Below are 127,641 nucleotides of genomic sequence, written 5' to 3' on the forward strand. Positions count from 1 at the left end.
TATTAGCTGTCAGCTATCGACGACAGAATACTGAAGACTGAAGCCCCCCAATCCCCTCCCTGATTTCTTTCTGATTCGATGAAGACCCACAAAGTTTGGAATCCAAATAAGACCTCTAAAACAAGGTAATAAGCATTTTACTCTCACATTTGGTTTAGGGTTGGTTTAGGGACTCCGAGACTGCAATGCACGCTTGATTATTCATAGATTGCATATCTTCATTATTTATTATTAATTTCTGTGCCATATTTTGTTTTAATCTCTTTGCCATGCACACACCATAATTCTTTTCCGACATCGGTGAAAGCAACTGGATTGCCTGCCATTCTTTTCGTAATTAGCACTTCAATGGTATTCCAGTGTTTAAATATTTACAAAATTGTCAATATTTTCGGAAAATATTTGAAAAATCAAGTATCGATATAGAAAGGGGTGTAATTCAAACTTCACCCTACATTAATTTTGATATAGGAAAATCAATGAATATCGACAATATTCACCTATTCTCAAGAGAAATTTTGTCATAACTCATTGCATATTTTGAACTTTTAAAATTCTTTTAAGCAATTTTCTCTAATTTAACTCATTGCATATTTTGTCATACTCACCTCATTGCAAATTTCCATAATTTCCATCGTAGACAACTGATATCGATATTTCTATAAATTTGCATATCGATATTTCCAAACTATATAAATATTTTGAACACTATATTCCAGGATCGAAAAGAGAGAAATGAAGAGAAAAGCCTTAGAGCGATGCTCAAAGCGTCATTCGAGGGACATCTTGGAAGTGAAGGGAGTTGAACAGAATATTAATGAAGATTCTATGCGCCAAGTTTCTGGGATTCCTCTAGCTCCTTCGAACCAGAATATGAACCCTGGCGTTACTTTTGTTCTCGAAAAGGCTTCCTTGGTGCCTGCTTATGTCGGGAAGGTAACCATTTTTATTGTAATACCTGCCTCCTTAATTTTTCTGCTTCTTTTGCTACTTGTTCGTTACTTTTCATTTACCTTAAATATATTTCCTTGTGTCAGAAGTACCAAATTTTAAATCCAGAAATACACGCGGACTTCTTACGGAAAAAGAATATGGATCCTTATAGATACAGACCTGACATTGTTCACGAGGTGAGGTGCCTAGTGACTTTTTAAAGATTGAGAATGATAGATTGAACTCATTACATTCCCCTCAAACATATATGACAACTTGCATCAGAAATTGCATATCATCGTTCTGCAATTGCAAAAATCACTTTTGCTTTTGTCTCAGCAATTGTTTTTATTTTGCAAATCCGTTTGTATGTTCAGGCCCTCCTTCAAATTATGGATTCCCGACCTTGTATGGCCGGCAGACTACAGCCGGTATATGTTAAAACTGACGAAGGGGTTCTCATCAAAGTCGAACCACATTAATATATTCCTAGCCATTTTCCTCCATGGTGTTTTCTTTTCAAACTTCATCTTTTAATTTCCCAAAGCCTGTTTTAATCTATTGTTGCAGCACAACTATTGCAAAAGCTCCGCATTAAGGCCAAGGGTCGACGTGAGACACTCTTGCGTGTGGTTCAGAATGTTGGAATTTTTGGATCGTCGGACCCGCCCCACTCTAACGATACTGATATCGTCTCCAACTTTCCCATCTGCCCAATCCGTCAGGTGTGAGGTTTTACCACAAAAAGCCTCGATATTAGTTAGAGTGGGGTAATACTATTTAAACCTCTTTGGTTTTCTTCACCCCACCGATGTGGAACACTTTTAACACTCCCCTCACGTGTAACCTCATTTAGTGGTTCACACGTGGAGATCCACATCGGTAATTGAAACTCAGAGGTCAGCTCACGTTGGGCCCACTTGTTTTCAATGGAACTCAGCGGTCGTCTCTATATTAAGAGTTCATACTTGTTTCCTTATGGGTGACAAGCTCGTTGGCTTGCACGGGCTCGCAACCGTGGGCTCTGATACCATGTTGGAATTTTTGGATCGTTAGACCCGCCCCACTCTAGCGACACCGATATTGTCCCCAACTTTCCCACCTGCCCAATCCGTCAGGTGTGAGGTTTTACCACAAAAGGTCTCGGTATTAGTTAGAGTGGGGTAATACTATTTAAACCTCTTTGGTTTTCTTCACCCTACCGATGTAGGACACTTTTAAAGCTCTGGAAAATATTCCAATGTATCAATCACTACTGATATAGCAGAATCTGAACCAACTCAAGGGTCAAAAGTTCAAGATGAAATTGTACTCCCTGAGGTCATTTTTGATATTTCACAGGAATGTTTGAGTTCTAATGTTGATGGTTCAAGCTCACAGATTGATCTATCATAGAGCTATGATTTTACTCCAAAGAAATGGAGACCCTTGAATGAAGTCATTACACAGTGTAATGTTTGCATTATGGAACCTAAGAATTATGAAGAGGCTGCTCTAGATTTGTCTTGGATGAAAGCTATGCAACCTGAGCTAGACATGATTGAAAAGAATAATACATGGATGCCGGTAGACAAACCATCTAGCAAACCTGTGATAGGTGTGAATTGGGTATACAAAACAAAACTGAATCTTGATGGAAGCATTCAAAGCTAGACTGGTTGCAAAAGGTTATTCACAGAAGCCAGGAATTGACTTCAATGAGACCTTTGCACCAGTTGCTAGGCTTGACACCATAAAGACTTTGATAGCTCTTGCAGCTCAGAAAGAATGGCAGTTATTTCAGTTGGACGTAAAGTCTGCATTCCTCAATGGTGTACTCAAGGAGGAAGTCTATGTTGATCAACCTCAAGGATTTGTCATACAAGGCAAGGAGGATAAAATGTACAAGTTAAATAAGGCATTATATGGCCTTAAGCAAGCTCCAAGAGCTTGGTATGATGAAATTGATTCTTACTTCACCAAGGCTAGTTTTAAAAGAAGTCCTAGTGAAGCCACTTTATACACTAAGGTTGAAAACTCAGGGATTCTTATAGTTTCTGCGTATGTTGATGATATTGTGTACACTGGAAGTAGTGACACAATGCTTGACAAATTTAAAAATGACATGATGCAGCACTATGAGATGACTGATTTGGGATTGCTACACCATTTTCTTGGTATGGGAGTTGTACAAACCAAGAAGAGCATTTTCATACATCAGAAGAAATATGCAATAAAGTTCTAGAGAAATTTAGACTAAAGGGTTGTAAATCTGTGGGAACACCACTTGTAACAAATGAAAGGCTGTGCAAAAATGATGGAAGTGAAGTTATAGATGACTTTGAGTATAGGAAATTGGTGGGAAGCCTTATGTACCTTACTGCCACTAAACCAGACATAATGTTTGGTGCTAATCTCTTAGCAAGATTCATGCATGGTCCAACTAAGAAACATATGGGAACAACAAAGAGTACTGAGATACATTCAAGGTACTATGGACTTTGGCATTGAATATGTAAAAGGAAAGTCAGCACTTCTTATTGGATATTGCGACAGTGACTGGGCTGGGAGTATTGATGACATGAAAAGCACATCAGGGTATGCTTTCAATCTTAGCTCGGGTGTGTTCTCTTGGGCATCAATTAAACAAAACATAGTGGCATTGTCTACTGCAGAAGCTGAATATGTAAGTGCTGCTGAAGCAACATCTCAGGCCAAGTGGTTGAGATTTGTTTTGGAAGATTTCGGGGAAAAACAGTTTGAACCTACTATGCTAATATGTGATAACACTTCAGCAATAACTATTGCCAAGAATCATGTGTTTCATCAGAAATCAAGACACATCAGCAGAAAATTTCACTTCATCAGGGATGCAATACAAGAGAATGAGATTGAGCTTATTTACTGCGAATCTGAAGAACAAATGGCAAATATCCTAACTAAGGCCTTACCAAAGGAGAAGTTCAACGATTTCAGAGAGATGCTAGGAGTCAAATCAACTGCCAGCTTAGAGGAAAATGTTGATGTTTAAGCTTTGCAGCTGCCTTCTGATTCAAGTTTCTTGTTTTCCTTTGTAATTCAAAGTAGTTGTTCTTAGTTTGTAATGTAGGGCTCATATTAAATCAAAGCTAATAGGCTAGATGTGTGCCACATGGTATAACAACTCACTTATAGGTAAGCATGTGTTGTGCACATGAGTGTGTGAGGTGGATGAGTGAGTGTGCCTTCAAACGGCTATATCTCACCCCCCCCCCCCACTCTATGCTTCTAGATGTATCAATTCAGTCATAGCTGAATAGAATCAAAAGGAGAAATCTCTCCGTCTTCTTCGCACCTTAATTTCTTCATGCTTTCTTATTGGTTTATTTTGATATGTGCTCTGATACTTCATAAAAACCACATACCCATATAAAAACACAAACTCTATCATGGTATCAAAGCTTTCATTTCAATCCCATTTGGCACTCTCATCAAATACTACATCCCTAGACAATATAATTTTATTAGTGATAGAATCCAATAACCTGTATCCTCTCACTGGTTCCATACCCCACAAAAACACATTTGTGACTGTTGCACTCAAGTTTGTGTCTTAGATTCATGGGAACATGAACATAGCATGCTGACCCAAAGATCTTCAAGTGTGCAATTCTAGGTTTTCTTCCACTATAGGATTCAAAATGAGTCATCTTATCCAAAGCCCTAGTGGGACACCTGTTGAGGAGATATACTGCAGTGTGCACAGCTTCTGCCCAAAACTGGTATGGCATGCCTTTTTCATGTAGCATAGTTTTTGCCATTTCCACCACAGTTATATTCTTTCTTTCTGACACACCATTCTGCTGTGGTGTGTATGACATGGTTAGTTGCCTTTGAATACCAGAGACATTGCAATAGTCACTGAATTCAGAAGACATGAACTCACCACCTCTATCCCTTTGTTCTTCCAACTTTTCCCTGACTTTTGAGTACTAGAGAACCCACTGGGTTTTTGAAACTTAGACCCAACATTTAGACTAGCAAATGCCTTTTCAGTAAAGTGTTCAACATGCATATTAAGCATTTGTTCATAACCCTTCAGAGAGGCAACCATTTCTTGGATTTCAAGCGTTTCGATATCCTTTGAATGTTCAATCACAGCACAGATAGAGTCATAACTTCTAGGCAAGCTTATAAGTAATTTTTGAACAACCCTTTCCCTAGATAGTTCTTCACCATAACCCCTCATTTGATTCATGATGTCAAACAGTTTAGTAAGGTATGCAGATAAGGATTCATCATCTCTCATCCTAGTATACTCAAATTCTCTGCGTAAACCTTGCAATTTCACATTTCTAACCTGTTTGTCACCACTGAATTCTTGTTGTAGGATATCCCAAGCTCTTTTGGAGGTTTCTTCGTTAGAAATCCTGGGAAAAATCTGATCAGTCACAGCTCATTGGATTAACCCAAGAGCCTTAGCATCCTTCATTATGATCTCCGCAACGTTTGTTGGAGTTTCAATAGCTGCATCATTCTCTTTCGTTTCATCAGATACCACAACCACAGTAGATGATTCTGGGATAGTGAACCCAGTCTCTACGAGCTCCCACAGTCCATGAGACTTGAGAATGGTTCGCATTCTGATATTCCAGAATTCATAGTTCTCACCATTGAAAATGGGAGTGCAGAGCTCAGAACTCATTGATCTAGCCATATTAGACTCAGATATTCTATTTTTTTAAGAAACGCGATTCTTCAGCGATGAAGCTCAAGAAAAGCGATTCACTGAAGAACACAGAAATCACATATTCACGCCCAGATTAAAGCGATGAACCTGGCTCTGCGATGTGGGACACTTGTAACAGATACCGAGGCCTTTTGTGTTAAAACCTCACACCTAACGGATTGGGCAGGTGGGAAAGTTGGGGACAATATCGGTGTCGTTAGAGTGGGACGGGTCCGACGATCCAAAAATTCCAACATAGTATTAGAGCCCACGGTTGTGGGCCCGTGCAAGCCAACGAGCTTGTCACCCATAAGGAAACAAGTCTAAACTCTTAATATAGAGACGACCACTGAGTTCCATTGAAAACAAGTGGGCCCAACGTGAGCCGATCTCTGAATTTCAATTACCGATGTGGATCTCCACGTGTGAACCACTAAATGAAGTTACACGTGAGGGGGAGTGTTAAAAGTGTCCCACGTCGGTGAGGTGAAGAAAACCAAAAAGGTTTAAATAGTATTACCCCACTCTAACTAATACCGAGGCCTTTTGTGGTAAAACCTCACACCTGACGGATTGGGCAGGTGGGAAAGTTGAGGACAGTATCGGTGTCGTTGGAATGGGACGGGTCCAACGATCCAAAAATTCCAACACAGAACCTTGTAGCTCAGCATCTGCCTGCCAACTCCGTCAAAATAGGTAAGCCTCCAATAATGCATGGTTTTGTTTTCATTTAAAAGCTTCCTTATATAGAAAACACGCCATCACTTCAGGATTTTCCGTCAGTTCGCAAAAGTCAGCTCAGCTATGAGAGTATGTAAATGCTATCAGCGATAAGGCCAACCTTTTTTTTGTGGTATGAGCATTATACTTTCCCCTCATATGTTCGCATCATACATTTACTATCTGGTGGTTTGCTCATTTGTTCATTAACTAACCTAATGTTCAGGTTGGTGCCATGGCTCATAGGAAAATTGATAGCGAATATGTGGATGATTTCATATCAGGTTGATCTCTTATAAGTTATAACTTTCATTGTTTAGAATGTATTTGCTTCTACGGCGATTTAGCCCTATTTTACCATCTGGACAGCAGCTTATCACTACTGCCCATCATATTTCCAAGCAACCAAACTAATCAATAAGCCTGAAAAATGAAATCACGTTTAGTAGGTACCAACCTAAACAACCTAGGCTTAATACATGTCCATGACATTTGCAACCAAGGAATATTCACCACATACAGAAGTGATGCTTATGTTGGAATTTGAGTGTCAGTCACGCTGCCATGCAACATTACTAATTCACGTGTCATAATATAAGTAGGCTATATAGATGTTCCATTAGCAAATAGATTCCTCATGTTATAACTTAAATGGATTGGTGGCCACATGGTGATGTGATAGTCACACTGAAAAGTATATCGACCCTATGACTCTCCCTTGGTAATATTCTTTGCTTTGAGTGAGAAGTTGTGGTACCAGATTCCATCCCTTAAAGTTTTTTAATTGTTTTACAAGACTAAATAGTTTTATTTGAGTCTGATGTTTCCTTTCATTGCTATCCTTATATTGTCTTTCTGATTTTATTTGTTGATAACAAGTATGTATGTGTACTTGCAGTTTCTAGATATCCACTGAGCGCTGGGGTTTGCCTGAGAAGTATATGTATAGCATTGGAGAGAAAGTGGAATATTTTGTGAAGAAAATGTTAGGAAGATGTTTTTAGACTAAATTTTATAGACCACGATGAATTTAACCATCAGCTACCATATCATGTGGTCTGAGATATGATTCAAGTAGATGGGGTATCATCAGTATATTTAGTTGGTCCATTTAACTATTGGAAAGGACATATCAAGTTCTAGTTGAAACCTTCATTCATTTTTTAAGCATTTAAAGTTGCATTGTATCGTATGTGCCTTAATTGGCGTACTCGGGCTACATCGTCAATTATTCCAAGTACCTATTTAAGTTTGACCAAAAAAACCAAACAAGAAACCTTTTGATGAAACATACCCAACTGGGCACAAACACAAACGAATAATTCCTGCAAGTCTCATTTCTGTCCAACATTATTTTTACAAGTTATCATGTTGCGATACACTCGACCTTTCGAGCTTGTGAGCAAAAAAAAATTCTTACGGTCAAATTTGATGTAGGAGCACCAAGGAAGTAAACCAATATCTACCCCCATAGGAGAGGTTTTTGGGTAGGGAAATCAACTTAAGGGATTGTGAGAGGGTATGTGATCAAAAAGTGGGTCAGTGTTAACCTGACAAATTAGGGTTAACTAGCCAAATTAGGGGGTAGAGTAGCGTTTTTTTTTTTGTCTGAATCCACACGGATACATGGTTCAATTGCTGATGCTAAATCGTTACAAGTAGGGTTGAGCAATGAGCATTACATGGGTTGGTCAGGTTAGACTTCAACCTTTGGCTAACCCAATAGGCCCAAATTGGCATTATTGAAAACCTTTTTCCACCCAAGAAAATTGACAAATCAACTCATCTAAACTATTCTAAAGCGAGTTAGGTTAGACATGTTCTAAAAGTTTGGATTATTTAGTTTCTTTCTTATTCCTAAGTGATTGTTGGAGAGGAAAATTTCGGATACTCCAATTATCTACCAACAAGTAATCTTGAACACGTTGAGAAGCCTTAGACACCATCTTCACTTGTCAACAATGAGAGCGGGGGGACCTGCAAGAAAACACTCCGACGCTCAAGTCAATCATTGTTCAAAATAATTGCAAGGCATTGTAAAGCTATCAGATACTTCCCTTTTTTTCTCCCCTAGGCTGGTGGGATTCTTGGCCTTTTATAGGCATTCAAGTCTTGGGCTCCAAGTCCCACTTTCCTTCTATTTCTTCATGTTCCATGGAGTGGGTATTATGTTACTTGATGTAGCTCCACTCCTCATGTTTCGTGTGCTAGTGGCTTATTTAATGAAGGAGTCATTTTTGGCTCCCACATTGCCCCCCTTTTTTCTCTACAAACACATATTATTTAGAGTTTGTAGAGGAAAAATGTTTCTTTGCAAAAATTCATTCAACTTGAGATTTCATCATTAGTGGCTACGATCATATGGTCTTTGACCATGAGTTTGGCCTTCGGCCACGGTCATATTGGTCTTCGACCATTAATTTTGGGTCTTCGACCTTCGGCTCTTATTCGGTCTAGGTCTTCAACCCACAATCTCATGATCTTCGATCATCAATTTATATAGTAATAGTATGCCCCCAAAGTAATTAAAATTTTAATAACATCAACAGTACTAATGAGCATCTGTAAGATAGAAACTCTTATCTGTTGGGCAACTTTGTTGTTGTCGAATTAAATGGATTTCCTTTGCTAACAACCCTTGGGTGCTTGCCGAATAACTGTTAGGCAATTTCATTACATCCGTTGCAGCCATAGTGAACTTTGATTGTGTTTTGTTGCTTTGAAACCTTGAACACATGTTTTGCTTGATGACTTGGTAGGAACTTATTGTCTCTTTGTGCAATTGTTTTCCCAAGCTAGAATTGAATGTTTCAGTTCTCGTCCTTCTCATCTTTTGAGTACTTGTTGCCCCAATGGAATGGTTTCTTCATGCAATTCCTCAAATGGTTTCTTCGTGCAATTCCTCAAGGACAAGTTACTTATCAGGCATCATCCTTGACTGTCTAATATTTTGGGCTTCTTTTTTCTCTTCATGCCTGTGTTTTCCACAGATTCATTGACTACAATCCTCATGTTTACGTTCGTTGAATCCCTCACTAGAGGCATCCCCAAACAATCTTCCTTCGTAGCTTGTGAGAGCAGGGGGACAGGTGCTCAACTAGCTTTCTTCGCCCTGTCATATCTTCGTATAATTTACGAGTGAAGGCTGACATCTTATGATACAAATAAGGATTTACAAACGAGGACTGACATATAATTTACGAACGAGGACTGACATATGATTTACGAACAAGGATTTACGAACCCGTGATTTACGAACAAGGACTGACATATGATTTACGAACAAGGATTTACGAACCTAACGAGGACTGACATATGATTTACGAACAAGGATTTACGAACCCATGATTTAGGAATGAGGATTTACAAACGAGGACTAACATATGATTTACGAACAAGGATTTACAAACCCGTGATTTACGAACGAATTTACATATGATTTACGAACAAGGATTTATGAACAAGGATTTACGAACGATGACTGACATATGATTTACGAACAAGGATTTTGATTTACGGACGAGGATTTACGAACGAGGACTGACATATGATTTGCGAACAAGGATTTACAAACCTGTGATTTACGAACGAGGACTGACGAAATTTGACTGAGAAGGTTGTCTGACAGGCTATACATATATGTATTTATTATATAAACTTCTATCCCATCTTGTCGAACTGACGAAAGCAGCAGCTGCAGCACAGAAGTCTAAAAGCGTGTCTCCCTTGCGGAACACACCTAGTCTGCACACCCATTATTTAAGGTTTTGGCCCATGCCCCCATTGTGGCTTAGGTGGAAACCATAACTTCTTGATACGGCTTTTGTACGAATTCCCACAGACGGCGCCAATTGTTGGAGAGGAAAATTTCGGATACTCCAATTATCCACCAACAAGTAATCTTGAACATGTTGAGAAGCCTTAGACACCATCTTCGCTTGTCATCAATGAGAGCGGGGGGGACCTACAAGAAAACACTCCGACGCTCAAGTCAGTAGTTGTTCAAAATAATTGCAAGACATTATAAAGCTATCAGATACTTCCCTTTTTTTCTCCCCTAGGCTGGTGGGATTCTTGGCCTTTTATAGGCTTTCAAGTCTTGGGCTCCAAGTCCCACTTTCCTTCTATTTCTTCATGTTCCATGGAGTGGGTATTATGTTACTTGATTGTAGCTCCACTCCTCATGTTTCGTGTGCTAGTGGCTTATTTAGTGGAGGAGTCATTTTTGGCTCCCACAGTGATTATGAGTGATAAATAAACCAAAATACATGTTAGGTTAGACTTAAATCATGTAATTTGAGTGTTGTAGGATCACTAGTTGTTACTTAATATTTAAATTTCATTATTTACCAAAGAACAAGTAAGTGTGTTTAATAACTACTAAATTTGTTATTTAATATTTCGGTCTAGTAATATACCTTTTTTACTTGTAAGTGAGAAGTCTTACGTTCGATTCTCGCCAAAGGCGTATATAAACCACATTATTGCTAGTTTATTGTGAGACTAAGCTCATCCTCTTCCCTTTAGTGTAGATAATATTGTTTGTCAATAAAAAACATAACTACTAAATTTTAAGTATATGTCTACAGAATATACATGTATGTTTAAAAATGGTTAACATTCAGATTAGTTAATTTTAATTGGGTTAATAATACTTCTACTCAACACAAATCACCTATTAAACGATGATCAAATTTTTACAATTTACAGCCCAGCCCAACCCAACCCAGTTGGACTGGTCCGGTTGGTACGAGAATACCGAATGTTATGAGATTCTCCACCCTCCCCGCCTCCTCCCCTCCCTCTCTTTCTGACTTCCTAACCTAATAGCTTCCGTTGCGTTTGGTTTATATAGACACCAAAGAACCTAGCTTTGGTGTGAATTTATGGCATATGACATCATAAGCTGAGATTTCAAGAACTTTACATTTTCCCTTCAAATTTCTCCTCATTGGAGCAAAGAAATCAGAAAAAGTATATTAATTTCTCTGTCCTGGAAATGGTCGGCTCACTGCTACGAGCAAGAAATTCCATCACCAAAATCCCCAAAGTCTTCCCCCCAAATCCACAAATTCTCACTCCAAACTCAACCCCAATCCAATCCCACCAAAACCCATGTCCCCAACTCCCTCATCCCCAAAACCCTTCAAGGGTTTTGCAGAATTCTTCCTTTTCAACCCAGTCCTCCAAATTTCCGGAATACGAAATGCCCTCAGTCACTTGGGGCGTCGTCCAAGGCCGGAAAGAGAAGCTCGTCTCCAGGGTCATAATCTGTGACTATTTGAAGAGCTTAGGCATAATTCCTGATGAATTGGAGAAGTTGGAGCTGCCCTCTGCTGTTGATGTCATGAGGGAGAGAGTTGAGTTCCTTCAGAAGCTCGGATTGTCGATCGACGACATTAACGAGTACCCGTTGATGCTCGGATGCAGTGTGAGGAAAAATATGATACCTGTGTTGGCTTACTTGGAGAAAATTGGGATTCCCAGGCCGAAACTTGGTGAGTTTGTTAAGAATTACCCGCAAGTATTGCATGCTAGTGTGGTTGTTGAGCTTGTGCCGGTTGTCAAGTTCCTTCGTGGGCTTGATGTCGAAAAGCAGGATATTGGTTATGTGTTGCAGAAGTATCCTGAACTTCTTGGATACAAGCTTGAGGGGACAATGAGTACTGCGGTTGCATATCTTGTTAGTATTGGTGTTAGTCCTAGGGATATAGGACCGATGGTTACACAGTATCCTTACTTCTTGGGAATGAGAGTTGGGACTGTCATTAAGCCGTTTGTTGATTATTTGGTTTCATTAGGTTTGCCGAAAAAGATACTGGCTAGGATGCTGGAGAAGCGGACGTACTTACTTGGTTATGATCTTGAGGAGACTGTTAAACCAAATGTGGATTGTTTAATTAGTTTCGGGATCAGGAGGGAATCGCTTGCTTCGGTTGTTGCTCAGTACCCCCAAATTCTTGGGCTGCCCTTGAAAGCTAAAATGTCTTCGCAGCAGTATTTCTTTAGTTTGAAGCTTAAGATTGATCCTGAAGGGTTTGCACGGGTGGTTGAGAAGATGCCACAGATAGTCAGCCTTCATCAACATTTGATAATGAAGCCAGTCGAATTCCTTCTTGGACGGGGAATAGCTTCTGAGGACGTAGCTAAGATGGTTGTAAAGTGTCCCCAGTTAATTGCGCTGCGTGTTGAGCTCATGAAGAATAGTTTCTACTTCTTTAAGAGTGAAATGGGGAGGCCACTGAAAGAGCTTGTCGACTTTCCGGAATACTTTACTTACAGCTTGGAGTCGAGGATTAAACCTAGGTACCAGAGGTTGCAAAGCAAGGGCATCAGGTGTTCGTTGAAATGGTTCCTCAACTGTAGTGATCAGAGATTTGAGGAGAGGTTGCAAGGGGAGTATATTGAAACAGAGACACCGGGTCCATCATTTTATATGGGTGGGAAGTTAGAGCTCCCGGGAAGTGAGATGGTGTCAGATGAGGATGATGAGAGTGATGATGAAGTACTTTACAGACGCACTGTTTCCTTGTAGTAATTTTTGTTGACTTCAGAAAATCAAATTTATCTTAAAATGTTATTCATATTCATCGGATTTGGTTTTTCTTATGCCTGTTCATATTTGGTCATTGTTCTATTTTAGTTTGACTTTTTCTTTCTTAATCATGTGTATGCATCTTATGTAGGTCTTAAGATTGTTAAAGACAATGAAAGTAAAATCATTTTGCCTACTTTAGTTAGTATATTCTTTCAACTAGTTCAGTTACCTGAAATCATTAGCTTTGCCCTTTGATGGATCAGATTCTGATAGACAATATCAACCGTCATCCAACCTACGGGCACTGTTTGCTATTATGAATTATGAATTCTGGTGTCGAAAAGGATGTTTGCATGAATGTCTAAAGTGGCCTAACTTTGTGTCCCATTTAGTTTCTTTATTGGGAAACTAAATGTTTTTCTTGTGATGGAAAATGCGTTGCTCTTTGTTCTGTCGCAGAAAGATACACTATCATTACATAGAAGCATGAACAGGTAGAGTTCTTGTATTGATCATTAACTTATAGTATACGTGCTTCTTAGTATTTGGAAATAGTTTCTCTGGTTTTTTTTTATGAATACCTTGAACTCTGCTACTTCTCTTGTGTGTTTCCCCAATTGTCACAAAACATCCCAGGCTAGTAGACAACTATGATGATGGTTGACACCAAGTCTGTCTAGCCTTATTTGAAATTTACTCGTATATCATGTTAATTTATTGCTTTAAAGTCAATGAATGCATTCATGTAATGTTGATGATGGGAAATCGATATTTAAATCATCTGATAATGTGAAGTTGCTTCTTTTCATACCTAGTGCAATTTTGCTATAGCTGTTTGTACTGATGCAGTCAGATATGGGTCAAGACTTTGTCTTTATGATGACCTTGCTTGCATGAGCAAGGCTCAAGTCTCCAGTATTTATAAAGGAAATATTTGTCTCCCAAGAAGTATATGTACGTAAATAAAGGCCTAGGAGATTGTATTTCTGGTTTCTTAGCTAGTATTTTCCTTCCAACTGAATTAGTGACTCTGCACCTGACTACTCCGAAGATGCAGATCTTGTACATATGTTCAGTCACCACAGACCCTGTACAAACTGCTTTATTCCCAACATCGTAACCAAAGAGTTTATATAGACATGGTTCCTCAAGGGTTTTTAGGCACGTCGCAATCATGAACACTATGGCTCATTAATGTCCAGACAAATTCGCAGGGTTGTGTCTTCACTCTGCTGTCAAGTGTTGATGTCATTTTTGTTTGTGGATATTGGCAAAATTTATGAATTTTTTGATAGGTTGCACATGTAGGAGCTGGATCTGTAATTTACAAGGGTAATCAATCTTGAAATTCATCTTGTTGCTGGTTGTGTTTGGGGCCTGGCGCATAACATTTTTTTAGCTTTGCTGACTGTTCCATGGTTGAGAATGATTCTTTTGAAGGTCAAAAGAAGATGAAAACAAAAGATACAAGCTTTTCTTCTCTGGAATTCGGGAGATTTTTACCCACAGTACTTTGGAATGGATACATCTACTGTCTCGAGTCTGTAATCTGGATTTCACTGATATTAGGGCGAACAATGCCATTGTGGATTTCGATTGAAGGAGCTACTCAACAGATGTGGAGAAACTGGCTAGAAAGGTTAGATTTTGTTCTTTGTCATATTAGCTTGTGATACTTTTCTGACCCTGGTTCGTTGTCGTTATAGTAGAAGCCTATTCTGTATTCTGGGGGAAGGTTTTATTTGAGCTGCCACTAGAAAGAAGGGTTATCGGCTTCTTATTGTGGTGTTATGATCATTCTCTTCCTCTCGGGGAAAACTACGTGTTGAGATATACACAGTACCTGAATCTTTGTCATTTGATTTACTTTGATATCCTATTTTCCAATTCTTAGCAATGTAATATGGAATTTGATATCCATCTTGAAGCTGTTGGTGAAGAATGGTATGAGCTACTGATGTTTATTGTTGTCCGTAGGTTGCGAAATATGTGCAGTGACTGAAGAGACGCTGCAAAAGGAACAAGGAGGAAGAGACGCTGTCAGCAAACCCTCATGTTTCTTACCAAATGGCATGGCATTGAACAACCAGAACAATGACCAGATTGTGAAACCAACTAGCTTTTGGTACGTTGATACTTTTTTCTGATGTTGGATTGTCCATCAAGTTCAAATAGGTCGTCGTTTACATCCCCACTTTTGGTAGCCCCGCAAATTAAAGTCATTGGGTTCTTAATGGGCACCTAATGAACTTCATGTGACGGTTAGTATTCATAGTTATGGTGATGAGATTGGTCTTGGTGATGATGATGTAATACGCTTTATTATGATTTTCCTACCATGGTGATGATATTGGTCTTGGAGATGACAACCATGTTTTTTTTATTTTTTTGCTTTTTTAACTAACGATATTATGTACATTAATGAAATGGGAGAGTGGACTAAGCCTCATATTGGATTAGCTATAATAATGTTGTTCAAATTCGCTTTTGGCAAGAATCGAACTTAAAACTTCTCACTTACAAGTAGAACCATGTATTATTTAGATTCCCACCGAATACATGAGACACAGGCAAAGAATCGGTTATGAACGCTCTCGGACTCTCCTTAAAGCCCATCCAGAGAGAGATGACAACCTATTTCTAAATTTTTATATACGAATTTTTCAATTTAATTCACATGACCCAATTTGATTAGTTTTGTTGTCCCCTCACATGTTCCACATAAACACACTAATGAAATTTTAACGGAACTTAACAGCAGGGACAACATTGATGTGCAAGAGAGCATAACATAAATGACCAAAAGTATGTATTTGCAATAAATAAATGACCATTTTTGATAAAATAAAATTAAAAAAAAACTTTTAAATAAATATATCACATTCTTCACATCTGACTATTAGGTAAGAATTGTATTAAATATCTAAGTACTCCAACGTTTAATGTCTTTTAAAAATCCCTTCAATCTAAATTTGACTACGCACTCCAATTGGACTATGTTAAGGAGATCAAAATTTTTAAAACAAATTGCAAATTAAATGATGTGTCACCGATAAGAAACAAGCACGTTAATCGATACTTAATTAATAATCTAATCATCTACAACCACATTATTTGGTTTGCATATTTAATTTTAAAAATTTGGTATCCTTGCATTAATTTAGGTGAATTATTAGGGTTTTGGTCTCCTAATTGGTACCATCACAAGAGTGAGAAACATTACGACGACGCCGTTTTGTCCCTTGATTCAAAATAGTGTTCTGACGAGTTCTAGTAAAGCAAACAGAGTTTAAAACCTTCACAAGCTCTGCTCGTTCTCTTCCTCTACCGCCAGCCTCTCTGATTCTCCAGGTGAGCTTCCTCCTTCTCTTCTCTTTTCTTCTTTCCCTTTTTCTGTTGGAATTTTCTGTTTGCTGTCCCTGATTTCATTTGGGGTATTTTGGATTTTAACTGCGATGGATGATGTAAAAGCAAAAATGCTAAATTTTGAGCGCTCAATCTCATTCATTTATTAGTAGAAAACCAGCATTAATTCAAATTACGTAATCAATTTATCAACTTGCTGCTTCTCATTTTTCTGTGAATTGGGTAATGCTCGTGGCAGTCCATTTTTTCGGTTATGGCTGCTGTTGCTGCAGATTTTTCGTTTGGTTTTGGAGGTTTGATTGTTCTCGTTTCTTTCTAGACCCTTGATTTTTTTTATTAGTCACAGTTGATTCTTGCTTTGGCACGTTTTCAACATTGAAGCACAATCAGCTTGTGTATTTCGTTGATCGGATAATTCGAGTTGGCATGTTGTGTGTTTCTTCCTTTAGCACATTTTTCATGAGATAATTACAGATGACATTAGTAAATTTCTTGTTTCCGCGTTATAGGAGGCGAGTTGATGTATTTTCGAGCCAATGCTGCTTTGTTGTAGCTAAGACAATGGAATGGGAACTAGACATGGATTGTTCAAACAATTTGTGGGTGACCTCTCTTTCCTCGACTCCACACCCTTTGGGAAGCTATTGGACTCATGCATCCGAACCAAGTCGGCACGTGATGCACGTCGCATCCATGCCCGTATCATCAAGACCCAATTTTCCTCGGAGATTTTTATCCAGAATAGGCTCATTGATGCTTATGGAAAATGTGGTTGCTTGGATGATGCACGCAAACTGTTTGATAAAATGCCTGAAAGGAACACTTTCACTTGGAACTCCATTTTAAGCACATTAATGAAGTGGGGTTTAATTGATGAGGCTGTGAAGATTTTTAGGTTAATGCCTGAGCCTGACCAGTGCTCATGGAATTCGATGGTATCAGGGTTTGCCCAGCATGACCACTTTGAAGAATCTTTGGAATATTTTGTTAGATTGCATGGGGAGAATTTTGTGCCAAATGAATACTCATTTGGTAGTGCTCTTAGTGCTTGTGCAGGTTTAAGAGAGTTGAAAATGGGTGTTCAAATTCATGCTGTAATTGCAAAATCCTCGTACTCATCAGATGTTTATATGGGGTCTGCACTTATTGATATGTACTCTAAATGTGGGAGTGTTTCTTGTGCACAAAGAGTTTTTGATGGGATGAATGACCGGAATACTGTTTCTTGGAACAGTTTGATTACTTGTTATGAGCAGAATGGCCCAGCAAGCGAAGCCTTGGAAGTTTTTGTGAAGATGATGGAGTGTGGGTTCAAACTGGATGAACTAACTTTAGCCAGTGTGGTAAGTGCATGCGCAAGCTTGTCCGCAATAATGGAAGGTCAGCAAATACACGCTTGTGTTGTAAAATGTGATAAATACAGGGATGATCTTGTTCTGTGCAATGCATTAGTTGATATGTATGCAAAATGCAAAAGAGTAAAAGAAGCCAGGTGGATTTTTGATGGGATGCCTGTTAGAAATGTTGTTTCAGAAACTTCCATGGTAAGTGGATATGCAAAATCGGCAAGCGTAAAAGCAGCAAGATTGATGTTTACAAGGATGATGGAAAGAAATATAGTCTCTTGGAACGCACTTATTGCAGGGTACACGCAGAATGGGGAAAATGAAGAGGCCCTTGGACTCTTTCTCCTCCTGAAGAGGGAGTCTGTTCTGCCAACCCACTATACATTTGGGAATCTACTCAATGCTTGTGCAAGTCTTGTTGATCTGCAGCTTGGCAGGCAGGCTCATGTACATGTATTGAAGCACGGATTTCAATTCCAGGTCGGGGAAGAGCCTGATATTTTTGTCGGGAATTCTCTAATAGATATGTATATGAAATGTGGATCTATTGAAGATGGCCGTCGTGTTTTTAAAAATATGTTGCAAAGGGATTATGTATCCTGGAATGCCATGATTGTGGGGTATGCACAAAATGGTTACGGGATTGAAGCTCTTGAATTATTTAGAAAAATGTTGGCATCAGGGGAGCAACCAGACCATGTCACTATGATTGGTGTGCTATGCGCTTGTAGCCACGCAGGATTGGTTGATGAAGGGAAAAAGTACTTTTACTCAATGAGTGAGGAACATGGTTTGGTACCATTGAAGGACCATTATACATGTATGGTTGATCTGCTTGGTCGAGCTGGCTGCCTTATTGATGCCAAAAATTTGATAGAGGTCATGCCAATGCAACCTGATGCTGTTATATGGGGGTCTTTGCTTGCTGCTTGTAAAGGTCATCGTAACATTACCTTAGGGGAGTATGTGGCCGAGAAGCTCTTAGATATTGAACCTAAGAACTCTGGACCATATGTTCTTCTCTCAAACATGTATGCCGAGCTCGGGAGATGGGCTGATGTTATACGAGTAAGGAAGCTGATGAGGCAACGTGGAGTTGTCAAGCAGCCAGGTTGCAGTTGGATTGAAATACAGGGTCATGTGCATGTTTTCCTGGTGAAAGATAAAAGGCATCCTCAAAGGAAAGAAATACATGATGTTTTGAAGTTGCTTCTTGAACAGATGAGGCGATCTGGATATGTCGAAGATGCTTGTGATCTCGAGTCCGATGAAGAACATGGTGAATCCCAACTAACCTCATTGTACCACATCGATATGTTGGAAGATGCAGCAGTCGGGTGATTTTCCTTGATAAAATTTGGTAAATACTCATCTTCATTCTTGGAAACGAAAAAGAAAAGAAAGCTCACAGAGTAATGTCATACTTTATTGTTATCATGCCTATGTTTCTTCATTTCAATTTATGGTGGATGATTATGCATTGGGTGGAAAAGAGAGAATCTCTATGTATTGGGGCAGATTATAGTGAGCTTCTTTAGTAATGGATCCATTCAAAGATGATTCAGATTCCTCTTGGATGTAAGTAGTGATTTTGATTCACCTGAAAAGCCGTTGTTCATATCACGGTTTATATGCAGAGGGCAAGATGCAACCGAGGTAAAGTCTATATCACCTACACAGGCATACAGCCTTCCCTAGTTTTGCATCTTCAGATTTCAGAAGGCATACAAGTTATCTGCCGCCCGACTTATGGGATAAATTGCCATTCTAAGTTTCATACCGACCGAAGGCTGTCCATAAGAATGGAAGGCGATCCCCATCCCTTTACCGAACTAAGAAACATGGCTTCCGTGTCAGTATCGACCCATGGAGACTGATAAAGTTGAGCAAAGAGAAAGCATTGATAGCAGCAGAGAAAGGATTTGAACCACTACCGTTAGAGACCAAATGTGGACGACCGATGATGAGCACACATAATAAAAGCGCGGCCATTGCAGGATCAGGCTTTACACCTCTGATATCCAAAGGGTGGATGCCAGGGGTCACCCGGCGGAAAGTTTTGAAGCCCAAGAAGGCGGTTTTCTGGCTCACCAACCATGTGTCTCTGGCATTGTGCCCTCACCAAAGAACAAGTAGAAAAAAAGAAGGAAAAAAAAGTACTATTAGAGAAAAAATTTTGACTTGAAACTGACAGTGGTGTAATTTTACATTCATGGAAATGCATGTTAATGGTATTCATGTTGTTCTACATCAAACTAATATTGCCTAATTGATGTGGGTGAGGCCAATCGACCAGGGGCCGTTCCATAGAGTAGCATAAAATATCGCTTTGTCAAAATCATAATTACCGAGATTGCCTAACATTTTGCATAATCGCGGAGCTCCTTTGGATGAACAGTTACATTTGGCTTCAATGGAATAAATAGAAAACTAACTCTAAACAAGAATGTTCTTTCATAATTAATTGTCATAACGCAACGTGAATATTAAGAACAAAAGTAACATCTTCATACCAAATTTTGTGAGAGATTTTTCAATGTGCCAGAAACACGGCTTGATACACAAAGTGTCATATTACAAGTGGTTCGATACTTGAAAAAAAAAATCTAATTAATTGTATTATGACATTTAATGTATTAAACCATGTTTCATATTACAAGTGGTAAAATCTAATCAATTATATTATGACGTATCAGATCGTGTTTTCGGCACATTGAAACAATTCTCTTTACTTTGGAAGCAAACTGGAATGCACAGATAACAGCCGGCAGCCTGGCACCAACAAATAGCCCAACATAAGCCCATAAAAGGCCCAATTAGACCATTACAGAAATGAGAAATCTTCTCCAACTCGTCAGGGTCGGAACTCAGAAACTCAGGAGGGAGTGAGCGAAAGAGGAAGAGGAAAGATAACAAAGAGAGTTGAACGGTGCCGTTTCGCAAGCCATCTTCTTCCACGAGCCGAAAAAGTTTCGTCCCAAAACCTGCAACTTTCTCCGGGTCAGTTTCATCCTCCTTTTCCCATCTCCTTGGTTTTTTTCGTTTGGATTTTTCTGTTGCATTTGCATATTCTAATTTTTGGGGGTTTTCGGAACGTAGTAATTCAATTTTCATGTGATGCAAATGATCGTTTGAACCCTTTGAGTTGTTTTAAGATTAATCTTAATTTTGATGATTAATCAAAAGTATAGAATTGAAGTTGTCATTGAGTTGTTATTTTAGTGCTTGGATTAGGAAATATTTCTACAAGACTTTGGAAAATTAAAGTTTTATCTCAATGGAATTTTGAATGGAATGTTGAATTTCAGTTACTTTTTGTGCTTGCTTGGTATGTGGATTGATCATATGAATTTTGATCAAGTTGTATAGGAGTATGGCAATGAGAGTGCACCGTGTTTCACTCCAACAGAGTGGCATTTGTTCCTTTGTGGTTGAGCATACGGAATTCATCCCTTCGGAATGATGGATTTAAGTATCTGTGACGAGGGATGCATTTCGAGGGAAAGGAGGGTCCGATTGTATTGTGGTTGAGGATATGAAAATGGATATTTGAAGTGTTTTACCAAGTTTTGTAAATTTAGGAATCAAAGGAAAAACTAAAATGACAGGACACTGAAAGTATTAATAGAGGCCATATTCCCAAGGATTGAAGAAATCTGGGAGACTGAGAATTCGTAAGGATTGAAGAAATCAGAAGCAAAGGTAACGTGGTTCTCAGTCCAGTTTTTTCATTTTTATATGTTTACAGTTTAACGGTCATTAATGGCATAGATATTGGTTTTGAAGAGGAATTTGAGAGGTTTAAATATAATTAAAACCAATCTTAATGGCTTAATCCTGTTTTAAAAAGGGGCAATGTTCGGACAGAAGATTAGCAGTTGGGCCTGTTTCTAAGGCCCAACCTTATTTATTTCCCATCTAGCCCATTATTTGATAGATTTAATAAGCAAAGCCCATCAGCCCAATCACAAGGCTAGTCATTCACACATTCATACTTGAGGAACATCAAAAGGTTGTGCAAGCTTGTAGCTAGAGTAGTAAATATCTTGTTCAAACATTCATACTTAATATTTGGTTGCGTAGGTAGAGTTTTAATCAGTGAGTCAACTCTACAACTTGTATAACAGTCATATCAAACTCTTGTGGATGTGATAATAACTTGAGATAGTGCATTCCATGATTCTCGCTAACTTGTTTTGTTTGTTTCAAAGACTTTCTAACACATATCTTTTGTACTTTCCTATTCATGATCCCTTAGTTTAGAAAAATTCTTCTACGCAGTTGTTCGTATGTAGAAACTATCACATCAATGGGATCACAAGGTACCTTGGATGCTAAGAAAATATAACGACTATTTTGTGAGTGGCCGCACATACTTATGACCCTTTAGTCGCACACTAAAATTTCTCCTTAGACCAAGATGCATCTCAACTTTACACCTACACTAAAAACACATCATATTGTTAAGGAAATGCATGGTAACTTATCATCTAACACCCACTTTCATATCTAAATCACTCCAAAAAGATTTGTTGTGAGAAATAGGGTTTGGTTCACAAATTTTCTTTAGTGCATATCAAAAGAAAGTTCAGTTCCGAACAAGAGTGCACCAGAGATAACCTTTGGGTTCTACCATCCAAGTCAATAAAAAGCCCAGTTACTAGCTTAATACAAAACATTATTAGAAATGTTCTAAGCCCAATAATCAGCCCAAAAACCGATGCACGGCCCGCAGTTGACAAAAACCCTAGCTGTGAGAGAGAATTCGAGAGAACAAGAATGGTGTTTGGATCAGGAATCCACGCGAAGCAGGTGGTGGTGGTGGTGGATAGGCACCACCACATGCTTGATCATCTAGTGCGGTCGTGACCAAGGACCTTCTCAACGGCCAGCCGGCCGCTTTCATGCGCGCCGAGCAAACCGCCATATCGAGAGGTTTGGTGACTGGCCTTGTGAATGGGCTGATGGGTTTTGATTATTAAATTTGTCAAATAATGCACTAAATGGGAAATAAATAAGGTTGGGCCTTAGAAACAAACCCAACTGCTTATCTTCTGTCCGAACATTGCACTTTTTTTAAACATGATTAAGCCATTAAGATTGGCTTTAATTATATTTAAACCTCCTAAATTCCTCGTCAGAACCAATATCTTCGCCACTAATGACTGTTAAACTGTCAAAATGAAAAAACTGGACTGAGAACCACATTACATTTTCTTCCGATTTCTTCAATCCTTACGAATTCTCAGTCTCCCATTTTCTTAATTCTTTCAAAGTTTCTTCAATGGCGGCTTCAAACCGTCCCCGATACGAAACCGGTGACGGCATAACCAAACTCAGACATCAGATTGGATTGCTCTACCCAGATTAGCCTGATCTTCATCTTGATGCGTTCTTCAAACACAGGGATGCATTGTCTCTGGGTCCTGCATGGACTCGCCCAGTTGCAATGCAGTGGAGTGTGACTCGCTGGTAGCAACATGGATCACTCCCAACAATCCATATAGGACCAGAACTGGTTTTTGTCCACAAGGTTGGAGTCACGCTACCCAGGGTTTCCCTACTCCCTCCAGTGAAGAGTGGGCACAATGGATTGATGACTTGAAGCCCATTCACGAAGCTAAATGGCGATCCAACGGCATCTACGACCTGATTATGCTGTCCAAGCAAGGCATCACTTTGAATCCCAAGCTTCTCAGTGCAGCAATGGTGTTTTGGGACAACACCACCAACACCATCAATCTCAGAATAGGCCCGATGACACCCACGATCCTAGATATGACTTAGTTGTTCGGGCTTCGGCCGTCGGGCAAATGTGTTGACATCACCAAGGATTGGGCAGCTCCTTGGGAAACCAATAAAAAGAAGAAAGGAAATGTCGGAGCTATCCTTCGTCTTGTGAAAATGAATAGTGATCCAGCCGAGCTCAAGGCCTCGGGCACCTCCTTCTCAGGATTCCCGCATTATTTCAAGGGATGTTCCAGCTCCAATCCCCTTCAGGCAAATCCCGATCAGGAGCACATACATTTCCTGTTGTATTGGCTCAACAAGTTCTTGCTTCCAAATGCATCAAATTGGAGGGGATTCCTCTGGCCAAGGCATTGAATGCCTATGACGACGTTGCCATAGGGTCATTCGTGTTGTCTCATCTGTACTTGATGCTGGACAAGATGACCAGAGATAGGCCATTCCAGACCAACCAGTAAGGGCCACTTTGGCTGGTACAAATTTGGCTCCAGCGGTACTTCCCTGAGCTTAGGAGTCCAAAGATCGTTTTTTAATATTGAACAGTTCCAGCCATTCAACTGGCTTTGGCACCTTTGACACACCGCACTACTCTGGAGTGTTTGTGCTTGTTTAGAGAATGTCGGACAAGGACAGCGGAACAATGGGGTGCTTCCTTCTTCAGAGCCTATCCTTGGTTTGAAAAAGGAAATTTTTTGGAGGAGCTCGATGGACCATACAACAAATGGGGAACGAATCGATTCTTCAGCTGCGTCCAAATTTGAGACATCGCTTGGTCATCCTCACTAGTTTGTCTACTCTTCTTAATCTTAGTTCCAATAAACCTAATTGATTGGTCATCCTCTTAGACTTATCTAATTATCTAAAAACAAGTTCACAATGATGGTCAGTCACAATAAGATTCGAGACTAGAATAGATTAAGCACAAAGATTAAGAATTAAACATGGCATGTAATCGAATAATAATCAACAAGATACTTCGGAAATAATCATGTCATGGCTTCATCATAAACCTTAGAAAAGTTGTTTAAGTACACAGTCATAATAAAAATCACAAAAGAAGTCATGGAAGAAGATAAAACCCGGAAAAGAATGGTAAAACACACTAGCCTGTCCTCCTTCCCTTTGGACAAATTTTATCTGTATTCCCTTCTTTCTAAACCCCCCTTAAGATAGCCCAGGGTCCTCTATTTATTCTAATAAAATCCTAAAAAGTTTGATAAAAATAAAAAAATAAAAAAAAATAAAAAAACTCCTAAAAGAGAACAAATTCCTAACTAATCAATGAGAGAAACTAGGAAAGAATCATTCTTGACTTAGGAAACATGGCATTAGACTTGCACACTGCAAGTTTTCAAAGAGAAACCGTATCCACCCAATTCCATCTGTCACAAGAAATAAAACACTTTTACTTTTTTATTTTTTTCAACAAACATCATTATGAATTATGATGTTTCATCACAAAACAAGGAATATTAATTTGCTGTCTCCCCCTTTTTTCTTTTTGACTAACCAAAAGTGTCTTTTGGCCACTGGGCCACATACTCCAACACTGCTAACACCACATATCGTATACGTCCACACTCCACTGTACAATGTTATGTGTATTATCCCTACAATCATCTGGTTAAGATTATTATGCTAAGAGTGCTTCCCAAATCCAGAACTCGGATTTCACTAATCCTAGTCGCATCGCACATGTTTAAATAGGCATTTATTTGTACAATCTTAACATGCTGCCTGGTATCATGTGATTGTCTTTAACTATGTCACTTATGCAACATGTGATTTACCACGCAACTTAGTAAATTATTTACTTGTAGTAGGCACATAGTACAATATTTTGCCTTGCCAAACTCTGTCAATTTGATTTATTCATTATGCATTCATACTTATATTGCCATTTATTGTCAGGAATTATTGAGCAACTAGCTCTATTACTAATTAAAGAAGCCTACCAACTTATAGATTGATGAGCCACATGCTTATGGTGACCACATTCTTATGGTGACAAGGATTTAGTCTAAACGGTAACCTCTTGTCTAACTGGACACCCAATTGGTCATTTGGACACTCGCGAGCTTGGACACCGATTCATTCAGGCACTTAGGCCATCTCCAATCGATGGCTGGCCAAAGGGCTCGTTTTAGCCCTCTGGCCCTCCAAGATTCTCCAAGATATTAATATTTTAATGAACAGTATAGGGTCATATTTGCTTCCGTCTCCAACCGATGGCCAAAGGGCCATAAGGCTCGTTTTAGCCCTGTCATGAAAAACTATCTCCAACCGAGGGTCAAAGGACCATAGGGCTGAACATAATTTTTTATTTAAATAAAAATTACAACTTCTTAAATTCAAATCCAACAACTTAAATTTAAAAACTAAAACGATAACTGACCCAAAAAACAAAAAAAATTAGAACTTAAATTTAATGAATGGTTTTGGTATTTATAGGGGGAAAAAAGAATTTTTAAGAATTAAAAAAAAAAAAAAAAAAATTGGCCCAAAAAAAAAAATTAATAAATTTGAATACAACGGCTAGCTGACTCCACAGCCCTATGGCCTAGTCCTCGATTGGAGATGGTTTTCGGACTATTTTCGGCCTTTGGCCCTCTGGCCCTTTCGGTTGGAGATGGCCTTACGAGATTGGACACCGTCAAACTTGGACACCTTAGAGCTCAAACCCCGACTCACGGACCCAACTCAAAGACCCTACATATGACCCGGACTCAAAGACCCGACTTGTGGACTCGATCCGTGGACCCAACATATAGATCCAATATGCAAACTCGACAAACGGACCCGAGTCATGTTGAGACTTAACTCATAATGAGCGCACACAAATTCTGGCTTTCCCCTCAAAACATAGTGTGTCATTTCCTCTCTTTTTGTGTTCAGCTTACATACCATACCTTACGTATATATTTGAGACTACAACGATAAAAGATGTTAGTTGAATGTATATTTGGAACCACACAACTTCTGTTGCCCTTCAGGCACGCCTCCTATGCTCTTGCGGCATGCCCTCTTCGGGCAATAAGGCTTTCGTGAGTAATACGTGAAGCAGCTGAGCAATGAGATAAGATAGTATGGTAGAAAGATTCAGATATTTCTTTCTACCATACTATTTAGTATTGTAAATTATGGAACTATATCAAAATTACACACAATTTCCGAAATTGAACAAAAATAGCTGCTCTATTTTTTAAACTAAACCAAAATAATCTACACTATTTCGGGAAGTGAACCAAATAAACATTATTTCTGAAGTTACAACAAAATAACTCACGCTATTTCTGAAACTGAACCAAAATAACCACACTATTTTTGGAACTGGAGCAAAATAACTCATATTATTTATAAAACTAAACAAATGTAATTCACACTATTTCTAGAACTACTGTAAAATAACCCATACTAATTTTGAAACTAAGTCAAAATAACAACACTATTTCAAAAACTGAACCAAAATAATCCACACTATTTCTTAAAGTGAACAAAATAAACATTATTTCTAAAAATACAACAAAATAAGAATGAGGTTGAACTACAAACACCCAAAACAGATCCAAACAAAAATCAATTTTCTTTCCCAAAACTAAAAACAAAAAGAAAATTAATTACCAAATAACTGTTACTGTGCCGAATGTATAGAGAAACAGAGATTAATCGGGGGAAATTCTATTTCTAGAAAATTGTTGGAAAAATATATATAATTTGAGAATTAAATTAATTAAAAAAGTTGGGTGGAGTTGGAGAGAATTAGAAGCTTCCACTTGTTGTCACATAAAAGAAAAGGAAAACTAACGAAAAGTCTTTAAAAACTTTAGGTTTTAACGAAAAGAACAAAATAAAGATGTAAGTGAATTGTATCAAAAGTGAATTTTTAAGGTAAAAATGTCATTTTCGTTAAAAGTGAACAGTACAAAAAGTGTTTCTAAAAAGAAAAGGGAAGCTTGTACAATAAAAACTATGAGGGGACACATGAGTGAATGAGGTCAACAAAATAAGCAGCTTAGCTTTTATATACATTCAACTAACATCTTTTATCGTCGTAGTCTCAAATATATACGTAAGGTATGGTATGTAAGCTGAACACAAAAAGAGAGGAAATGACACAAACGATGTTTTGAGGGGAATGCCAGAATTGAACCATGAGGGGAAACTTACACAGAAAATGATGAGATTTGCTGCAATAGAAATTAAATTAATTTATGGTAAAGTCCAAGTCGTTCATTACACAAAACCCTAAAAAATTATAATACGCAAACAGAAAAATCTAAACGAAAAAACCAAGGAGATGGAAAAAGGAGGATGAATCATTATTTAAGAAGAATACAATTCATAGAACAATAATTAGTACATAAAACGAAAGCAGCAATGTAAAAGTCATGGGGCTAATTGAATTCTGAGGGCTGAGGGCTAAGAACGATAGCTTAATAGCACCAAGTACCATTATCAGTCAGAGTTTGGAAACTGAATTCAAGACTCTTCTGGGTTCCTATTAACAAACATAACATGGCGGACCAAATTAAAAACAGCTTTAAACCGAAAATTAAAATCTGAGTTGTTCTAGTTCTTTTTGTAAGAATTCTCATAACCCTGAACAGAAAGAAAAGTTTCCCGCAAGCTTGGAGCTAATCGGGGTCACATTCTCGTTGCTCTGCATTCACACATCACAAAATTCGAAGTTGAAAACTTTTTAAAAATACATATAGCAACTTGTCCTACCAACCTGACTTTAAAATACAACTTCACTAAAACTTTTAGATGGTTGTGGTTTCTTACATCACAAAAATGATATATAATGTAAACTAATGAACTTGATTCTCCGTGGAAGAGTATGTGTGTCTTTTAGAACATCTATAGCTGACAAAATGGAAAGGTACAAAGCCATTAAACAAGTATGTACTCCTAAACAATGGTCTAAAATAAGCTAGCTTATATAGATGTTACTAGAATCTCAAAACGACCGATGCCCCGGAAATAGCCATGCCCTATTGCGCCTCCTCGTTCCCAGTTTGTTCTGAAATGGGGGTTTGACTCAGAGTTTGCTTTGCAATGGGAGTTTGACTTAGGGTTTAGGGGTTTAACTCATAGTTTGTTCTGACTTAGGGGTTTGACTCGTTCCCAGCCTGATAGACATATTCGAACATTTAATAATCTACAGAAATTAACTGAACTCAGCCACATTGAATATCAAACACACCTACTTACCATCTTGTCCAACTCTTATTTCGTAAATTTTTTCTGGTAAAGAAGCATAGTTTATCCTGAGCTCTACAATAAAATAATTCAATTCGTCTTCCTTGCTTTTCAATAAGATCCCTACAATCAAACAAATATAATTACTCTAGTAAGCAACTTCAATTTAAAATGCAACGATATAACATAAAGGAAAGTGAGTAATTCAAAAATCAAACTGTGCAAGCGCTCTCTCTCTCTGTATCCTTCCCTCTGTGCAAGCCCATACTCACCCACATTGTGTATCAAAGAAAATCTCAGCTTCTTGCTGCAAGGGTTTGCTCGAAAACGAAGCAATAAGATAGGTTCAGAGCTAGCACTAACTAAAATATATTACTCATATTCGCAATAGGTTTGCATTATACGTGTTTTTGCATCCATGGCATGATGTTCTTGGATTTATATGAATGCAATGTTACATTTGTTGGTAAAGTTATATGCCAAGTACTGAACATCTTTTTATTTCGTGTTCACAGAAGCTTGGTTGAAGACTGAAAAATCTGCAGAGGAGAAGCTTGGTTCCCAGCTTCAACTCCTTTATTCGGTGACATATTAAAAGTTTAGGGCCATGAAGTGGTGTCGTCGTCTTTTTTACCCTGCCAGTCATTCATTCTTTTGTTGAGGATTACATCTCGGTGAGTTTCTTTTGGCTTTTATTCGGGATTACATCTTAGTGAACTTCTTGTCGAGCATCTCGTTTTGAGGAATCAGATCTTTTATTCTGATAAGTTTAAATGAGGAACTTGTTTACCTGTGTTGAATGACTTGAATCGTATGGTTCTAATTTGTTTTATGATATTGTCTTTTTCCATAAAAATTTATGGGTCTCAGTCTTGGTTTCTTTGTTGGCGCCACTTACTGCCACCAAAAGCCATGGCGGCTTCCGTTGTGTGCATATTGTGTTAACATGACTAGAGTATTGGGTGTTTTCTAGCCTATCGGAGAACTATAAACCTATTTTTGAACCGAATTTAAATTCGGGTATGATTTTTGGGTACATCATCGGACTGTTGAAGATGGTCTTAGTAGAGCTAATAGAGACTCGTGCGGTGTTTGCACACGTGACAAACTCTGAAAAATGGGATTACACTCTCTAATCTCACGAAATATTTGGAGGATAACTTGACTCTAGAACGTACATTCTTGGATGAACTTTCCATATTACAAATAGAGGAATGAACATCATACAGTAAACCGCAGGATAACAAATATCAATGTAGGGACGTGTCATTTACACGAGGGAATTCGAACAATGCCCTCCCTTCCGACTCAGCGCTGAAAAATGCAGACCTCCTCATGTTCCGAAGTGTTGGAAGTGAGAAGTTGGATTGGTCTTGAATCTGGACGCTGGCTGATCAAATGTAACACAAAGAAGTTGGCAAGAAATGTAGAAAACAACCTGCGACTTGTTGAAATGATGGTAAAAGGTTTGGAACTAAATATTAAAGTCAATATTTAGTTCTAACACAACTGAAGAATACGCAGTTGTGACTTTCTAACACATATCTTTTGAATAAAGGTTGGTTTGAGAAGAAATTACCTACTGACGTTTAGAATGTGAGGAATCTCAGGCCAATATTGAATCTTCATCCTCATCTTAATCAAATAACTGACAAAAAAAGAGGTTTGGTCAATACGCAATACTGAATAAGAAACGTGAGAGAAGGAGAATTGAACGAATGAATTATTTGTTTTGAGAGAGAAGGAATTACTTGTGATATTTGGAATATGAGAAATCTTGGGCCACTCTCTGCCGGTACCCCTGGCGCATGCTTTCTTCAGAAAGGGACACATAGCAATCCGTAGATATTCTAGTTTGGTGAGGCGTTGCATAGCTTGGGCGGAAGGCAGAGACTTGAGATTCTTGCAATTGTAAATATATAGTCGGTCGAGAGATGTAATGTCACCCAACCACTCTGGAAGAGTCTCCAGCCCATCGCAATCATCTATTCCTAACTCTGTTACTGGACTGGTGGAGTGATTAATTACTTGAGGCAGAGACTTGAGCTTAGGCCACCCGCAAAATTCTAATTTGTGTGATGATGGAATTTGCGAAACTGGGAAAGAATCGAGCTCCTTCCAGAATCCACCAATATACAAGCCATTCAAACTAGTCAGAGTACGTAGACCCGTCGGCAAGTATTGTAATTTCGCACAATGCCATATTGCTAAACGGGAAAGAGATTGCAAGCTAGTTACGTCGACATCTGCCAGAGATACAAAATTTTTGCACCTTCGAATTTCCAAGTGGACAAGAGATGTGCAGGATGAGAGCCCACTCGGCAGACCTGTCAATCCATCACATCCCATAACACCCAAATAACCGAGGGATGTGAGGTTGTCTAAACTGGGAAGAGCCTTTAAATTCTGACAATCCTGTATTCTCAGTTTGCCAAGGGATGTGCAATCGTGTAAAGAAATCTCCTCAAGAGTGCTGATAGAGTCAATGTTCAATTCTGGTCCGCTGCAACTTGCAATAACCAATCTCCGGAGGGCGGTCAGACTCCTCCCCTCATCGGCAACGGAACTCCATCTTAGCATCGGGCAATTCACTATACTCAACTCCTCAAGAGATTCATGACGGCCTGGCAGGCTTGATAGTTGAGCACAATCTTCAATTACAAATTGCCCAAGGGATGGCGGGAATACATCTGAAATTGGAATGGATACCAAGTTTCGGCTACCACTTATTTTCAATCTCTCTAGTGCGTTGCAATGTTTCAACCCACTCGGCAAGCTTGAAAGCTTCTCACAACCCTCAATCACCAATCTCCGGAGGGCGGTCAGACTCCTCCCCTCATCGGCAACTGAACTCCATCTTAGCATAGGGCAATTCACTATATTCAACTCCTCAAGAGACTCGTGATGGCCTGGCAGGCTTGATAGTTGAGCACAATCTTCAATTACAAATTGCCCAAGGGATGGCGGGAATACATCTGAAATTGGAATGGATACCAAGTTTCGGCTACCACTTATTTTCAATCTCTCAAGTGCGTTGCAATGTTTCAACCCGCTCGGCAAGCTCGAAAGCTTCTCACAACCCTCAATCACCAATTCCCTGAGACATGCTGCGATTGAAATGGATGTTAGACTAGGACAATTCCTTATAGTCAACTCCTCAAGAATAATGAGTGTTTCTAGCCCGTCAACCGAAACATGCCTCAGCCTTTCACAATTGTCGATACACAGTGAACCAAGGGATGTACAACCCTGTATATACAACTCCTCCACTGTAGTACTACTGACGATAGACAATTCCAGTACATAACTTGCAATAAGTACCAGTTTCCGAAGGGTCGTCAGACCGTGATTTGAAATGCTTATTTGCTTAGGGCAGTTATAAATGGTCAGCTCCTCAATAAGAGACATGTCTACCCCATAACTTGAATACTGCCCCAATTGTTGATAATCGTGGACACGCAGCGCACGGATAGAAGTACAAGATTCAAGCCCACTCGATACACAAGTTTTTAGTCCATCACAATCTTCAATGATCAATTCACGAAAGGATGTGCATTCGTGTAAGCCTGAAATTGACTCCAGACTTTTGCACGACCTTAAAGACAACACCTGTAGAGGGGTATAGCATTCTGGTAGACTTTGCAGGTCCATTAATCTTAATCCACCACATGAACTAATCGTCAATCCTCGAAGGGACGTTGCACCGTGAATTGAAATGGACATCAGACTACTGCAGCAACTTATTTCCAAATTTTCAAGATGTGGACATTTTATGGACAACTCCTTAAGAGAAACTCGGCCGTACAATTCTGGTCCACTATGCAGGCTCGTTGATGTTAATTTACCACCACGTGAGCTAAATAACAATTTCTGGATGGATGTCAATCCAAATAATGAAAGGGATCTAAGTTTGTCGCAGTTGCTTATTTCCAGATTCTTAAGAGAGGTACACTTTTCTACCAGACTTGTTAGGTTTGACAGCTCGTGACAAATGCTCATATCCAACTTACGAAGGCATGCAAAATGATCAGGAAAATTTCTCATTTGTGGACACTCCACGAGATCCAACTCCTCAAGGCGAGGAAACACCGATATTTGATTTTCTTTCACCACCGGTGGTTCAATCCATTCGATCAAATTTGGGGCCGCACTAATTCTGAACGTCTTCAATGCAGGATACAAAGCCTTGGTCTTCATTGCATCATCAACGTCATCATAGCCATAAAACTCATCTCCCAAACGTTTTAGATTACACATTGTATTAAACTCAAGATGCATAAGACTAGGTAGATGGCCAAGCATGGGGGCTTCTTCACATATGTCGCACTGAATTAATTGAATTTTTTTCAAGTTGTTGTGTGGCTTCCAATATGGAAATTTAGCACCCATGAAATTGTAAATCTCTAAAATTTCCAAATTTGGGTGTGGCTGGAGGCCTTGGAGGACACCTTCTTCACTGCTGTTGCGTGGCCTCATTTCCTCACCCCATACAAGTGATAACTTTCGTATGTTTCTCTTTTCAACTAAATTTGATTTCTTCGCTTCTTCTCCATCCCTCACATGTTCCAAATCATAAATAGCCAGTTCATCTTTCAAGTGGTTTAAGCCAGCCAATTCCTCAATTCCACAACCGATTCCATTAGGACTCACAATAAAATAAGGCATCTTTCGAAGATTAGTCAATTGCCCGACCCCAACATGAGTTTCCCTGTACCAACCAAAATTAGCACGTTTCTTTTTTTGGACAGGACCAAAATAGATGTGTCTCAAGTTGATCAAATCTCCGATTTCCTTAGGAAACATCTTCAGCAGTCTACAATACTCCATTCTTAATGTCTGTAAGTTATGGAGCTTGCCGACAGATTTGGGGATTGCTTTGATCTCTGTTCTAGAAACGTTTAAATACCTCAATTGCTTCAGCTTCTCAATTGATTTCGGCAGCTCCTTAATATCAGCATTGTAAAGATTCAATACATGTAAACCCCTAAACCTTGGCAACATGTTACCACGAACTTCACTATTAGAAAACAATGAACGCAATCCCATTAAACGTTTTTTTGGAATCAATTCCAAATCCGAAGTAGGAATGTGTGAAGCATGTCGAATCTTCAGTGTACCGACCATCTCATTAGAATTTGAAGTCGCGCTCTCAGATTTTGATACAAGTTCTGCAAAATCATGCACAAGAACGTGCATCTTGCATTTGGCAACAACACCAAAGTCATCCTTCGTAAGATCTTGAAGTAAGGAGTTTTGCAACAAAATATGAAAATACTCCATGCCTATATCCTCCATCTCTAGATCACTATTCTCGGAAGAAGAGTGAAGCAATCCTTGAGCCATCCATAGTTGGATTAGGTCATCCCTTTCAATTTCAAGGCCTTTCTTGAACATTGAGCAATAAGTGAAGCATTGTTTCAAAATTGGGAATTTCAAATTATCCAGACTCAACTTCAATCCTGAGATGATCATCTCTTCTGCTTCTGGAGAGTCCCATATTTTACTGTCTAGAATTGCTGACCATTCATTTGCCCCATTCTTAGAAGACAACATTCCTCCGAAAACCTATTGATTCATATATAGTTAGATTTGTTGTTAAATAATTCATAGTTTGCATAACCGATTATAACAATAAAAACATCAATTTGTAGTTTGACAGAAGCTGACTAATATGTGCACATTGTGTTGTAGTGATGCAGACTATAACTTGGCGTGTCCATACAAATGTTTCATTTAAACTTTTTTATACTTATCAATGTTATCATGGTGTTGTTAACATTTCAGTTGACTTCCTATATAGTTTAGATTTCACCTGTGTGGCTGAGATGAGAGAATAGTAAATCCAACACAAACATTTTAATTGACGTGAAAAATATATTTTATTTAAATTGGTTCACAATGATCAAGTTTTGGTGGCTATAATGAATTTGTGACTATCAACCTAGAAGATCTATAATGCAACAGTAGAAGTACATGGATGAGGAGAAAGAGCAGTGGCCTTTTTTAATGACCTTTATGCACTTCTACATTCCTTTTATTTTTACTAGCCATTTTAGTTGATAAAGAGAATGTTAGGACGTTGATAAAGTTAATGGATTAACATATGTAAGAAGGTTTATGGGTCACTTAAGTCCACTAAGGAGAATACTATGTATCAAGATGAATGGGTGTCCAGTGGTCAACAATCATTACTGTCTAAGGGAGTGTATCTAGAAAAGTGGTCAAGTCTAGTCGGACTGTCACGAGTGTTTAGGAAAGACAATTTGTCATTGTAACACATTTATTGTACCTCATTAGCTGGCCAACGTCCAAGTTAAAGACGAGAACATGAGTATATGGAATGCTTGCGGCACAAAGACATTGCTTTCATGAGAGTTTCAATGTCTCGTCGGTATTTTGGGAAGTCTACATTGCTATTGGAAAAACAATGAAGGCGTATCTCTCATGTAAGATAGTCATATCTTGTTTAACACCCGTGGTCCGGATATGAGCTAGCCAACATTATATGTAACATATCCAGCCAACATTATATGAAACAAAGTCCTCTATGCACTGTGGGAGACCGAAAGACTTGAACAAACCTTTACAGTGTTAGATGAGATAAAAATTTGTGGAAGCGTTCATGATATCAAGATGGGCCATTTTATTTGAAGATAATTGTTTCATGGTCAAGGAACTGTTGCGTTTGACAGTTGATACAGGATTGTGATGATAATGCCAATTCGTCTGATGCCTCGCTAATCCGAGGAAGCAAGATTATTATTGGATCAAGACAAAATTGTTCAGTAGATGAATTGAACAACTTTTTTGAGAATTTGGAAAATTTTCATTTTCACCAAGGTTATATTTGGGGAAATATTCAGCAATTGATGACAAGTTTGCACTTGTTTTGGTTGTAGCTACCACGCTAATACTTGGACAAAGGCAGAGCTTATTGGGTCTAATTTAGCATAAACTACAATTACGGCATGAAGACATGCCTTTATTTTGGGGGTAGGATTGTTAGGATGCTAGGATTTACGGTTTAAAATTAGGATGATGCAAAAATTAGGTTTGTGTTGCCTATTTCATTTTGGTGTCTTTTTTGAGTTTGGATTTGATTTCTTGGTTGGATTCCTTGCTTGATGGAGAGATTTTGTTAATTAACATTTGATTAGGATTTGGATTTACTTCCAATTAGGATTAGAATTCTCATTGTAACCTAAGTCCTATGCACTATAAATACACTATAAATAGAACCTTAGGTTTTGGTTTATTTTGTGTGCCAACACCATTATTTTATAGAGTTTTCTCTCATTGGGTTTTGGGTGGAGGTCACAGTTTGGAGTCACAATTGTGTGTCAAATTCATGGCTTATTCTTTGGCAATTTGGTGAGAATCAGTTTGTGAGTTAGAAAACAATTTGGGAAAATCTTCTCTGTATGTTTGGGTTCTTTACTCGTGTGGTTTAGGGTTTGCAATTTGTGGGATTTGGGTTATGACAATTAAACACTCTTTTGTAATCTCCGTTTATTTAGTGAAATTCCTCGCCGTGCTTCGCCTGTGGACGTAAGCTTTGCACCTAACCACATTAAATCGCTTGTGTTCTTATTTTGAGATTGTTTATTTAGTTTTCGCCTATGATGTTGATATTTGGTATTTTGTTAGGATCTGATTCTGTTTGCGCATGAAAGTACAACAAGTGGTATCAGAGCCCAGGTTTCGACTTTGGTTTTGCTAACCAGTCACTTTGAAGCCTTCTGTATTGTCGGTGAAAGTTGATATCGAAAAGTTAGACGACAATGACTTTGGTATTTGGCAATTGAAGATGCGTGTTTTGTTAGTTCAACAAAGGGTTTTGAAAACACTAAAGGTTGTGAAGGCTTTGCCGTATTTGTGGACTGAAGAGGAAAAGGATGATATGGAGCGGGCACTTGGAGCAATCCTACTGACTTTATCTAATGAAGTCTTGCGTGAAGTTGGTAACGCCAAATCTGTATCGGAGTTATGGCTCAAATTAGAGAGTTTTGTATATGACCAAACCCCTTGCTAAACGGTTGTATTTTAAGAAAAGTTTGCATACTCTTCAAATGGATGAAAGTACATCAATTCATAAGCATGTTGATGATTTCAATAAACTTATGATGGATTTGAAAAGTGTGGACGACCAAATTAGTGATGATGACTATACGATAACTTTGTTATGTTCTTTATCTCCTTCGTATGAACACTTTGTCGATACCATGCTATTTGGTAGAGAAAGTCTTAGTTTGGAAGATGTTAAAGCCTCTTTGAATTCTAAAGAGCTAAAGAATAAAGTGTATGACATGCAAGGTTGAGCTTTGGTAGTTCAAGTAAAGAATAAGAAAAGGGGCAAATTTGGAAAGAACACTCGTAGCTATTGTTATAAGGTGGGTCATTAGAAAGTAGATTGCCCTAAACTCAAGGGCAAAAAGAAGCTATTTGATAAGTCTTTTGCTAGTGTTGAGGCAAACATTGCAAAAGATTGTTGTTCTGAATTCCTCTAAAGGTTATGAGATGAGGAGGTGGAGCTTGGTACTCAAGCTCTTTTGGTGGACTGCAATTCGCACTTTTGGTTCATATGTTCAAGCTTTTTTTTTATTTTGTTTCATATTTGTTAGTTTCCGTAATGAAATTTGTTGGAGAAGGCATTGGAGGAAATTTTAAGTTTGAAGCGTTTTGGATTTTTTGAGTCTAGGTGGAGATTGTTGGGATTTATGACTCAAAATTAGGATGATGCAAAAAATAGGTTTGTGTTACCCATTTCGTTTTGGTTTCCTATTTGAGTTTGGAGTTGATTTCTTGGTTAGATTCCTTGCTTGGTGGAGAGATTTTATTGATTACCTATTTGATTAGGATTTGGATTTACTTCCAATTTGGATTAGAATTCTCATTGTAATATAAATCCTATGCACTATAAATAGGACCTTAGGGTTGGTTTATTTTGTGTGCTAACACCATTAGTTTAGAGAGTTTTCTCTCACTAGAATTTGGGTGGAGGTCACATTTGGAGTCATGAGTGTGTGGCAAATTCATGGCTCATTGGTTTGGCAATTTGGTGATAATCAATTTGTGAGTTAGAGAACAATTTGGGAGAATCTTCTCCGTCGTTTTTGGGTTCTCTACTCGTTTACTTTAGGGTTTGTAATTTCTGGGATTTGGGTTGTGAGAGTTAAACACTCTTTTGTAATCTCCGTTTGTTTAGTGAAATTCCTCGCCGTGCTTTGACTATGGACGTAGGCTTTGCGCCGAATCATGTTAAATCTCTTGTGTTCTTATTTTTGAGATTGTTTATTTTAGTTTTAGGCTATGATGTTGATGTTTGATATTTAGTATTTTGATGACAAGTTTGCACTTGTTTTGGTTGTAGCTACCACGCTAATACTTGGACAAAGGCAGAGCTTATTGGGTCTAACTTAGCATAAACTATTTTGCCACTTAGTACTACAATCTAGTGGTATTTATCTTCACTTGTAAGTGAGAGGTTTTAGGTTCGATTCTCGCCAAAAACGAGTTTAAACCACATTATTGCTAGATCATTGTAAGGTTAGGCCCACCTACTCCCTTTAATGTTGATAATATTGTTTGTTCCAAAAAAAGAAGAAAAAAAAAACAACTTAGCATAAACTACAATTACATCATGAGGACATGCCTTTATTTAGGGGGTAGGATTGTTAGGACCCTATAACAATATTTAGTGGCCAATATATGTAACAGGGTTAATAGGTCACTTAGGCCCACTAAGGAGAGTACTATATATTTTTGAATTGCCTTATTTGTAAGGCATGAATGAAGAATATTGTTATTTAATTTCTTTTTTTTTTTTTTTTTTTTTTGTACTTTTCCTCTTTTTCTGGTTCCGTTAGAGAATCAAATGACAGAATAAAGTAGAGGAGTACATAAGATCAAAGGGAAGTGCGGAAATGACTTTGTTTAGTTTGTGGGTTGAAGTTAAAATGATAACAGATAAGATTTCAAACAAAATAGAGTAAACTTTAAATAAAAATAATAAAAAATAAATACTACTTACCTTTGCCACAGATGGTAAACCTGCACATTTTTTGGCAATCTCTCTTCCAACTTTTTCTAGATCAGGATCTGTAGGAGCAGTATTATCTACAAATGCTCTTCCCTTCAATATGGACCAGCATTCGTCTTCCGATAGAAATCTCAAATCATAGCGAGGAAGTGTTCCTGTAATTGTTGCAACTTTGGAACTACATGTGGTGACAAGTATGGTGCTCCCCCGTGCAAAATGGAGTTTTGACAAACAACTCATCAATTTGCTCCATTTTACAGAGTCTTCATTCCAAACGTCATCGAGTACAAGAAGACATCTTTTCTCTGTCAACCGTTCTCGGAGGCTTTTAAGCACTGCCTCCTGACTTTGTGTTTCAACCGTTCCACATTTAACATATTCCAAGATTCGATTCAGAATTGAATCAACGTCAAATGTATAGGATACATATATCCATATTTTCTCTTCAAAGTGTGTACTTTTCTCATCTGTATTAAAAACTGACTTGGCCAAAGTAGTTTTTCCCAAACCGGGCATTCCCACAATGGCCATAACCGAAAGATTTTCTTGACTGACTTCGGAACCGGTCAAGGTTGCAAGTATATTTGACACGGCCTCATCCCTGCCAACGATGATTTCATCCCCAATTGATGAATTGGTTTCTCTGATCGATCTCATTGCTTGAGAAGTTGCAGAAACTAGTTCCATAATAGGCGCACGATTCTTGAGATCCACCAAGGATGCGTTGATTTTCTTGATTTGATGTGCTATTTTAAGACGAAATGCAACGGGATTAGAGAGTGAAATGAAGTTGAGTACCTTTCTCTTCAAAAGGTTTTTTATTTGTAGCTTATGGCGGAGAACTTCGTAGTTGATGTCCTCCAAGACATCATCAGCATCATTAGCCACGTCTTTAAGTTTCTCCACCCACACCGCATCAGCATCATCAGCAGCATCACGTGTGATATCTTGAATCAGGGATAATGTTTCATGCAGCCCTGTCAGTTTTTCTTCAAGTCCCCAAGAACGGACGAGCGGTTCAGCAGCAAGTGAAGCTGCCTTTGCAAGCATTCCCTCAGCAGTAAAACTAAATATCTTTGCCATATCCTTCCTTTAGTACACTAAAGACAAAGCAGATTAATACTCAGCTAGTTAAGGAAAGTAGATGAAAAAATCGAGACTAAGAATCTAAGAGCCATCAACAACAATTTGTGATTTGGAACTAACCTGGGTTTATGATCTGAATTAGTACACTTAAAAAATGAGGAAGGACGGGGAGAGGCCTAGTCGAGAGGCCTTGGACTCGTGGTTGTGGAGAAATAGATTGAGTTCTTGGCGCGAGAGAGAGAGAGAGAGAGAGTTTAAGTGTGGGAGTAGCAGAGAGGACAAGGAAGATAATGAAAATGTTGGGAAAATTCGTTTCCCTTCCAACCCCTTTGTAATTTTATAAATTGGAAACTTCATTCTAATTCTTGGCAAAGATGACTTTTATACTAAAATAATGAGTAAGATCAAAATCTAATTTTAGTCCCTTGATACATTAATCACCTCATTTATTAATATTTTTTTTATGTTTTAATTATTTCTCTTTTTTCTTCCTAATTTTAATGTATTAATTAGATTTCATTATAATTTTTATTTTCATTTCATTCATTGTAATATATTTTGTTGTAAACATTTAGATAAATTAATTTTTGTTATACAATATATTTCAATATACTTTGTCTTCTTCATTAAGGTACATTAAATTCATTATAATATATATCGGTGCATACATTTAGGTACACACATTTCGGTACATACATTTCAATACAAACATGTAGGTACATTACATTTTGATATATACATTTTTGGTACTAACATTTTAGTGCATACATTTCGGTATACATATTTAAGTACATTATTTTAATATTATACATTTTGATACTAACATTTAGGTACATTAATTTAATATATTATATTTCGATACTAACATTTAATACATTAATTGAGTCTTTCAAGTTTGAAAAACGCTAAATAAAATTAATAAATTAAAAAACTTTTTTTTGGTCAAAAAAACAAATTAAAATATGTACATTAATAAATTTTAATATTTAATGAGAGATATTAAATAAAATACACATTAATTAAATTGAATTAACGACATATCAAGCGACTATAATCAATATGTAATCTAACATAAGGTTTTTATTATATTTCAATATTCTTCAAGAATTAAAGTTAAAAAATCCCTTTATAAATCCAACCAAGATGGAGGTCAAAAAGACTTAAATGACCTTGACACTTATTGCACATAGATAATTTCTGCAATGCCAAATAGCCAATGTCCATTTTGTGATGCATTGCTATTTTTTCGAAGGGATAATGTTAGAGAGACTAAATTTATAGATTAAATTTTGTAAACTAAATGATATGGAAGTTGGTGATTTGATTATTACTTGAGTGTTGATCAACGTGTTTATTTTTTATTGGTGACACATCATTTTATTTGCTAATTCAGTCTACAAATTTAATCTCTTTAGCATTACTCCGTAACAAAAGGATAATGTTAGGGAGACTAAATTAAATTTGTGGACTAAGGTTTGTAAACTAAATGGTGATTGGATTTCTCTCAAAAAAATTGATGAATAGATTATTATTTAAGTGTTGATTAATGTGCTTATTTCTTATTGGTGACACATTATTTAGTTTACCAATCTAGTTTACCTAGCATTACCCTTTCCAAAAACTCCTCCCCACATCAACAACATTTTATATTTCTATTTTCTATACGAACTCTCCTTCCCATTTCAACATTCTTCAACTTTCTGCAAATTTGTCCTTCAAACTTCAAGTTTAACGCTATCAAAGTAATGATTTTAATGTCAACTAATATAGGTTTTTTTTTTAGCTAAAATGGTCTTTGAGATTACATAATTCCTCACTTTGATCCTTGAGATTTGAAATCAATAGAAATTGTCCCTAAGTTTGTCCACTATCAATCATTCTGGTCTTTTCGTGCACAATCTCTATTAAATAAAGAGGAAAATGACAATAAACCATGGGACATAATGATTTGACAAATATTGAGAGCATTTTAATCATTTTATCCTTATTTAACGGAGATTTTTCACATAATTACAAAAATGATTGACGATAGACAAACTCAGGAACCACTTCTATCGATTTTAAATCTCAGTGACCATTTTGAATAAAAATTAATTTATGATTGCTTTAAATGTTCTGGGTCTTGCTTTGGTTCAGAAGAAGAGAACTGGTGCTACGCTCGGAAAAGTTGGTCAAAACTTCACTATGGAGCCTTGAAATTGGCTATACCTATATTCCAAAGGTAGAAAGAGAGTGACAGAAACAGAGGAAAGGAAATAAAGAGAAAGAGATGAGCGGGAGGAAAGGAATATAGAGATGAAATGTAAGAAGAGTGGAAGGAAAGAAAGCGATTAAGAAGAGAAGAAAAGAAAGAATGGAGAAGAGTGGGAGGAAAGAAAGAGGTAAAGAAGAAAGAAGAAATTCAACAAGAATAAAGAGTAGTGGGAGGAAAGAAATAGATAAAGAAGAAAGAAGAAATTCACAAAGAGATTAAGAAGAGAAGAAAAGAAAGAATAGAGAAGAGTGGGAGGAAAGAAAGAGGTAAAAAAGAAAGAAGAAAGAAGAAAGATGAAAGACTAGAGAAGGGTGGGAGGAAAGAAAAGGATAATAGAAATTCGCTCGAGTTTGGATGACGGGCTTTTAAACGTTTAAAGGAATTCTAGATTCAGTTGTTAAACAATACTTTACAAAGATATTAATAATGGACTACTTAATGATGACAAATTCATAACTCAAATGTATTATAAAGACACTAGGCAATGATTAGATGGAGTGACTTTAAAAAGGTCTAGATGCTATACGTTTCCAAGATCTTTCGAATAACACCATGAAGTCTTTTCAAGTAACTTTGTAGTGTTCTACTTCTATTAGTTCATTGGCAGTCTTATTGTAATTTCTTTTAGGTTTAATCTCAGTTTACTACCCTGAAGTTTTTTTATTTTCAACATTTCATATATCAAGTTTTTTTTCGTCCCAATCTGGTACCTAAAGTCATAATTCTGGGATACTTTCATACATCCGTCAAATTGAAAAATCTTTATTAACTACTAATGTGGCATCCATGTGGACAATAATTGGATGACATATGTCAATATGGGTCCACGCAAATATTAAAAAATTAAAAAATTTAAAAAAAGTTAAAAATTATAAAATTAAAAACCTAAAAGCTACCACTTTGGATTTGGAAGCAACCAGGGTTTTTTCCTTGATTGGTCGATTGGATTCCCCCAACTCAAATATACTACTCCTTCCACTCTTTTTGTTGTTCTTCCTTGAGGACAACCTGAGCCCCACTACTACTCGTCCCATTCCCAATCAGCGGCTTCCCCCAGCCCAATGTTGGCCAGCGCCCAGGGCCGGTCTTGAGATTTTTTAGGCCAAGGTGAGCCAGAAAATGTGTCATAACTTCATATACAAAAATTATCTGTTTTCACACGAAAGACTTCAATAAAATTAAACTTAGAAAAGCATTTCAAACTTAATATTTTAGAAACACGAAAAAACAAAATTTTTTAGTATCGAGAGAAAGGAACCAAAAAATCCCAGACTTTTTTGTTTTCCTTCTATCTGAACTTTTAAAGTATTTTATATAAATTGTGTTGTGCTTTTTCTTATTTACTAACCTTGTCAATATGAGACTAAAAATTAATGATGTTTTCAAATCTTTAATTGATATGTATAAGCAATTGATGAGCCCTAAATTAAACCTATTGGTGACATGTGATATAATGCAAATTTGGTCTACGCATTATTCTTCGTTGAAGGCTAGGTTTAATTGGAACAAATGTTTAAAAACTACAACCCACATAGCTACTAACTAGTAATTAAAAAGAAATTAGCCAAATAGAAATTCATAAAAATTGAAAAGAATAAACATGCACATATCATTTCGAAAGTCAAAAAAAAAATAAATAAATAAATAAACACACACACACATAGTGTTTCAAACCCAAGACCTCCTTATTAATTTTAAATAATATAAACCACCACTTATGGCCTAATTATTATTATTTTTTTATCATTTTGCCAAACTTTATAAAAATTTATACTCCAGTGAAAATAAATTTGTAAAAATTGGAAAGTAATAAACACACATAATGTTTTGAACCCAAGACCTCCTCATTTATTTCAAACAACAAAAACCACTAATTCTAGTTAAATTTCTTATATATGCATATACTACTCTAATAATTTTGGTGCCCCCATTTTTTTTGGGCTCCGAAGGGTCTCCTAGCCCCTATTAAACCTGTGCCAACCATGCCAACGTTGCTCTCTCCTTCCTAACCATTTCCTCGCTCACCAAACCCTTGAAGTATAGCTTGAATACGCTCTCGACACTCTTTGCCGCCATCCCTGACGACGAGGATGATCCTTCGCTGAAAGGCTTGGAAAAGAAGTCGCAGGACTTCTTCTTCTCCTCCTCCGAAATCCTTATGATGTCCCTCGCGACCTGATTGTCGCGAATCCGACGGTCGAGATCTTCTCTAGTTTTCTACATTTCGATCTCACTCTGCTCACGATCTTTCAATTCCAGCTCTAGCCTCGTGACTGAAACAGCTAGGTCGGGTTAGAGTGTTAAGGATGACTGAAACAGCGTCACTTTCGAGATTGAGAGAAGAGGGAGGGTTGGAAGGCAAAGGAGGCGGTGGTTTGCGGTGGTGCTACCACCGCTGTCCTCCGGGCAGAAACAAACCCATCCCCAAGACTGCTAGGTCGGGGAAAAACCCCAAGTTGCTTCCAAATTGAAAGGCATAGCTTTTAGGATTTTAATTTTTTTAATTTTCATTGTTTTTTAATTTTTAAAAATTTTAAAATATTTTAATATCCGCGTGGGCCTATATTGACATGTGGCACCTGAAGGAAATATCTGTGAAAACATGTTCATTTCAAGCCCTTTGTGTTTTTCAAGTTGTCATACAACTTGAGTTATTGGACTTGACATTCAATCTCATTGGGCCTTAAGGCCCAAAACTAACCGAGGTCAAATATGAACTTATTCGTTTGATTAATTAACATATTAATTAATCCTAGCCATAAATAATTAAACCATTTAATTATCCTTACTTATCTCCGTTGTTTCTTCAATCTCTACCTTACATGGGGTACGATCCATTAGGTTCCTTTTAGCGAGGTAGTAGGCGATTAGAACTCTCCAAATCGATTGTGAATTGAAACATATTTTCAATTCTCCCTTTAGTGATTATACACCTTTAGGGCTTCCACAAATCAGGAGTGACACCTAGTAGTATATCATGACTACCCAAGCTAATCAAAAGAGGTGGAGAACCTATTCAATTTAGGATTACAATGCAATACGGTATTTCTCTAATACAATACTCTTGACCACGTTGTTTGGTTTGATAGTTTATTCATGTCTACTATCAAATGTGATTCTTTTACTTATATGATTACCTTGAATGTGATTTGGAACGACTTCCTAAATCTCATTCATACTCTGGCCAGAGATTCTTAATCATATCATAAAGTATTCTCCCTCAAACGGTTTGAAGGTTAAAGATCCCTTGTTGTGCATTCACTTGCCTCCATGGTTTAACCCCAACTATCTCGTGGACACCCTTTGACAGAGTGACTTTGACATAGTCAAAGATCAAGGACTTAACCACAAGACAACTATGATGCCTCAGGTCAAATGACTACTTTGCATTATCTCAACCATGAGTATGAGAACTCCTTGTTGATCGCGTTCAGTGGACTCATTATCTATTAAGCACCTACATGCTTGTCTTGGTGTCAGTCACACCAATGATTCGAGACCAGTCACTCTCCCTAAGAAAAGATATAGCACGTACTGATCTTAACGGACTATCAATGTCCAATTGGCAATCATATGATCATGAATGTTTAGGATATGTACACAAGCGAGAGTGGTCTCATGAATCTAACTTCTTTATATCACATTCTCCCAATTATATATTCCTTGGATTTTTCGTTTAAGCATATAACATTTATATGAGACGGCTTTAAACAATAATCTTTGCCCTTTATATTAAACTAGATTAGTTTAACATGTGAACTGTCTGTAAAGTATCATCATATGATTGATTGGCTTTAGGGCACATTTCCAATAGCGCCCAGTCATGATCCACGTGGGCGCCATGTCATCAGTTAATAGAGATTCTGATGGAAAACTTAACGGACATATGAAAGTATCCTAAAATTATGACTTTAGATACCATACTGGACTAATAAAACTTGACGTATGAAATGTTGAAAATCAAGAAACTTTAGGATAGTAAATTGAGTTTAACCCCTTTTTTTTTTAACAATTAAATCTAAAATATCATGGAACCCCCTTAGTATTAGGGTTTATTGATATTTTTCTTCGATGCCAATTTATTCCGTCGTCCATTTATTATATGTATATCGTTGAATTAAAAAAAAATTCTAAATTATCTTGAGAGTTTTGAAGGTTCCTTGTACAACATATCACCTCCATTACTTTCATTTGTGATGGACATGAGTGTAGTGGAATGGTCACTATATATGATTACACTCGGTGCATTTTATTTGAGGTTCTAAACTTATCTCCAACAACGCTAAATACATTTATATGAAATTGACTTCAAATAACATAAAAGTTATTCGTGGTGAGTCACTTTTTATTTATAATTCTCTTATACGACTACTGAACAAAGTGCAGAGATAACTCATAAATCGGAAATATTTTTAGGGGTTTTTGAACTTTAATCCTTTGAAGAAGATTAAAATTTAATAAAAACTTGGTATTAGATTGGATATTGATTTTAGTTGTTAAATGTGTATTTAATTCAAATTCATATCATATTTTTTTTAATATTTAATAGTTATCTTATTTAATGTCATTACTTTAAATTATAAATTTGTTATTATACACATTTTAATTCATTAATTTTATTTAACTTCCTCTAATTAGTGTATCTAAACGTCCATATCATAATATATTTTACCAAATTAGTGTACCAAAATATCCATATCTAAATATATTATAGTGAATTAGTTGCACATAAGAAAATATTATACACATTTTAATTCATTACTTTAAATTTTAAATTTATTATTATACACATTTTAATTCATTAATTTTATTTAACTTCCTCTAATTAGTGTATCTAAACGTCCATATCATAATATATTTTAACAAATTAGTGTACCGAAATATCAGTATCTAAATATATTATAGTGAATTAGTAGCACATAAGAAAATATGCAAAATCATAAGTGCACTGAAAATTCTGTACCTAAATATATGATTCTAAATTAGTATACTAAAATTTTGTGCTTAAATAAATAATACTAAACTAGAATACTAAAAAGTCGGTACCTAAATATATTATACTAAACTAGTGTACTGAAATGTCTATATCTAAACATATTATACTAACCTAGTGTACCGAAATGTTCGTACCTAAATATATTGTAATGAATTAGTGGCACATAAGAAAATATGCAAAAACATAAGTGTACCTAAAAATCTCTAATAACATATTTTCTTAGATAAGATACTTACCATAATGAGAATTAAAATTTATAATAATTTCATAAATTTAATTGATGAATACCATAAATTATAAATAAAAAGAGAGATATTAAAATACATATGATGCCATTAAATCAAGACTAGGGACTAAAATCAATTTTTAATCTTGCATAAAATATTTTTCTAAACTTCATCTTATTTAGAGATTACAATCTAGTTTTCTAAAGTTTTTTCTAGAGCCTCAATTGATTAGCAACACTTGCTTCTGAGCCGGAGCTTTCTCGGTGGTGCAGTGATCTATGAAGGTTAATGGTAGTCACTATTCACAAAAACTAATTTGGCTCACGGATAGTTTGTCGGTGCAAGCTATTAGTAAATAGAAAAATATGACTTTAGCCCTTAAAACTCATTTTTCTTTACATAAATCCCGACGTAGTTTTTAACTCTTGAATAAAATTCATTGACTAATGTCACATCTCGTCCCGAATTATATTCGATGATGTGAAATGACTAATTTACCCTTAATGTTTGGTGGTGGTGGTGGTGGTGTGTGTATGGGGGCCAAGGAATTGGACCAATTCCTTTTCTCCCTTTTTATTTTTGACCAATTGGAACTAGGATTTTTTTTTTTTTTTGGTTGGTGACTCAGTTGGACATCACACACACACAAACCCCTTTCTGGTTGACTCTCTCTCTCTTTCCTCTCTCTTGAATTTTCTTCCATTTTCGTACAACCGTACGGACAAAACTCAAACCAACCCTTCCAGTTGCGGATCGAGATCGTTGTTGGTGTTTTTGGACTCCTTGCAAGCTCAGGAGTCGATCCATACCTTTGGTTGGAAGTGAAACCTTCGAAAACCCAAGAACCAGAATTCCCAATTTGATGTATTGTTCATGCAAACTTAATCGTGAAGTTTTCAAAAAAAAATTTAAGGTTATAGGAAGCCTTAAAACACCCTCACGAAGCTCGGGGAAGAAAGTTAGAGTGATTTGGACGTCAGGAAAGCTCGGATTGGCGAGTTGCAGAGGTGACCAGAATATCGAAGGATTTTCCGGTGAATTTCTGATGGTTTTAGGTCGCAAAAGTGGTAAGAATTGTTCTATTCGTTTAGAGCTTCATTTTGGTGAAAATTTCATGGATTTTGGTTGAGAAATGAAGAAGATATTAAGGTTTGAAGTTTTTCCAATTTCCTGCGAAAGCGAATATCACCGACGAACCGAGGTTGAAAACGACGGAATATTCCGTCAAGTTTGACAAAATATTCTAACGGCGTCAGGTTAGTTTTAACGGAATATGTTACTTTTTAATGGAATATTCCTAACGGCGTTAACGGTCACCGTTAGGCATGCCAGGCACGTGGAGACACGTCTAGCTATGCCTTGGCCGGCACGTGGGACGTCTAAAAATTATTTTAAAAATATGGGACTGTTCCTGAGGTTGAGTAGATCACGTTGGTATATTCAAACACCCCATTTGAGCATTGTATGAGAAGTTATTACTTAGTTTTGTTTATGTGCATTAAATTGACGTTTATATAGTTGTTTCGCATATAGGTGATACCTATCCTCAGGACGATTGCAGTCAATCGAGACTTGGGGGCTACGACCCTTCCACATACCGATGAGTAGGTTTTTGGTTTTTTGTATATACCTATATACTTGAGTTTTTCCCAGAAAATCGATTTAAATGAAATTATGTTTGAAATGCCATGCATATTGATTTATATGTACATCATCATTAAATTTGTATAGTATGCATAAATGTGATTTGACACTGTGTACGCTCAGGTAAGTACCAGGTGAGTTGTAGATTTTTTATGTGAATTTATGATTATGTGAGATGTGTTGAAAGCTCATAAACCTACACCTCGGTGTTAGTGCTTCCGCCTAGAGTTAGGGCACAGTCCTTCACGTGATGTTCACCTCCCGCACCATATGTTCACCTTCGATCCAAGTTAGGTGCACAGTCTATCGTACAGACCACTTTAGGTGGTTCCGACTCGTAGATGACCAGCGATTATTCGCACAGTCTTCACGTGATCGTAGCACTTAAGTGTATTTATTTACACCCACTCCTGTCGTATAGACCGCTTTAGGTGGTTCCAACTCATGTGCAGGTATATTTGTTGAGATGTGGATTTGAGCCGTACAGGTCATGTTAGGTGACTCCAGTTAAATGGATGAGCTCTAAATTCAGCCGTACAGGTCACATTAGGTGACTCCGGCTGACATATCATTTACATTGATTTATATCACCTGGCTTACATATTTTATTGCTGAGATATTCGACATGGCATATTTGTGAATTTTGTTATTTTGAGCATGGTTGTGGTTTCGATATATGTATATATTCTATTTTCTGGGGAATTATATAGGTTTTACGACGAGGGGTTAGAACTTTTGAGAATGAAATGATTTTGAAAAGCTTTGTTTTTGCCCACTCACACTTTCTGTTTTATGCCCCTCCAGGTTTTAGGTAGAAGTGTTTTGGTGGCTCATGAGGATCTCGGCGATGGTATCGACAGAACAACGCAAATGTAGGATCACCATTAGGTGTTGTATAATTAGTATTCGTTCTACTAGACTGCACTTAGGCTACTTATGCTCTGGTTGTGTTTATCATATTTAATCTCGCACTAGCATGTTATCTTAACTAGTACTGCTAGTGGTTTGGTTTTTATTTATTCACATTTCTTATATTAATATTGCTTCTGCACTGTGCACATGGCTACATCACCCTCACATGACTGCCAGCACACCTTGATTTCGGTCGAGGTGTGTCAATTTGATATCAGAGCCTAGGTTTTGCAGTCCTGCATATTTTGTGAATATTCTAATTATATTGGTGTCTTCTATCAGAACTATGCCACCTCGTAGAGAGCCACATTGTTCAGCTGAGCCTAGTTTTCCCGATATAGCTCAGTTAGGGGAAGTTATAGCTCATGCGATTCAGTTTTCGCTTCGCCCTCCTCAGAGGACTCCCTTGGAGACTATGTATAATTTAAAGTTGGATAAGTTTGAGGGTCATAAAGGTCATGAAGGGGCATAGCGGTGGCTTAAGCATCTTGAAAATACTTTTCGAGTGATGCAAAGTCAAGGGAATCTTCCTTCTAAAATATGGGTAGAGACGACTACATGGTTCTTAGGTAAAGAACCAGCATCCTGGTGGGAACAGAAGACTTATCATTTGACCCCAGAGGAAATTGCTAACTCAGAAATGTTTAAACAGTTGTTTCAGAAAAGGTTTGTTCCCCTTGAGTATATTGATTGCAAGAAGCAATAATTTACTCAATTGAGATAGAGGAAGATGAAGGCGAATGAGTATTATAGGAGATTCACTGACTGGTCTCGTTATCATCCGGTTGAGATGCTTCATCGTTTCAGATTAGGTACTAAGAAGAAGTGACGTTCTATGGCGACCACTACTCCTTGTGCTACTTATTAGGAGTTCTATGAGATTTTATTGAGGATTGAGGATTCGAAGAATATGCCTAGTGAGAGTGAGGAGGAAGAAAATGACGGCAATCGGAAGAAAGATGATAAAGGTAAAGGTCAAGCATCTCAAAAACCTCGCAAGACTCAGAGCTTTAAGCGAAGTGGAGCTAGTTCCAGTTTTTCCAGCGGGGGTTTTAGTGCCACTGGTTAGGGAAGAGGTGGTAGATTTTTTGGGGGTCCTAGATTCCAGAGATAGGGGGATGCTAGTAGAGGAAGAGCTTCGTTGTGCCGCAGATATAACAATAGGCATTTTGGAGAGTGTAGGAGAGGTAGCAGTGGATGTTTTATTTATGGGCAGATGGGACATAGAGTTATAAGTTGTCCTCAGAATCAGCAGAGGCCCCAGCAGCCTTCTTTGCCACCACCAACGCCAATCCAGCAAATTCCAGGGTCTGATAGTTATGGTCAGATAGGTCGTGGTGGTGCTTACCATTATCAAAGTGACGTTGTTCCTTATGCTTCCGGGCAGTATCAGTATTCCCAGGATCCTTATTATCAGAGTAGGTATCCTTAGTATTCTGGAGGTTATACGTTGTATCCTCCAATTCCAGCGGGTGGATCTTAGTGGTACCAGGGATGACAGCCCCAGCAAGTAGGGATCGCTTCCAGTAGTGCAGGATCTTCAAGGCAGTCTAGTCAGCCAAGTCAGGGGCAAGGTGTTCAGGGGCGAAGTAATCAAGGTAGTCAAGGTCGTAGGGGAAGACAACAAGCCCAGGGACGTGTTAATAATATATCTCTACAAGATGCTCAAAATCATCCAGACTTGATCATGGGTACGTTAAATATTCTTGGTCATTTTGCTAGAGTTTTAATTGATTGTGGTGCTACGCATTCTGTCATTTCTCATACATTTGCTCAAGTGACGCAAAATCATCCTACACCTCTAGGGTATAATTTAGAGTTTGCTATGCCTAGAGGGGAGAGATGTTATGTTGATTGTGTATATCCAGGATGTCCAGTGATGGTGGAGGATATATTTATGCCAGCTAACCTTATACCGTTAGATATTGTTGATTTTGATGTGATTTTAGGCACAGATTGGTTGCATTATAATCGTGCCAATATAGATTGCTACAGGAAAACAGTTACTTTTCATCATCCTGGATTACCTGTGGTTACTTTTGTGGGTGAGCAGAGTGAGGTGAGGCATGGCGTTATTTCCGTTATGAGATCAAAAAGGTTATTATCAAAAGGTTGCCAGGGATATTTAGCACATGTGGTGTTGAATGATATTGCTCCTAGTAGTGTGGATGATGTAAAAGTTGTCAGGCATTTTCCTGATGTATTCCCTGATGATTTACCTAGATTGCCGCTAAACCGAGAGGTGGAGTTTACTATTGATTTGCTTCCAGGTACGAATCCTATATCATATCTTTGACTCCTTATCGAATAGCTCCTGCTGAATTGAGGGAATTGAAAATCCAGTTCCAGGAATTAGTTGACAAAGGTTTTATCCAGCCTAGTACTTCACCCTGGGGAGCTCCAATGTTATTTGTGAGGAAGAAAGATGGGACTTTGAGGCTATGCATTGATTATAGGCAATTGAATCGAGTAACAATTAAAAAACGTTATCCATTGCCACATCTAGATGATTTATTTGATCAGCTTCGAGGTGCCTGTGTGTTTTCTAAGATTGATTTAAGGTCTGGTTACTATCAGTTGAAGATTAAAAGTGAGGATGTTCCTAAGATAACTTTTAGGACTCTATATGGTCATTATGAGTTTCTTGTGATGCCATTCGGATTAACTAATGCATCTGCAGCTTTTATGGATTTGATGAATCAAGTATTCTAGCCATATTTAGGTTTGTCATTGTCTTTATTGACGATATTCTGGTATACTCTAAGTCCAAATCAGAGCATGTTTAACATCTCACTTTGGTGTTGAAAAGATTGAGGGAACACCAATTGTATGCTAAGTTTAGTAAATGCCAATTTTGGTTGGATCAAGTGGCATTTTTGGGACATGTTATATCCGCCCAAGGTATTCTGGTGGATCCTCAAAAAGTAGTAGCCGTTGAGAATTAGGAGCAACCATGAACCGTCACGGAGGTACGGAGTTTCCTTGGTCTAGCAGGTTATTATCGACGGTTTGTTAAAGATTTTTCAGTTATTGCTTTACAACTGACAAGATTGACAAGAAAAAAGGGTTAAATTTGAGTGGGATGATAATTGTGAGCGGAGCTTCTAGCAGTTGAAGTATTGTCTCACTCATGCACCTGTTTTGGCCCTCCCAAATGATAGCGGTAATTTTGAGATCTATAGTGACGCTTCTTTGAATGGTTTGGGATGTATGTTGATGCAACATGGTAGAGTGATTGTTTATGCTTCACGACAATTAAAGCCTCATGAAATGAATTACCCTACCCATAATCTGGAATTAGTAGCCATTATCTTTGCTTTGAAGATTTGGAGACATTATCTTTATGGTTAGAAATGTAAGATTTATACGAATCATAAAAGTCTTCAATATCTTTTTACTCAGAGGGATCTTAATCTTCGACAGCGAAGGTGGATTGAGTTGCTAAGTGATTATGATTGCACAATTGAGTATCACCCTGATCGTGCAAATGTGATGGTTGATGCACTTAGTAGGAAGACTCTACTTAGACTTAATGCTTTATATGCTTGTCGTATTCCTCTTCTTGTTGATTTGAGGTCCACTGGAGTGAAGTTAGGGGTGGAAGAACGAGAAGAAGCTTTACTTGCTAATTTCCAAGTTAGACCAATTTTAATTGATCATGTGCTCGAGGCTCAGATGAATGATGAAGAACTCCAGGAGTTAATTGAAGCAAGAAATCAAGGGAAAAGAAAGATCTCAAAGTTCGGGAGACTAATGGCATGCTTATGCAGGAGAACATAATGTACGTGCCAAATAATGTGGAATTAAAGAAAGAAATTTTAGATGAAGCGCACTGTTCGGCTTATGCAATGCATCCTGGAGGTACTAAAATGTATCATACCATTCGACTATTTTATTATTGGACAGGTCTGAAAAGAGAAATTGTTGAGTATGTGAATAGGTGTGCCATTTGTTAGCAAGCTAAAGCAAAAAGAAAGAAGCCTTTTGGATTGATGCAACTGCTTCCCGTTCCACAGTGGAAATGGGAAAATATTACTATGGATTTTGCGTACAAGCTTCCTCGTACACATAATGGTTATGACAGCATTTGGGTGATAGTTGATCGGCTTACTAAGTCAGCACATTTTATTCCAGTGAGGGAGAAGTATTCTTTAATTCGATTAACTGAATTATTTATATCGAAGATTGTGAAGTATCAGGGAGTTCCAGTTAGTATTGTCTCTGATCGTGATCCTAAATTTACTTCTAAGTTCTAGGTAGCATTCCAGGAAGCGTTTGGTTTGAGATTACTTTACAATACAGCATATCATCCCCAGACAGATGGACAATCAGAAATGACTATTCAGACGTTAGAGGATATGCTGAGAGCTTTAGTTTTATAGTTTGGTGACGCTTGGCATAAGCGGTTGGATTTGATGGAATTTGCCTACAACAATAGTTTCCATTCAAGTATTGGTATGGCACCATTTGAGGCACTTTATGGCAGGTCTTGTCGTACACCTTTTGTGTTGGTTTGAGGTTGGCAAGAGGGCCCTGAGATAGTGGAGGAGACTACTCAGAATATTCAAGTGATTAAGTCTAACCTGAAAGTGGCCCAGGATCTACAGAAGAGCTTAGCAGATAAACATGCCACTGACATGGTGTATAAAGTGGGTGATTGGGTATTTTTAAAGCTTTCACCATGGAAAGGTGTGGTACGGTTTGAAAAGAAATGTAAGCTAAGTCCTAGGTACATTGGACCATATGTGATTACCGAGAGAGTTGGTGAAGTTACTTACAGGCTTGAGTTGCCTCCAGAGTTGTCTAAAGTGCATGATGTGTTCCATGTTTCCATGCTTCGTCATTATGTTTCAGATCCGTTGCACGTGATACCTCATCAACCTTTAGAATTTAATCCAGATTTAACTTATGATGAGGAGCCAGTGACTATTCTGGATTGGAAAAATAAAGTTCTGAGGAACAAGACCGTGCGTTTAGTGAAAGTTTTGTGGAAAAATCACTAGGTGGAAGAGGTTACTTGGGAGATGAAGGACCGGATGAGACAAATGTATCCACGCCTGTTTTATGATTTTTAGTAGATTGTATTTATCATTTGAAAATTACGGGACAAAATTTTCTTAAAGGGGGTAGATTGTCACAGCCCATCCCGAATTATATTCGATGATGTGAAATGACTAATTTACCCTTAACGTTTGGTGGTGGTGTGTGTGTGTATAGGGCTAAGGAATTGGACCAATTCCTTTTCTCCCCTTTTATTTTGGACCAATTGGAACTGAGATTTTTATTTGTTTTTGGTTGGTGATTCAGCTGGACATCACACGCACACAAACCCCTTCCCGTTGACTTTCTCTTTTTCCTCTCTCTCGGATTTTCTTCCATTTTCGTACAACTATACAGACAAACCTCAAACCAACCCTTCTAGTTGCATATCGAGATCGTTGTTGGTTTTTTTGGACTCCTTGCAAGCTCAAGAGTCGATCCATACCCTTGGTTGGACGTGAAACCTTCGAAAACCCGAGAACTAGAATTCCCGATTTGATGTATTGTTCATGCAAACTTAATCGTGAAGTTTTTAAGGAATTTAAGGTTATAGAAAGCCTTAAAACACCCTCACGAAGCTTGGGGAAGAAAGTTGGAGTTATTTGGACGTCAAGAAAGCTCGGATTAGCAAGTTGCAGAGGTGACCGGAATATCGAAGGATTTTCCAATGAATTTCCTTGGGTTTTAGGTCGCAAAAGTGGTAAGAATGTGTTCTATTCATTTAGAGCTTCATTTTGGTGAAAATTTCATGGATTTTGGTTTAGAAATGAAGAAGATATTAAGGTTTGAAGTGTTTCTAGTTTCCGGCAATGGCGAAGGTCACCGGCAAACCGAAGTTGAAAACGACGGAATATTCTAACGGCGTCAGGTTAGTTTTAACTGAATATGCTATTTTTAATGGAATATTCCTAATGGCGTTAACGGTTACCGTTAGGCGTGCCAAGCAAGTGGCCAAGCGTGAGGGCGCGTCTAGCCGTGCCTTGGCCGGCGCGTGGGACATCTAAAAATTATTTTAAAAATGTGGTGATGTTTGTGAGGTTGAGTAGATCACGTTGGTATATTCAAACACCCCATTTGAGCATTGTATGAGAAGGTATTACCTAGTATTGTTTATGTGCATTAAATTGACGTTTATATAGTTGTTTCGCATATAGGTGAGACCTATCCTCAAGACGAGCGCAGTCAATCGAGGCTTGGGGGCTACGACCTTCCACATACCGGTGAGTGGGCTTTTGGTTTTTCGTATATACCTATATACTTGATTTTTTCCCAGAAAATCGATTTAAATGAAATTATGTTTGAAATGCCATGCATATTGATTTATACATACATCATCATTGAATTTGTATAGTATGCATAAATGTGATTTGACACTGTGGATGCTCAGATAAGTACCAGGTGAGTTGTAGATTGTTTATGTGAATTGATGATTATGTGAGATGTGTTGAGAGCTCATAAACCTTCATCCCGGTGTTAGTGCTCCCGCCCAGAGTTAAGGCACAGTCCTTCACGTGATGTTCACCTCCCGCATTATACGTTCACCTTCGATCCAAGTTAGGTGCACAGTCCTGTCATACAGACCACTTTAGGTGGTTCCAACTCGTAGGTAACCTGCGATTACTCGCACAGTCTTCACATGATCGTAGCACTTAAGCGTATTTATTTACACCCAGTCCTGTTGTACAAACTACTTTAAGTGGTTCCAACTCGTGTGTAGGTATATTTGTTGAGATGTGGATTTGAGCCGTACAGGTCACGTTAGGTGACTCCGGCTGACATATCATTTGCATTGATTTATATCACCTGACTTACATATTTTATTGCTGAGACATTCGACGTGGCATATTTATGAATTTTGTTATTCTGAGCATGGTTGTGGTTTCGATATATGTATATATTCTATTTTCTGGGGAATTATACAGGTTTTACGGTGATGGGTTAGAACTTTTGAGAATGAAATGATTTTGAAAAGCTTTGTTTTTGCTCACTCACACTTTATATTTTGCGCCCCTCCAAGTTTTAGGTAGAAGTGCTTTGGTGGCTCACGGGATCTCGGCGGTGGTTTTGACAGAACAACACAAATGTAGGATCACCTTTGGGTGTTGTATAATTAGTATTCGTCCTATTGGACTACACTTAGGCTACTTATGCTCTGGTTGTGTTTATCACACTTAAGCTCGCGCTAACATGTTATCTTAGCTAGTACTGCTAGTAGTTTGGTTTTTATTTATTCGCATTTCTTATATTAATATTGCTTCCGCACTGTGCACATGGCTACATCAGTCTCACGTGATGGCTAGCACACCTTGATTTCGGTCGGGATGTGTCAACTAAACTCCACATAAGCAAATTCATTAATTATATTTAACTTCAACAATTATACATTTTCCAAATACCTGAAATACCCTCCTTAATTACACTTTTTGACCTACACAATTAAGAATTAATTGTATATGAATTGGAAGGGGATGTTCTCGCAAAAACCAGAAAACGCTAACGTCTTGATAATATGCAAATGAGAAATGCTAACAAGACTCTTAAAAGTAGGACTCTCTGTTATTTTTGGCATAATTTTTTATAACATTGACATGAAAATTAACGTTAAACTGTAAGGTGACAAAGATTTTCACTTTTGAGATAATCCCCTTAGACCATCTCCAATGGTTGGGCTAAAAGTCAAATTTTTTAGCCCGAAAAATTTAGCTTTTAGCCCAAAAACAACTTTTCTACTCCAACCATTCTACCCTAAAATTTTAGCCCGGGATTATTAAAAAATGAATTTAGGCTTTTTTTTTTTGTTAAATTAAATTTTTTTAAAAAAATAAATAAATATGTAGACTATCGTAAATTAATTTTATGAACATTTTAATCTAAAAAAATTTAAATTCCGATAAATATTGGGTAGAATCCACCCCGATTTCTGGGCTAAATTTCGGGGGGAATTTGGCATTGGTTTAGCATTTGGCATTTAGCTCAAAATTTCCCCTTGAGTTGGAATGCTTTTGAGAGGAAATTTTGGAGGATAATTTGGCTTTTAGTCCACCATTGGAGTTGGTCTTAGCATTTCTCTATTCAAATAGAGGGTAATGATTCGATAACAGAAAACTAGAAGTTAATATTTTACGTTCAAACTAGAGGGTAATAATTTACTTACAACATTTCTTCTTGTTATTTGATTAAAAAATAATTTACCTTACATAATAATAATTTCCATGTAAAAAGGAAGCAGCGACATTTGATAAGACACACGGAAAAACTTAAAATACGCCTCAAATAAAAGCTTATAAAAAATGAAAAAAGTGAGCACAAATAACGTTATTTAATAGTTATGACAAATCCAACAAAATAGCCCAACAAGTTGGCCCAAACAATGAGCTTCAAATTTTGCCCTTGATGGAAATCCATTGCCCGTTTAATCCTTGTATCCCTTTCTCCATATCTCCACTGCACAGAAACAATTCTATTATCGTTTTCTCCACTCAATCTCTCTCGATCTCTCTACTCAATCTCTATTTCGTTTCCAATTCGATTCGAATTCAACCATGTTCCAAATAAAAAGGTCAGTTTGTACTCCCTGATGCGTCCGAGATTTCAGCTAAAGAGGTCAGTTTGGGAGAGATTTGTTGTGGGTTTTCTAAAAAAAATTTAATCTGGTGTTGAATTTGCCATTTCTGTGATACGGGTCTGGTATAATTTAGTGTCGATTTATCTGGGTTTGATGTTAATTGTGGTTTTCAGATTGAATTTCTTATCTCTTATTTGATGTGAACACATTTGGGTATTCTGTTGTTTTATAGTTGCGGCCTCTTCCTTCTTCTTCATCGGAAAATCAATGCAATCTCTTCCTTCTTCTTCATCCATTCCAAGCCTTACGCAGGGGAAGAGAAAGACACGGCATGACATAGCTTTTTAAATTTGCCATAATCTTTCCAAGCGGCACAATACTTTTTTAAATTTGCAACACTCTTTCCAAGCGGCGCAATAGAAACCGCACTCACGCCACTATAAACTTTGGTATTCCAAATTGGTATTGGGCAGAATCGAAGTCTGCCATCAGACTTGTGTGGAATGGATTTGTGTTTCCAGGTCAACAACTTGAAAGTAATTCCATAAAAAAAAATAAACAGCTTGGAAGTAACTCCAAAGCTACATAGGACTCTAATCTCTTTTATTTTTGAAACTAAACTAAAATAACTTATATTGTTTTCGAAATTGAACGAAAATAATCCACACTACCAAGAAAGACGGAAAGGTTCGAATGTGCGTTGACTACAAGGATCTAAATAGAGCAAGCCCTATCCACATAGAATACCCTCTTCCTCATATTGACGTTCTAGTTGATATTACAACAAGAAATGGGATGTATTCATGGGCGGTTTCTTAGGATACAATATGATGTTGATAGCAAAGTCAGATCAGGAGAAACCCTCATTCACAACATCCTGGGGAACCTACTGTGACAACGTAAAGAATGCCAGAGCAACCTATCAAAGAGCCATGATAGGAATAACCAATTCATGGGGCGGTTGGAGTATCACAAGGGATACTGTAAAGTCTGCTACTCGCCTTAGGAAAAAGCCGGCTTTAACCTCATTATCTTAAATAAGGCTTGAACAGGATCTTTTGACTTCCAATCGGGTTGCTTTACCAGGTCTCGCTGGTGTTGCATATAGGTCATTTTGTTGACACTCCTAGATGAAGTGAATTTTCCGAAGATAAAATGGATTATGGGAGTGTGTGACTTGAACTATCAATCGGGCCTTCCAGATTGGACACAAACAAGCGCACCTGCTAAGAAATATCGTTAATTTTTCCATGCTTGTTCCAAGTTCGAAGTACCATATGTACAAATAAGAATCCCCTTCGTTACGTGATTTATTCTTCATATAGATAGATATAGGATCTATGGAGCAATTACTTAGAAGTACAAAACTTAGTTAACACTACTTTCTTACTTTTAGTAAGCAAGTGTTTCAATTTCCCGAAATATCACGTAATGCCTTATCGAGCCAATCCAAATCATGTGTTTATGATCCTGGCATGCGGAGGGCAAGTACTAATAACTGATATAACAGAAATGCCACACGGCATTATTCTAGTGATTGAGTTTGTTAATATAGTTAGAAGGGTATCATTGTAATTGGGATGTATGGCTATATAAGGGATTGTGTAGCTATCATTTCCTTAAGTTCATTTGTATACATTTTTTCTAATCAATCAATACAATCTCTTTTGTTTCTCTCTACCAATTCTTTCATCTCTTTTGTTTCTCTCTACCAATTCTTTCTCTTCTTCTGTACCAACTTCATCCTCTGCAATGTAGTTTACATGGTATCAAAGCTACTAGGCTCACGCCTTTGATTCTGGTGGTTCCATTTCCCATTATTTTTCATCTGTTTCTAGCTTAGTTTCGTTTCAAATTTTCATTAGATTTTCGGTGCTTCCGCAATTGTTCTTGGGTTGACTTTTCTACGATTGTTACGATTGTTGGGCTGATTATTCTGGTTTGAAGATTTCTCCCTCTAAGAAGTGCTTCGTATTAGGCAAGCTCCAATTTTGAGTTGCCTTGCTCTCGGGCAGTTCTGTTCTTCTCTTGTGCGCCATATCCTTCATCTGGGTATTTGTCGTCGCCCTAGTACTAGTAGAGATGCCACAGTGGAAAAACATTGATGCGAACATCACCGCCACCACAATGATTACCTTCACTGCCTGCATTTTGCAACCTTGAAAAACTTGTAGTTCTTGATTTCTTGCATTCATAAGAAGAAGATCGAAACGAAGATGATTAATCAAGGACGAAGACAAGCAATCTGTGTGTAATGAATGAAGAAGAAAAAGTTGTGGAATAATGGAGAAGCGAATTGAAACTACAAATTGGTGGAATGGAATGGATTGGAAGAAGTTGTCTAGTGCATTCTTGCACATTACATTTTCGACGAAATGACAACTCAAGATTTTTTGTGAAGGTTATGTTTCTTGTCACTTTCACTGAATTCTTTGAAGAATTGAAATGATTTCTTACTACGATTAATTCTGGGATATGACAATCAATTGTTTTCATCCAAATTAGGGCATGAAATCATCTCACTTTCGATCATTTTTTCTGAGTTTCATGTTGTTTTTTCTAATATTGGGGTTCAATATTATCAGAAAAAGTATTTTGTTGATGGTTTGTGGGTTTTACTCTCAATTGGGTCTTGGAGTTCATTGTTTAGACGATTAACAAGCTCTTGGAAGAAGTGGACTTGTTCTGAAGTATTAGATAGCACCGTGGATGATGCTTTGGGGTGACCAAGAAACCTTGCAAATGAAGTATAAAGAATAGCAGCATCATAAAGTTGCTTTTCTAGTGCACGTGGAAGCATAACCCTCAATTTTTCTTGAATGGTTATAGGATGTGATCTTGAGATTACCTGCCAACACCCAAGAAGCACACCTGTTGAAGTTACTCATGGTCCTTGATAATGCAGTTGTTGCTACCATAATTTGTTCCAAATGGGACTTAATTTCAAGATTGTATATTGTAAGTCCTTGAATTTCTATTGTCTCTTTATTGGGTTTGAATTGTAAGTCCTTGAATTGTTCAGAAGCTTATAACAGCCTATAATGTTGATTTCTTGGAGTGTCATTCTCCTTGGTTAATTTTGGTATCTGGGAAGATTTAGGAAGCTATCAGGAGTGTCAATCTCCTTGGTTGATTTGATTTCTTGGAGTGTTATTCTCCTTGGTTAATTTTGGTATCTGAAAAGATTTAGGAAGCTATCAGGAGTGTCAATCTCCTTGGTTGATTTGGTTTCTTGGAATGTCATTCTCCTTGGTTGATTTGGTTTTTTGGAGTGTCATTCTCTTGGTTAATTTTGGTAAGTGGGAAGATTTAGGAAGCTATAAGGAGTGTCAATCTCCTTGGTTGTTTTGGTTTCTTGGAGTGTCATTTGGAGTGTCATTCTCCTTGGTTGGTTTTGTGCCAGTCTCTGTAAAGATTTAGGAGGGATAATTTACATATACAGTGAGTGTGTTACTATGGTTTGATAATTTACAATCAGTTCAAAGTCGAAAATCTGTTGAGTATGTTAACGATAAAGCTGGATTGTGCTTGTGGCTTTCATCATGGCTTCACCAACGGCAAAAGTTGTAGTTTTGTGTGATGATAATGGGGTGAGCAGAGGTTTTGGTCAGCAGTTACAAAGGTGTCAGTGGGTGTTTTCTTGTTTCCAGCATGTTAATTCTTGAAGCATGACAGATATCTTGCTCTCACAATTTCAGATCAATCTCAAATACCTAGCTAGTTCAAACTTCACTTGGATACTCCAAGTTTAGTTTGAGTGGGAGTAATAACTGATATAACAGAATGCCACATGGCATTATTCTAGTGATTAAGTTTGTTAATATAGTTAGAAGGGTATCATTGTAATTGGGATGTATGGCTATATAAGGGATTGTATAGCTATCATTTCCTTAAGTTCATTTGTATACATTTTCTCTAATCAATCAATACAATTTCTTTTGTTTCTCTCTACCAATTCTTTCTCTTCCTCTGTACCAACTTCATCCTCTGCAATGTAGTTTACAAGTACCTCTTGTCGCCAGATCCCAGTACATCTATATTAGGCTCACGACGCACTTCCTCTAAGACCTATTTCTTATTGAATTAACCGATCAACTTAACTTGTTTTGCTATCGAACATTTATTTTTTATTTCAGTAATTTTCGCAAAAAAAATTTGACATATTTTATTATGAGATTAAATTCTACTACTTCTGGTATTAGGGTTCTTGCACTTCTAAAAGGAAGAATGTGAAATTCTTTTTCCTTTTCGCAGGGACCAAGAGATTGGATCCAGCTGTAAGAAGAATGCTTGGCTAATTCTCGGTAAACAAAAGTCCGCATAGTAGTTCCAATGCTACGCCTTGAACCACTCGACCACATTTCCTTCCCTTGGATTCATTGTATGCTTTGGATTTTATCAATTGCATTGACCTTTCTTTTTTCTAGGTGATGGCACCTAGAACCACACAACTTCTGCTGCCCTTCAGGCACGCCTCCTACGCTCTTGCGACATGCCCTTTTCTAACAATAAAGCTTTCGTGAGTAGTACGCGAAGCAGCTGAGCAATGAGATACAATAGTATGGTAGAAAGATTCAGATATTTCTTTCTACCATACTATTTAGTAATGTAAATTATGGAACTACATCAAAATTTCACACTATTTCTGAAACTAAACAAAAATAGCTGCACTATTTTTGAAACTGAACCAAAATAATCTACACTATTTCGAGAAGTGAACCAAATGAACATTATTTCTAAAGTTACAACAAAATAACCCACACTATTTCTGAAACTGAACCAAAATAACCACACTTTTTTTGGAACTGCGACAAAGTAACTCATATTATTTATAAAACTGAACAAACATAATTCACACTATTTCTAGAACTACTGTAAAATAACCATACTAATTTTGAAACTATAATAACAGCACTATTTAAAAAACTGAACCAAAATAATCCACACTATTTCTTAAAGTGAACAAAATAAACACTATTTCTAAAAATACAACAAAATAAGAATGAGGTTGAACTACAAACACCCAAAACAGATCCAAACAAAAATCAATTTTCTTTCCCAAAACCAAAAACAAAAAGAAAATTAATTACCGAATAACTGTTACTGTGCCAAATGTATAGAGACACAGAGATTAATCGGGGGAAATTCCATTTCTAGAAAATTGTTGCAAAAATATATATAATTTGAGAATTAAATTAATTATAAAAGTTGGGAGGAGTTGGAGAGAATTAGAAGCTTCCACTTGTTGTCACATAAAAGAAAAGGAAAACTAACGAAAAGTCCTAAAAAAATTTTAGGTTTTAACGAAAAGAACAAAATAAAGATGTAAGCGAATTGTATCAAAAGTGACTTTTCAAAGTAAAAATATTATTTTATTAAAAATGAACAGTATCAAAAATGTTTTAAAAAAGAAAAGGGAAGCTTGTACAATAAAAACGCAGATCAAATTCCAAAACCCACCCCCACCAGTCCACCTCCATCTCGGTATCAAAAATGTTTTAAAAAAGAAAAGGGAAGCTTGTACAATAAAAACGCAGATCAAATTCCAAAACCCACCCCCACCAGTCCACCTCCATCTCGGTGCAAAAAATTATAAGTTGCATGCTAATTTCTGCCCTACCCGGTGTCAGTTTATTGTAATTCCCCCATCTCCTCCTTTGTCTAGAGCTAATTGAAATGCTTATGGCTGCAAACAAACCCAATGGTGCCGACATTCCAGAGGCATATCCTTGACGATATCATAGTTGTACCTTTACCTAATTGGAATCCGATTCAAAAAAGTGAGTCGCTAGTTGGTTAGGCTTTAATTCGGCCCGTATTTTTAATGTTTGTAGGGTTGGTATATAAATAGTTGTGTCCTTATCATTTAATCTCAAACTATTTTAGTTAAATAAAAGTTTAAAGTATTTTTTTATTAAAAAAGGGCCAACTTTTTTTTTTATTACATTTGGCTTTAATGGAATAAATAGAAAACTTACTCTAACCAAAAATGTTCTTTCATAATTAATTTTCATAACGCAACGTGAATATTAAGAACAAAAGTAACATTTCATATCAAATTTTGTGAGACACTTTTAGTGTGCTGGAAACACTGCTTCATACACAAAGTGTCATATTACAAATGGTTCAATACTTGAAAAAAAAAATCTAACCAATTATATTATGACACTTTATGTATCAGATCGTGTTTCCAGTACGTTTAAACATTTCTCCTTGTTTTGAAAGCAAACTGGGATGCACCAATAACAGCTGGCAGCCTGGCACCAATAAATAGCCCATCATAAGCCCAAAAAGGCCCAATTACACCATTACAGAAATGAGCAATCTTCTCCAACTCGTCAGAGTCGGTCGGAACTCAGAAACTCAGAAGAGAGTGAGCGAGAGAGGAAGAGGAAAGATAACAAAGAGAGTTGAACGGTGCCGTTTCGCAAGCCATCTTCTTCCACGAGCCGAAAAAGCTTCGTCCCAAAACCTGCAACTTTCTCTGGGTCAGTTTCATCGTCCTTTTCCCATCTCGTTGGTTTTTTTCGTTTGGATTTTTCTGTTGCATTTGCATATTCTAATTTTTGGGGGTTTTCGGATACTATACTATGCACGTAGTAAATTCAATTCTCATGTGATGTAATTGATCGTTTGAACCCTTTGAGTTGTTTTAAGATTAATCTTAATTTTGATAATTAATCAATAGTTTAGAATTGAAGCTGTCATTGAGTTGTTATTTTAGTTGCTTGGATTAGGAAATATTTCTACAAGACTTTGGAAAATTAAAGTTTTATCTCAATGGAATTTTGAATGGAATGTTGAATTTCTGTTACTTTTTGTGCTTGCTTGGTATGTGGATTGATCATATGAATTTTGATCAAGTTGTATATGAGTATGGCAATGAGAGTGCACTGTGTTTCACTCCAACAGAGTGGCATTTGTTCCTTTGTGGTTGAGTATACGGAATTTATCCCTTCGGAATGATGGATTTAAGTATCTGTGACGGGGGATGCATTTCGAGGGAAAGGAGGGTCCGATTGTATTGTGGTTGAGGATATGAAAATGGATATTTGAAGTGTTTTACCAAGTTTTTTAAATTTAGGAATCAAAGGAAAAACTAAGATGACAGGACACACTAAAAGTATTAATAGAGGCCATATTCCCATAACATAATCCACTGCCTAAGTCATGTCCTAGGTTTCGGGCGGGACATAATGTATTGGTTGAACCGGTGATTTTCTGGAGCTTTTGGTGAATATACTATGTTCTTATTAGCTTTGTGCTAGAGGCTATGCAATTTGCCTTGGTTTTTTCTGGAGGTCTCAGGAAGATAGTCATGGTCGTTACTTCTTGTGGATTTTATGGTCTAGCATCTTATCATTAAAGCACATTCCTTTTCTAATTTTTCTTTACATTTTCCTGTTAAAGTTAGTGTTCAAAAGGTTGACGTTACATCAGTCTTTGCTCAAATTGTAATTCTAATTTTGGTGTTTGCTTTATGCTGTAACAGATGGAGGGAAGTTTTGCTCGTGAGCTCTACTCAGAAAGTTTAAGCCTATCAAAAATACAATTGGATGGTGAACCCAGTGCAAACAGTATAGAAAGTGATCGACAAGGTATTTGAATGGTTTAAAGCACTCTTTTGTCCGTATAACATGGTCCACCTATGATATTCGTTGATTTCATCATATAGTCAGCCGTAGATAAGTAAATGCATAGGTTTTAACTGGTGAACGCATTTTATTTCAGAAGAATCAAATTGTGTATTAGAGCCTAAATAAAATTGTGTAATTGGACCCGTAAGTTCCTTCATTCTTTGTTTATTCCTAGGTTGTCAAGGATACCTAATGAGCTGCATTAAATCTTTGTTTTCCTTGGAGCTTATCATACACTGGAGTGTTTTCGTATTAATGCACGTAAAATTTGAATTCAACGTGTGATGTAGTAAATGTGAAACAAATACTCCAATTAATCAAAACACAGTCATCCATATGCACTCCATTGAGTGAGTATGCTGTCCGATATCACTGGAGTGAGAAAGGTAATCCTTAAAGGATAAATGGTCTAAATTGTCACACTTGTAGTATGTAAATGAAGCTCTTATTTGCCTTTGAGTATTGCTCTTTCAAGGTTTCTGCTTTTGTATTAGTTTTTTATCTTCTTGCCCACCAGGTAATTCTTCTAGCATATAGCTGTTCTCTGTGGTAAGATTCCTGGGTTTAATGTTTTCTTGCAGACCATGATAGGGTTGAATTGTGCGATGAAGATGGATCTTGGTATGCTTCTGACGATGAATTGCATGAACAATCTGCTTTGGGCCGGGAATGGCAGCGGAGACATAACCAATACCATACGGTTGTTGACAGTTCGGACATACTTTGGTCATTATCTGGGTTTAGTTAGTTCTTACATGCATAATTTAGTTAGTTCTCTAATATATGCCTTATTTATTGATAAATATGTAGACTGGTTACCGTGATGGTGTAATAGCGGGAAAAGAAGCTTCTTCACAAGAGGGATTTAATATTGGCTTTAAGAAATCGGTCCTTGTTGGGTACAACTGGGGTCTTGTCAGAGGTGTTACTAGGTAATATAAAGAAGCAAATATTTTTTTTGCTGTAGTAATTTCTCACTTGCGTAAATTTTTGTACTGTTCGGAGTTTCTATATTATCTTACTTTAGTTTTGTTTTCTTCTCTATCCATTCTGGCATATCTTCCATCCACAGTGCGCTGGCTTGCCTTCCAGATGGTTTAAAGGAGAAGTTGATTGAAACAGAAGAACAACGAAATGGATTTCAAAGATTGTTTGAATCTGTGCATTCTATTTCAACAAAAGATGCCCTCGGGTATTTGTACGATGATATGATAGCCAAAAAAGATAGAGAACAGAGTGAAATTTCTGATACTGCCGGTTCTCTTGAAGTTTGCTCGCCAGAGAAAATAGCACATGTTAGTGGCCTAGGCAATCACTTTGCAGAACTCCAGTCACTTCTTGTCAAGTGTCCTGCAGTTAACGTACATCTACCGTAGACGAGATTATTGTTGTAATTTTGTGAGTATTTATTTGACATTTGTGAAGTTAAGTTCTGAGAGTAATTTGCTAGAGTTCCATGTCATTGGAATCATAAATTTTGAGAAGTGTTTCCAATTGGATTCATTCTGTTTATATATGATCTTGCGGGAAATCTAATTATAATTGTTTTCTTTTGCTACAATGCGATAGTAAGACCTTGTGGATATAAGCAACATATGAACAACTGAAAGTTATTGTAGCATGCATGAGCAACTTTTCTTTTCCGCGATACAAGTGATATTGGGAGAGTCGGGAATTGAATACAGGAACTCGAGAGTGGGGCTAAACGCTCCTAACTGCTTGAGCGACAAGTCAGTTGACACTTGACATGCATATTAAGCAAACAACCATATATATATTGTTTTGGAGGCCAGTGCCTCCTGCAACGGTAGGGGATGAAATGGTAGCAAATCACACCATAAAACATTAAACTGTCATTACATATATTGTTAATCAAAGTACACTAGCATGGAGCTGTAGGAGAACCACTCTCGAATCGTCACTGCATGAAGCTGTCTCCTTCCTCTCCAGAAATTCTGAAAGGAGCCGAGAAACGGGGAGTTGTGTTCTGCTGGAACTGTAGTTCTCCTATATTCTTGTGCCTTCGCTTCAGTAGCTTATAGATGTTGCAGTCTTTTCACCTGCACAACAATATGAGAATGGTTCCCTTTGTTATTTGATACACGCGCTCATGAGCAGCTATTAGAATTAATTATCTGAAGGCTTGGAGATAGTGATTATATATTCACCTCAGTAACTACCATCAGCTACAAGCTTGCATAGGTCTTGCGTGACTGAAGCCTGTTGATGTATGCCGAAAATGTTTTTCAACTTTGGGCGCTGGCATGACCGTTTCGAAAGCTGCAACAAGCAGTGCCACCTTCTTCTTCCTTGCAGGGGCAAGTTTTGTGACAGCTTGCTGGAGTGCATAGTCAAGCATCCATTCATCTGTATTTTTCTTGTCGTCGATAATCTGATGCCTGAGGTCAACCTTTTCTGGTTCAGGGTCAGGAACCAAAGGCAGGTAATTCGGTTCTCTTGGATTGAACTTCCTTTGCTCCTCCCCAACCATGTTAAGTTTCTTACATTTGATTCTTTTCCAGTAGTTGTAGGTGTTGGGAAGTTCTTGGTCGAAGTTGCTTGCTGCTTCAGAAAATTTTCTCTTCATCCCAGGGCTAATGCTATTATTGGCCGCCTTGAAATTTTTTGTGGCTTCTGGCTCTGAATTGTTTTCCACTTCCATGTTATCAGGTTCTCCTGTGTTGTTACCGAAGATATCTGATTTTTTCAGCCTTAAATCGCTTTGATACTCAGATTCATTGGAACTTGAAATTTTGGGCTTCGTGTACTTCCCTTTGGACAGGTTACCATCTTCAGCAATGTCATTATGCTGGAAAGGTTCAGTCTTCTTGCCATTATCATAATCGTCAACCTTGACAGCATCTTCATCAGCTTCAGAAGCATCGGGCACCGAATCAGAAAGCTGAATCTCCGGTGATGGTTTGACATCACCTATTTGCTCTGTTGCTTCCATTTGATTTTCAGGAACCCCTGTAGGGAGTTCGGGTTCCAAGCCAAAGTCACCAAGTGCAACATTTTGATTTGTTTCTGAATTCTCTTTATCAGGGCTCCCGTTGCATCCTTCATCTGTTTCGGCATCATCTGTGTCGCAGCTATCCTGAGAAGGAATAGAAATTCGGTCTCCTGTCAGCGTACTAGTTTCATCTTCATGAAATGTATTATTTGGTTGCTTCTCTGAAGCTTCATCTGTCTCCACAATGGTGTAGTTGCTTTCAACATGTCCAAGGTGAGAGCCGATCTCATGATCCTCTGCTTCAAAACATTCATTTTGTTCTTGAATTTCCTCACCAGTTCCTGTTAGTTCCTCAGTTGGCTCCTCTTTTGAAGATATTTCTATGCAATCTGTCTCCGATAGTTCACTGCCTCCTTCAAATGCATCCTCAGTGTAAGAAAGTTGGTCGTAACTCCATCTTTCATACTCTTGCTCAGACTCTTGAATCTCAAAATTCTGTTTAATGACATCCTTTTCACTGACATCACCATCATTCTGCAGTACTACATAATAATCCCGAATTATATTATCGCTGTTACCCTTCATTGCATCAGAGTTGATCAGCGATTCTTCTTGCTTATCAGTGTCTTGAATTTTTGTTGAACACCCGGCATTTGGAACAGATTCATAATCACCAAGCACTGTAGTGGAAAATTGCCCTTCATCCCACTCCATTTCAATACTTTCAGAACTGGAATAATCCATTTCAGTGCTTGAAGGGTCTTCAGAGTCTCTCTCTTTCAAGCAGCTTCCAGTGGAATTGTCTTCTTGATCTGACAGTGCTCCGTAGTCTTCATCTGCATCTTCTTTTTGGTCTTCTTCAGGAAATTCTTCGAAGCTTTCTGCCTCAGATTCACTCCCAGAATGCGGTGATCTATCCGACAGGCTGTTGGCATAATTTTCTGTTTCTGCTTCATCACTTGCATCATTTGGAAACGCAGGACCCTCGTAAACTTCTTGTTCTCCTACAAAATCAGCTCCTGCTTTCCTTTCAATTGCCTCGGTGCCATCTTCCTCGTTTGTAGCATAGATTTCAACAAAGAAATCCAAAGCAGCTTCTTTCTCTGCAATTTTTTCATTCTCATCAAACAACATTTTCTGCAAATCAATTTCTTTTATTCCATCATTACATCGCTTTGCTCCGCGTGGACTCAGAGCTTGCAATTTCATCATCTTCTGGGTCTTCAACGAACATCTTCTTGCAGACAAGAAACTCTTCAATGGTGGCACAGGCGAATGATGATGGCCGTTAAGAGAACAGTACGTATACGGGCAAACCTTCATGATTGAAGTTCCCTCAGCTTCGGTTCCCCCAGGACTAATCGTCAGATAGTCAGGAAACTTTGTATCCTTCAGTGTTGAAGAACAAGTTGCTCTCTGAACATTCACATCTGCACAAAGAGCAACCCTGGAAGTTTTTTTCGCCGAAGCTCTTGCCGGCTTAAAACTAGGGGACTTCATTAAAGTTCTCACAAGCTTCAAACCAGATGTCCTTGCTAAACTTCTTTCAGGTTTACTAGAAGCAGAGCTAAGCTTTGAACTGCCTGAATTTTTTCGGTTCTGGTTCTTACTATCCGAAAATATAGGCGGAGAACTTCGAAGACTAACCTGTGACTGCTCCTCCCTTGCATGAGAACAGCTGGTAGGCTTCATGTAGTTTGGCGAGCCATAAGTTGTCTTGGTCAGAGGCTGCTTCTGCGGGGAAGCCGCAGTGCTTGGAACATTGAGAGGCTGCGGTGGCGGCCTTCCTGTCTGAGATAAGTTCTTCCTCAAAGGTGATGATCTCAAGCTCTGAACATCTGAAAGCTTGATTGATCTAGCTTTCTTCATCTTCTTCTTCTTCAAATCAGCTCCTCTGTGTTTCCCATCTTGGAACTGAGAAGACGTCTTCAGGCTCGAAAACCTCTTCTCGAATTTATCATGATCAGCTTGGATTCCAAGCTTGTTTGGCACCTTTCTTTGGACCATATTGAAGGGAAAACCAGAATCGAAGACAATTCAAGGGTCACAGAGGAAAGCCATTCCCTCATGTCCCATGCTTTGTTTTTGCATGGGGAGATTGCATTGGGAAGGCAGGAAAGGGATTCTTGGAAGCCAACGGAGCAGAGATTCCATGGGAGTTCTTAGCTTTGGTTTCCTGCTTGCTCGGCAGATGATGGGTGTTTCGAATAAGGCTGAGACAAGAGTCTGATGCTGACATGCACTGACAGGTACGTTTTGGGTCTCCTTTTTTTCTGGCTTTTTAATTTTTATGAATTATCTTCTTTAAAATAAAATAAAAAAATGAATTATGAAGTTTGTGACATGGGAAGTCTACATATGGCACTCACTTGTTTGTTATTTCTTAATAATGTACTAGCAGAGAGCACACATTTTGTACGTGTGAACAATTTTTCTTATTAAGTGTATTTTTTTTTTCTATACTATTATTCCTTCTCGTCAACTTTTTTCCCCTTTTTTTTCTATTTTGTCATTCTTATGTAAATATTGTGTATCAAAAGTGTTATTAAGATAGGAAAAATAGGGATATGATTATCATTTTGTAAAAAAAAAAAAAAAAAAAAAATAGGAAAAATATGGATATAATTATCATTTTACCAAAAGATACAAAATTACTAGTTTGTCCTCATGTAAATATTGTGTATTAAAAAAATGAGAGCAAAATTGAAAAAAGTGGGGAGAAAAAGTTGACAATGGATCCTCTTAATAGAATGGATAGATTATAGGAGTAGAGGTTAGACAAGAATCATATCTTTTGCTTTTCTGACCTAAATACCCTCCATTCTTGTTTGTTATTTCTTAATAAGGCATCAACAGTCGAGATTAAGGCATAAAAAACACATCTATTTATTTATTTTCCACTCTTGATATTAGATTCAGGACTGAGGACCATATATTCATTGATCACCCGTTGATTATGAGAACATTTATAATTCTAGACATGCTATATACCTACTATATGTTCAATTAAATTGGAGAGATGTCACTTACTATTACGGTCTAGTAGTATTCATCTTCATTTGTAAGAAGTCTTAAGTTAGATTCTCGTCAGAGACGAATTTGAACTACATTATTCATAACCATTGTGAGGCTTAACCCACTTCTTAACCTCTTAGTACAGATAATATTGTTTATTAAAATAATATTAAATTGAAGAGAGGATTAGTTGAACTAATTAGTAGGCTCGAATATTTGTTGTACCCTTCCAATTATATAATGAGGTAGAAAAGCCACCTACCAATTAAACAAATCAATGTTTCTCTTAAATGGTATGTAAAGCGTAATAGTGTCAATGTTGTGATACAAGAAAAATATTTGTTAACTTAAAAGTGATTAATTGTTTTGATGGTTAAGATTATTTTGTTTTAACGCACTCGCTCTCGGTTCAAACCCGTTCTTCTTCTCCTTGGACCAAATTAAAATAATTACATCGCTTGTTTCTATTATCGAAGAGAAAGACATTCGAGATTTTTTTTTTTTTTTTTTTTTTGGGGGGGGATTGAAAGGTTGAAAAGGGTATAATCGTCATTTCACAAGGAGCACAATTTTCTTGTATATTATTTTGGACTGTCAGTTTGCAAAAAGATAAGGGGCATTGCCAACTGGTCGGCGTTAATGGGCTGCTGTGGGCTCTACTAGGAGCCTAAAATTGCCCGTTTGCAAAAAGACGCTCCTCCGTCTGAATTCCCAATGAGAAAAGCGTTGTGACATCAAGAAAGTGAAATGGGCCCACTTTAGTGGGCATTTAATAATTTTTGTTGATTTTTTTTTTTAACTTTTTTTTTTTTTTGTCAAATAATAGATTTTGTTAGATTAACTGACTTGAATATACATTGTCATACAAAGGCTCAACAACTTTTCACTATTGTTTCATAAAACGTTTAGAAGAGGGAATACTACTTCATTTCAAGGCTAGGCATACCACAAATCTCTATGAAGACATATAGAGGGGGTTTTAATCTTTTGTTTTTTTTTTCTCAGATTGCCAATTGAGAGAGATTATTGGCAGCATAATTCGAATTAAATACTTGATCTAGCGAAAGAACGAAACTTACTAACTCAGTTATCCCTCGAAGGCAATTTTGTTGATTTTTCAGAAGCCTTGAATGTGACTTTTCTTCCTTCCACTTAATTGTGATGGAACAAGGCTATTTACCATTGTGATTGGAATGGTGACGTGAATAGAAGGCAAAGGGGAAAATCATTTTGGTACCGTTTGGTACGTGGGATGGGACGGAATAGAGTGGGATAAGGCGTTTCGTCCCACGTTTGGTGCGCCTAAAACGGGTGGAACGAGCTGTTCCAGGGGACGAGTTTTGGATGAATTTTCGTTCCACCTCACCCCCTTGGAACGACTCGTTCCACATCTGTGGAACACAAAATTATAATCTCTCCGTCTCCTTCTTCTTCCTCCTTGTTTCCATCCGAGGGCATCTTTGCTCTCGCTCCGTTCTGTTCCGTCCTGTCCTATCCCGTCCCGTCCCGTCCCGTCTGCATACCAAACGATTCCTTTGTGCCCATTAGGAAGTAACGTTATCGACTTTATATATTCTCCATCTTATTTCTGCAATTTTAAGTAATTAGTTTAAAAAAATAATATTTTGAAATAAATTTGTTTTAAGAAATTAAGATAGTTAGACATGACTTCTGCTTATTAAAAGATTTTATATAAAGTATCTTTTTCTTGAGTTAGGGTTCTTAATTGTACATCAAAGTACTTGTCTAGACTTTGTTTAGTGGCATAATATTTACACGACATTTGCAGTTCACTTTTTTTTCTTGTTGACAAAATCTCATAACTTGTATTATTTTTATTTTTTAAAATGAGACAATTTGAAACAATTTACGGTTTTCCATTCCTTCCAGGCCCGGAGAGGTTATGGAGAATTCCACCAGCTCGTAGCAACAGTTAAGCAGACTCACCAGTTCGAAGCATCGAATCCAGACAACATTTGTATTATTTCACTCTTTTTTTTTTTTGAATACCTCAATATTTTTTACACTAAGGGGAGAAGGAGTTCAGCAAAGCCACACAATGGGCGACCTAATTTGATATCGAATTTGTCATCCACGAGATTCGAACTTAAGACCTCTCACCTCCTTTCTTAAAATGGATGAATATGCGTAAAATCTACCGAAAATGGATCCCTTCCTTCTAATCCACCAAGTCCGGAGTTCGGGGCTATTGAAATTTGATCCAACAGCTACAAACAAGGTTCACTGTAAAAGTTATAATAACTTTAGCCGTTAGATCAAATTTCAATGGTTCGGATCTCCGAACTTGATAGATTAGAAGGAAGAAATCCGGAAATACTCCCTTTTAAAATCTAACGACTTCAGTTCGAACTCGATTATTTCATCGTTGAAATAATTACATATACTAAAAAACTGAAGGAAAAAATAAATAAAAAAAAATATATATATACACACACACACACTACAGTTAACTTTGAATATGAAATGATCAAAAGGTTTACCCTACCATGCAATCATGCATCTTCTGCATCATAAAAAGAAAGATCCAATGAGGAAGATGGATTAATCAAGCACACATGATTGCCAGTTTCCACTAAAATATATTTTGGGCGTGCATGGATTGCATCCATCTCTCTCTCTCATAACCCCCGTACGATTCAGTAGTGCCGTGGATTCGAAATAGTATTTTCAACTTAACTATTTTACTAAATATACATTTGTTGCTTCATAAATTATAAATTCAATCCTAAATACATTATAAAGATTTTCTTAATGCTTACGGAGAATATTTCGAGAATATAAAAACTTTGCATTCTTTCCAAAAAATCATGGATTAACACTCACGTTTTTCAGTCGGCTTTGCATATTCGTACATAAATTATTGTTCAACCTATTTATTTTCACCTAGACCTTACTGCGAAGATTTGAAAATTATGGTGAGACTTTCCGTTGAGATTCTTGAGTGTAGAACCCAATTTGACAACCAGTGGCGGATCTAGGAAAAATATTTTGGGCGGTCACATGTAAAAGTTTACAAACATTTTTTAGACAATAATAACCTTAAAAATTAAATCATAGTTCCATCATTCATAACTTATAGAACAGATAACAATAAAAGTTACAATAGTCCCCGAAGCTTTTTCATATTTTGAAAACGTTGCATTATAGCTTCATTGTCAATGGAAGAAAAAACATTGCTCACAATGTAAACCACCATGCTATCACTCAACCATTGATATCCCATTCAATTACGCAATGGAATCTTTACAATATTCATAGCGGAAAAAGCTTTCTTCACTGAAGCAGTAGCAACTGGTAGAACCAAAGCCGATGTAATTAGCAAATACACATTATTATATACTCTATTCCTCCCTATCTCCACCATTTTTTTTTTTTTTTTGCAAGGCTACCAATTCCTTTCAATTGAGAAAATTCACTACTTGAACGCATGTCAAGAATATAATGCCCAAGTTGATCTTCAAGTGCCAAGAGTTGACAAGTAGCAAAATCATTCGGATAAAATGAGCAAAACAAATTAGCTTTTGTTCATCAAAAGCCGAGAATGAATCATCCGGGCTCAAACTTGCTAAACAAAGAAGCAACTCTGTATTTACCTCATCAAGATTTAATTCCACAAGTTGCTTATCGACGATAGCAACAAAGAGCACCACATGATAATTTTCAAGTTAGGCCAATTTTAATTGATTGTGTACTTGAAGCCCAGATGGATGATGAAGCACCCAGGGTTTAGGGAATTCAAGTAAGGAATCGAGGGAAGAAGAAAGATGGCACGCTTATGCAGGATAGTAGAATGTATGTGCCGAATAATTTGGAATTAAAGAAAGCAATTCTTGATGAAGCACATATTACATCTTATGCAATGCATCCAGGAGGTACTAAAATGTATCATACCATTCGACCATTTTATTATTGGCCGGGATGTAACACTAATGATGGAAGTTTGTGATTCTTTGAGCTCTACGCCGTGATCTCCCTCGAGTGACATATCCATTATCCATGCGTTTATTTTTTTGGCTCTTGGTATTTATTTATTTTTATTAAACTAAGGGTCTGAAACTATGCCATTTTGACAAAGTAATATTTATTTTAAAAAAATAATAAGAACAGCCACTGTTGCAATTGGAGAACATGTATGAAGCCAACTCTAATGTTTAAAGGGGCACCACCCAAGTTATTAATGGACATTTACCGAAGTTCGAAGGATCAACACTCAAGTTATCCTAGGACAGTCATTGAAGTTCGAGGGTCAGCTGACCCCTTGCCCCTCAATGCATCCGCCTCTATTGACACTGTTATGGGCCTCCCTACTATATTTTTCACTTATTTTTTAATTTTCGGCTTAAATATTCTACTAAATGTACATTAGTTGCTTAATAAATCGTAAAACTACATCCAAATTCCTTAAAAAGTTTAACTTGATGCTTAGGAATTTTTTTTTGTGAAAATAGAAAATTTGTATTTTTGTCAAAAAACATGAGTGTTAGTCAGGTGTTACCTTCTATATTTGTGTGTTTCCAATTTTCAAACAGACTAATCAAGGACAAAAAAAAAAAAAAAAAAGGAAGAGGCCATATTTTGCCTTAGAAACCATTGAAGGCTTATACCCTAGGTTTTAACACCCAAATTCCTAGATAACTTAAATTCTTAACTCTAAGCTTTAGAGTCTGGGGGTGGGCAAATGGGTAGAGGAATCGCGGGTTGGGACGGGTAGTCTAAGTTCGGAGCGGGTACGGGCTGGTTTCAAATATTTTAGAGAATAAACGAAGCTGGGCGTGGCTGAGTGATGTCAATTACGGGACGAGCCGAGTCCATATACTTAGAAAAATGAGACCCCAGACTGACCTGTTTCTAATGATAATGAACAGCCGAGATTGAATGATAACCTACCATCCAATCTCAACTAGGGGTTTGGTCTCCTAATTGGTATAACAAGAGTTTGAGAAACACTAGACGACGCCGTTTTGTCCTTTGATACGAAATAGTGTTCTGACGAGTTATAGTAAAAGCAAACAGAGTTTAAAACCTTCACAAGCTCTGCTCTCTCTCTCTCTCTCTTCCTCTACCGGCAGCCTCTCTGATTCTCCAGGTGAGCTTCCTCCTTCTCTTCCATTTTCTTCTTACCCTTTTTTATGTTGGAATTTTCTGTTTTCTGTCCCTGATTTCATTTGGGGTATTTTGGATTTTAACTGTGATGAATGATGTAAAAGCGAAAATGCTAAATTTTGAGCACTCGTTCTCATTCATTTATTAGTAGAAAACCAGCATTAATTCAAATTACGTAATCAATTTATCAACTTGTTGCTTCTCATTTTCCTGTGAATTGGGTAATCAGTTTAGACTGCGTTTTGACCTTCATTGAAGTGGCAATCCTTGTGCATTTGGGCAATCGCGTCCTCCAGTCCCCAGGTAAAGAATCAGAATGTTAGCATATGTAGGATGGTTAGGAGATGTACCTTGGGTGGAACTCACGAGCAGTGAAATTAACCACTTATTTGTTGATTTCTACATCCTGTCGTTTTAGTAATTCTAAGTCGTTCATGTGAAAATTTGTGGGCTTACTGTCAGTTCTCCGTTTATGTCTTGGTTAGCTTTCATGCATCAGTGATTGCAATTTTCATGTCAAGATTGATTAACTTCTCTTTCCTGATTCAATTTACCAAAGATGATGTCTTTCATATACATAGCATGGAAATTTGGTATTTTCTTGACATGGGTCATTCTTGGATGATTCATAATGTTTTCCTCTGACACCTAGCTTTTAAAATGAAACCCTAAATTTGGCTAATCGTGTAGACAGTAGAAGAGAAAAGAGCATCAATGGCGGCTTCATCTGCAAGTGCGGATGATTCACCGCCTCCATCAAGCCCCGATGCCGCCCAAAACAACCTCCAGGTCCCTTGCGTTCCTTTTCCGTTGCGTTTATTTATGCTTTTTTTTTTTAATTTCTTTTTCTTACGAATTTTGTCTAATTTTCTAATTGAGCAGCATTTCTTCATCCTTCACAAAGCATCTGAAAAATCTACTTCGAGTGGGAAACCCCGAAAAAGGCTTGACCTATGCCCAACAAAGCTTAAGGAAGGCGATGAGGGCTGCTTGAGAATGGAAGCTTTTCAGTTAGTTTGGTCAGGAATCGAGGCCTCCATCAAGGACGTTATGAGGAATATGAATGCTCATGTTTTCAACCAGATACACAGCTGGGTATGTGATTCCTTCGGTGCTATCAAGCCAATTGCTCCCTTCTCTTCTCCTCTCGGCCCGTTTCCGATTGTTACCCACGCTACTTGTTGCGCACAGCTCTTCACTGCGCTCCTTCTCACCAGTATGTTTTTGTTCTGCATCTCTTCCCTTTTATTTATCCTAATTCCAATTTGAGTTGATGGAGTTGATCGATTGAATCATTACTGGCAGAGAATATGGAGTTTGTTGACGATTTCTCGACATTTCAAGAGCTTGGCCTCTGCCTGAAATCTCATGGATGCCATGTTGCTAGCCTTTCCTCACTCGACTTTTCACCAAAAAATGGGATTGCTGGTTCTCTTTCAAGTTTATTGAGACAGTTTTTGATGCAGTCTTTCGATGTAAGTATTTACCTTTCTTTGTGCCTTCAATTTATTCAATTATACAACAAGTAGATCCTTATTCAATTTATTTTATTTTATTTACTCAGGCAGCTGATATGTCCATTTTGGCATCATGGTACAGCCAGCATGGAAACTATGGTTCTCCGGTGGTTGTCATTATAGACGACATGGAAAGATGTTCTATTCCTGTCTTGTCTGATTTCATTCTTATGTTGAGGTATTCTTGCCCCAACCCCTGCTTTTTGCTTAAACAATAAATAACACAGATACTCTCCCTCCATCTCTCTCTGTGAGGACAGGATTTTGCTTACCTGGCCTTGTAACTTGCTCCACTGTTTGTATCAGCGAATGGGTTGTCAAGATCCCAGTCATTTTAATAATGGGAGTTGCAACAACATTGGATGCCCCAAGCAACATACTTCCTTCTAATGTGCTGAAGAAGTTGTGCCCTTGCAAGTTCACGTTGGGATCACCAGCTGAGAGGATGGATGCAGTTGTTGAGGCTGCTCTTGTGAGGCAGTGTTCTAGTTTCGCTGTTGGTCACAAGGTGGCTATGTTTCTGCGAAACTACTTCTTAAATCAGGACGGTACATTGACATCTTTTCTTAGGGCTTTGAAGGTTGGTAATTAAGTTGTTACATTTCCTCTCATGTTCTCTTGTCATCATGACTAAGGCCGCTGCTGATGTCAAAAAGTATATTTCAGATAGCCTGTGTCCAACATTTCTCCTCGGAGCCTTTAAGACTCATACTTGGTGGGTTGCTTGTTAAAGAAGACACCAAGGTTAGCATCTATGGAGTATCACTTTCCTCTGTGTCTACCATTTACAATGTTATACATTGATAGATAGCATTCAAGCAAGGTGCATAACTCATACCCATTTTATTCATATTCCTTTTCTGCCATCTCTTATTTAGATTTTTCATTTGATAGACGAAAGAGAAGGATTTTCCTTTTTGTACTCTACTGAACTGTAACAAAGTGGTCAATTGGTAATAGATCCCGTCATAATCCTGTTTTGGATTTGGATTCTGGAAGGAGACACAGAACATTTGGTTTATGTGTAGATGTAGTTTGTGCAATCAGATATGCACATGTTGGAATATCCATGAAAGCAACAATAATCAACTTGGTGATTATTGCTCCCTGCTTGCATTCTTTATTATATTTATTTTAATGCTATGCATTCATGATAAGTTTCTCCTACCTCCCTCAACCCAATGCCAATCAATGTTTTGCATATTTTTACTACGATGTAATTTGGCCATTGAAGGGATCTCAGAATGAGAAAGTGATCAAGTGTGCTTCCCAAGTTTTATGTCATGGAAGGTAATCATAAGATTCAAACATATTTAAACATTTTTAGTGAGGATGAGTTCAAAATGTGAACAAAAACGATAACATGCTAACAGCTGTTGGAAATTCTGTCACCAGGGATCAAATGGCTGAACAAACTGATATCAATATAGCTGGTTTAACAGAGTTGAAGAGATTGCAGATGCTCTGGAGCACTGTTGTTCTGGTGACTCCTTTTTTGTATTATATTTTTTTACAGATATTAATTATTAGTGGTTCAACATTCCTAAGCTTAACATTTTCCGGCTTATAAGCTTGAATGCAAATTTTGATATGTTTTCATGGGTTTTGATACCTGAACCTGAATTTTGGTAGTTAATGTCTGATGAGTGAAAGAACACAGTTTAGTGTTTATTTCTTCTTTTTATATTCTTAAGGCCTTATACCTTTCTTGTTTCATATCATCAAATTGGCTTTTCTGTATTTTGACACACAAGTGTTTTGCAGTGCTTATATGAAGCTGGGAAGTGCGACAAAGTTCAATTGCTAGATTTATTTTGCGAGGCACTTGATCCAGATGTTTACAACTCATTCGCTTCTGATAATGATAATCGCACTGGATTGGGAAAAAAATTTGTTACATCTTTGTCAAATGATCACTGTATGCTTGAACAACATTTGAGCTCCCGAAAGGGACGCCTTATTTGTCAGGTAGTTCGCAAAGTGAGGTAAGTAATGTGGACTAAAAAATTCAAATTTACTGAAGTAGGTCTCACATTGCACGCATGGTTTAGTTCTTATGTTTACTTTGCCTGAAATTGCTGAGAAGCATAGGTTTTTTAATTATTTTATTTATTTATTAATATTTATGCTTTTCTGTTTTATTCTTATTTAAGCACCATGCTACTTAGACTCAAATTAGATGAGTATCACTTTATCTGTTCTATGTTTTGCTAGATGTCATTCCAATTTTTAATTTTTTTATATTTTATTATATATGTCATTTATGTTCATCATTATACTGCAATTGGAAGTTTTTCATATCAGTTAAGTTTCATTTTTTTCTTCATCAGTAGTCTCTAGTTTCTGAACTGTCTAAACTTTGGAATTGACCAGGGATCTTCCCGCAGCATTGCTCTGTCAGTTGCTCAAAAGTTGGGAAGTTCTCACTGTCAATGTTCTTGAGGTATGACATTAGTTTCTTTGTCTTTTTAGTAGCTTTTGATATATTTGTGTATTGTGATGCTGTGCCTTTTGGAGAAAAGAAGAATAGTTTTCTGAACTGAAATTGTCACATAACTCAGCGCTTGTGTTTTGTGATCTCATTCTGCATGCTTTGTTGTGGCCTTTCTTTCTTCCTCTTCTTCTTTTAACTCTTGAATATCATAGTAGTGAATATATGCACAGAAGATGATTTGGAATTCATCTCTTCGTTTGCACATAACTCAAGGCAATCTCGATCTACTTTTGTTTATTAGTCAAATACTAGTCAAACAATTGAATGTCCACAAAAGATAATTTGGAATTTTGACACACATCATTTCATTTATCTTTTCCATAACTTTATGTTGTGCCTGAACAATTATGAAATCTGTTAATGAGAATATATATTCCTTAACATTTTTAAAAGTACTCAATGGTCTATGTGTGCCTTAGAGATGCTAAACATGTAAAGTACTCTGAGTTTCTTACAAATGCTATGCTTTGTTGTAATTTTGTCATCATAGTCTCCTTACCTCACGAGTCTCACCTAGCTATTACTATTACATGATTCAAGCAGTGATAGTGGTAGATTACTAAGTTAATTGAGTGACCATCAGTTATGTGCTTGAAATAGATTCATGGCATGATAAAGGAACTGCAGTCCTTATTGAAATTTGAGGAAGGAGGTTGCAAACCAGATTTGACTGACATATCCAAGTATCATCTCTTTCCCACTTCCGTTCCTTTTAAACTAGCATGTGAACTGCCCTATCTTATTTTTATTTTAAACCTCTATTCATGTGACAGGAGGCATATATCTCACAGTGGAAAAGCTGCTATATTAATTGATTGCATGGTTAGGTAATTCTTATTACTTTGCAATTGTCTTTTTCTAAAACTATTACCCTAAGCCCCAATGAACTGACCTAATTAATTTTGAATCGGAATTGGAGTAGGAATGGGCGAATGGGGCGAATGGTACTGAATTACTAATACGCCAGAATCGGAATGAAAACCAGTTTGATTACTAAAATGTGCGGAGAGCTGTTGGGTTAATGTGAATGGGTAAACTTGAAATTTAAAAAACGGTGTGTAAAAATAATAAATTTTGATTCCTTGTGTTTCCAGGAATAAAAATATTTCACCCCAAAGAGTCCGATTCTTCAAAATCACGAGTTATTCCTTATTCTGTGTGGGCCTCACTTATATTTTGATTCCAGATGTGAATTATTAAACATGAAGCATTGAGTCTATTGACTTCTCTCTTGGCAGTGATAAGGTTTAGGCAAACACATATGACTCCTTTGTGTAATATCATAATAAAGCAACTGAAATGTGCTTTCTTAATACCTGTTATCTGGATTGGTTTTATACCTTACTTTCCGGTTATTGAAAAGCATTCTGGGCTAATATCGTCCCTTCTATTTTATTTTTTAATGTCTTCATGACAGGTATTTCATGATGCCAATTGAGTGCATGCATCTTCATGAGATTTTCTGTTTTAGAAATGTTGAAAAACTTCAATCGGTAAGCATCACAATGGTTGCTCTGATTAATATACCTATAGCTGCAACTTGCTACTTATGATGAAATTCGTATAGGATTTTCATACTATCATATTTTCAGATATTGTTGTGATTTAAGCATTGAAATTCTTGGAAGTTTGATATGTAATGTTTTGACAGGTGATTTAGCTGATTAGCATGCCTGCCACTTATGAAACTTTTTAAACCTAATTTTGGAACTCTATAAATTAATTTCTTAACTTCTTACTTATTTCAGGCTTTAATAGGCGACTCGAGGAAGAGGATTCAAGTGGATCTTTTGGAGTTCCATAAAATCCTAAGATGCAGTTGCTGCAGTAAGATTGGCAACATTCCATTGTCTCCCATGCCTGATACCTCAATTGTGTGAGTATAATCATAGCCTGTCACCTTAAAACTGTTTGAAAAGCTATGAGAAACATTGATGCAAGCTATGGAAGCCATAGCTCAAGTTTGCACTGTACTTTCTGAAAAGTGATGCTAATTTTCAGATTCGTTATGTTTATATCCAACTACTTTGTAGTCTAGACATGTAGGGTCACTTTGTGATCATTGTCAAAGGCAAAATCAAATTTTCTACTGGTTTCATATCATTATGCATATTTGGTAAATCTTGAATTTTTTTTTTTCGTCTTTCGTCTGGGACTGAAAATATATTTTTTTAGGGAATTTTCTTTTCTGACAATGAATAACTTATTATCTCTAGGTAATAATTTGTTTGCATTGCCTTTTGGTATTGGATGACCAATAGGTCAAATCATACATTATGAGTAAGGGAATACAAGACAAATGTTTGAATCATAAGATCTATGGCTGATAAGTGTACATGTGTTGCGTTTTTAAATCATGGTGACTCAATTCGAGAGTAAGCGGGAATATACCAATGTGACTTTAAACATTGGACATGTGTTTCTTTAACTTGGTTGTTATTAGATGTTCATTTTATCTTGTAGGTATACCCTGGCTCAGGAGCATGGGGATCTTATCAACCTTCATGACTGGTTCCAGTCTTTCAAGACAATTGCTATTCAGCCCAAGAGGAAAGCGAAATGCAAGTTAAAGCAGTCCCCACTACCCAAAAAAAGAAAGGAAAGCAATGACTCTGAAAACAAGAGTGAAGCATCTATTCAGTATCCTTTTCGATTTTCATTCTTCCGAGTGCAGATTATCTTCACTTGTAGTGAGTTGATGCAGTCTCATTTGGCTTATTTATAGATGAATTATGCATTCAACGGCCTGACTTTAGACTAAAGAACTGACCTAATCAAAGATATTTATATTGCTAGACATAATCTCACTGTTTCTGTTGACCCTTTTTTACAGCTATGGAAGGATAAAATTACCAGTCACGAAACCAAATCCCAACTTCTCTCAATTATCATTTTCTGACCTTGTCACGCGTTGTGAGATGCAATAGTTCCCAGGGGTTGTCGATCACATATCTGCTTTGTTTTTATAGATGCATAGCATAGCATAGCATAGCATAGCATAGCATAGCATGCATTACTTGTTCCTGCATCAAGGATTATGTTCTGTTGTGTTTTTTCCCCATATTGAATGACTGCCAAAAATTTGAGTTGGATGTGTATCATAGTCCTTAACCTTGCTTTTCACAGAGCACGATTTTGCAGGGCAATTACAGAACTACAGATTACAGGCCTCATTCGGATGCCCAGCAAAAAACGTCGTGACTGTGTGCAGAGGGTGGCCTTTGGTCTCTGACAAGTTGTACAAGTTCAGTTTGGCTCTTAATTCCCACCCCCCCCCCCCCCCCCCCCTTCTCTCTCTCTCTCTCTCTCTCTCACTTGCATCGGCTTGGAAGTACTGTGTTTTAAACTAGTTATAAATAAATAAGATTCATAGTGAGTTTAACATTTGACACGGGGAAAAAAAAAAAAACTAACGAAAAATTTAATTTAATTTTTTTTAGTTTTAATGAAAAATGACAAGTGAATGGTATCAGGAAATGTAAAAATATGGTTTTTCGTTAAAAAGTGAACAGTGCCGGGAGTGTTTTGTTAAAACTCCAAAAAAAAAAAAAAAACTTAAATAATTTCAGATTTAAGAAGTTGAGATAAAACCACATTTGTTGGGGTTCGCATGTTGGGTTTCAAAGGATAGTTGAAAAGCTTAAAATCATGCATTTTGCCTTGAAGTTGCTTGGATCACACAAATATAATCAAGGGTGAAATGGGAATGTACTTTTAAATATTGTTGGTGGTTTCATTATCACAAATCATGATGATTCTCATCTTGTTGTTGCGGGTACAAAACAACTAACAACTTGAGCACTCTCATGGCTCAAGCTTTGGCCCTCAAAGTGGGCATCATTCAAGATAAGGATCCTAAGGATTTTGAAATTCTATCCGTTCATCGTACGCCGTGCAGTAAAAAATTATTAGATACTGTTTGTGTTTAATTTTAAATAAAATAATTAAAAATAATTTATGGCCGCACGATGAGCGAATAGGATGTAAGAATCTTTAGAATAATTTATGTTGGTGGATTTCATTTTTGTTTTCAATTGGAGTTATAGGTTGCGGCCCAGCTTCCATGGATGGTTTTTGGGCATTATTTTAACTTGACATCTTAAACAAATGAGGTTTAGTTATATTAATTATTATTAGACCCAGACTGCAAAATTCCTTCTGCATTCTTATTCAAAGGAAAAGATTTTTATTCTCTTCCGAGCTGAAATTTAGACGGGCAATTTGTAATTGCACTTTTACTTGATTTGGTATTTTGTAATAGTATGAATGTAACGGATAATTTTCAATTTTCATTGTATAACTGACAATCCAAGAAGACGCTTTGTAATTCTTGCAAAATTCAAGTTAACTAGATATGACATGACGTGGCTACTTCTGCCAATAGCTGTTGCATTTTTCTAGGGCATTCCTCCCAATCCCACATTCCTGCCTGCCGTGTTACCTTCTATGTTCGGAGAAATTAGTTTTAGTTATGACGGGAACACAAATGGTACATTACGTATTTTTATGTAAATGATGAAAAATTTTAATTTTTAAGTTATTAATCTTTTAACACACATATATCATCATTTTTATAAAAACATGTGGTGTGTCATCTCGTGTTACAGTATCATTGGAAAATCTCTCAATTATTTATGTGTTTCCAAATTTCAAACAGTTTAATCATATTGTAGAGGAAAAACAGAAGGAAAATTCTAGAGGCCATCTTTTGCCTTTAGAAGCGCTTCCAATTTGCAAACAGTCACTCCACCTCTCCACCATCCGTCCCTCGGCTCCCTCGACTCCAACTCTCAATCGTCTTCTCCTCCTCGACGACAGTGCTCACCGGCCTCACTTCACAGAAATCACCCAGCCTATTACCGCCGTCGCGACCAACACGACGGGCACCACCCATAAACCCGTCCTCCTCGACGACATCCCAGAGAACCCAGGTCCCAGAACCACGACGGCTCGATTCTCTCCTCTACGACAACACCACCGCCGTCGCGACCACCATCACCCCGTCACCGCCGTCGAGGACACTGCTACCAGCCATCATCCCTCTAAAATTTAGGTAATTTTGAATTAGGCTTTTGTTATTAATGTGAATTTCTGGTGTAGGGATTTCAGGGGTTTTAAATTAGAATTTGTAGATTGATGATTGATCTGTTGCCACCATTAATGTATTTCTGAAACTTTGGGAAAATACATGAACACAAAATAAGCTCAGCAGAGAGATCTTCAGGTTTTCTCGGCAAAGCCCTTTTCTTTAGATCATAGCATTGTGTTCTTTATTATTCGATTAGTCTACATGGCCCGTGTGTTGTTTCGAAAAGCACCCAACTACAAGTGATTATTAGACAGTGTGTCAACAGACTCAACACCATTGCATCTGACGTAATTTTTACCCCATTTATAGCTTTCGCCGGTACTTATGAAATTTGATACTACTTGGCCTAGTGGCACGTTGGAGTTTGCCTTTAGACCTTGAGTCTAATCTGCAGCTATATTGGACTTTGCCCGTAATAAAAAATAAAAAAATAAAAACCAAGTTTTCGTAGTTAACTTGACCCCATTTCATCACCCTTGGGGTAAATTCTAGGTGTGAGAGAAAATGACTGTAGTGATTTTTCATATTCTGTTTATATAAATACATGCTGTGGAATTGCTTCACTCATGATTGTACCTGACCTGTGACTTCGGTATATGAAAATCGGATTGCTGTGTTTTATATCAACTTATACTGCATCTCCAATGTTTTTTTTTCCCATGTATTAATATTGGATTCCTTCATTTTGATTATTAGGCAAAGATCCCTGATATTGAGAAGTATTAATATTGGATTCCTTCATTTTGATTATTAGGCAAAGATCCCTGATATTGAGAAGTGCTTAGACGTTGTTGCCACTTTGCAAGCCAAGAAGGGTACTGGTGAGGTTCCTTTTTTGTGATTCTCCACCCTTTGTAGTATGTGTAATACTATACTTGTTCTATTTCTATTTGTATTTGATGGATTTTCCCTAGTGATGTCCCATTTGCGAAGCATGTTTTCTCATAACACATTAACAACATTGAGTATGAAGCAAGTCTGGTACTTATAGCTCTCAGATATTTTGTATGTTGATCTGATCTTTAGATGTCTCGGATGTTATTTTGAATGTCTCGGATTTAATGTATCGAACGATGTTGGATGATGTAATGTTGTTATTTTGGATGTAATGTTAATCTATGGACTTGGATGTTGGACTTTGTAATGTTTGGATGTGTTGTGCAAACTATAAAATCTGTACTGTGAGTGAATCTGTGCGGCTGTGCTGCAGTAAAAATTTAGCTTTTTCTTTTTTTTTTTTCCAAAAAAAGGACCCGTGGACCTGGCCCGGACCGGCCTGTTTCGGTTAGGTCCGGTTCCTGCATTAAAATATGTTATACCCACCTGGCCCGGCCGTTTCTTTTAAACCCGGGTCCGGTCCCTTCAAAATTGGGCCCGGCCCGGCCCGTGCCCAGCCCTACTCACGAGCAGTGAAATTAACCACTTATTTGTTGATTTCTACATCCCGTCGTTTTAGTAATTCTAAGTTGTTCATGTGAAATTCTGTGGGCTTATTGTCAGTTCTCTGTTTCATTTGTCTTGGTTAGTATTCATGCATCAGTGATTGCAATTTTCTTGTCAAGATTGATTAACTTCTCTTTCCTGATTCAATTTACCTAAGATGGTGTCTTTCATACAGATAGCATGGAAATTTGGTATTTTCTTGACATAGGTCATTCTTGGATGATTCAGAATTTTTTCCTCCGACACCACTAGCTTTTAAAATGAAACCAAAAACAACTGCTGTGCCTAGAGCTCAGAGATCCAAATCTTTTCAGGGGGATGGACCTAATTGGGTTCTTATTGCTGGTGGTGCCTTGTTAAGTACATTGTCAATTCGTCTTGGTTACAAGCTGAAGCAAGCACTTGACACAAAGCCCCAGGAGAATGCTAGTAATGGTTCGAATATTTCTAATGTGTATAGCTTTTTCCTTACAGTGGCTCCTTCTACCTTTTAACATTGTTGTCAATTTCAGGAAGTGGAAAATCCTCTGACCAAAGAAAGTCTGCAGGTTGCCGTGTGCACTCAAACGTTTATTCCTTTACACAACAAAATGATGGAGGTTGCTTTAATTGCATGTCAGGTATGGAGTAGTAAATTCTTGGCTTTGGAATTTCTGAGGTTTAAACAAGTAGTTTCTGTTCAGGATTCAAAATTAGTTTTGGCCAGTGGTTGATTACACATTCATTTGCATGGTTCTCCTTTGGGTGTGAAAGCTTGTCTGATATATTGTGAGATACAACCATATTGAAAAAGAAGAGAATGAGAAACTCGGTGTTCAGTTTTTAATGCTACACCTTAATCTAACTGGGCTTTGTTGAGAGTAACAACAATTGGACTCTTTCTGAAGAGTGAGGCTGAAGAACTGTATGGAAAGTTTTGTTGTTAAACAGCAATCTGTATTTGGATTGATGCTAGTTGAGTTTCATTTGAATTGCGTTATGTTTGTTGCAATTTATTTTCAGTTATCCCATATTGCTTGATGAGCAGTAGCGTGATATATTATTTGACAGCCCATTATAATAATCTGGTTGTTTCATATATGTAATGGGTTTGAAATAGGAACTGAGGGCATGATGGAGATGAAGTGCCTGCCCAATGACCAGATGCTGACTGAATCTGATGGTGCCTTGCCTTTAGTCATGGTTCCGGCCCCTGGATTTAACAAGGACAATGGCATTGTCTGGGCATCTTCTCCGGATTGCCTTGAGTTGCCTCCAAAGCCATTCCTCCAGTATTCAAACTCCTCAGATTCTCCTTGTGTTTCAGAATCTGGGTCTGACATCTTCAGTAAGCGGGAAGTCATACAAAAACTGAGGCAACAACTGAAGAGAAGAGATGACATGATATTAGAGATGCAGGATCAGATTGTAGAGCTGCAGAGTTCACTGAACACGCAGCTGGCACATTCTACCAATCTACAGTCACAACTTGATTCAGCAAACAGGGACTTTTTTGATTCGGAGAGAGAAATCCAAAGGCTTAGGAAGGCAATCGCTGATCACTGTGTTGGACATGTGAGCCCCATTGACAGATCACCCCGGGTCACTATTTGGCAACCTGAAGAAAGAAATGGTCATGTGAATGGATTTCCTGAGGGGGAAAGCAACTTTGATGCAACCGAAAGAGGAAGAGGAGATGGAGAGAGGGTTGAGATGCTCAAGAGGGAAGTAGGAGAATTGAAGGAGGTGATAGAAGGAAAGGAATACTTGCTACAAAGCTACAAGGAGCAAAAAGCAGAGTTCTCACTGAAAATCAAAGAGTTACAGCAGAGACTGGATTCTCAACTCCCTAATATTTTGTAGGAAACATTTTGCTTTTGTGTATTCTTTTGCTTGTTCTGCTTGTTTTTGTGTATTCTTTTGTGGTGCTTGTTTTTGTGTATTCTTTTGCTTGTACGCATCAGCCCTACTTTTGTCTTCAAAGTAGGGCACTCGCTTACGACGGTACCGCTCTACTCACAACACACTTTTCCTTTCGTGAGAACCTCTTCCCACGCAACGTTTCATTGAATCAGGAACCGAATTGGCCATTGCCTTTGAAACAAAACCTCTCAAAACTAGGTTTTTGAAATTGTGTCTATATATAAACCGTAACATTTTGCGTGCTGAAGAACTTCATCGCTCAAAATGCATGGTTCGTTGCACAAAATGTATTATAAATGCACACTAAATGGGAACGGATAAAGGGTATTTGTCCGTTTCAATGAAACTTTGAGCGACTAATTTGTGGAAATTTTCGTCGCATAAACATTTGGTGGAAATTTTTTTTCTCGCTTTTTCTTGCGCGACAAACACTTGTGATTGTCGCGCGAAGTATTCTTATGTGACAAATATTTTCGTTGCATGAAGTTTTATTTTTCCTCTTATCCTGCCATTTTTGCGCGACCAATATATTTTTTTGTTGCGCAAGTGCGATGACGACGAGAAGAAGTACAAAGGGATACATTTGGCTCCCACTTTTGAGGTGCCTTGGATGAGCAGGCACCCAAATACTGGCGACTAGTAAGTTCTCAGCTTATTAATAATTGATTTTCTTCTAGTGTAGCCTGAAGTGTGAGGCTTTAAAGTCCAGTGGGCCAGAAAACAGGAAATGAAAAACATACATCTTACTAGAGAGCCGCCGAGGTTTTGGATTTTCCACCTGAAAGTGATCAGTGCCGGCGCCGTCTAACATGGCAGCCCTCTTCATCCTGAAGGCCGGCAGATTGGGTCGTTCACTATTTTCCAAAACTAAAAGATTTGTTCTTGGAGATGTAAAACCCCCACATTGTACTCTTCAAAGTCCGATACTCTGCAGACACTTGGCCTCAGAAATCTCAGAAACCCAATCCAATTTCACAGTCAATTACCTCATAAACTCATGTGGGTTGTCTCCGAAGGGTGCAATTTCAACATCTAAGCGGGTCAAGTTGCGATCCCCGGAAAGAGCAGACTCCGTCTTGGCCCTTCTCAGAAACCGTGGATTCTCTGCAACCCAGATCTCCAAGCTTGTGAGGTCGTGCCCACAGCTTCTCGTAACCAAACCGGAGAAAACCCTTTTGCCAAAGCTTGAGTTTTTCACTTCTCTTGGAGCTTCAAAAGATGACCTCGCAAAATTTCTCGCTTGCTCTCCTGCTGTTTTGGGTATGAGCTTGCAGGAACGGATAAAACCCACTTGCCATTTCCTTAGGAAACAGCTTTCTGAGAAGAAGCTCGTTGTTTTTTTGAAGAGAGGCGGCCCGCGGATTTTCTTGGAAGGCCATTCGAAGAATGTGGCGCCAAATATTGAGATTTTGAGAGAATCAGGTATGCCCCAATCATGTATTTCACTGTTGCTGGTTCATTATCCTAGCTCTTTAATGCGGAAGCCTGAGAATTTTGGCAAAGTTGTGGATGAGGTTAAGCAAATGGGATTTGATATGGAAAAAATTGTATCTGTTGCAGCAATAAAAGCATTGTGCAGTAGTAACAGTAAATCCATATGGAATCGTAATTCTGAAGTTTATAAAAGGTGGGGTTGGTCGGAGAATGATGTTCTCTCTGCTTTCAAGCGGTTCCCACAATGTATGACTATGTCGGAGAAGAAAGTAATGCAGGTAATGGAATTTCTAGTGAACAAAATGGAATGGCCGGCAGGAGTGATTAACAAATACCCAATCATAGTGGCTCTCAGTTTGGAGAAGCGAATAATCCCAAGGTGTTCGGTTGTTAAAGTTTTGATGGTGAAAGGATTTATAAAGGAAATTGAAAATGTGAGTTTATGTTCTGTAATGTGCCCTGCAGAGAAATGCTTCTTGGCGAAGTTTGTGGCCAGATATATAGATGAAGTACCTGCATTACTGAGTGTGTATCAAGGCAAAGTTGAAGTCCAGGATGCATGACATTGGTTGGTCAGGAGAGGTGAGATTGTAATAATTTTAGCCTCTCGATTGGTAGAAGCTAACATATCGATATTGCCTTCCTTATACCTAATATGCTATTGATATTCTATGGAAGTAAATTCAGTTGTCAGTCATGGCCAAAGAGAAATAACATTTGTTCATCTTCAACTCCTCTGACTAATCGCATTAGTTTTATATACATTCTTATCTGAAAACCAGCTTCAGGTTGACCTGCACTCCGAGGTGCATTGTTGGTTCTTAAATTTGGATTGTCTTCATGATTTCTTTTGTTAGAAAACACAAATTTACATGCTTCTTATGGGTTCGTTTTACCATATAGTTTAGTTTACTCTGTTACTAACTACCCTCTAGAAGCTAGCCTTTTTTTTAGTGGTCATGGCCTAGATCAGTATCATTGTGTCATTTTGATTCACTTGTGCTTGTTTCTTAGCATTTGCCTTTTATCAAAAAATAAATTGCAGTGGGTTGTGAGTGTTAATTGGGTTCTTCCGGGACACAAAATGCCAGCTTTGGTGGGATTTGTTATCAGGAGTCATTTGGCTTGTAATGATGGAACATTATGTAAGCTCCTTAGTTATGTGAAGGAGAATGTGATTCCGGAATCGTTGTATTCTTAGCATTTTATTCATGCTGTGAAGTTATGTCTTCTTTACAGTGAGTACCCATCCCAGTGCACCCGAATTGTTTGGTGATGGAATGAAAGTGGGATTTTGTTGCAAGTAATTAAATGGCTATTTAGGTTGAGATATGGTTGCTAGCCATCCTAGGTATAAATGTTGCTCATTTATGGCCAAGTTTCCTATGCCAGACAGATGAGGTGATTTAGAGCTTCTCTCCCTTTCTAGAGTGATGGTGAGAAGCGAGAGTGTCATAAGGGAGATCGGGTGGAGAGAGTATTTGGTAAGTTTCGATCTGGTTATAGGAAAGGCAGCCTACTCTTCTTACCGTTTATATAGGTCTTACATAGTGCTTGATCTTATTTTTCGTTCTATTGCTTGGTACCCTATGCCTGCCTTGTTTGCAATCAATAAATTGGTACTAACGGTTATAATCTCTTCCACAGATTCACTGGTGCAATTCTTCAAAGGTAATCAAAAACCCAAAACAGTCACAAAACAGCTCAAATTGCCCAGATGAAACTTTCTTCTTCTTTTATATCTTTAATTTATATTAGTCATGGTAATTGTGTTTGTTTTCGTAGAAACTGAGTGGAAAAATGAAAAGAAAAACAATCACTGTTTCCCCTTTTGTTTCATATCAGCTGTTGCCTTCGTGAGAAAATGTGACACTCCTCCCAAGCAAGGTATGTAATAAATCCACGTTTAAGCTACGAGTCTGATTCAAGAATGTATTGTCAATTTCTACAGCAGATTCTCATATTCGTCAACTATTCCGTTGAAATGCTTGTGCTTCACTTCCATTGTCTGCTTATAAATATTTACTCAGCAGTTTTTACTTGTGTTTATTAGTTTGAAGAAGAATTGTTGGTGTCTGGAAATCTTGCTTGCGTACGTTGTTCCATGGTTTAAAATATGTGAGCTGCTGTCGACATGGATTGGTGAACGCATATAACCGCTGACATGTCTTGATGCAAATCTTTTTGTCCGTAAGTTCGGCAGGCGAGGAACTCTTCACCTTGAATTTCCATCGGAGGTCCATCTGTTCTTACTGAGTACTTGTGGCTTGTACATTTAAGTTTTACATCGGGAGAGTTTTACTGGACGGGCGGTCCTGTTTTGTTAAGTGTTTCTATAGACTGCCTCTTTTAAGCCTGTTTCATTGTAATTTCTTTGTCTTGTGCTGGATGGGTTGTTTTTACGTTGTGCTGGCTTCAGTTTTTCTCCCACGTGCACATGAGTCGTGTGTATAGCTGCGCCTGACCCAGACATTAACGAGGGCGATGATACTGCAACTTAATATCAATGCCATGGTAGCGACGTTAATGCTCAATAGAAATTTCTGTGATATGTGTCGATATTTTGTATCAATACGTCAATATAATGTTATTAAGATGTCATTAATGTTTGATTATTATATTGTTGTTCACGTCAATCTCTCAAGTGATGCAAAGATCAAGTTACATGGCACAGATACATTAACATGTAGCGTCTCGTACCGTTAAAATAAGAACATATAAATAAAAATATGCACATCTTTATTTTATTAACCCAAAAGGTTACCGTAATCAAGGTTCTAAAAAACGATAGGCGCTAGTCAGGTAGCGTGTTGGGGTCTTGCTCCTAGGCAATTAGGCGGGCATCCAGGCAGACTAGACAAATTTAAGTAAATTTATTATATTTCGTATTAATGTGTTTGCGTATACTTGAGTATATATAACCTCATCATAAATCATAAAATAGAATGACATGTATATTATGAAGATTGAAAGATAATGAAAACATAGGAAACAAGTATATAATATGTGTTCATTTAAGTATTTAACAAGTTTCTTACAATTTATTGAAAAAAATAAAATGCAAAATTAAAGTTATCTATTTTTTATCGAAATGAGTCACGACCTAGACAGATACCTAGGTGAGTCTGAACAGGCTAGGCGGTTTAGGCATGCGCCAACAAGTCTAGGTGTCCTTTTTTAATTTTCAAACATCTAGGTATTAATCGGGATAATAATCAATCGCCTAGTATCTAAACGGAGCTTAACGGTGGTGGGCGAAGATTTTTAGAACAGTGACCGTAATTTTGATTGGCATCAGGAGCTACGTAACGGTTTAGTCACAAGGTTGTCAATGCGAAGCCCATGAAAAGCTCGTACTGCTTTCTCCCGAGAGAAATGCTAAAACCCTCTGGAGTCTGAACGGATGAGTCGCGGAGGTTTCGGACTTTCCACCTGAAATTGGACATCGCCGGGAACCTAACATGGTAAGCCTCTTCAACGTGAAGGCCGGCAGATTGGGTTATTCCCTATTTCCCAAAACTAAAAGATATGCTGTTGGGTTTGTGGATCTAAATCCCTCGCATTTTGATTCTTCTCTTCAAACCCTGATACTCTGCAGACTCCTGGCCTCAGAAATCTCAAAACCCCAACCCAATTGCACAGCCAATTACCTCGTAAACTCATGTGGGTTGTCTCCGGAAGGTGCAGTTTCAGCATCTGAGCGGGTCAAGTTGCGATCCCCGGAAAGATCAGACTCCGTCTTGGCCCTTCTCAGAAACCGTGGATTCTCTGCAACCCAGATCTCCAAGCTTGTGAGGTTGTGCCCACAACTTCTCGTAACCAATCCGGAGAAAACCCTTTTGCCAAAGCTTGAGTTTTTCACTTCTCTTGGAGCTTCAAAAGATGACCTTGCAAAAATTATCGCTTCCTCTCCTGCTGTTTTGAGTGTGAGCTTGCAGAAACGGATAAAACCCACCTGCCATTTCCTTATGAATCTGCTTCCTAAGAAGAACTTCGTTGTCTTTTTGAAGAACGGCGGCACGCGGATTTTATTGGAAGGCCATTCGAAGAATGTGGCGCCAAATATTGAGATTTTGGGAGAACTAGGTATGCCCCAATCATGTATTTCTCTGTTGTTAGCTCATTTTCCTAGCTCTTTAACACGAAATCCTGAGAATTTCGGCACGGTTGTGGATGAGGTTAAGCAAATGGGCTTTGATATGGAAAAATCAGTGTCTGTTTCTGCAATAAAAGCGTTGTGTAGTAGTAATAGTAAGTCCATATGGAGTCGTAATTGTGAAGCTTATAAGAGGTGGGGTTGGTCGGAGGATGATGTTCTCTCTGCGTTTAAGCGGTTCCCTCAATGTATGACTAAGTCGGAGAAGAAAATAATGCAGGTAATGGAATTCCTAGTGAACAAAATGGGATGGCCGGCAGGAGTGATTAACAAATACCCAGTCATTGTGGCTCTCAGTTTGGAGAAGCGAATAATCCCAAGGTGTTCGGTTGTTGAAGTTTTGATCTCGAAAGGATTGATAAAGGAAATTCAAAATGTGAATTTGTATTCTCTGTTGAACCCTGTGGAGAAATACTTCTTGAAGAGGTTTGTGGCCAGATATACAGATGAAGTACCTCAATTATTGAGTGTGTATCAAGGGAGAGTTAAAGTCGAGGATGTATGATGTTCGTAGGTCAAAAGAGGTTAGATATTGTTGATGTAGTATCGTAGATGCAGCGCTGCTCAGTGTCATTGGTAGCAGCTAGCTTTTGGCTCAGTGTATTTTTCTAGAAATGAATTCAATTGGTTGTCATGGATGAAGAAAGATGAAAAATCATTTTTCGTCTTCCCCTTACACTGCCTAGCTGATTTCGTTATACGTATACTCTCTTATTTGAAATTAACTTGAGATTGACCTGCTCTGCTCTCTGGTTGCGGCGCCTTCAACTATAGGATCGATGGTCCTTGACTTTGTTCATCTTGGAATTGCCTTCGGTAGATATGTTGCTTCTATTCAGTTTCAATTTAATCTATTTATAGATATGAAGGAATGAAAAAGCTTTTGTCTGATGTTTCAAATTTTAAGACGTGTAATATATCGGTGCTTGTCTGTGTCTCTGTCCTTGTTCTGCTCTGCTAATACTTGTTATCCACAAATAGCTAGTCTTGTTTGCAGTGACAATGGTTGGGTGGTTAATACCATTCTGCATTGTGACTCCCTTGTGTTAGCCTACTTTGCGAGACCATTAGGATCTCGTTATGCTGAATATTTCTAGTATTTAAACTGTCTCGTTCGCACTTTACCCTATGGGATCTCGTTATGCTCAATATTTCTCGTATCCAAACCATCTTGTTTGCACTGTTTACCCTATTTGTTTTGAAAGCTCTGGAGTCATATTTACGGTGAAGGTGTTTTCTTATTGCTCGGATTTGTTTTGAATGAAAGCTTCAAAATGATTCCGGAAGCCAGTGTTCTCCGAAGGTGAGTTATTCATAAGCTTTGACATTTCCATGGCCTGGCAGATGCATAAGTTCCGTATAACTTATGATGGAAAAGAATGCAACAATCCAGCAATATGCACACGAAATGGGCAACTTGGAAATGTGAAAAAATACTTGTAAGAATCCTGGTAGACAGTTAACTGTAAAGAGAGATGGAAACATACTCGGCATTTCATTGTCTGAAATTGGACTTCTAAGAAACAGATAAGTGCATCAGGAGGAAACGGAAGTGCAGAAATCATTTTCCACGACAAACGCTCCAAAGATGCTAGCGGAAATATAAGGACCAATCCATTTAACTCTTCTCATCATCTAAAGACTCTCAGTGAGTGATTCACACAAGTGAAGCCCCCGTCGATCATGAGATTATCCCCACTTATATACTTGGACTCGTCACTTGCCAAAAAGAGCACAGCATTAGCTACATCATCAACTGTCAGTTCCATTCCTTGCAAGTTGGCATTTTTCGATATAAAAGATCGGAAACCTGTCCAGGCATCTTCGGTTCTTGCATCCTCGTGCAGGTGAGCCAAAGCCAAATTCGTCGCAACTGCATAAGGAGAAACGCAGTTAACGCGTATCCCATGATTCCCAAGCTCAGCTGCAACGTTCTTGGTCAGCCCCAACACAGCATGCTTGGACCCTGTGTATGCATGTGGTCCAATGCCTCCTTGAACACTTGAAACACTGGAAAGAGAAACTATGCTGCCCTTTTTCTGCGGGATCATTGCCCTAGCTGCGTGCTTCATTCCGAGGAACACTCCCTTCACGTTAATATCAAACACTTTCTGAAACTCAGATAAGTCTGCATTGCGGATGTCTGGACAAGGCGAACCTGTCACCCCAGCGTTGTTGACTATGATATCCAGCTTGCCATATTTATCGACAGTGAAATCAACTGCACGGCTAACATCATCCTCTACCGTGACATCACAATGGAGATAACAAATGTTTGGATCTCCGTTGAGGGATTCGCACACTTGTAAGCCGAGGTTGTCCTGCACATCAACTAAACAAACTTTTGCGCCATGTTTGTGGAACAGGCGCACAATGCTTTCTCCAATGCCAGTGGCTCCGCCGGTCACCAGTGCCACTTTCCCTACTAACCTGAGGAGAAGGGAAAGAACTGAGCAGCCATTAGGGAAACCTATCCACATAACTTGGCCTTAAAATTGTACATAGTTTATTTATTTCTCACACGAAATTAAGATAAAATTTCAGTATTGTGAATTTGTGACGATATGAGAAAGCCAAGTTCAAAAAATTTTGCAACCCGTTTCAGATTCAGATGAATAAAAATTTCGAGATTTCAGTTGACCAAGAAACCTTGATCATTTTCAGGGGATTTTCAAGTATATGATATACACTAGAATGTTCAGTCGTTAAATCTTTAGTCGGGTATCCGATGACCAAGATCTAACGGCAAAAACCCGGGTGTATAAATCGTGTAGATGTGCTTTTAAAATGACTGAAAATGGTTTTAGAAAAAAAGTGTTTTGATTCAAAAAGCACTTAGGAAGCATTTAAGTACTTTCTTCAAATTTACTTGCATTTTTATTAAGAATTTATTCCTAAAACATTTTCACCAAAAAACTTTCATTCATTTGAAATGCTCATCCAAACAAGCTCTAATTTACTACCACATAATCTGAAGTTATGCCAAGAGTGAAGCAAACTGTAAAAACCGCAAAGGGAAACTAACACAATGATTTTCCGCCGTTAGATTCAAACCCCAGATCACGGATTCACATAAACAATATAAGCAAAGCTGTATTTGAAGTTGCAGATTTAACACCCAGAAAAAGCAATGAACAACAAAGCAGAAAACGCAGAAGTGGGTGGTGAGAAACGTACAGGAGAAAGAGAGGTAAGAGTTTGTTACCTCTGGAAGCTTGGAAGCGAACCCGCTTGTTCAGTCATGGTGGTGGACAGAGCCTCACCTCTCTCTTCTTCTTCTCTCTTTTTGTCTGAATATATTCCTTTCTCTCCTCTCTGCTTTTCTACCTACTTCACTTCTTCCTAAACCTTTGTCAAGTTTACTTTTTCTTGGCTGATTCCCATTTTATTAAAAAAAATAGTGATTAGCCGTGGAATCTATTTCAAACTTTAACGATTCAAATTGTTTATTTTATAAATTTTGATTTATAGATCATTTTTACAAAAAATTAGTTTAATTCGAAATCATTTGTCTATTTAATTATCACGATGAAATTTCAATGTTTTTTTTAGAGCAAAATGTTCATCAATTTATTTGAACTCAATTTGATGCCTCAAATATTTTTTATTTGGTTAATATTTTGTAAGCATGATTTATGAGGTTCAACTTGAAAAATAGACGATTCGAATCGTAAAAATTCGATATATGGACCTTACAATTAATTCTCATTTATAAATACTAAAAATAAATAAAATAAAATAAACAACTAATGAAAAGAGTTTAAAAACTTTAAGGTTTAACAATTAGGATAAAATAAAGGGTAAAGTGAATAGTATCATGATTGACTTTTTAGTATAAAAATATGATTTTTCGTTAAAGTAAACAGTATCATAAGCTTTTCGTTAAAATTACCTTATGAAAAATGGGAACCCTCCCTTAAAAGCCTCCTATAAGTATTTAAAAATACATCAGACTAGAAGGACATATGATTGATATTTAAAAAATTTCACCCAAATCACACATGGGTTTGTTTGAGAGCAATACTTCACATGAAAGTCGATTTTTCATAGCTGAAGCATGAAATAAAATTATTTTCAAACTTTATATCTCATTTCCAAGATCTTTGATTTCGAGATATGTGCATTTCTAATTTCACGTTCTTGATGTTGTATGGTGGGTTCCTATAATTTTTTCTCATCGATCCACTGTATTATTGAGGGTTTAGAACATTACAATGTGATAGAATGTTTACAACGTGACAAAATCAAAGCCCTTATCCACAATATAATCACTTTTCAAGGATATTTTGCGAAACCTGAATTTGTGTTAAGTGCTTATTTTTTTATAGCGCTTAAGACAAATTTCAAGAATTTAAGCAACTATACGTGTTGAAACTAGTTGGGATTGGTATCTCCAATGGTTGTTTATGATCATCCTCTCTTCAAATGAAGAAACAATTAGTTTAGGGTTTAGGGTTTAGAGTAGGCGGAATGAAGACTACAGGAGCAGGTGCATCATCTTCTAGTGGTGAGGGTTGCGTGATGAAGGTGGACCAGGACAATCGACCACTAGTGGGCAACTGCATTAGGCAAGTGGAGCCATCAACTCCAATGCAGTCAGCGTTCGAAAGAGATGGTCGAGGAGGAGAGGTGATGGAAGAAGACTGTTTTGAAATAGTCAGGGGATTAATATGGTTGCTAGCAAGGGTAGCTGATATTTTCAACTGTGATGGTCCCGACATGTTGAGGAGAGATTATTTAATGTATCTAAAATGGAGAGCGATACATCATATACTATTATATTTCATAATGAAGTTAATGAATTGGGTTCATTCGACATGTCCTATCATCAAAATATACAAGTCATTGAGAAAAAACATGTGTTGTAATAAAAGTTCAAGAGACAAATAATCTTGTGTTGGCAAACCACATAGCCCCCAACACTCGGTGGGTTTTGATGAGATGCGATGTGATTGGGGGATGGAAAAAAGTGATATTAGATATACATCAATTTGAAGTGATTATGCCAACAATCTGAGGGTGTACATACGTCAAAAGAAGGAAGGGGAGTCATAACTAGGGGCCTTTCCTAGGGATGAGGATGGTCATTCGCATTGTGGGGATTTTAGGGATTCCTATATTCAAGTCGTTCATCGTACATTGTGTAAATAGTTTTCGTCAAATACTATTTGTATTTAATTTTAAATAAAAAAATCAAATAATTTCTAACCGCATGATACACGATGAATTACTAAAATGTAGGAATCCTATTGGATCCAATTCCCTTTCCTAGGCAAGCGTTGGAACAAAAATTCAGCATCACCGTGAATACTTGAATTGTGTGAATTAACCATCTACAAACAAGAACAAGCAACCGTAATTAATTTAAAGTACTGGTGTGTTACTGGTTTAAGCTTTCGACGATTATGTTAGTATAAATATTTTAGAATTCAAGACTAGAAAGCAGAGTATGCATCATGAAAGCATTATACTAGTCCCAAGAGAGTTATACATACATATATATATATATATATATATATATATATATATAATTCAAATTAAACTAGAAGAATCCTAAAATATATCTAGCATAAGATATTGGAATATAAGATATCTAGCATCCTTGGATATAAATACAACTAATCGAGATATTTAAGTTCAGTTCCGTTTCAACATTCACCTATTTTTCTTCCCTTCGTACAATTTTGTTGCTAAGTGTCCCTGTAGTCGATAAGTTTAGACGTGAAGATAAATTTACAAACTCGATTGGATCTCGTTAGCTCAATAATTCTCGTATCCAAACCGTCTTGTTTGCACTGTTTACCCTATTTGTTTTGAAGGCTCTGGAGTCATATTTACGGTGAAGGTGTTTTCTTATTGCTCGGATTTGTTTTGAATGAAAGCTTCAAAATGATTCCGGAAGCCAGTCTTCTCCGAAGGTGGGTTCTTCATAAGCTTTGACATTTCCATGGCCTGGCAGATGCATGAGTTCCATATAACTTATGATGGAAAAGAATGCAACAATCCAGCAATATGCACACGAAATGGTTAACTTGGAAATGTGAAAAAGTACTTGTAAGAAGCCTGGTAGACTGTTAACTGTAAAGAGAGATGGAAACATACTCGGCATTTCATTATCTGAAATTGGACTTCTATGAAACAGATAAGTGCATCAGGAGGAAACGGAAGTGCGGAAATCATTTTCCACGACAAACGCTCCAAAGATGCTAGCGGAAATATAAGGACCAATCCATTTAACTCTTCTCATCATCTAAAGACTCTCAGTGAGTGATTCACACAAGTGAAGCCCCCATCGATCATGAGATTATCCCCACTTATATACTTGGACTCGTCACTTGCCAAAAAGAGCACAGCATTAGCTACATCATCAACTGTCAGTTCCACTCGTTGCAAGTTGGCATTTTTTGATATAAAAGATCGGAAACCTGTCCAGGCATCTTCGGTTCTCTCATCCTCAGGCAGGTGAGCCAAAGCCAAATTAGTCGCAACTGCATAAGGAGAAACGCAGTTAACGCGTATCCCATGATTCCCAAGCTCAGCTGCAACGTTCTTGGTCAGCCCCAACACAGCATGCTTGGACCCTGTGTATGCATGTGGTCCAATGCCTCCTTGAACACTTGAAACACTGGAAAGAGAAACTATGCTGCCCTTTTTCTGCGGGATCATTGCCCTAGCTGCGTGCTTCATTCCGAGGAACACTCCCTTCACGTTAATATCAAACACTTTCTGAAACTCAGATAAGTCTGCATTGCGGATGTCTGGACAAGGCGAACCTGTCACCCCAGCGTTGTTGACTATGATATCCAGCTTGCCATATTTATCGACAGTGAAATCAACTGCGCGGCTAACATCATCCTCTACCGTGACATCACAATGGAGATAACAAATGTTTGGATCTCCGTTGAGGGATTCGCACACTTGTAAGCCGAGGTTGTCCTGCACATCAACTAAACAAACTTTTGCGCCATGTTTGTGGAACAGGCGCACAATGCTTTCTCCAATGCCAGTGGCTCCGCCGGTCACCAGTGCCACTTTCCCTACTAACCTGAGGAGAAGGGAAAGAACTGAGCATCCATTAGGGAAACCTATCCACATAACATGGCCTTAAAATTGTACATATTTTATTTATTTCTCACACGAAATTAAGACAAAATTTTAGTATTGTGAATTTGTGACAATATGAGAAAGCCACGTTCAAAAAATTTAGCAACCGGTTTCAGATTCAGATGAATAAAAATTTCGAGATTTCAGTTGACCAAGAAACCTTGATCATTTTCAGGGGATTTTCAAGTATATGATATACACCAGAATGTTGGGTCGTTAAATCTTTAGTCGGGTATCCGATGACCAAGATCTAACGGCAAAAACCCAGGTGTATAAATCGTTTAGACGTACTTTTAAAATGACTAAAATGCTTTTGCTAAAAATATTTTTGAAATAAATTCTTAATAAAAATACAAGTAAATTTGAAAAAATCACTTAAATACTTCCTGGAAGAAAGCATGATGCTTCGCTTTTCGAACCAAAAAACATATTCACTACTACATAATCTGAAGGTATGCCAAGAGTGAAGCAAACTGTAAAAACCACAAAGGGAAACTAACACAAATGATTTTCCGCCGTTGGATTCAAACCCCAGATCACAGATTCACATGAACAATATAAGCAAAGCTGTATTTATAGTTGCAGATTTAACACCCAGAAAAAGCAATGAACAACAAAGCAGAAAACGCAGAAGTGGGTGGTGAGAAACGTATAGGAGAAAGAGAGGTAAGAGTTTATTACCTCTGGAAGCTTGGAAGTGAACCCGCTTGTTCAGTCATGGTGATGGACAAAGCCTGACCTCTCTCTTTTTCTCTCTCTTGTTTGTTTGAATATATTCCTTTCTCTCCTCTCTGCTTTTCTACCTACTACACTTTCCTAAACCTTTGTCAAGTTTGCCATTTCTTTTCTTGGGTGATCCCCATTTTATTAAAAAAATTGAGATTAGGTGCGGAGGATCTGGCTATTCGGGTCTTCCACTTCCTATACATTCTTATCTCTTCTTATTTTGTGTGATTATGATTAAGCCACGTTAATATTTTATATTAATTTTTTTTATAAAGATAATAAGATAAAAAATAATATTAATATAAAATATTGATGTGACTTAACTGTAACAGTACAAATAGGATGAGAGGATGGAAGTGTATGGAAAGTGGGAGGGCAGAGAAGCCAGGTCCAGTTGTGGAACCTTTTTCATATTTAACTTCAACGATTCAAATTGTTTATTTTGTAAGTTTCAATTTATAAATTATTTTTGTAAAGATTTAATTCAATTCGAAATTATTTTCTATTCAATTATCATGATGAAATTTCAATATTTTTCTTAGAATAAAATGTTAGTCAATTTCTTTGAACTCAATTTGCTACCTCAAATATTTTCGATTTGGCTAATATTTTGTAAGCATGATTTATAAAGCTCAACTTAAAAAATAGATAATTCGGATCTTTAAAATTCGATATATGAGTCTTACAATTAATTCCCATTTATTAAAAATGAGAATCCCTCCCTTAAAGGCATCCTATAACTATTTAAAAATAATTCAATATCAGAGTAGACGGACATATGATTGCGATTTAAAAAATTTCACCCAAATCAACGTGTGTTTGTTTGAGAGCAATACTTCACATGAAAGTCGATTTTTCATAGCTGAAGCATGAAATATAATTATTTTCAAACTTTAAATCTCATTTCCAAGATCTTTGATTTAGAGATATGTGCATTTCTAATTTCACGTTCTTGATGTTGTATGGTGGCTTCCTATAATTTTTCTCATCGATCCACTGTATTATTAAGGGTTTAGAATGTTGTTGTGTGGTAGAATGTTTACAAAAATGAAACATCGTGACAAAATCAAAGTTCTTATCCATAATATAATCACTTTTCAAGGATCTCTTGCGAAACTTGAATTTGTATTAGTGCTTATCTTTTTATATCGCTTAAGACAAATTTCAAGACTTTAAGCAACTATACGTGTTGAAACCGGTTGGGATTGGTATCTCCAATGGTTGTTTATGATCATCCTCTCTTCAAATGAAGAACAATTAGTTTAGGGTTTAAGGTTTAGGGTTTAGAGTAGGCAGAGCGAAGACGACAAGAGCATGTGCATCATCTTCCAGTAAAGATGGTTGCATGATGAAGGTGGACTAGGACAATCGACCACTAATGGGCAACTACATTAGGCAAGCGGAGCCATCAGCTATAATGCAGTTAGCGTTGGAAAGAGACGGTCGAGGAGGAGAGGTGATGGAAGAAGACTGTTCCGAAACAGTCAGGGGATTAATATGATTGGCAGCAAGGGTAGCTGATATTTTCAAGTGTAATGGCCTCGACATGACATGAAGAGATTATTCAATGTATTTAAAATGGAGACATCATATGATATTATATTTTATGACGAAGTTAATGAATTGGGTTCATTTGACATGTCCTATCATCAGAATATACAAGTCATCGAGTAAAAACATCTGTTGTAATAAAGTTAAAGAGACAAATGATCTTGTGTTGGCAAACCACACAACCCTCAACACTTGGGTTTTGATGAGATGCGATGTGATTGGGGGATGGAAAAAAATGATATTAGATATACATCAATTTGAAAGTGATTATGCCAACTATCTGAGGGTGTACATACGTCAAAATTCTAGCGATCTTTATATTCTAACTGTTTATCGTACATCGTATGATCAGTTTTCATCAGATACTATTTGTGTTTAATTTTAAATAAAAATAAATAAAATGATTTCTGACCGTACGAAACATGATGAATGATTAAATGTGGGAACCACGCTGCTTAATAGTCCGTTGAGCTGGACTCCCGCTTCCAGTCGTTGGCCTTTTTGATCTCATATGTATTCCGATCGAGGTTGAACTTTCATTCTTATAACTATCTTTTTGAAGCATGTTTGTACCATACTTGACCAATCCCGAAACTACTAAGCACCAGTCAACAACATACCGTCAAGGACCCACAAGACTTTTCCTCCAACCAGGAGGCCAATCACAACACGACACATGTCGGTATCAGAGGCCAATCACAGCGCAACACGTGTCGATATCAGAGGCCAATCACAACACGACACGTGTCAATGTCAGAACAAAGCTAGAAACTCTCTTCTATAAAAAAGGATCATTCTCCCACAATAATCCCTAATGTCATTTGTACTAAACTATTCACTAGAACTCACTAAAAGAGAGCTTGAACCTATGTATTTGTGTAAACCCTTCACAACTAATAAGAACTCCTCTACTCCGTGGACGTAGCCAATCTGGGTGAACCACGTACATCTTGTGTTGTTTGCTTCCCTATCTCTATTCATTTACATACTTATCCACATTAATGACCAGAGCAACCTAGCGAAGGTCATAAACCTCACACTTTCTGTTGAACCAAAGTCATCGCCGATTTTGTGCATCAACATTTGGCGTCGTCTGTGGGAATCGCACTTATTCCTACTCTCTCCAGCTTTATCAAGCTGGTTTCCACCATTCGCACACTTTCATTCGACCAGGCACCCTTCTCCAACATGGGGAGTGAAGGGAGCCACAACACGCAGAACGACACCCCCCTCGCACTTAGTGCAAAACAACGAAAGAAGGAACGAAAGAGGTTTGCTCTTTAGGCTAAAGTCGATGAGCTAGAGGCTCAGAACAACAAGATAGCGATAAAGAATGAGATCCTCCAGGAGCAGTATGAGAAGCTCTTCGGAATGCTCCATAAAGCTAGGCATACTCAAACACACAAACTCATTGCCCCCGGGGAAGTCAACCACCATCTGGGTGCCCCCCAACACGGGGGTTCACCTGCCTTCAACATGGATATCCATAATGGGGAGTGAGTTACTCATCAAGGTGTTGAGCAACATGAGACTTCTCTCGACCCAGCTGCTTCAACCCGAAGCAGGAGAAGTGAAGGAAGGCACCTTCTTGCAGAAGGAGTAGAAGGATCAAAAGTCGTTTATCGCGACTGTCAGGACTTCCTGAGGCAACGTCGAGAGAACCCCATCCACATAAGCTCGAAGGTCAATGATCCAAGGGTTTCTAAAAGGTTCGGTCATCTTCCATGCCCCAAGCCAATTGCCAATCTAGGGAATGAGCGACATGTCCTATAGGAAGATGAAGGTACGGGGGACTCAGGGACGTTTCAATAGGCTCGCCCTGGAAGTCAGTACGGTGAGTCCAAAGAAAAATCTCATGCCCTTGACCAAGCTTTCTTACTGCCAAGAGGAGATGAAGACTTACGGAAGAAGGATCCAGCAATACCTGACTCCACTCAGGACCCTCTTGTCCTACAACTCCTTGAGGAAGTAAACAAGTTGAAGGCCGAACGTCAGGCCGAAATACCTGACTGGAACCAACCTAGGCCTGTCCCTCTTACAAGGAGGATCCTCGACACCCTCTCCAAGTAAAGACAAAGCAGAAGTTTGGCTTACAACTCTACACTGGAAGGGAGGACCCGATTGAACACCTTAACCTCTTTGAGTCCACCATGCATACCGGATGCACATTGATGAAGAACGATGTCTTCTCTTCCCCTCTACCCTCTCTGGCGGAGCTCTGAATTGGTATTGCCGTCTTCCACCTGAGACAATAGACTCATTTAATGAACTAAGGAAACTTTTTGTTTCTCAACACATCTTCTAGATCAATCGCTTACATTCTGCAGATGACTTGTACACTATTCACCAGAAACCGGACAAGTCATTATGAGAGTGTGCCGGTCGCTTCAGCCATGAGTATTCTCGCTGCGTTGAGGCAGATGACAAAACCGCCCTCAAAGCCTTCACGGCAGGCTTACGTGATTGTTTCTTCCAATACATGATCAATGCCAACACTTGGAAGACTTACTCTGGGTGATGACACATGCTGACAACCACGCATCCGCCAAAGCAATGACATACCAAGGGAACATCCATATGGTTAACCCCTATCAACAAGTGGGTAGTGGAAGTCAAGCTCTACCATGTGAGAAGATATTGGCCATTCAGACACCCATTAGATCATCTCCTGCCTTATTTAGCTACTCGCTAAGTCACCAAACGTATTTGTCTCTTGGTAAGAGGAAGAATTTTTACTCTCAGCAAGCATATTACAACAAGAGGGATAAAAGTTCGTATCAAGACAACCATGGGTGAATGTACCGTTGACTATTATGACTATGGGGCCAAGCCTCACTTTTTCAAAGTGGAGGACTGGGTACTGAAGGAAATACTATTATAAGAAGGCATATACATTACAAATGTTTTGATTCTCAACCACATGAGATCTTTTGTCACACAAGCCATTCGGTAAATATTTAAAGCAGAGGGAATTCAGACAACTTCTTCTGAGTCTTTTGCAATCCTAGCACTAGAACACTTGGTCTACGCTGACCTACCCCTATACTCCAACTCAGAGCTTTAACATGCGTACTTTGACACAAAGCATGTGATACTAAGTCTTACAACCAACATGGTTCACATATCGAAAGCATGGATCCCTTCATGCATAACAAAACATTTATAAGCATCATTCATGTCAATCAACATAAACATTATACATTCCAACACATCCATACATAAGCCAACTATGCTTTGAAAGGGTTCAACATACTTTGTGTCATTCGACATTTGCTACAATGTGCCTCGACACCTTGCCCTTATTCTCACCAACCAAGTGATGAAATGTGAAGAAAGAACTCATCTTCATGTCACCAACCAGGTGATAAAATGTACAACCTGTACTCTCCTTCATGCCACCAACCCGGTGATAAAATGTGCAACCTGTACTCTAATATTATTTAGCAACTTGCCACTCATGCCACCAACCAGGTGAAGAATGAACTTATTTTCATGCCACCAAACAGGTGATGAAGTGTACAACTCGTACTCTCCTTCATGCCACCAACTAGGTGATGAAATGTACAACCCGTACTCTAATATCATTTGGCAACTTGTCACTCATGCCACCAACCACGTGAAGAAGGAACTCATCTTCGTGCCACCAATCAGGTGATGAAATGTACAACCCATACTCTAACATCATTTGGCAACTTGCCACTCATGCCACCAACCAAGTGAAGAAGGAACTCATCTTCGTGCCACCAACCAGGTGAAGAAGGAACTCATCTTCGTGCCACCAACCAGGTGATGAAATGTGATGAAAGGTGATAAAGGAACTCATATTCGTACCACTAACCAAGTGATGAAAGCAACCCACCATTCATTCCACCAACCAGAAGACGAGTGCTACAACTTGTACATGTGAACTCCTAACATTCACAAATAATCAAAAACCCTCAAGCTTTACAACTAAACTAGGGGAGCACTTATGCCTAACAAGAGTTATAGTCACCAACAAAGTCTTATTGCAAGCTAACGACGGATTCAGTGCATGGTATACGAAGATCAAGCTCTTCAGCCCTCTTACATTTGCTTCAGACATTTCTCCTCTGTAACAATGCAAACACTACAACTCATAGAAAGTTTCACACACTCTTTATCAAGACAGTTCGAAGCAAATTCAATTTATATGGTTCTTCCAAACTTTCGACTACTACAAGGTGTGGCTTACATCATAATCTCTTGCTTAACAGTCTTCCACAAAATTTGTATACTTTGTCTCTTCCACATGTTCAAATTTCTAATTTTCCCAAAAAAAAAAAAAAAAAAAAAAAAAAAAAAAAAAAAAGGGAAATTCAACAACTTCAACAAATGTCAAAAGCCTCACACACTCTTGATCAAGATAGTATGAAACAAAATCAATTTATGGTGCCAACAAAAGCTTCAACAAGTGAAGGGCAACAACAAATGTCAAAAACCTCACACACTCTTGATTAAGATAATGTGAAGCAAAATCAATTTATAGTGCCAACAAAAGCTTCAACAAGTGAAGGGGAACTACAATTCTCAAAAGCTTCACACACTCTTGATCAAGATAGTGTGAAGAAAAATCAAGTTATGGTGCCCAACAAAGCTTTAGTACGAAAGTTTCAACACAAAAGCTTCACCTACAAAGCTTCAATACAAAAGTTTCAACACAAAAACTTCACCTACAAAGCTTAAACACAAAAGCTTCACCTACAAAGCTTAAACACAAAAGCTTCACCTACAAAGCCTCAACACAAAAGCTTTACCTACAAAGCCTCAACACAAAAGCTTTACCTACAAGCTTCATCACAAAAGTTTCAACACAAAAGCTTCAACACCAAAGCTTCACCCACAAAGCTTCAATACAAAAGCTTCACCTACAAAACTTCAACATAAAAGTTTCACCTACAAAGCTTCACCCTTTAAAAAAAAAAAAAAAAAAAAAAAAAAGAAAGAAATGAGCCTAGGCCTCCCTTTCTTTGGGCCTAACAACTTTCATACCAAATATATATAAAGGAGGAGTTTTGGGCAACCACTTAGAAAGGAAAATGGTGAAGTTTTGTTTGGAAAATTGCCTACTAGCAAGACACCTCCCTCGACCGGAGACTTGGGGGACTCCTACCATATACCACTACACCTTAGTACTCAGAAATTTCGCGACTACTCAGTGCCTTGGATTTTTCAAGTCCTCAACCGAGAAGTTTTCCTCACTCAAGAAATTAAGCGAGCACTACTTCAACTTACGGGGTCCACCCACGAAGTTTCAACATGCAAACTTTAACAAAATAAAAAATCCAAGCTCGGCATCATTGCTCTAATTGAAGAGATCGAGAAGCCTCAACAGCCTTTTGTTAACACCGTTGTCGAAGAACAAAGCTTCTCCATACCATATCTACTACTTTGTCAAAAAGCAAAAGTATCCCATATCATCAGGATCGAACATACTCCAGGTTTGACAGACTTGTTTTGACCCTCAAATTCTGGAGTTGGCTAGCTTCTTTGGAGGAAACCAGAAAACCCTCCAGTCCAGTTTAAGAATACACCTGTGGAAAGTTAAGTATAACAAAGCAAGTGCCGATTCGTCCGTCTTCTCCAAAAACAAGAGTACCTCATATCATCTCTTCTCCCTGTTTCTTCTCTTTATCCTTGTTGCTGAATGAGAGACAGAGAGAATGAGTACAATCAGCCGGAACCCAAGATCAACCTACCGATCTGAGACTGATTGTTTGGAACCCTGATTTCTTACCTTGTCTATCAACTCCTTCGGCAAATCTCCTCGCTTAGAGACTTGGGGGACTCCTACTATATGGTTTGTATCGCACTTGACCAAACCCGAAACTACAAGTAAGCTTCAAATGAAAATGATACATTACCTTGTGCGTCAACGCCAACTAAAGATACCACTCCTGGATGAAGGAAAAGTACTTCCAAGAGAAGATGCCACATCTACTTACAGGACAGAATAGGCAAGTGAAGGCGACACCACACTTTGGTACTTGGAAGTTTCGTGATTACTCAGTGTCTTGGATCTTGCAAGTCCTCAACCGAGGAGCTTCCCTCATTCGGGAACTTAGGAGAGCATTGTTTGTACCATACTTGACCAATCCCGAAACTACTAAGCACCAGTCAACAGCATACCGTTAAGGACCGACAAGACTTTTTCTCCAACCAGAAGGCCAATCACAACACGACACATGTAGGTATCAGAGGCCAATCACAGCGCAACACGTGTCGATATCAGAGGCCAATCACAACACGACACGTGTCAATGTCAGAACAAAGCTAGAAACTCTATTCTATAAAAGGGGATCATTCTCCCACAATAATCCCTAATGTCATTTGTACTAAACTATTCACTAGAACTCATTAAAAGAAAGCTTGAACCTATGTATTTGTGTAAACCTTTCACAACTAATGAGAACTCCTCTACTCCGTGGACATAGCCAATTTAGGTGAACCACGTACATCTTGTGTTGTTTGCTTCCCTATCTCTATTCATTTGCATACTTATCCATATTAATGACCAGAGCAACCTAGCGAAGGTCATAAACCTCACACTTTCTGTTGTACCAAAGTCCTCGCCGATTTTGTGCATCAGCAAAGCAGATAGTTCACAGTGCTCATTCTATAGATACTGTAAAAGCCAACCATGAACATCCAACGCCCGTTATCTCCTCATCTTCCTATTTATAAGTCACAGCGTATTCGGCTCATTTCTTTTCTATTTCTTCTCAAATGTAATTGTTCATCGTACATCGTATGATCAGTTTTCGTCAGATACTATTTGTATTTAATTTTAAATAAAAAAATCAAATGATTTCTGATTGTACGATACATGATGAATGATTAAATGTGGGAACCACGCTGCTCAATAGTCTGTTGAGCTGGACTCTCCCTTCCAGTCGTTGGCCTTTTTGATCTTATCTGTATTCTGAAGCAGGTAGTTCACAGTGCTCATTATATAGATATTGTAAAAGCCAACCATGAACATCCAGCGCCCGTTATCTCCTTATCTTCCTATTTATAAGTCACAACGCATTCAGCTCATTTCTTCTCTATTTTTTTCTCAAATGTAACTGTTCATCGTACATCGTATGATCAGTTTTCGTCAGATGCTATTTGTGTTTAATTTTAAATAAAAAAAAATCAAATGATTTATGACCGTACGATACATAATGAATGATTAAATGTGGGAATCCTATGGGATCCAATTCCCTTTCCTAGGCAAGTGTTGGAATAAAAATTCAGCATGACCGTGAATAGTTGAAGGGAGTTTTAACGAAAAGTTCACGGTACTATTCACTTGAACGAAAAACCACATTTTTACACTAAAAAGTCAATCTTGGTACTATTCACTTTACCATTTATTTTGTCCTTATCATTAAAACTCAAAGTTTAGTTTTCCTATAGTTGAATTGTGTGAATTGACCATCTACAAACAAGAAGAAGTAACCGTAATTAATTTAAATTACCAGTGTGATATTGATTAAAGCTCTTCGACGGATAAGTTAGTATAAATATTTTAGAATTCAATACTAGAGAGCAGACTATGCATTAAGGAAGCGTTATACTAGTTGCAAGAGAGTTTTTTTATTTATGTATATAGAATTCAATACTAGAGAGCAGAGAATGCACTATGGAAGCATTATACTAGTTGTAAGAGAGTTTTTATTTATTTATTTATATAGAATTCATATTAAACCGGAAGAATCCTAAAATATATCTAGCGTAAGATATTTGAATATAAGATCTAGAACCTTTGGATAGAAATACAATTAATCGTAGTAATGAGATATTTAAGTTCAGTTCCATTTCAACATTCACCTATTTTTCTTAACTTCGTTCTTCCCTTCGTACAAGTTTGTTGCTGATAGGAGCATATTTAGGCGACTTAACTACCTTATTCTTGTGCATTTGTGCTATTATTTCTTAGTTAATGTCGTATTACAACTCAATTTCGTGTGTTTGTAGGTCCTATGGGTCAAAGTATCAAGAAAGTGCATTTTGGAGCTATTTTGGACACTATGGGGATAGCTTGCATATGGGCTAACATGGATGGACGAATTTGAACTTCAAGAGGCTAGATATGTGATAAGAAGAGGAAGGAACTAAGCTAAGGACAAAGTGGATAAGGAAGGAGCTCAAAAGAGGAAACCTTATCCAAAACATTATCTAAACATTATCCAACCTTATCCAACATTATCCAATTATCCAAAACATTATCCAAACCTTATCTCATCTTATCTTATCCAAACCTTATCATGTCTTAATCCTAATTGCATGGGGACCTAAATGGATAATTCTAGAACCTATTTCTAGAAGCATCCTATTCTAGAAGGCCCAAATCTGCCACAAAACCTATTCTTTCTATAAGCCCTAGAAAAGTGGCGCCCCAATCCATTCTAGAAGGCTGTGGCTTGCCTTGCAAGCCAAGCAACCCTCTCCCCTAAGTTAGCCGCACCTCCCTAGGCCCAATCCCTTTGGGATTCTGATTTCCAAGGCCTAATCCTTGTGGATTTGGGTATACAATTCGTTTTATAAAACTATGTGGGCCAAAAACCTCTTCCTAGGTGGATTTTACAACCCATGGCCGAATTCTAAGGCCCTAATCCACCAAATCTGCTAAGTAAACCCTAATCTAATAAACCCTAGGACTATATAAACATATTTTCAGCCACAAATTCGTACCAACCCCTTATGCTAGACAGAAAACCCTTGTGCTGCACCTCCATTCCCCATTCTTGACCTCCATAGACCTCCCTCCACATCCATACACCTCTGCCGCACCCTTCCCCACCATAATCAACCATCCTCCATCCCTCCATACTAGAAAACACCATCCAAAACCACCAATTCCATAACCCAAACTTTGTGCCGCAACAAGGAGGAGGAAGATGAGCCAATCTGTGCATCGAATTCATCTTGGATCGCTGAGCAATTAGGTGTATTCTTTCTTATGATTTCAATGTTTAAATTCAATACTTTTTGTTGTGCAAGCATGAGGAACTAATCCCCCTTTGGCTAGGGGGCAAATTTCGAAACCATGGTTATATTTGCATGATGATTTGATTACTTTTAGTTGTGATTTCATGAATGATGAATTCAATTTGCTTATCTGTTTTAATTAAAACTTGCTTATGTATATGAATTGAGAGTGCACGCTTAATTTGCATGCATAAACATGATGCTAGGGTATGAGGGAACTTCACCTAATCGTTGGGAACTTACATCCATGAGTAGTTAAGATTGTTGGTCGCAATTATGTTAAGTAAATTCTTGGCATAAGTATCATGCGCTTTCATAGTTACGAATGCCTCGTCAACACCTATGATTTCCATAGAACCTAATGATCTTTGATTGTCTTTCTATTATGCGCTTTCATATAGAAAACTTTTAAGGAATAATTTGATTGCAATTCGCTAATTCCATTCAATTCAATGACCTAAGGGAAATCTGAGAGTTAATTTAAGCGTACCTAATTAACTTGGGGTGTTGAGGTTCATGAATTCATTGATTAAGCAACTGGAAATTGTATTATGTGCAAGTATGCCATGTGTGGAGAAAAACCTCCTAGCCATCTCACCATCCATTTAATTCCACCAATTTCGTTAGAATCTGCCTATTTTACATATTTGTTTTGTTTGTTTGATTTTCGTCAAAAACCAAATCCCCAAGTGTCTTAGAGTGTCTAATTAGTTAGAATATGTTTTAGATTGTGTTTTTAAGTGTTTTGATTCAAGTTATTACCCAAGTTCGTCCAAATTAGTGAAAGTGCTCAAAACTGCCCAGAAAGTGTTTTTAAGGCAGTTTTGAGTGTTTTGGCGCCGTTGCCGGGGATTAGCAACTTTGCTAATCCCTTGGTTCTTTTCTTTTTGGTTTAGTTGTTTTCGTTTTAGTTTCTAACTTAGTGTTGTTTTCTTTGTTTGTTGTTACTTTTGATATTTGATTTAGTTCTCTTTCTTTGATTTTAGGTACTAGAGAAGTAAGATATGGATTTTGCTAGCATTCAAGCTCAATTGGCAAATCTTACTTCTCAATTGTCGCCGTATGCCGAAAAGACCACAATGCAGAGTGTCCCTACATTTGGTGCTTCATATAGGCAAGGATTTCAAGCCAATCAATGTCCACAAAGAGATTGGAGGGATCATTCAAACTCTATGTGGTGGGAAGCTCAACAAGTTCAACGTGAAGCATATTGGCAGCCATATGAGGAGTTCTATTCAAGACCTATGCAGCCACCACAACTTCATATGCAATATGCTCAATTAAATTCAAGTTCGTCAATAGATTATAATCAAATTCTTAATGAATTAAATTCTTTGGTGCAGGGGTCACAAAATCAAGCCAAGGAGGCTCAACAAGAAGCATATTGGCAACCATATGAGGAGTTCTATTCAACACCTATGCAGCCACCACAACCTCCCCCACAACAATTCCAATCAAGTTCAAGTATGTCCATGGATAATGATAAAAATTTTCAATTACTAACCTCTTTGACGCAGGACGAACAAAATCAAGACAAGAAGTTGGGTAAATTGGAGGAGCAAATTGGGTAGATTATGGAGTTCATGAAACAAATTCAAGAGCAAAGTGAACTCTCCAACTCAACTATTGAAAACTCGAAGGAAGATTTTGAAATCCATAATGCTATCACTTTGGGAAGTGCTATGGAGGTTGGAGCTGACCTAAAAATGTCCAAACATAGCCTAGAAGTGGATGAGGAGCTGCTAATTGAGGAGGAGGAAGAAGACATGCACACAGCAAGGGTAGAACAACCCTTGCCGCAGCCCCCTATGTCCTCTAAATCACCCACCACAAGTAAGGACGTCCCAATTCCATGTGATTCTGATGTTATTCCACCCAATGTCCCTTTTCCTAGCAGGTTTTTGATTCCTAACCAAGAAGAGAGTAAAAAGGACATCGTGGAAGCCTTCCCAAAGGTGCAAAATGCTATTCCAATTCTTGGTGCAACACAGCAAGTTTTAGATGGTGTTGAATTCTTCAAAGGACTTTGTACACCAAGACGAATGATTCAAGAGAAGGTAGTGGCTGGAGAAGATGTAGAAGGCATCAAAGAGGACATATTTGAAACCACAAAACCCAAAGAAGTTGAATTTGATGACATTGGACAAGTTATAACCATCACATGCAATCTGGCCAAGTCCAATATCCCTGAAACTTTCAAAGGAGTGGTGTTTGTCATTGAGTTCTTGTCGGACAAAACAAGTAAGTCATCTTCTTCAAATTCCATTACATTTTATACTAACTTGCTGATTTTGATGAATCAGGCACCTACACTAGAATTCAAACCAATGCCGGTTCACTTCAAGTATCACATTCCATTCAAGGATCAATTCCATGCCGTGGGACCTAGGGAAGTTTGAAGGGAAGCATCGTCCGGCTGCAAGACGTTAAAGCAAGCGCTACTTGGGAGGCAACCCATGCAATCAACAAAGGAAGAACTTGGGAATCGCTCCACATCAGATTTGCGTCCCTAACCCCTTTCCTTTGTTGCTTACTTTATGTTATGTGTAATGTGTTTAATTGTGCTTAAAACATTGAGGACAATGTTTAGTTTAAGTGTGGGGGGGTAAAATTCTGTTTTGAGATATTTTTGCATGAAATTCGTAGGGTATTACCACCTAACATATCTAAACTTGTTTCCCACTGTTTTTAAGTGTTTTTAAGCTATTTTAGAGTGTGTTGACTTAAAAATCCGAAAATACCATAAAAATTTGAAAAATTGTTTTGAAAAACCCAAAAAGAGTTGTTTTTGTGTGTTTGTTTGTGTCGTAGGTCACCTTCCAACACAATGATGAGGATTTGGTTTTTAATGCATGACTGCTAAAGAAAGTTACAAACAATGATGGACGTGTGAATTGCTCTTTGGTTTATGCTTGGTTGTAGTTATAGTTTACGAATTCACATGTAATCATAAAGGATAAAATCAGTTTTGTAACATGCTTGAAGGAAGGAACTCAAACAAACGCTACATCCCTGAGAGATTTGAGCCTATACGTTTATTTGGAGAGTTATTAATCTGTGCATTCTTGTTTTCTAAAGTCGTTGCATGATCTCATTATTCTTTGCTTGGTTGCTACTTAGAATGCGTTTCATCACTATAGTTCCAAATACTAGAACTCATACCCGTTTCATTCAAAGCATGAAATTGATTAGCATAACAAATAACAAGATGAAGTTGTGTAGTAGTCACCACCATAGCCAAATAGCCGAATCCACCCTTGTCATTTGTATTGTAGGTCTAAACCCCTTTGAGCCTTAGTTAGCCTATTTTCTTGTTAACCACATCACCCTTACCTAGCCTAGAATAGGACTTTCCATACCCTTGTTCTTGAAGTATAGTGGAGCATAACTTAGAAGGAATTCCTTTTGAGTGACATTCTTGCAGAAAACAAGTGTGGGGGAAAGGATTTTGTGAGTGTGTGTGTGCCAAAGTCTTAAAAGGGGCACGGGAAAGAAAAAAGAAAAAAAAGAACGAAAGAAAAAGAAAGAAAAAAATCGTGAAAAAGAAGAAAATAAAGAAAAGAAGTGAGAAAGAACTCACGAGTGTTGATTGTTGAAGAAAGGGTCCAAAAAGTTTGAATATGGCCCTAAGTTTTGTGTGACTTCCCCTTGGGTGATCAAAGTTGACTTCCGCGTTCTAAAGGGAATTCTAAGTGCCTAATTCAATACCTTGCTCACTATTGCTTTAAGAATGTTTGTTATCCTTTACCTTTCGTTGTTAGCCAATACCCTAGCCTCGTTACAACCCTTTGACTTCTATCTTGATTGTTATGTGTTTCAATATGTGGAGTTTAAAGTGGGTTTGATCATATGGTATCCCTGGTTCTCGCATCTAAGTGGTAGCATTCCATTCATGAGATCATATATATACATGTTAATAATTCCAGAAAGTGCTTTCCTTGTTATAACATATGTGAGTGTTCGTCTACATGTTTACATCAATCTTCTCACATATACCTAGTGTAGGGAGTGTAGTTAGAAAATCTGTGTGAAAATTGAGAGTACATCTAGTAAGGAATTGGGGGAATTCTCTAAGGCATGTTACTACATTCAAAATGTTGTTTTAATTGATTAAATGCGAGCTAGTGAATGGTGACTATGATTAAGTATGCTCGAGGGTAAGGATTGCTTAAATCTATGTGAGTAGTGATCTTTAACATGTTATGTTTCATTGGAAATCCCTGAGGCAACGTTGGAAGGTTTAGAGTTATGTTTTGTTTCTTTTGTTTATTTGTTTTGCTCGAGGACTAGCAAAAGATAAGTGTGGGAGAATTTGATAGGAGCATATTTAGGCGACTTAACTACCTTATTCTTGTGCTTTTGTGCTATTATTTCTTAGTTAATGTCGTATTACAACTCAATTTCGTGTGTTTGTAGGTCCTATGGGTCAAAGTATCAAGAAAGTGCATTTTGGTGCATTTTGGAGCTATTTTGGACACTATGGGGATAGCTTGCATATGGGCTAACATGGATGGACGAATTTGAACTTCAAGAGGCTAGATATGTGATAAGAAGAGGAAGGAACTAAGCTAAGGACAAAGTGGATAAGGAAGGAGCTCAAAAGAGGAAACCTTATCCAAAACAATATCTAAACATTATCCAACCTTATCCAACATTATCCAATTATCCAAAACATTATCCAAACCTTATCTCATCTTATCTTATCCAAACCTTATCATGTCTTAATCCTAATTGCATGGGGACCTAAATGGATAATTCTAAAACCTATTTCTAGAAGCATCATATTCTAGAAGGCCCAAATCTGCCACAAAACCTATTCTTTCTATAAGCCCTAGAAAAGTGGCGCCCCAATCCATTCTAGAAGGCTTTGGCTTGCCTTGCAAGCCAAGCAACCCTCTTCCCTAAGTTAGCCGCACCTCCCTAGGCCCAATCCCTTTGGGATTCTGATTTCCAAGGCCTAATCCTTGTGGATTTGGGTATACAATTCGTTTTATAAAACTATGTGGGCCAAAAACCTCTTCCTAGGTGGATTTTACAACCCATGGCCGAATTCTAAGGCCCTAATCCACCAAATCTGCTAAGTAAACCCTAATCTAATAAACCCTAGGACTATATAAACATATTTTCAGCCACAAATTCGTACCAACCCCTTATGCTAGACAGAAAACCCTTGTGCCGCACCTCCATTCCCCATTCTTGACCTCCATAGACCTCCCTCCACATCCATACACCTCTGCCGCACCCTTCCCCACCATAATCAACCATCCTCCATCCCTCCAAACTAGAAAACACCATCCAAAACCACCAATTCCATCACCCAAACTTTGTGCCGCAACAAGGAGGAGGAAGAGGAGCCAATCTGTGCATCGAATTCCTCTTGGATCGCTGAGCAATTAGGTGTATTCTTTCTTATGATTTCAATGTTTAAATTCAATACTTTTTGTTGTGCAAGCATGAGGAACTAATCCCCCTTTGGCTAGGGGGCAAATTTCGAAACCATGGTTATATTTGCATGATGATTTGATTACTTTTAGTTGTGATTTCATGAATGATGAATTCAATTTGCTTATCTGTTTTAATTAAAACTTGCTTATGTATATGAATTGAGAGTGCACGCTTAATTTGCATGCATAAACATGATGCTAGGGTATGAGGGAACTTCACCTAATCGTTGGGAACTTACATCCATGAGTAGTTAAGATTGTTGGTCGCAATTATGTTAAGTAAATTCTTGGCATAAGTATCATGCGCTTTCATAGTTACGAATGCCTCGTCAACACCTATGATTTCCATAGAACCTAATGATCTTTGATTGTCTTTCTATTATGCGCTTTCATATAGAAAACTTTTAAGGAATAATTTGATTGCAATGCGCTAATTCCATTCAATTCAATGACCTAAGGGAAATCTGAGAGTTAATTTAAGCGTACCTAATTAACTTGGGGTGTTGAGGTTCATGAATTCATTGATTAAGCAACTGGAAATTGTATTATGTGCAAGTATGCCATGTGTGGAGAAAAACCTCCTAGCCATCTCACCATCCATTTAATTCCACCAATTTCGTTAGAATCTGCCTATTTTACATATTTGTTTTGTTTGTTTGATTTTCGTCAAAAACCAAATCCCCAAGTGTCTTAGAGTGTCTAATTAGTTAGAATATGTTTTAGATTGTGTTTTTAAGTGTTTTGATTCAAGTTATTACCCACGTTCGTCCAAATTAGTGAAAGTGCTCAAAACTGCCCAGAAAGTGTTTTTAAGGCAGTTTTGAGTGTTTTGGGGCTGTTTTGAGTCTTTTGGTTTGTTTTAGTGTTTTTATTGTTTAGTTTTGCATTCTTTGAGTCTAGTTTAGTGTTTTAACCTTTGTTTTACGTTTTTGAGTCAGTTTCCAAGTGATTTAGCAATCCCTCCTAATCCCCGGTTTAGAACGATCCCTACTTATTTATATGCTACAATTGTCAAAAGAGGGTTAATTTGTGTGTTAAGTTAATTTTCACATTAGTTGCTAAGTGTCCCTCTAGTTGATAAGTTTAGACGTGAAGATAAATTTACAAACTCGATTGGATTTTTTAAGCTAAGGTAGTTTAGACCATCTCCTAAGTGGAATGCCACGTAATAAAATTTGAATGCATATACAAACTCCAACAGATATGCTAATTCTATGTAGATTGACAATTTTATTGTGTGCTGCCAAATTTGAGATATGAGAAAACTTGATGTAGAATTATTATATTTAAATGTTTTGTTGTGTGGATCATAATAATGCAATAATCATAAATCATGAAAGTTCAGTTTTTATTTATCTATTTTGAAGAGTGGGTTCAACAAATATTAATTGAATAAAAAAAAACATATGGGTTGGAGTAAAAGAAAATTTGACATTGCTGCATAAGCCTACAAATTTGCATTTGACATTTTTTTAACATCTTTATTGGAGATTGACACGCCTCAATCTCGATGTCCAGGGGACAGAGGGATGGCCATGTGCTGGCCGACACCTAAACATGCATATAAATTTCGCGCGAACTACATCTAATATTCAAATAGAAACCTTTCCAAAGTAATATAATATGTTCAATTGTCAATAAAATAAAAATGATAATGAATGACATGTTTAGAGCATACTACTAATTCAAAATACAAGAGGAAAGTGTAATAGAAAGTGCTATTACAAGAATGTCCATGCGGAAAGAAGGACACAAAGTCACTGGTATGTGAATGTCTCGTAGCTCGGATAGTATGCCTTGTTCCTAGGTCTTGAGGGGGCGCAAAACAAAATATAAGTGGAAGAAGTTGATATATAAATAATACTGAAACAGTTATTCATCAACGTATTAACACCCAAAGTTTATGAAAACTCAGTAGTATAATATGTAATAGGTTTTTTGAAAACCTTAGCATGCCATAAATTATTTTATAAAACATATATCGTATATAATGTGCTAAATATTGGTATCATAATCGACTGAAGCAACTACATCACCCGACTGAAGCTAAATATATGATGTTTGTACCATACTTGACCAATCCCGAAACTACTAAGCATCGGTCAAAAGTATACCGTCACGGACCCACAAGACTTTTCCTCCAACCAGGAGGCCAATCACAACACGACAAATGTTGGTATCAGAGGCCAATCACAGCGCAACACGTGTCGATATCAGATGCCAATCACAACACGACACGTGTCAATGTCAGAACAAAGCTAGAAACTCTCTTCTATAAAAGATGATCATTCTCCCACAATAATCCCTAATGTCATTTGTACTAAACTATTCATTAGAACTCACTAAAAGAGAGATTGAACCTATGTATTTGTGTAAACCCTTCACAACTAATGAGAACTCCTCTACTCCGTAGACGTAGCCAATCTGAGTGAACCACGTACATCTTGTGTTATTTGCTTCCTTATCTCTATTCATTTACATACTTATCCACACTAATGACCAGAGCAACCTAGCGAAGGTCATAAACTTGACACTTTCTATTGTACCAAAGTCCTCGCCGATTTTGTGCATCAACATTTGGCGCCGTCTGTGGGAATCGCACTTATTCCTACTCTCTCCAGCTTTGTCAAGCTGGTTTCCACCATTCGCACACTTTCTTTCGACCATGCACTCCTTTCCAACATGGGGAGTGAAGAAAGCCGCAGCACGCAGAACGACACCCCCTCGCACTTAGTGCAAAGCAACGAAAGAAGGAACGAAATAGGTTTGCTCTTCAGGCTAAAGTCGATGAGCTAGAAGCTCAGAACAACAAGATAGCGATAAAGAATGAGATCCTCCAGGAGCAGTATGAGAAGCTCTTCGGAATGCTCCATGAAGCTAGGCATACTCAAACACACGAACTCATCACCTCCGGGGAAGTCAACCACCACCTGGATGCCCCCCAACACGGGGAATCACCTGCCTTCAACATGGATATCTCTAACGGGGAGCGAGTTACTCATCAAGGTGTTAATCAACATGAGATCTCTCTCGACCCAGCTGCTTCGACCCGAAGCAGGAAAAGTGGAGGAAGGCACCTTCTTGCAGAAGGAGTGGAAGGATCAAAAGTCATTTATCGTGATTGTCGGGACTTCCTGAGGCAACGTCGAGAGAACCCCATCCACATAAGCTCGAAGGTTAATGACCCAAGGGTTTTTGAAAGATTCAGTAATCTCTCATGCCCCAGGCCAACTGTCGATCTAGGGAATGAGCGACATGTCCTAAAGGAATATGAAGGTACGGAGGACTCGGGGGTGTTTCGATAGGCTCGCCCTGGAAGTCAGTATGGTGAGTTCAAAGAAACATCTCATGCCCTTGATCAAGTTTTCCTACTTCTAAGAGGAGATGGAGACTTACGGAAGAAAGATCCAGCAGTACCTGACTCCACTCAGGACCCTCTTGTCTTACAACTCCTTGCGGAAGTAACAAGTTGAAGGCCCAACGTCAGGCCAAAATACCTGACTGGAACCAACCTAGGCCTGATTCTCTTACAAGGAGGATCCTCGACACCCCCTCCAAGCAAAGACAAAGCAGAAGCTTGGTTTACAGCTTTACATTGGAAGGGAGGACCCGATTGAACATCTTAACCTCTTTGAGTCCACCATGGCATATCGGATGCACACCGACAAAGAACGATGTCCCTCTACCTTATTTGGCGGAGCTCTAAATTGGTATTGCCGTCTTCCACTTGAGACAATAGACTCATTTGAGGAACTGAGGAAACTGTTTATCTCTCAACACATCTTCCAGACAGATCGCTTGCATTCCACAGATGACTTGTACACTATTCACCATAAGCCGGACGAGCCACTACGAAAATATGTTGGCCGCTTCAGCCATAAGTATTCTCGCTGCGCTGTGGCAGATGACAAGACCGCCCTCAAAGCCTTCACGGCAGGCCTACGTGATTGTTTCTTCAAGTACATGATCAATGCCAACACTTGGAAGACTTACTTTGGGGTGATGGCACATGCTTACAGCCACGTCTCCGCCGAAGCAAGGACATACCAAGGGAACCCCCATATGGTTAACCCCTATCAACAAGTGGGAAGTGGAAGTCAAGTTCTACCAAGTGAAGAGATTTTGGCCATTCAGACACCCATTGCATCATCTCCTACCTCATTTAACTACTCGCTAAGTCACTAAACGTATTTGTTTCTTAGTAAGAGGAATAATTTTTACTCTCAGCAAGCCTATTACAACAAGAGGGATAAAAGTTCGTATCAAGACAACCAGGGGTGAACGTACAATTGACTATTATGACTATGGGGCCAAGCCTCACGTTTTCAAAGTGGATGACTGGGTACTGAATGAAATGCTATTATAAGAAGGCATACACATTACAAATGTTTTGACTCTCAACCACTTGAGATCTTTTGTCACACAAGCCATTCGACAAATATTTAAAGAAGAGGGAATTCAGACAATTTCTCTGAGTCTTTTGCATTCCTAGCACTAGAACACTTGGTCTACGCTGACCTACCCCTATACTCCAACTCAGAGCTTCAACATGCATACTTTGACACAAAGTATGTGATACTAAGTGTTACAACCAACATGGTTCACATATCGAAAACATGGATCCCTTCATGCATAGCAAAACATTCATAAGCATCACTCATGTCAATCAGCATAAACATCATATATTCCAACACATCCATACATAAGCCAACTGTGCTTCGAAAGGATTCAACATACTTTGTGTCATTCGACACTTACTCCAATGTGCCTTGACACCTTGCCCTTATTCTCACAAACTAAGTGATGAAATGTGAAGAAAGAACTTATCTTCATGTCACCAACGAGGTGATGAAATGTACAACCTATACTCTCCTTCATGCCACCAACCAGGTGATAAAATGTACAACCTGTACTCTAATATCATTTGGCAACTTGCCACTCATGCCACCAACCAAATGAAGCAGGAACTCATCTTCGTGCCACCAACCAGGTGATGAAATGTACAACCCGTACTCTAACATCATTTGGCAACTTGCCTCTCATGCTACCAACCAGGTGAAGAAGGAACTCATCTTCGTGTCACCAACCAGGTGATGAAATGTGATAAAGGAACTCACATTCGTACCACTAACCGAGTGATGAAAGCAACCCACCATTCATTCCACAAACCAGAAGACGAGTGGTACAACTTGTACATGTGAACCCCTAACATTCACAAATAATCAGAAACCCTCAAGCTTACAACTCAACTAGGGGAACACTTATGCCTAACAAGAGTTATAGTCACCAACAAAGTCTTATTGCAAGCCAACAACGGCTTCAGTTCATGGTATACAAAGATCAAGTTCTTCAGCCCTCTTACATTTGCTTCAGACATTTCTCTTCTATAACAATGCAAACACTACAGCTCGTAGAAAGCTTTACACACTCTTGATCAAGACTGTTCGAAGCAAATTCAATTTATATGGTTCATCCAAACCTTCGACTACTACAAGGTGTGGTTTGCATCACAATCTCTTGCTCAACAGTGTGGAAGCAAAATTTGTATATGTTGTTTCTTCCACATTTTCAAATTTCTAATTTTCCAAAAAAAAAAAAAAAAAAAAAAAAAAAGGAAATTAGGAAATTCAACAACTTCAACAAATGGAGGGTAATTACAATTCTCAAAAGCTTCACACACTCTTGATCAAGATAGTGTGAAACAAAATCAATTCATGGTGCCTAACAAAGCTTCAACCTCAAAGCTTCACCTACAAATCTTCAACACCAAAGCTTCAACAAATGGAGGGCAACAACAAATGTCAAAAGCCTCACACACTCTTGATCAAGATAGTGTGAAGCAAAACCAACTTATAGTGCCAACAAAAGTTTCAACAAGTGAAGGGCAACAACAAATGTCAAAAGCCTCACACACTCTTGATCAAGATAGTGTGAAGCAAAATCAACTTATAGTGCCAACAAAAACTTCAATAAAGGAAAGGTAACAACAATTCTCAAAAACTTCACATACTCTTGATCAAGATAGTGTAAAGCAAAATCAATTTATGGTGCCCAACAAAGCTTCAACACAAAAGCTTCACCTACAAAGTTTCAACACAAAAGCTTCACCTACAAAGTTTCAACATCAAACAAAGCTTCATCAATGGAGAGCAACTACAATTCTCAAAAGCTTCACACACTCTTGATCAAGATAGTGTGAAGCAAAATTAATTTATGGTGCCTAACAAAGCTTCAACACAAAAGTTTCACCTACAAAGTTTCAACATCAAACAAAGCTTCATCAATGGAGAGCAACTACAATTCTCAAAAGCTTCACACACTTTTGATCAAGATAATGTGAAACAAAATCAATTTATGGTGCCCAACAAATCTTCAACACCAAAGTTTCACCTACAAAGGTTCAACTCTCAACTACAAAGCTTCAACACCAAAAACTTCACCTACAAAGGTTCAACTCTCAACTACAAAGCTTCAACACCAAAACTTCACCTACAAAACTTCAACATCAAAGCTTCACCAAAAAAAAAAAAAAACATTTTTGAAAATTCAAAAATTCGAAAATTCCAAAAAAAAAAAAAAAAAAAAAAAAACGAAAAGAAAGAAATGAGCATAGGCCTTCCTTTCTTTGGGCGTAAACAACTTTCATACCAAATATATATGAATAAGGAGTTTTGGGCAACCACTTAGAAAGGAGAATGGTGAAGTTTTGTTTGGAAAATTGCCTACTAGCAAGACACCTCCCTCGACCGGAGACTTGGGGGACTCCTACTATATACCACTATACCTTGTTACTCAGAAATTTCACGACTACTCAATGCCTTGGATTTTTCAAATCCCCAACAGAAAAGTTTTCATCACTCAAGAAATTAAGGGAGCACTACTTCAACCTACAGGGTCCACCCACGAAGTTTCAACATGCAAACTTCAACAAAATAAAAAATCCAAGCTCGGCATCATTGCTCTAATTGAAAAGATCGAGAAACCTCAATGGCTATTTGCTAACACCGTTGTCGAAGAACAAAGCTTCGCCATACCACATCTACTACTTTGTCAAACAGCAAAAGTATCCTATATCATCAGGATTGAACGTACTCCAGGTTTGACGGACTTGTTTTGACCCTCAAATTCTGGAGTTGGCTCGCTCATTTGGAGGAAACCAGAAAACCCTCTAGCCCAGTTCAAGAATACACATGTGGAAAGTCAAGTACAACAAAGCACGTGCTGATTCGTCCGTCTTCTCCAAAAACAAGAGTACCTCATATCATCTCTTCTCCCTGTTTCTTCTCTGTATCCTTATTGCTGAATGAGAGACAAGGAGAATGAGTACAATCAGCCGGAACCTAAGATCAACCTACCGATCTGAGACTGATTGCTTGGAACCTTGATTGCTTACTTTATCTGTCACTTCCTTCGACATATCTCCTCGCTTAGAGACTTGGAGGACTCCTACTATATGGTTTATATCGCACTTACCCAAACCCGAAACTACAAGTAAGCTTCAAATGAAAATGATACATTACCTTGTGCGTCAACGCCAACTAAAGATACCACTCCTGGATGAAGGAAAAATACTTCTAAGAGAAGATGCCACATCTACTTACAAGACAAAGAAGGCAAGTAAAGACGACACCACACTTCGGTACTTAGAAGTTTCGTGATTACTCAATGCCTTGGATCTTGCAAGTCCTCAACCGAGGAGCTTCCCTCACTCGAGAACTTAGGGGAGCACTGTTTGTACCATACTTGACCAATCCCGAAACTACTAAGCACCGGTCAAAAGTATACCATCAAGGACCCACAAGACTTTTCCTCCAACCAGGAGACCAATCACAACACGACACATGTTGGTATCAGAGGCCAATCACAACGCAACACGTGTCGATATCAGACGCCAATCACAACACGACACGTGTCAATGTCAGAACAAAGCTAGAAACTCTCTTCTATAAAAGGGGATCATTCTCCCACAATAATCCCTAATGTCATTTGTACTAAACTATTCATTAAAACTCATTAAAAGAGAGCTTGAACCTATGTATTTGTGTAAACCCTTCACAACTAATGAGAACTCCTCTACTCCGTGGACGTAGCCAATCTGGGTGAACCACGTACATCTTGTGTTATTTTCTTCCCTATCTCTATTCATTTACATACTTATCCACACTAATGACCAGAGTAACCTAGCGAAGGTCACAAACTTGACACTTTTTGTTGTACCAAAGTCCTCGCCGATTTTGTGCATCAACATATGAATATCTTCTTACCTGTAGGCCACTACATCACCCGGTCGAAGCCAACATAAGTATCATCGCCTATAGACAGAATAATGACCACTAGATAAGCACAAAAACATTGAATATAATATTTCCAACATAAGTACATATATCTTAAGGAGCTCAGTAGCTCAAACATCATATTTTAAAATATCTTCATAGTATATAGTCATCAATCATATATACTACAGAGAACGTAAAAATCAATAAAGTATGGTATTCCAAAATATTTTTAGTAAAACCATAAAGTGTAAATCTAATTTACTCAAAAACGTTTCATAAAACGTAACCATGAAATCATATTTTTCATGTATGCATTTCTAATAGTAAATCATGCATTTTGGAAGGGATATACTCACAGATACTCCTTTGTCGAAAAACCGTGCGAAATAAGAGGGACGGAAACGCTGCTAATAATCGCACCTAAGCACATAAAGGGTCCAATTAATAAAACTCTATCATAACAATTGAGTTTCTGAAAA

The 127,641-nt window shown here is 37.8% G+C and overlaps 11 protein-coding genes and 1 pseudogene across 37 annotated transcripts; 8 read left to right on the plus strand and 4 right to left on the minus strand.

Moving 5' to 3' along the window:
* The first annotated feature begins 735 nt into the window (after window positions 1-735).
* Window positions 736-7,318, plus strand: LOC148695434 (uncharacterized; annotated as a pseudogene).
* A 3,792-nt stretch (window positions 7,319-11,110) lies between these two features.
* Window positions 11,111-15,247, plus strand: LOC137734653 (transcription termination factor MTERF4, chloroplastic). 2 transcript variants are annotated; one of them, XM_068473910.2, is made up of 2 exons: window positions 11,111-11,838; window positions 12,142-15,247. In XM_068473910.2, exons 1-2 carry the CDS (start codon window positions 11,340-11,342, stop codon window positions 12,873-12,875), a joined length of 1,233 nt encoding a protein of 410 aa, XP_068330011.2. In that variant the 5' UTR covers window positions 11,111-11,339; the 3' UTR covers window positions 12,876-15,247. The 2 variants fall into 2 exon arrangements, with proteins under 2 accessions (XP_068330011.2, XP_068330010.2); XM_068473909.2 differs by having other exon boundaries at window positions 11,112-15,247.
* An 872-nt stretch (window positions 15,248-16,119) lies between these two features.
* LOC137735143 (pentatricopeptide repeat-containing protein At2g13600) lies at window positions 16,120-19,845 on the plus strand. Of its 3 annotated transcripts, XM_088697468.1 has the most exons (3): window positions 16,120-16,229; window positions 16,754-18,950; window positions 19,228-19,845. In XM_088697468.1, the coding sequence occupies exon 2, from the start codon at window positions 16,811-16,813 to the stop codon at window positions 18,929-18,931; it is 2,121 nt and encodes a 706-aa protein (XP_088553594.1). In that variant the 5' UTR covers window positions 16,120-16,229; window positions 16,754-16,810; the 3' UTR covers window positions 18,932-18,950; window positions 19,228-19,845. The 3 variants fall into 3 exon arrangements, with proteins under 3 accessions (XP_088553594.1, XP_068330633.2, XP_088553593.1); XM_068474532.2 differs by having other exon boundaries at window positions 16,754-19,845; XM_088697467.1 differs by lacking the exon at window positions 16,120-16,229 and adding an exon at window positions 16,465-16,537 and having other exon boundaries at window positions 16,754-19,845.
* ORC3 (origin recognition complex subunit 3) lies at window positions 16,170-84,427 on the plus strand. Of its 5 annotated transcripts, XM_088697465.1 has the most exons (19): window positions 76,957-77,015; window positions 77,262-77,335; window positions 77,723-77,821; window positions 77,915-78,248; window positions 78,338-78,507; window positions 78,597-78,727; window positions 78,856-79,129; window positions 79,216-79,293; window positions 79,784-79,839; window positions 79,945-80,032; window positions 80,314-80,534; window positions 80,923-80,992; window positions 81,644-81,726; window positions 81,817-81,870; window positions 82,461-82,536; window positions 82,792-82,919; window positions 83,507-83,683; window positions 84,170-84,317; window positions 84,354-84,427. In XM_088697465.1, exons 3-18 carry the CDS (start codon window positions 77,747-77,749, stop codon window positions 84,273-84,275), a joined length of 2,121 nt encoding a protein of 706 aa, XP_088553591.1. In that variant the 5' UTR covers window positions 76,957-77,015; window positions 77,262-77,335; window positions 77,723-77,746; the 3' UTR covers window positions 84,276-84,317; window positions 84,354-84,427. The 5 variants fall into 5 exon arrangements, with proteins under 5 accessions (XP_088553590.1, XP_068330637.2, XP_068330636.2 ...); XM_088697464.1 differs by lacking the exons at window positions 76,957-77,015; window positions 77,262-77,335 and adding an exon at window positions 16,170-16,229; XM_068474536.2 differs by lacking the exon at window positions 77,262-77,335 and having other exon boundaries at window positions 76,774-77,015; window positions 79,793-79,839.
* LOC137735152 (uncharacterized) lies at window positions 20,450-67,501 on the plus strand. 2 transcript variants are annotated; one of them, XM_088697469.1, is made up of 5 exons: window positions 20,450-20,590; window positions 65,796-65,901; window positions 66,522-66,640; window positions 66,751-66,872; window positions 67,013-67,501. In XM_088697469.1, the coding sequence occupies exons 2-5, from the start codon at window positions 65,796-65,798 to the stop codon at window positions 67,314-67,316; spliced, it is 651 nt and encodes a 216-aa protein (XP_088553595.1). In that variant the 5' UTR covers window positions 20,450-20,590; the 3' UTR covers window positions 67,317-67,501. The 2 variants fall into 2 exon arrangements, with proteins under 2 accessions (XP_088553595.1, XP_068330645.2); XM_068474544.2 differs by lacking the exon at window positions 20,450-20,590 and adding an exon at window positions 64,606-64,791.
* LOC137724784 (putative disease resistance protein RGA3) lies at window positions 29,968-39,893 on the minus strand. The gene is made up of 4 exons (XM_088696351.1): window positions 39,786-39,893; window positions 38,571-39,679; window positions 30,292-34,105; window positions 29,968-30,188 (listed from the first exon to the last, which is right to left on the minus strand). Exons 2-4 carry the CDS (start codon window positions 39,660-39,662, stop codon window positions 30,181-30,183), a joined length of 4,914 nt encoding a protein of 1,637 aa, XP_088552477.1. The 5' UTR covers window positions 39,663-39,679; window positions 39,786-39,893; the 3' UTR covers window positions 29,968-30,180.
* Window positions 67,535-71,040, minus strand: LOC137735145 (uncharacterized). Its single transcript, XM_068474534.2, has 2 exons — window positions 68,109-71,040; window positions 67,535-68,000 (listed from the first exon to the last, which is right to left on the minus strand). Exon 1 carries the CDS (start codon window positions 70,898-70,900, stop codon window positions 68,123-68,125), a length of 2,778 nt encoding a protein of 925 aa, XP_068330635.2. The 5' UTR covers window positions 70,901-71,040; the 3' UTR covers window positions 67,535-68,000; window positions 68,109-68,122.
* A 1,229-nt stretch (window positions 84,428-85,656) lies between the features above and the next one.
* Window positions 85,657-89,590, plus strand: LOC137735149 (uncharacterized). Of its 9 annotated transcripts, none has more exons than XM_068474539.2 (5): window positions 85,657-86,096; window positions 86,887-86,953; window positions 87,751-88,010; window positions 88,088-88,195; window positions 88,675-89,590. In XM_068474539.2, the coding sequence occupies exons 3-5, from the start codon at window positions 87,836-87,838 to the stop codon at window positions 89,415-89,417; spliced, it is 1,026 nt and encodes a 341-aa protein (XP_068330640.2). In that variant the 5' UTR covers window positions 85,657-86,096; window positions 86,887-86,953; window positions 87,751-87,835; the 3' UTR covers window positions 89,418-89,590. The 9 variants fall into 9 exon arrangements, with proteins under 9 accessions (XP_068330640.2, XP_068330642.2, XP_088554000.1 ...); XM_068474541.2 differs by having other exon boundaries at window positions 85,685-86,096; window positions 87,751-88,004; XM_088697874.1 differs by having other exon boundaries at window positions 85,706-86,096; window positions 88,124-88,195.
* A 446-nt stretch (window positions 89,591-90,036) lies between these two features.
* Window positions 90,037-93,529, plus strand: LOC137735148 (transcription termination factor MTERF15, mitochondrial-like). Of its 11 annotated transcripts, XR_015964430.1 has the most exons (6): window positions 90,086-90,899; window positions 91,038-91,290; window positions 91,377-91,493; window positions 92,559-92,582; window positions 92,697-92,798; window positions 92,965-93,529. XR_015964430.1 is itself a non-coding variant. In XM_088697361.1 (3 exons), the coding sequence occupies exon 1, from the start codon at window positions 90,287-90,289 to the stop codon at window positions 91,472-91,474; it is 1,188 nt and encodes a 395-aa protein (XP_088553487.1). In that variant the 5' UTR covers window positions 90,165-90,286; the 3' UTR covers window positions 91,475-91,493; window positions 92,559-92,582; window positions 92,965-93,093. The 11 variants fall into 11 exon arrangements, 1 of the variants encoding a protein (XP_088553487.1); XR_015964426.1 differs by having other exon boundaries at window positions 90,165-91,290; window positions 92,757-92,798; XR_015964425.1 differs by having other exon boundaries at window positions 90,165-90,899; window positions 91,038-91,493; window positions 92,757-92,798.
* A 671-nt stretch (window positions 93,530-94,200) lies between these two features.
* Window positions 94,201-97,715, plus strand: LOC137735147 (transcription termination factor MTERF15, mitochondrial). The gene has a single exon (XM_068474537.2). The coding sequence runs from the start codon at window positions 94,373-94,375 to the stop codon at window positions 95,570-95,572; it is 1,200 nt and encodes a 399-aa protein (XP_068330638.2). The 5' UTR covers window positions 94,201-94,372; the 3' UTR covers window positions 95,573-97,715.
* On the minus strand, window positions 96,505-98,434 carry LOC137735151 ((+)-borneol dehydrogenase 2-like). The gene is made up of 2 exons (XM_068474543.2): window positions 98,273-98,434; window positions 96,505-97,497 (listed from the first exon to the last, which is right to left on the minus strand). Exons 1-2 carry the CDS (start codon window positions 98,308-98,310, stop codon window positions 96,699-96,701), a joined length of 837 nt encoding a protein of 278 aa, XP_068330644.2. The 5' UTR covers window positions 98,311-98,434; the 3' UTR covers window positions 96,505-96,698.
* Window positions 98,435-101,148: 2,714 nt separating this feature from the next.
* On the minus strand, window positions 101,149-103,104 carry LOC137735150 ((+)-borneol dehydrogenase 2). The gene is made up of 2 exons (XM_068474542.2): window positions 102,853-103,104; window positions 101,149-102,112 (listed from the first exon to the last, which is right to left on the minus strand). The coding sequence occupies exons 1-2, from the start codon at window positions 102,888-102,890 to the stop codon at window positions 101,314-101,316; spliced, it is 837 nt and encodes a 278-aa protein (XP_068330643.2). The 5' UTR covers window positions 102,891-103,104; the 3' UTR covers window positions 101,149-101,313.
* Window positions 103,105-127,641: the final 24,537 nt, after the last annotated feature.

The sequence above is a fragment of the Pyrus communis genome, chromosome 7 (genome assembly GCF_041283825.1).
Source record: "Pyrus communis isolate YQ-2024b chromosome 7, ASM4128382v1, whole genome shotgun sequence".
NCBI lineage: Eukaryota > Viridiplantae > Streptophyta > Magnoliopsida > Rosales > Rosaceae > Pyrus > Pyrus communis.

Bases quoted from the DNA above. Each gene is read 5' to 3' on its own strand.
- LOC137734653 (XM_068473909.2), top strand. From the start codon at position 11,340: ATGGTCGGCTCACTGCTACGAGCAAGAAATTCCATCACCAAAATCCCC.
- LOC137735143 (XM_068474532.2), top strand. From the start codon at position 16,811: ATGGGAACTAGACATGGATTGTTCAAACAATTTGTGGGTGACCTCTCT.
- LOC137724784 (XM_088696351.1), bottom strand. From the start codon at position 39,662: ATGGCAAAGATATTTAGTTTTACTGCTGAGGGAATGCTTGCAAAGGCA. The intron at 34,106-38,570 runs GTAAGTAGTATT...ATGAATCAATAG, and splicing joins GTTTACCATCTGTGGCAAAG to GTTTTCGGAGGAATGTTGTC.
- LOC137735152 (XM_088697469.1), top strand. From the start codon at position 65,796: ATGGAGGGAAGTTTTGCTCGTGAGCTCTACTCAGAAAGTTTAAGCCTA. The intron at 65,902-66,521 runs GTATTTGAATGG...GTTTTCTTGCAG, and splicing joins TATAGAAAGTGATCGACAAG to ACCATGATAGGGTTGAATTG. The intron at 66,641-66,750 runs GTTGTTGACAGT...ATAAATATGTAG, and splicing joins GACATAACCAATACCATACG to ACTGGTTACCGTGATGGTGT.
- LOC137735145 (XM_068474534.2), bottom strand. From the start codon at position 70,900: ATGGTCCAAAGAAAGGTGCCAAACAAGCTTGGAATCCAAGCTGATCAT.
- ORC3 (XM_088697464.1), top strand. From the start codon at position 77,747: ATGGCGGCTTCATCTGCAAGTGCGGATGATTCACCGCCTCCATCAAGC. The intron at 78,728-78,855 runs GTATTCTTGCCC...TGTTTGTATCAG, and splicing joins GATTTCATTCTTATGTTGAG to CGAATGGGTTGTCAAGATCC. The intron at 80,993-81,643 runs GTATGACATTAG...TGCTTGAAATAG, and splicing joins TCACTGTCAATGTTCTTGAG to ATTCATGGCATGATAAAGGA.
- LOC137735149 (XM_068474539.2), top strand. From the start codon at position 87,836: ATGAAACCAAAAACAACTGCTGTGCCTAGAGCTCAGAGATCCAAATCT. The intron at 88,011-88,087 runs GTTCGAATATTT...TGTCAATTTCAG, and splicing joins CCAGGAGAATGCTAGTAATG to GAAGTGGAAAATCCTCTGAC. The intron at 88,196-88,674 runs GTATGGAGTAGT...GGTTTGAAATAG, and splicing joins TTGCTTTAATTGCATGTCAG to GAACTGAGGGCATGATGGAG.
- LOC137735148 (XM_088697361.1), top strand. From the start codon at position 90,287: ATGGCAGCCCTCTTCATCCTGAAGGCCGGCAGATTGGGTCGTTCACTA.
- LOC137735147 (XM_068474537.2), top strand. From the start codon at position 94,373: ATGGTAAGCCTCTTCAACGTGAAGGCCGGCAGATTGGGTTATTCCCTA.
- LOC137735151 (XM_068474543.2), bottom strand. From the start codon at position 98,310: ATGACTGAACAAGCGGGTTCGCTTCCAAGCTTCCAGAG. The intron at 97,498-98,272 runs GTAACAAACTCT...CCTTCTCCTCAG, and splicing joins TCGCTTCCAAGCTTCCAGAG to GTTAGTAGGGAAAGTGGCAC.
- LOC137735150 (XM_068474542.2), bottom strand. From the start codon at position 102,890: ATGACTGAACAAGCGGGTTCACTTCCAAGCTTCCAGAG. The intron at 102,113-102,852 runs GTAATAAACTCT...CCTTCTCCTCAG, and splicing joins TCACTTCCAAGCTTCCAGAG to GTTAGTAGGGAAAGTGGCAC.